The sequence below is a fragment of the Pezoporus flaviventris genome, unplaced genomic scaffold, assembly GCF_033815535.1.
Source record: "Pezoporus flaviventris isolate CSIRO_AGI_PZ_B2104156 unplaced genomic scaffold, CSIRO_AGI_Pfla_v1 ptg000015l, whole genome shotgun sequence".
Taxonomy (NCBI): Eukaryota; Metazoa; Chordata; class Aves; order Psittaciformes; family Psittacidae; genus Pezoporus; species Pezoporus flaviventris.
Genome location: NW_026892563.1, coordinates 12,961,271 through 13,105,449, shown reverse-complemented (window position 1 = coordinate 13,105,449; position 144,179 = coordinate 12,961,271). Strand labels below are relative to the sequence as shown.

General features: G+C 46.0%; 1 protein-coding gene and 4 long non-coding RNA genes across 7 annotated transcripts; 2 read left to right on the top strand and 3 right to left on the bottom strand.

The window, feature by feature from the left end:
- Positions 1-28,923: 28,923 nt before the first annotated feature.
- On the bottom strand, positions 28,924-31,716 carry LOC133269818 (uncharacterized). 2 transcript variants are annotated; one of them, XR_009743567.1, is made up of 5 exons: positions 31,618-31,716; positions 31,356-31,467; positions 30,726-30,746; positions 29,996-30,128; positions 28,924-29,082 (listed from the first exon to the last, which is right to left on the bottom strand). It is a non-coding gene; the product is annotated as an uncharacterized LOC133269818 (long non-coding RNA). The 2 variants fall into 2 exon arrangements; XR_009743566.1 differs by lacking the exon at positions 31,618-31,716 and having other exon boundaries at positions 31,356-31,595.
- Positions 31,717-48,420: 16,704 nt separating this feature from the next.
- Positions 48,421-62,092, bottom strand: SIK1 (salt inducible kinase 1). Its single transcript, XM_061453470.1, has 14 exons — positions 61,974-62,092; positions 61,536-61,761; positions 60,455-60,571; positions 57,795-57,858; positions 57,426-57,587; positions 57,036-57,160; positions 56,799-56,922; positions 55,587-55,810; positions 55,192-55,341; positions 54,436-54,558; positions 53,967-54,192; positions 53,014-53,289; positions 52,227-52,458; positions 48,421-51,430 (listed from the first exon to the last, which is right to left on the bottom strand). Exons 2-14 carry the CDS (start codon positions 61,686-61,688, stop codon positions 51,013-51,015), a joined length of 2,394 nt encoding a protein of 797 aa, XP_061309454.1. The 5' UTR covers positions 61,689-61,761; positions 61,974-62,092; the 3' UTR covers positions 48,421-51,012.
- LOC133269332 (uncharacterized) lies at positions 61,736-64,959 on the top strand. The gene is made up of 2 exons (XR_009743418.1): positions 61,736-62,053; positions 63,603-64,959. It is a non-coding gene; the product is annotated as an uncharacterized LOC133269332 (long non-coding RNA).
- LOC133269331 (uncharacterized) lies at positions 64,920-133,295 on the bottom strand. 2 transcript variants are annotated; one of them, XR_009743417.1, is made up of 3 exons: positions 133,217-133,295; positions 68,940-69,174; positions 64,920-65,884 (listed from the first exon to the last, which is right to left on the bottom strand). It is a non-coding gene; the product is annotated as an uncharacterized LOC133269331 (long non-coding RNA). The 2 variants fall into 2 exon arrangements; XR_009743416.1 differs by lacking the exon at positions 133,217-133,295 and adding an exon at positions 87,000-87,100.
- On the top strand, positions 88,237-95,860 carry LOC133269817 (uncharacterized). Its single transcript, XR_009743565.1, has 3 exons — positions 88,237-88,365; positions 92,627-92,714; positions 95,637-95,860. It is a non-coding gene; the product is annotated as an uncharacterized LOC133269817 (long non-coding RNA).
- Positions 133,296-144,179: the final 10,884 nt, after the last annotated feature.

Below are 144,179 nucleotides of genomic sequence, written 5' to 3'. Positions count from 1 at the left end.
AAGCTCCTAGGTGGGTGGAGGGGGCTGGGGGCACATGAAGGAAGCATGCACAAGCATGGAGGGGACACTGGGTGAGGAGACAGAGTGGAAATTATACGCAGGGCACGGTGGAGGACTTCAGGCAAGGGTTGGGGCCTGCAGGAGGAGAGGGCTTGGTGCAGGGAAGGAAGATGTGCAAAAGGGACAAGGGAAAGCACTGGGAAAAATAAGCCTTACCCTTATGAAGAATGTAACCTTTCTTCTTTTCCTTTTTTTTTTTTTGTTTTTTTTTTTTAATTTAAATTTAAATTGTATCTATTCTCTTTTTCTCCTAGCTTTATTTGCCCATTCTTTCCCTCCTGGTATTTGACCTTGTGTTGGAAATTCCCCTTCAGTGTTTGCTAATTGTCTGCCTCTTGCTCTGTAGGACAACTGTTGTTGCATGCACTGTGCTATGTGCTCTATGAAAGGATGTACAAATATCAGTCTGTACATACAATGCAAAGGCTGCTCTTACTTCTGCTCTAGCAAACAGCTAAGTCTCCCTGACAACAATTATCCTTTTGATTCTTCTCTTCATCCTCTTCTGTTCCTTGGGTCTTGGTTTTCCCTTGTGTTTCCTGCAGTCTGGCCCCTTGCCAGCTTTCTTCCCCACCTGGAGTTGAATCTACCCCTGCCATCGGTATCAGTTGCAATGCTTCTCTTCCTTGCTCAGGCCAGCCTTGCTGAAACAGCTGGGAGGGAGTGGTGCAACAGAGAGGGCGCGAAGAGCATCTACTGCAGATCTCTGTGGTCATGGCTAAGGTCAAAGAGCCAAACATTTATGGCTTGTGCGTGGGTGATATGTAAACAACAGCAATTATTCTTGTCAAATCTTCATAGCTCAGCCAAAACTCAACCATTTTCTGCTGGACTGTTCACAGATGCTGCTGCTTCTTAAGACTTGCAGCCAGACTTCAGCCTTGCTCTCCCAGCCGTACAGCGACGTTACTAGTATAAAAGAAGTCACTGTCGCAGTTTCAGCGAACTTCCCATCTCACCCTCTCCTGCCACAAGAGATGTGATTCTTCTGAGTGTGGCATCAAATTCCATATTCTCTTATTTTTGTGAATATGTGAATTTGTGAATTTTCCAGCTTGTTACAGAGCAGCAACTGTGGCCTGTGTGAAAGTATGTGAGCACAAAAGGGCATTGCTTCTGGTCTGTTCAGTGCATGCAAAGAACTCCCACTGAAATGAACGGAAGCATCTTCCCATTAACTCACCAGGTTTAAAAGTCTCTTGCACTGATGTGTCAGCCTCTATGTACTGCTCATGCTTTTGTTTATGAAATCCAGAGTGGATAGGAAGTTGCATTTTGACTAAGGAGGAAATGGCCAAACTGTTTAGCTTGTTCCAACAGACACTAAGCTTGCACAAAAATGGCCTCATTCTCTACTTTTCAACTAGAGATTTGGAACTGGCATTGACTTTCCAAACATCAGTGAAACCTGGCAGTAGTTAGATCAAGTGGGTAAGCAGCAAGTACTTCAAAGGGTAACAGAAAGCCATCAGGACTTTAACATGTATGACATAGCTTCTGATGACCCTTCACTTGCCTTTTCAGAGGCCCCAGGTACAAGGTAGAGGGTGGAGTTTCTTCATTGTACCTAGATCCCCAAGAAAATCCCATAGTAATCCCCATCCTTACACCCCTTGAAGAATGCTCCTCCATCCTCCTTCTGCCATCACATGCAGGGTAATCCTCCTTTTCCTGCGTCACTCGTTCAGTGATCCTTCTTACTCTGCAACACCACGTGTTGCATACAGCAACCTCCCTCTCACGCTCACAGGGTGAGCACTGATCTGGGGAGGAAAAACCTCCCCTTCTCCTATATGCTGCAAAGAAAGCCTCCCTTTTTCCCCATTCTCCTCACAAGACCCAGGACATTTAGGTCCCCTTTCTTTCATCTTGGTGCCACAAGACCACTCTTCTCTGAGTTGCACCAACTGCAAAGGTGGTGTTATTGGCTTTTTCAGCTAACTTTTGTCATCCGTTTCTCTTTGCTGCAATAACCTTTCCCACGCATCCTCCTGCCCCTCCAAGGCTGTGACCAAGGCAGGGCTGCTGACATTTTCTCTTCTGTCATAACAGTGGGACAGGCTGAAAGAATAGAGCAGGACCATATTATGGTGCCAGCTCCCCAAGTACTCGTGCCCTTGTAGCACACAGAAAGCATTGTATTGCAAACCAGGGCTGCTTACGCACAGGGGAAGCCTGTGCTAGCTTGTAGCCTCAGGTGAAGAACTGCATTTCTGCAGTGTGAGAACCAGTGGGTGAAATGATGAAAAAATAGCCTGTGAAATGGCCTGCCCTGCAAAATATCAGGGTTTGCAGCCCCTCTTGCTCCACTGTTGCAAACCCCACTGCAGCCAGCACAACTCCTGAACGCCCAAGGAAGTAATTCTATACATTAACCATGCAGCTGACCAGAGGAGAGTAAGTGGGCTCAAAAGCTGCTGTTCTCTAGATTATTGCCATCTTGTGACTCCAACGCAGCAGCAAAATCAGGATGGAAAGGATGATTCAAAAGTAATGGTTGACTTGGCTGACACCTGTACAAAAGCTTGGCTGTGCCTCTCCCAAGGCAGCCTTTCTCCTATTCAGTGGAGATGACTTAATCCAGAAAGGATGATGAGAAGGAGAAAGATTTAAATCAAACCCAATTACTGGGGCTTGATAGGCTTCCCTGGCAAGCTGTTCTGGGACTGACCCAAAAGTTGTCAGCTCACTGCCTGCTCACTTGACAATGCTGTTTGGAGGGCTCTGGAGGCTTCTGAAATGCAGCCATCCTCTCAGAGATCTTCTCAGCTCCAAAAGTCAGCCTCTTCCTCCTCCTTGAAAAGGGCAGGCATGTGCTGAGGGTCATCAGGAGGTTGAGCAGTGAGTGGCTTTTAACTAGGTCTTTGGCTATCAGTGGGCAAACAGAGGGAGAAGCAGCCTCATGAGCACTTTGTCCAAGACCCTTGAAATGGCACACTCTTGCTGTGGCTTTAGGAACAATCCATCTAAGAAGTTATGCCAACGTGGTTGTGAGATAATACTGCCAAGCCACTGCATGTGCTCAGCCACCATCCCCCGGATGCTGGGGCTCTGCCCAGGCCTCTCCCTGACCACATGAATGGCTTGTGATGGCCACAGGGACCTCAGGATGGGCACCAGGCAGGATCCAACCTGCAGCTGCTCCTCATCCCAGAGAACAGAGAGTTGCATGCTGGCCTGAGGTTGGGAACAGGGAGAAGGTGCTATCACATCAACAGCTGTGGCCATCACAGGCACCACCTTCCAAGGCAGGCACGTGCCTCCTGGCAAGGGTGAGAAGCAAATCCCTAACTTTGGGGCTCACAAAGTTTATGGAAAGGAAGGCATGAGTTTGTCAGGACCATAGCAGAGACTTGAGCTCAGTAGCTGTGGAGATCCTACCCATCTTGTGCAGAAAAGGAGGGAAATAAATGACTGCAGGCATGACCAGGGGAGCCCTTGCAGGGTTGCACTGCAAGCTCTGGCTCCTCTGCAGCACAGCCAGAGAGTCCATTCACCTCCTCTTCCATTGGGATCCATCAAGACAAAGAGGGACATCCATATAAGTCAAAGAGGGACAAGCACAGGGGAGTTGCAGCTTCCTGCAGTGGGAAAGCGTGCTGTCCCTCCCCAAGCTATAGAAGGGTCTATAGCCCAACACCTGAACCTCCCAAGGGGGTGTAGGACATTAAAAGTGATGAAGAAACATTTCAGAAATGACTCTGAAATTAGTCAGATATATCCATTTCTTCCCCTCAATTCAGTCATAAATGCGGCTATTAAAACAGATTGGGTTATAAATAAAAAATACATCTGGGCCAAAGCAGCATGAGTGTTTCATTTTTATTAAAAAATGGAGAGTAATAAAGTAAAGCTGTAATAATAATATGAAAACATTGACTAATATCTGTGAAAAACTTGGAGAGACATAGAGGGTATGAGCTATTGTGCTTTGTGGCGGGTGGGGTGCTGGTGAAGTGTTTGTGGTTAGGACAAAGACACTGAATTTTGCAAGCAGAGCCAATGAGTTCTAGGGTTTGCTTTCTGGAGACTCCCTGCATCAGTGTGCAGTCTGCTCATGCTCAAGGAAGGCAGAATAGCCAGGCTTTTATTGAACTAACCAGAGCCTCTTTCGAGGGTCTTTTTCTCTCCTCTTTCTTTCTCTGCGTTCCACTCTCCACTGCCATTGATAAAATACATTTCAATATCACAAAGAAAAGCAGTGACAGACAAAAAGCTCCTTGTTTTCGAGCTCTATTACTGCAAACCCAACAGCACCTGCCATTTTACCTTGCTGAGCTGACTTTGTGGATGGGAGCTGATGGGACCTGGCCGAGGAAGGGCTGTGTCTGTGAAAATCTCAGTGAAGTACAAGTTCAAAGGAGGAAAAGGGAATGGAAGATAAGAGAGCTTCAAGTTTTCATTTAAAAAGGAAAGAAAATCTGATTAAGATGTGCTGGCTAACTCGAAACATATAAGCCTGAACATCAAAAGGTTTGTAATTCGTACACGTGCTGCAGATAATTATCAGTTTAACTCGATACTTCCTACAGCGACAGAGCTGACGTCAGACTGCTTCAGCGACCGACTTTCAAACCAGCCTCTGACATTGAGCAAGGGCCCCGCTGCTGATGCACCATCCCTCCCGTGTCCCTTACACCGCTGCTATATGTGCATGCTAAAAAGACAGCTCAGACCCTCTCTTGGCTGCCCAGAGCCTAAGACCCAGGAGAGACTGAGACTGGGGAAGAGTAGCTCCCAGGCAGCTCTGGACGTCTCCTGCTGCAAAGGGCCTATTGTAGGTCCTCTGCCTTGCAGCAGACACTGCACAGGACAATGACAGAAAACCTAATTTAAACAGGGCTCCTGAGACATTGTCAAAACACGGCCCAGAAAATAAATGTCAGACTCTCCTTCCTCCAGTCCACTGCAATCTGTGGATGGCTGTGAGCCGGCTCCTCCACTGCTGCAGAAAGTGCCCCTGTGCTGTAAACCAGAGAGGTATGCAAGGCAACCTGTGGCCCATTTCTGCCCCAGCTCTCCTCACCCTGCTTGGCCAAGAGCTGCTGGTACTGGGGCAATGCAGGCAGAGGCAGGGAAAGGGCACTGGGAGCCGTGCACACAACCTGTTTGCCTCTCAGGCAGCTGCACTTTCGTGTCACGGTTTGGCCGCGGGAGCTAATCTTCAAACTCTCTACATATTTCCAAAGCCAGAAGGTTGGAGCAGAAGGCAGGTAATGAATCCCAGACCTTCCAAGAGAACTATGTGTAGCGTGAACATAAGAATAATGTGACTTCAGGGAATGGCAAAGCATTTTCCTTCTGTGTCCAGAGACTTCTGCCCAAGCACCAACTTCTCCCCCAAACTTGAAATGACCTTCTGTCTGCCTGGCCACAGGAGACAGACAGGATGTAGGCAGAGGAGAGGTCGTGTTTTTGTTACAGGGAAAAAAATAATTGAAACCCTGCTGGAGAAATACTCCTAAACCCTATAGCTCTTTGTATGGTGGAGCTGAGAATTTTCTCTCTCTCTCTCTACCCATGCGTAACCTCATGTCAATTTTCTTTCATGAAGAGGTTCACAGCCCAAAGACCACCTTCTCTACATTCCTTTTTATTTAAGGATTTTATTGCTTGGAGGGAAGAGGGGGAAACACTAACAATTACAGCTAAGTCCCTGCTGAGCACTGTGTCATTACCCCATCCTTGAGGAATATGCCTTTTTTTTTTTTTCCAAGTACTTAATCCTTTATTTAATGGATAGCCAACTGCATGTGAAGCTTCAAGGTCTATAAAGAATGAAACCTAACCTGCAAGACGCTTTGTTAAGTCAAATGTTTACAGTAAGCATAGCAATCCATCAAACGTCATTCTGAAGGTTCCTGAAGAACAGCTTGAGGCCAATAAAATAGTCCAGATTTCTTTTGGGGGTTGGGAAATACACCTATAAACACCCCTTCCTGTCTGTGCCAAGTGTGAAATGCAGGCATCTAACACTATGGACTGTAATCCAGCTCACTTTATAGCTAAGTGGATTCACACTCTGTGGAATATTAGACACACACTGACTGACTTCCCTCCCCTCCAACTTCAGTTCTGTCCCACTCAGCAATCAATTGCACCACTTTAAACAACATAAAGCCTCGTGTGTTTATTTTAGCAAAAGGAATCCCAGATACAGAAGTTAACCTTATTCCTACAGTGGTGCTTTAATTAACCAAAAAGGCTGACAATAAATTTACATTTTATTTAAGAGTAATGAATTATGCATGATTGTGTAGCACTTTCTGTATACCTAGCAGGTGAGCACAGAGAAAAGTATGGTATGGATTGTAGGAATTTATGCTGACAGTATAGCGAAAAGGATATTTTCCTTGCAGTTGCAGGCCATTTAGGAAAAATAACACTCCAGCTAGGTAGCAACGTGTGAAAATGGTCCTGCTCCACTACTGCAGTTCTGCTACAGGCTCCATGTTGTATCATGATGTATGAGAGCTGAGTCCAACTTCTCCCTGTCATGACAACACAACACTTGAAAATTGCACCTCTAGAAGTTTGCCCATTCTGAGTGCATTAGGACTGCATACGTAGGAAGAGTGATGTCAAAACATCTCCCAGCCTCAGCAGGGACATGGAAACACCAGCGTGACTGTTGGTGTTGCAGACTCCCATGGTTTTGCCATGTTTTGTCAGCTCATCTGTCACAAGTGTTACTCATCCCCACATAAAACCATAGCATTCATCTGGGGAGGAAGAAAAGGGAGGAAGTTAGCTCTTCTGGATGCATAAAACAATATGCAAATATGAGTACATCCAGACAGGAATCCTGAAAAACAAACCAGGGGACAAACTGGATCTCCAGTGGATGATTCAACTGTGACTTTGGGGATGTTTTACGTCAAGAGTTCTTTGCATCAAGAGCATTTCCATTATTTGAGATTTTACTACCAGTTCTCTCTTAGAGCTTTGACTTTCAAAACAGCTCATGTTTCCAATCAAAATGATGCAAAAAACAGGAAAAAAATTAGAACCACTAAGAAAAAAGAAAAAATAATTGCTTCTGATTGGCACCATTCTGTCCCTATGTCAAAATCTAATTTGACCGAGTTCCCTGACTTTCATATTTTAGTTGCTTTCTTTGGCATCATAATAGTAATTGCCTTCTTCAGCTGCAGCGTGATTAGTGCTCCAGCCTTTCTCTGTGTGTTGCTGGAGACACCACCCTTTCATACTGTTCTGATTTCAACTGTGTTCATATATTGCCCGATGTTATGGACCAAATGAACTCAATGAGCTTTATAAGGATGGTCCATGGGCTAAGGAATAACAAAATGATGTGTGTGTGTGTATATATATATATATATATATATATGTGTCTAGAGACAAAAGTAACGTGGGACCTGAGCATGATGTAAATGGTATGGAATAAGGGGTGGATACTGTCCTGGGTTCAGCTGTCAGATATATAACAGTTATACTAATCTGAGATTTAATAATACTAAAGCAATTCTACAAGCCTCTCACAGGTACCCAGGAGGTACCTTTATTACCAGATATTACCACTTTAGTTAACAATGGATTTTAAGTACTTTGTTGATGAATATTTATGATCACAAACAAAACAAAGGACAATAGTTTTAGTCTCTTTTTTCACCCTGCTTTACAGAAATAGAACATATGATAGGTCTGGTTTTGGTCTGTCTTTGCATTGTTGCTGATGTTAATGTTGTGTAACTTCTGTTATGCAAAGCCGGCTAAAACCACACAAAATAAAGGTTTACAGCAGTATGGAAGTTTGGGAAGTATTTTAAAATGAATAAAAATATTGGTGAAAGACCGAACTAAATGCTACCGACACTTTCACTTTTCATATGGTGAACTCAGCAAAACCAGAGCTCAGGACCAGAGGACTCATGTGAGTTCTGACAGAGTCCTCCTGCAGCAGGAGCTCTGGCTTCTCCCCACCTAAAGTTACAGAACATAAAGCTGTCACATCTTTCCAGACAAAGTGTTCTCAGCAAATTATAGTATGGAAGAAGGCCAGCATTTGGATACTGCTGCTATCCTGTGGCACGTTCAAAGTTAGAGTCACATGTAAAGGTAGTAATGACCTATTGGAAAAAATAAATCTTTTATTTTGATGTGTTGCAAATGTGTGAAAGATCCTTTGCCAACATCTCTGCCTTAAAGCTCTGTGATCCAACTCCAACAAACAGGACATAAGTTCAAGACTGAAGAGGTCTGAATACACCACAATTTAATAAATTAGTACAAAAGACTTGAGTGAACTTTGTTGTCTATTTCCACAAACACCAGCTCATCAACAAGTTTAATAGTTTGGGGGATACATTTTGCTAAGCATACAGCAGATACCTAATCAAATTAAATGGCTACAAGAGACTACCATTAACTTCACAGAGGCCACTGAATAGCCACCAATTAAGATTTTTAGCTGTTGCTAACCTTATCTGAAAAAAGTCAAACTTGTGACCTTGAAGCACAGCAGTATAGTCCCATTACCCGTCTCTGTAAACTAGCTTGTTCCCTAGGTGGGACTTTAGTGTTTATTTCTCTTTTCCTACTTGAATTTTCCTGTTTTTTTTTGTGTGTGCTCCTGGTGACATTGAAGGGTAATTTTAATTGGTTCAGCCAACAGAAGGTACACCTATTGTCTCTTTTGAACAGTTGCTCTCACTGAGGCCTGCTATGAAAATACATATGGAAAGAAACCCAATGAAGTCTTTGATGATAGAAGTGGTGGGAGGTTTAAACATCTCTTTGCTTCTTCATGGACCTCCAGGTGATATGTTACTTTCTGATCTCAGTCAGAGCCTGCTGGGCTTTTGCCCTGAAAAAACAAAGCAAAAAAACCTCCACTTTCAGCTGCTGATGTATTTGCCTTTGGTTTGCTCTTTAGCTGAGCTCTCCAGCACCAGAGGGGGATGTTTTACTCAAGCTGGTGTGACCTTTCGTTTCACACAGCACAGTCCATTTGGTTGCTGTAGCTTTGCTTGAAGCAGGTCGTGGGAAAGAATAAAGCTCCTTCTTTCAGAGACATGCTAAAGTCCTCCAGTTCAGGCAGGCTTAGCCAAGGCAGAGGAGACTGTGAGTCTGTGCAACTCTAAGTGTGGAGGCAGCCTGCAAGAGTCTCAATGGCAGGACACTGCTCTAATGACCCATGACCCTCATAAACCACTCAATCCTGAAATGACTAAGAAGATGCCCAGATGAACTGGGCTTGCAACCAAAAAAGAAAGCATTTCCCCTCCTCTCCACAAACACACACTCACACACATTTGGTCCTGGCAAATCACAGTCTCTGGTTCAGCGAGGGCCCAGTTGCGCCAAGTACAGAGAACTGATAAAGGAGGTCAAGATACAGGTTTTGTACAGGACTCACAGCTTGGTTGTATCCACTGTCAGATGGCTACCGAGTCAAATAGCAGGTTTATATCCCAAGCTGGACAGGACATGCTGGTTAGGGCACAGTGCTGTAGAATCACACTGCTTCTAGGCTGGACATGCCTTGCACCTGTATGACACAGTGTGAGTGAAACAAGTTTGTGTCTGCTCTTACCTGCTATGAAGCCCTGTCCTAAGAATCCCAAAGACTCCAAAGGATGGTGTGGTTGTCCTGTCCCTGGAAACGTTTCCAGGCCAGGCTGGATGAGGTTTTGAGCAACCTGGTCTACTGAAAGATGTCTCTGGCCATGGCAGGGGGATGGAACCAGATGATCTTTAAGGTCCCTCCTTACCCAAACCATTCTATGAGTCTATAAATGAGTCATACTTCCAGCATGGGAGAAGAAGTACAAGAATTAGGCAAACAGACAATAAGAGAATCTGGAAGAATGCTCCCCGTTACCACTCCACATTCTTCCAAGTGCCTCCATGTCCCTAGGTTGCTACACCCTGGGAAAAAGAGGGAGCATTGAATCAACTGTTGTGCTGGGACAGGTTCAAAATGTGTTTCTTTCACCTTTTCATTTCTGCGAGGAGGACTGGGGAAAGATGCCAGGAAGAGGCAGTGCCACACAAATGCAGGATGTCCCCCTGGCCCCTGGAGGCAGAGTGCACACCTTCCTACCATGTTTCTTGAGCTCAGCTGCATTGGCTCCCTGGCAGGATCATTCCTTGCAGATCCTGGCACTGAGACGTGTTCCCATTCTGGGTCTCTAAGTACTAATAATGGTGTGCATATGTATGTGCACCACGGTAATGACAAAGAGCTGGAAGGCGGAGTGCAGAGCATGCTGATGTGAAGTGATAGCAGTCCAGGAAAAACAGCACAGGAGATCACAGGCTTAACCTACAGTGTGTTGGCTCACAGGAGGGAGCTCAGTCTGTCAAAACCATATGTAAAATAACTGATTTGGAAAGAGATAACCAAGCAGACGAGTGTGCAGTGAGCATACACTGATGAGACAGCACAGCTTCACTGCAACATCCAAAGTCCAAGGAGGGAAATCAGACCACACAAGAGTTGCACTGTGTTATCCCATGTGGAGTGAATTAAGTAGTCATCCTAATAGTTGTCAGCCTCTCCCTGACTGTCCTCCTAAAGCAATGGACAAATTGAAAGCAAACCATAAAGGGATGCAAAAAATCGGTGGACAAGGAAAAGGGGTGTAGGGGTGGTCACAGAAAGAGCGGAGCCTCCAGGCTGCAAACAAAGCTCTCAGAAAATACTTGCTCACAGGGGAAGGTCCTGCTATTCCTTGCCAATAGCTGGTAAAGCTAGTTATGGCAGGGACAGGGGGATCAAGTGTGCAAGGGAAAGGAAAGGTGCTACACTACTTAACAGGATTATCCTCCAAATGGAAGGAGTCCCACAGTTAAACTCCACTATGAGGCACACATGGGGGCTTCTGCTTCTTTCTCCCTACCACTGCTTCGGTTCCCGCCTTATGCAATTTGCCTGCCCTGCAGTGGCACAGCGGGTCTAGGAACCACAGCAGACATGAGGCAATATGAAGAATAGGTGGAGAGACTGAAAGCAGCCACAACGTTTCGAAAATCCTGAGTGATTCCCTCAAGGCCTCTTAGGGGTCGGATGTTTTTCTGGTGCAAACTGAAGATGCTGTTTGTCAGTGGAAAGATGATGCAGGCTGGGGACCAGGCTCAGTCAATATCCTTCCTGCCTGCTGGTGCACAAGGTAGAAACGCAGCTCTGACTCTTCAAATAGTGTTGAGGGCACAGCTGGCTTCAGTGTCACCCACCATACTCACAGAGGGTGTAAGAGCTCTTGGCTAGGCTGATACTACACTGTGAAACAAGGAGCTGTTAGGTACCAAAAACTGAATAGGTGCCATACCATACCTCTCTTCTCCTTCCCACCGCCTACCCAGTTCCTCTCCGTTTTTGTACTAGCACTTTCCAGGGAAGAAAATGCATTGTGCAACCTGGATTTGCACTCTTCATAACAAGTGGAAAATGTCAAGGAAACACAGAGAGGGAGGAACAGAGCAGAGAGAATTCCTGAGATGCTCAGGAATTGGAAAATCAGAAGTGCATGGTTTCTGGGAGCACTGCAGTATGAATAGGACTACTTGGAGAGCTCAGCAGCCGCCCACTGTCTAAGAGCTGCCTGCACACTGTAAGCCCCTGTAAGGGACTGATATCCCTGTGGCTCTGCTACTTTCCAGACAGTGGCTGGGGAAATCCTTTCAGCCCAGTTGTAAATCCACAGAAATGCCAAACCTAGCTCTGATTTCAGACCGGGAGAAGTGCTGCCCCTCTCCTGGTCTTCTTAGCCTACATATCTTCAAAACCAGACCCAAGCCCTGAAGAAGAGACAAGCATCAGCGGTGTGAGGGGTCTGGGCTCAGTGGAGGCCGCCCCAGGCTCCTTCCTAGGGATGTTTCATTGCTCAGCTGAGGCTGCTCAAGTGGCTCCTGTGGTTGAGGGCTTCTTCCTGCACGATTAAATCCCTCCCTGTGCCCAGTGCATTCAACTGGAGACTACTGCAAGGCTTGAGAAGTTACCATCACTACACAACTTAAGTGCTGCAACAGAGAAGATGGATCCTCCTATGCCAGCCAGCTCAGGACCCCGGGCACACAGCTGGGCAGCAGACCTGGCTCTCTGCCTGAAAGCTTGTAGCATCCTCACCCTTTGCCGTGTTGGTGCATGCAGTATCCGGATTATCCTGACTGAAGCGTAGACATCCTTTTAAATCTTACATGTCCACATCGCCATTTTCTGCTGAGACATTTAAGCTCTCTGCTTAATCCCCAGGGAAGCACAGCATGAAAGGGGGCAGAAAACAGAAATGTGAGGGAAACCTAAAACTCCCCTCATGTAAAAATGGAGGGATAGATAAAGCATCCCGATACTGAAAAGGAAGATAATGAAAGGATGAGAAAGAGGAAGGAGATGAGCAGGTAGAGCTGCCAGATGAGAAGAAACAAAGAGGCACTGGGTATGGGATGGGAGAAGCAGGGAGCAAAAGTAGCTTGGTGAGGGGAGCTGGCAGGAGTCACAAGAGCAAGGAGAAGCAGGCAGGTGGTTTGCGAGAAACTCGTGTGGGGAAGGCATCCCTGGTGTGGGTAGCCAGCTAGGTCTGCAACGAAGTGCGATACACACAGGCTTGTCCAAGACACACACGAAGCAAATACTGGCCACTAGAGAGAAGCCTCAGTGTAAGGAAGTCCCTCAGAGCTTTGCAGTTGAGCTCAGTGGGGACCAGAGCTGGATCTTCCTTGTATCTTTGCAGGAGTTTTCAGCCTTCCTTTAGGCTAGAGCCCCCCGTGTAGAGTAGTGGGGAGGCTGTTCCTTGATTGCTTTAAACTAGGAGCAATTTCAACAGTGCAGAGCCTGGTGCAGACAGCAGAAATGTAAAGTCTACACTGAGGCAAGGAATTTGTTAGGACAAATGGAGGCACTTAAAGTTCTACAGGTGGTAACTGGTGCATGCTACTGGGATGAGAAGGGGAAATAAGACAGGCTTTGGTGCTGTGCTGAGTCCTGCAGTGAAAATACAAGAGGATAAGGTGAAGAAGGCTCTAGAAATGTTTTTATCCAATAAGGTGGCAACTCCTATTCTGAGCCTTTCAGACAGGGTCACACTGGCTGCAGGCTACCCTTGCTTTTCTACTCCCATGTTGGAAGCAGCATTTCACAACCTTCTCCCCAGGCCTCACTTCCCACCCTGGCCTCCCTAATGCTCCAGCGTGGCATGCTGCTGGGGAGGTAGGTAGCCCAGCCCGTGTGCCTGGTACTGCACAGCACTTTCCAGTCAGACAAGCCCCAACCTGATAGTAACCTGCTTTCGCTTCACAAATTACTCATGGCATTTCCTGTAAACACCATCAACATCACCTATGGGCTGTGAGCAGGGAAACACAGTGACATTATCAAATGTCTTCTCAAAGGGAGGCTGCCTCATTTTTTCCATTATTTCCCAGTTTTCCTGATTGGGAAAGCTAGAAATTGGGGCAGGGAGTGGAGTGTGAGGAAATCCAGTGTTGCTCGAAATGAAGGCAACCTTAGCAGAACCTCAGTGTGGTACTTCCCAAAGCTGTCCAAAACCTTGGTGTGGAGCAGTTCTTTCCCTAGAAAACTATGAGTGAGAAAAGATAAAGTGTGCTCTGACTGCTTACCAGTTTTCCATCCAGCTTCTATGCCTGAGGAAAAAACACTTGTGGTCTAATATCAGATAAGACAGCAAGCCTGAAGAGGACATAGAGGCAAGCAGAGCTGCTATCTAAATAACGTATAACTAATCTCACATGCTTAAAAGTTCTTGATTCAGGCTTCCCCAAATTGAGACATTGGATTAAAGAGCAACTTAAACATTGCGCTTTGAAAAGGACAAGAAAACAGGCAAACAAAATACAAAACCCAAACCTCATCCTACCTGGAGGCTTACTTGTCTTCTGATATCTTTGTCTTCAGGTTCCCTGGAGAGGGCCTTACTCGTCTCTCTCTGACCGTGAGACCTAGAAACAGCATAAAATTGATGGCTCAGATTCTCATGTGACTACAAACATCCAGGCGTTTAGAAAGCAACAAATATCACAAGATTCAGGATTCAGCACAAGATCAAGGAGTCACCGCTAAATTTGCCACTAGCACATAGCAAAGCACACCGACTGTTGCCTTACATTGGCATACACTAACGAATTGCTGTAAGATCAAGCTTCAAGGACATTTTGAAGTCAAGCTTATTTCCCCCTTGTTTGTCTTATGCTGGCATTTGCCTACATCTCAGTCAGGACAAGAGGGGTCACCTTGCCAGGAGTTTTATAAAGACCCATTTTTTTCCCCTCAGAGGCAGTGTGTGATGGGGTCCAGTAAAGGGACTGGCAAGACTAAAGCAATGAGCCGAGACGATCTGTAAGGACTGGACCTAAATTATTGTTCTGGAGTAGATAAAGACAAAATAATAATCTGCATGATGCACTATCACAAAAACATGAAAGAAAGATGAATAGACACAGGCAGCTAATGCAACCTGGCAAGTTCCATGGCTTCACTGGTGCTATGCCAGAAGGACTGGTGCCATCTGGCCCACAGCTGTGCCAGAGGCTTCGATTAGCTGCGGAGCAGTGGTTGATAAATGAGAGTGCACAGATGCAGTGCAGGTGGAAGGGGCAAGAAGAGGGGAGACAGTGCAAGACTGAACCAGTCAGGTGGCAGCACATTTAGAATTATCTTGGAATGAAATCCCCAAGGCTCAATTGCATTGCAGTTTTCTGAGCCCACTTCCACTGAGTTCTCTCCTTTTCCAAGAATGGTAAAACCTTCTTTCTGCTGTCCACAAGGGCTTCATGTCACAAGGGAGCGTGGTCTCTTATGAGAGGCCAAAGACTCTGTTCTAGATCAAAGCAATTTGGGACTATCACAGGGAAAATTTCTCATACTCTCTCTGCTCCTACAGATTAACCTGGAAAAGGGGAAGAGACCTGTAGAAAGAAAAACTAATTAGTCTGAGTTGCTAAACCTCTGAGAACCTGGATCTATTTTGACTCAGCGGGATCAAGATGACTGCAACTGGGCAGGTCGAATTTTCAGGCCAAACCTCACTCTTCCACTCCAAAACCTGCTCCCACACACAGAGTTTTGTGCAGGATCTTTCTTTGCTGCTCTCAGTGTCATCTGAAACCATTACCCCAAGTTACGTATTGACCCACAGTGTTATGCCCATTGAGCAGGAAAACTGGCAAACAGGCAGACGTTGTACATGCCTGCCTGATACACCTCGTCTGTGTGGTCAGCAGCGCTCTCAGACTCTCACGGAGAACTTTGCAAAGCCTTCTGCCTCCTAGCAACAAAGGAGGGGGCTGGATCATAGCAAAAGCATAGCATTATCCATCTCATGGGGGTCTGTAGTGATAGAGAAGAGTTTCTCTGTCTTCCAACAAGGGTAAGGACGTCCCAGCTACCCCAACCTGCATGAGAAAGTTTGCTCAGAGGGTATCAGGACAAGCAGAGCTCTGTTTGAGGACAGAGTTTCATAATAAAACTACTCTGAGTTTTGTATCACCTCCCATTGCAATGGAGGATGTCAGGGTGGGCTGGCTGCTCCCTAGCAGAGGTGACCCCCGCACTGGCCATACCCTTGATGACAGGCACCATCCTGCAGAATCCAAACATGGCAGACAGACCTGATGGGATATGGAGGCCCATCAACAACCCCCCCAAAAGAGAGTGGATGAGCCAGGACCAGGGTCCGTCCAGGGGATCCAGTCATGAGCTGAAGGACAGGGCTGGAGACAAGTTACTGACAGCACAGACCCTAGGGCTATCCAAGAGATAGGGCTGGAGTCAGCTACACTAAATCATAAGTCAGGAGGGGACTGGAACCCAGGCTGAGCTGAGTGAGGTGAGACAGGTCAGGGCCATTAAGAATTGTTAGGGCCCTCAGGGCTTTGACAGATGAAAACACAATGAGAAATGGGATCCTTTCCCTCTTCTTAACTTACATCCTCAAGGGTACATGATGTTAGGTTTTCCTATGGAAGTATCAGGTCCTTCACTGGTGCCTCCAGACTTGTTTGCATTAGGCATGTCTGCAGAGCGGTCCTTCACGCAAAGTCTGCCCTCATACTAGGGAAATCTTGCTCATACAGCTAATGTGTGTTCCCCAGAGTCAGTTCCTTACAGCACATAATATGTCCCTTAAAAATAATGTTAATGGAGGTGCAGAGTCCAAAGTTAGGACTTTCCTACGGTTAAGGCCACCTGTGCAGCTTTATTTCATTGTCCTTCTGTGCCTGCACTGGGAAATAATCTCTAATTGCCTGCCCCACAACATCTTACCTCACTCGGAGCACAAGACTGGATTGGAGCACAATTGTGCTGCTGTTTAGTCTCTATCCTATTCTGTACCCACTGACATATGGCTGCAGGCTTTGTGTGCTGCACAGCCCTGCTCAGAAAATGATTATTTCACAGTTTTTTCCAAACTCACCATCATTAATGTATCAGGGCGTTTGCCGTGGGAGTTCATCCAGCTTCAGAAAACCCATTTACAGGTGGAAAATTGAGGCAAGAGAGGAAAACAAACATATATATCATTTTTGGTAATGAAATGGGAAGCATGAAACTCAGAGCCCAAGTCTTCCCAGTGCTCAGTATTATACAGTGCTCAGCATCTTTAAGGACAGAAACCACCAAGTTCAGCTGAATCAAAAAACCCATAGCATGTCTGCTAGTCAAATCCCAGTGCTCCCACTTGTAGCCAAACTAAAGGAATAGCTGGTTACTGCTTGGTTTCAGCCACTTTTTCTGCCATCATAACAAAAGCTTTGAGAATCGTGACTGCAGCAGATTGCAGTCACTAAAACACCATCTTAGGCAAAAGATGTTTGAGATTCAGACCAGTTCCTTCAAGGGAAATAATGCACTTATATTTACTTTAAGATATGACCTAAAATACACTGCATAATACACTTATACATATTTTATTCATCCTTGGTACCAATTTACACATAACCAGAAATCTGAAATTAGCCAGCACTTTTCAGGAGGATGTGTTAGCTGTGTTCAAGAGTGGTGTCTTTGCAAGGCAATGTGTTTTTCTGTATGCTTTCTGCAGGCTTGACACCCTAGAGCGGAGAGGAAGAGTAAGAGGTCAGCAAGCGTCTTTGTTTCAGCCCCATCTTCTTCTCCTTGTTAGATCCCCAGCTATCCTCTCCTGTGACAAGCTGAAGTCCTCACCATTCCAGCCTGCCTTTCTCCAGCCAGAGCCACCAGCCTTGCAGTTGGCTGCACTCAGTCTATCTAGCATCTAAGGTCTTACAGCTGAGCACTAGCTGTTCAACTCACCAGGCACAACATAATCCACACCAAATGCCCTTAGCTGCTCAGCCAGGCACCAGCCTGCTGCCCCATGCCCAAGCCCTACCTCCATCCAGCTGGCCACGAGTCTTTGATTATGGTCTCTCTTTGACCCTTCTACTTCTGTTTAGCCTTATCTCCTCCAGGAGACAAGCCAACCTTTCTGCTACCAGCGGGCCCTGCCGTCCATGTGCCTTTGAAGATCCTACAACACCAGAGTCTAAATCACTGCTTCCTTGAATAACCTGTCTCTGTATACTGTATAGACTCAGTCCTCACCTCTCCTCAGTCTTTTCTCTCAGTCTTGGGGAAAACCTCAGCTCTCTCCCAGCCATCCCATCTCCACCTCCCTGCCTGGACATCCCCCTCCTCTATTCTTTCTCTGAGTCAGATGAGCCTTTCTGCCTTCCCTCCGCGAACAATGCTTCCTAACCCCCATACCCTTTTCTCCCCTGCTCGTGCTCTCCCACCTAATTTCCCCTGCATTTTTCCTAAACCTCAGTCAGCCCTTTTTACAGTTCTCACCATCTTCTTGTCCAGTTTCCCCTCCTCAGCTGTCTGGCCTCTTCTTTATGTGCAATTCACGAGAAGCTTCATAATGTGAGTGGGTTTTCACACGAGGGAGAGGAAAACACATCCCATAGCCCAGATGTATGTTCATTTGTGATGATACATACCATGGAGGCAGTGACATGATGTGCTGACAGTGTCTTTGAAATCATTCCCACACATTTCTGAAAAACTGGACATACATACAAGATAAGGCAGCAAAACTCACCCAAACTTTACCACAAACTGTGTGCTGTTCTCTTTACTCAGATATCCTTTTATCTCAGGAAGGAAATACCACATCTGTATGTGCATAGGACAGGCTACAGGCAGGCTTTTGTGGCTTTTCTTGTTCACAGGAGCAGGTAGATTTGCATTAAAGGCAGACACAAAGGTAAACTGAGCAGACAGATTAGGTAGAACCACATCAGCTGATGTAGAAATGCCTCTCTTTTTCCCCCAGCTCATTAGCACTGACCTATTTAAATGGACACTTGACTAAAAAAAAATTAAAATACCAGCATTTCTCCCTTGTCTTGGTAGCATGAAGACAGAGTGTAAAACCGGCTCCCACCCTCCCCTAAAAGGAGTTTGACCAGAGGTGAATGACTGAATAGCTGAAGAAGTTTCTTCACTGATTGTTATCAACCAGGCCAGAATCATTCAGCACAGTTAATTCCACCCACCACAGGTTTGTTTTGAAAGCAAGATGATGCCAATCCTTGTTGTGGATGCACTGTTTAGGCATGTTACAGTATTGCCTAAGCTCAGCAGGAAAAAGAATAACATTGCTAAGGGCAGGTGATATCATTTCTGACTGAGAGCAGGGACATATCTATCCCAGCACCTGTGGGGAGCAGGAACACTGACAATAAATAAGCAGTAAAGAGGAATTGCATGGTGGTCCTGATTCAGCAGTTTCTCAAGCACATGACCAATCTTAAGCTTATGAGTAGCCCCCTTTGGTTTGGGCCAGGCATGTGAACACCACACTGAATCATCATCATAATTATCATAGAATGGTTTGGGTTGTAAGAGACCTTAAAGGTCATCTAGTTCCAACCCCCTTGCCATGGTCAGGGACGCCTCATGCTAGACCAGGTTGCTCAAGGCTCTCTCCAACCTGGCCTTGAACACTGCCAGGGATGGAGCATTTGTAACTTCCTTGGATAGCCTGTTCCAGTGCCCCACCACCCACGTAGTAAGGAATTTCTTCCTTATATCTAACCTAAATCTCCCCTGTTTGAGTTTGAGCCCATTACCTCTTGACCTATCACTACAGCCCCTGATGAAGAGAAATGGTAATAATAACAGGTAAATACAAGATGGAAATCCTTTCTAAAGCTCTCCAACCTCTCAAACAAGGATCTAGCTGTCTGCTACAGAGATGGGGATAGAAAGTAGCAGACCAACTGGCAAACTGATATGATTTATCTTCATATAGAGCCTACAGTGCCCCAATCTGTAACAGAATATAAATACTCAATGTGTCAAAGAGACCAAATTCTTTAGGGCAAGCAATGTTTTTCCCCAGCTGAAACATACCTAATGCATCAAGTCACAATCACCCACTTCTTCAATGAATGCCATGCAACCAAATGGCAACCTGTCACCCAGATTTGGGGGTTTTATACCACACAAGGGAGGAGAGGAAGGCAGAGAGTTAGTCTCATAAGTATCACACGGTGGTATTACTTTGGCAACCCAAAGATTTTCCAAGAGTAGATAAGTTATTTTTGAAAAGGGAGAGGGGAGAGAGAGAAGGAGGAAATACTTATTTTCTTTAGAAAGCATCCATGTTTGGGAACAAATAGGAAGCAAATACCTAAAGCAGACATTTACACCTGAGCTAGCTGCTATAGAAAATGGAGAGAGGTGGGCATTTCTGTGACACAGTTTGTCCCATCCCCATGTAGACTTCTAAAAGAGATCCGATAGATGAGTCACATCATGGGAACTCCTGCTTCTCCTCACTGACGATACAGCGCCGAGTGTGACTGACACAAACTGAGCTGTCTGCTTGCAGGAGCTTGCAGCTGGACAAGATACAGCCCATTTGCAGTGTCCCCAAATGCCCAGTAAAGACCTTTTGTAGGAGCCTAAGTCACATTTGCTTAATGAAAAAGATAGAGGGAAGTTTCTTCAGGGTCACCTTTTGCTGCACCCAGGCTTTCCTTGAAGAAATCTGGTGATGCAGTTGCAGACCTGTGTCTCCTTGCTTTGGGAGGCTGGGCAGAGTCACATGCTCAGCTGGGAAAGGACAGAGGCTCAATGGTGACACTGACACAAATCCCCTCCTTCAGAAAGAAATGGAAAAAAAAACCCTTTGTGCTTCAGAATTTGCTAACTGAGACTTCGGGCAGTCATTTAAGGGAATTCCTCCATGTTGCTGAATAACCTTCAAGGTGGAAAGCAATGACTGGCTGAACTTTCTGCATATCACCGAGAGAAAGCAGCATGGTTCACAAGCACAGTGAAACCCCAGCACTTCGGGGAAAGCCTTTTGCTGCATCCTCTCTTGGAGCTGGGGGAGGGCAGAACAAAGCCACTGTGAGGCAGCTGCAGCAAACAGCAGCGGGAAACTTTAATTTCTTAGGGCTTTTGGATGTGACCATGTGGGTTTTGCCTTGTTGCAGAACTTACCTTTTTGCCCACAGACACAATACCCTGAGAATATGGTCCTTGTCTAGAAACCTAAGTATAGCTTGAGGTCTCTATGGTTGAGTTGTCTTCATCTGTGCTTAGGAGAATTCTCACCATTTTCCAACTGAAAATACATTTATCATGGAGGCACACGTTTATGGACAAGTGGCTATTGCTTTGACCTACTGCTCAGGGATAACACTGTCTCCAAATGAGATCACCACAGGGCTTACTTAGAGGCATGCAAGGCAGCAGGTACGTAGCAAATGGACATGGCTATTCATGGGCACACAGCAATAAGATTTCCTGCCTTTGGGAAGTATACAAACTGCTTACAAGCCTTGATCTATGGCAAGGATGGCTTCTAAAAGAAAGATAACCTTTCTAGCTTATTTGGGGCTTGTGTTTATGCGTTGCTGTTCTTGTTGCCATAACAGAAAACAGCTCTTGGTCTTCTGATTGTGCTGTCCTTGATGAGGCTTTTGCCAGAAAAATCCTGGGAAGTGGGAGCCCCATAAACCTCAAATCTTAGTTTACCACAATTAGTTGTCCACCTTTCTGTGTTCTTTATGGTGTTGCTGTGTGCTTTCTCTTTAACTACTAGGAACAACTATCGCAGATTCTTTTTTTGAATTGAAGAATCCACATCAAGCACATTGGAAGTAGCACATTGTATTGCCTCTAGGTAGACTCAAACTGTATCACCTGTCAGATTGTTTTCTTATAGGCCTATGTAAGGCAATGTAACCTTGAGGCCAGCACCTCTGCTACTGACACCAGTCTGGATCACAGACTTAAATTATCAGGTGTTTGGCACCAAGTATTCAAAGGGTATCCTCGAAAAATAAATTGTAAGGTTGCAGAACTTAACTGACACAAACAGTTTGTGAGCAGAGAAAGGTGGGGAAAGGGTGTCTAAAGAAAGCTCAAAGTTTCGCTTATTCTTTGATCGTTTTCAGTATTTCTTGGGATTATTCAGTACTTAGAGCATGACTTCCTGTTTACCTTTTAACTGTGTAAATAAGCATTTTTCCCTAGTCTGATGACAAAGCAAAAAAAAAAAATAGAGGAAAAGGTTCAGATCACATTGTGTTTTCAATTTTCCTGCAATGTTGTAAGCCAGAGTAATCGCTGGATGCTGAACATCAATATTCCATTTGTCCCACATTAGACATTTTTCTTCTGGGGCACTGGTAAAACAAGCAAAGGAAGTGAAGAACTGGTTCCCTGGGATGCCTGAGGAGCAGGCATGCTCCCTTATCTAATAGCTCAGCAGTCAGATCATTTCACCTGCGATGCAAGAGATCAATATTTTCCCTTTCTCTATGCAAAAGAGTTTGACCCCGCCCTCCCACCTTGTGTCCTTTACAAGACTGTCCTGAATGTGTGAGACGACCCTTGGGAGCAAAGGGAGCAAGAAGGGCAGAGCTCAGTTTCTCCTGCTGACAGCGTTTCGCTTTGCATGACAACTTAAAACCTCCATTTAATCAGAGATGAGCACTCCCATCCCATCTACCACATGCATATCTCCATCACAAGGCTAGAATTTCATCCCTGCTGCTTCAATGGGCAACTATGCTGTGCAAAGAGGGAGCCCCAGTTGAAGTCTGCTCTCCACTCATCTCAGGCTCAACAACAGAAGCTGCAAAGAAAGCTATGTGGGTTTTTAGTCAAACTGCATGAGCCCATCTCAGACCTGAGCCATACTGTTAGGCCTGACTTCGGGGGTGTAAATGTGTGGTTTAGTACAGAGGTTTTGCCCTAATACCACGTTGTGTTGTGGTACACCTCTTTCAAACCTAGGGTTCCCTCAGAGGCTTCCCACACAGCGTTGCAATACACTGTGCACACATAACCCCAGCTGCTGCAAAATTGGCTCCTACAGATGTAAATGAGAGCTGTGAAGCATCCACATTTCTTAACAGCTATGACTAAAAGGAAAGGCAATTTTCACGCCTTGTTTCCAACACTAGCCCATGTATGGGTAAGTCACTTCAGAAGAATGAAGAACAAAACCAAACCTAGCCAATTTTAAGAAATTGACAAGAATGGTCAACTGACTTGAAAAAGGGGAAAACTGACTGTACGGCATCTTTGTGCTTCCAGGTCCTGGTACAGAAGGACATAGCTGTTCTTGGTACTTTCATTATTCTTCCAGCTTAGACAGTAAAATCAAGACATATTTTCCTCTCTTACCAAGTTGCCTAGCCAACACACTAGACTGAAATAGTGCAAGTAAATCATAGGTGTGCCCCTAAGTTTGGGATGCTCAGCAGAGCAAATCGAGAATCTGAACTTTTGAGGCTTCCCCTGCACCTCCAATGAAACCCAGCCCCGTAGCCTGTGCTGTTGGATGATGTATCAGTTGTTCTTGGCTTTCCACCAAATTCCACTTAACGTTTGTATTTTTACGGTAAGTTTGTAAATATCCATGTAGCTGGTAACAGTGTGCACTTAGAAAAGCAGCAGAAAGTTATCTGGGCTTGTGGGGAAAGCTCTCTAAGCATTGCTAGTATTTGTAGAGGCAGAAACTCTGTGTTTCAAAGCCAAATTAGTCTGCTGGTTGCTAACAAGCTATCAAATTATCCAGAGTAGGCTTCGTGCAAAACTGTACCATAATTGCTGTCTCACATGCACTGTGATTTACAACAGATCCTAAGAAACAAGATAAAAGCCACTGGTGAGTCAAAGCCAAGTGTCTTGCTGCACCATCTGTTCCGTGAGCTGAAATTTTTACCTGGCTTGAGAAAACCCACAAACTGAGAACATGATGGAAAAGATTGCCAGCAGTGCAATCAGAAGAAAATCTGAAGATAAAGAACCCAAACCCTGCAAACTCAATGAAAATGCAGTGGGAGCTGCTCCTTCTGCTGCTGTAGGGCTTCGTTAGAGCCTGACAGCTTTATCTGAGTATCTGAGCTGTGCCTGGGAGAACATGGCCCTCTGTGGTGCTAAGGCTTAGGTTCAGTAAAAAGGAATGACATGACCCTTTCTGTGCCAAAGCTACAGCGAACACATGGGCAGAAGCTGGTGGAGAAGCCAGCAGGGCGACACTGGACCATTTGAAGTGGTCTGCTGAGACACACCGTGAGGACATCACATGGCTGAGAATTTTTGCCCACTTAAGAATTTCAAGTGACCACACCCAGGAATGTCTTAATGCTGTTGTAATTAGGGGTGGGACGACCGGTTCAGATAAAATAAAGAACAACCTGAAACTACACCCAAAACTTAAATGATCTTCTCTCATCCTGTTCAGAGCTGTTTCACCTTTAATCTTTGTTTTGGTTGGGGATTTTTTCTGCTCCATGTACCTCTCCAATCTTGAACAAAGAGGAAGCAGAAATACTGACTCTGTAACAGCAGGCTCATCTCATTTCAGTGACTAAAACCAGCATATATTGCAAGGCTCATAAGGAGTCAAGACCCTAAATCTCCAGCGTGTTTTACACAAGTGATCTGTGCTTTGTAAAACCCTCTTAGCCTACCTCCACGTTTCAACCAAAGAAACTTAATTACCGTTCACTGATTGTATTTGTGAGCACCTTACATTTGCAGTTTAAATGAGCTCCTGTTTTCTATGACTGGCTACAGCAACCTGTAAAACACCTCTCTTCCCAGGCCCCCCTATGCCTCACCTTCTCACACTGCTGCAGATCCAGCTCAAGAGAGGACATGGGGCAGGAAGACCTGCATCTTTGCATGGTTTTGAAAGTCTGTCAGAGTCCTGAAAGGCTGCTGTCTCTTGCTCCTGTGCTCAAGGTTGAACTGGTTATTAGACATAGAATAAGGAAAGGATGTCCCCTTGTCACCATCTAGACTGGGGAGAGAACAAGGGTCTTGTCCTTCCTTTCTCTACTGCACGGAGCATCACCCACCTCTGAGGATTCCCCAGGGACTGAAGACTTGATCACTTTTTCCCCACATTTCTGGAAACCAAGAGCATTTTTGGCTCCTGCACTGAGGTGCTTTCATCTGGTGGAGCATGGGTTTGCGGAAGAGAGATGCTAGGAGGGAAGGGCTCTTTAGTGACCATTTAGTGGTCCCATGGCCAATAACTTCTTATGTGTTTGTGTACAAATCATGTCTAATCTTTCTAGATGAGTCCTCGGTGCCTAGTCACAAAAAGGAAAAGAAATTATGGCAGAAAAATTAACAATGTGTGGAAGCATGACTAAGGGAGTCATATTTTTATGATTTATAGAGCAGTCCTGAAAGGTGTTTTTTTGTTTATTAAACCATTTGTTTGTTTTGTCTTAACATTACCAAGAATGCCCCAACTTCCTCCTTACATCTTGTCAGTGGTCAGCCTGGCAAAAAAACTCAAGGAACTTGGCTTGATGCAGCTCCCAAAGGCTCCAACATCAGCAAGGAGCTGAATCCTTGCTACATAGGCTGAGGTCTGGTTGTCTTTTTTGCCCCAGCCGTCTCTGGTACTTAAAGTATAGCAGACTCTAGTCTGACTAAAAATGACTTCCTTTTCAGTTAGGTAGCATTACTATAATGGTGAGTGTCCTCAGCTTCCTGTTTCTTTCACAGTCTGTACTCTTTAAATAAACACATAAAGTCACAACAGCAAAACCCATGCAGGAAGCAAGCCATTCACTAAGCTGTTAAAAATCCCACATTCAATTTTACAAGTTTCAGACACTAAGGGTGTGGGATTCCTGCTTCCTAGAGAGTCAAATGAGGAAGCAATAACATGAGCGTTGTCCCCAGCTCATGGGGACATGTCCCAGCTCATGTCCCCCTACCTGGGTTAGCTCTAGTGAGCTTCACTTGACACCACCAACTTTGAATGCAAAGAGCAGCTCATAGCAATGGTGTACCTACATTCCTAGCTCTTCCCCACACTGCCCTGAAAACCTCCATGGTCTGAAAGAACCTGGCTTTCAGCAGGGGTAGCCAGGGAGGGCAGGCAGTTAGCCAGGAAATGACTCACACATGGTGAATTGACCCAGACCATAAGCCTCTGCAGCCTCCATGTACCCCAGCAGTTTGCTGTAGGGGCATGGGGGTCTGCAGGAGCAGTGAGGAGGGCTCCCTGGCTCCCCATGCCCTGAATCAGCTCCTCTAACAAGTACTGTGCTGCACGCAGTCGCCAGGACTTTGTAATTTCCATCTCTTATTGCACATTCTTTTCCCCTTTAATTCCTCTCCCCCAGTCCTCCCACACACACTATGACCTTGGTGCAAAATGAACATGCTTAATCAAAAGGGAAAGAAAAACAAGTGCAGCCTTGTGCCACCACCTGTAAGCTGTCCTGAATACATTACCTGTACGGTGCCAGACAGTGACGTTCCCAGCCACCGTGAGCAAAGTACAAACACTACCTCACACCAATGGCATGTGCGTAGGAACAAAAAAACAACAACAGAATTCCTGTACACATTACCTCAGTCTTGCAGAGTTTCTTTTTTTAATGTTATTTTGCCTCAACATGGGCATTAAGGGCACACTCTTGAATTATATATTTATTTCTTCAGCTATGCATGCAGTTTATTGGCTGGTTAAGCTGCTTTCTGAAGCTCTGCACGCACTTCAGAACAGCTGAACGATACCGCAAAATTACAGACAAAGCTTCTTGTTGGTTTAAACCCTAAGAAATATTGGAAGAATGCAAACACCAGATCATCGCCTCGCCTTCCAGTTTCCGAGCTCCTGAGGTGTGCGCTGTCAAACTGCTAAGATGCCCCACCACAGTCACAGGGCTGGAAACTTCTTTGGGTTGTTTTAATACTGCGGTTCCCCCCTATTCACCTCAGTAGCTGATTAGCAGAGCCACAGGTGGCTCTTGTTCTGTGAAGGAATTGCACAAGAGTTTAAAACACAGGTAGTTTTTAAAGGACCATCCCAAGTAGTAGTAACAACACACTTAGCAGGGATACCAGGTCTCAGAATATCATTTTCTCAGCTTATCTAATCAAAAATGTGCCTCCCTCATGAAGGCAGCTACTGGTTTTCCGGAGATAGGGGCCTTTAGCAGTAAGATGGCACCAAGAAACAGGAGCTTTCCAGTGCTTCTGTCCTTATTTGCCTGCAGAACAGGGGTCTCTCTGCAGAAAGCTTTAGTTGTTATTCAGAAAGCTCAAGCAGGAGCGAGTAAGTTTCCTGGACTGCATTTAAGCTGTTGATACTGCAGCAGCTGGTGCCAACCCCAGGGATGAAACAGGCCACTACCAACAACTGCAGAAAGACTTTGAGCCACACTGAAGTTTGAGCAGTCCTTTGTGCAGATGAGCTATGGCAGAGTGGGCCATGCAGTGCCTCTGCTCCATCCTCAGCATCTGCAAGGCTTGCCTGGGACATGGCCAGCATCTCACTGGCACCTAGCGGGTGGCTCCCATCTATGAAGAGGTCATGATTTACAAGCCTGGACCACATCAGCCAAGGGTGAAGTATTTGGTATCACATTTCCATTCCTGGGGCACACAGGCACCATGCTTGCTACTGTTTAGTCTTGCCTCTTGAGGATGTCTGGTAGTTTCAGGTTCAGAGCAGTAATAAATTTAAAGGAAAAAAAGGCACACATTAGTTATAAAACCACCCATTTTTTGCTCCACAGTTCTAGCTTTTTGTTTTTCAACATCAGTCCTTCAGGGATCATATTTTACCATGTCTCTGCTACTTCCTAAGCTGAGGTTTTGTCAATGAAACATTAGATCATAATGAAACTGCAGCAGTTACGCACTCAGAAACACAAGAAGCCTTTTTTACTGTGGGTTTGCTCTTATCCAATTTCAAAGATGCACTAGAAGACTTGTGAAACTAACCCACTCAAAGTGTGAATCAAAAGCTTGGTCTGAGCTCATAAGCTGTGCTTGAGAAGGAAATGTCTTTCCTCCATGCTGAGTCAAGCTATTAACCCACCCAAACCATATGTACCGGGAATTTACAAAGCACCCCACTTACTCCTTTACCACATCTCACCTTGCCCCCACAAGTCTAACACGGGTAATGGCTTCTGTCCCCTTTCATCTCCACCTCCCATTTGTTTTTCTCCAAGCTCCTCTTGCTCTCTTGCAGAAGGGGAAGTTCAGCTGCAAAACTGGGGTGGCCCAATGACATCATTTTAAAGTTTAAGCTCTGGACTTCGGCACTGAGCCTTTTTCCCCCAGCCTCAGAGGCCTCCTGATCTCTTGACTTAACCTTCTAAATTCAAGTCAATCAAGTCAAGTCAACCAATTCAATTGCAATCAGCACACTTCTTCCCAGTGCCTGGTGAGGGCAAGACAACCACTTGGTTGCTTTCTCAGCCTGGGACCCTCTATCCTGGGTCAGCCCCTTCATCTCGGTTGACTCTCACTTTACAGCTGTAGCGCAAAGCCAGAGTTTTGGAGCAGTGATGGACTCTGACACTTGAGAAGTATCCATCTGGTTTCTACTGGTCAGCAAACCTCCACATATTATACAATTAGGTAGAAAAACTCACTTTTTTGCCTAAACTATGACAATTAGGAAAAAAAAAAAAAACAAGCAAATGAAAAAAAACCAAACCACCCCTCACTCAGTGCTTCCCAAAAGATCAACATCCAGAGGATGCTTTTCTGTGCTTGATTTAAACCCCTGAAAGCATAAAAAAAAATATTTTCTTTAAAATGTTTTTCATAGAAAGAAGAAAACAACCTTTTTCTTCATTTGTTTGCTTTGCATCAGATGAGTTCTACATACTGCCACATCACAATAATAAAGTCCGGTATCAGAGTGAAATTATTTGCTGTAGGTCAGGTGAGGCCAGGCCTCCTGTTTTGTCTCCTACCAAGGGGCACAGCACTCTGAACATGTTCAGTTCATCCCTGGGAGCAGACCACCACAGATGTTGTCCCAGCTACTTAGGAGGGCTTGAGCAAGAAGCAATCAGAGCTGAGCAAAATATGTTTTGAACATCATAAATAAAGTGGAGACAGGAGAGATAAGTATTATTTATATATATGTAAATACTTACATACCTGAGTCTATTTAGCAAAATAGTTTAAAAAAGACAATTAAGAGAAAAAAAAAAATCAGGAAAGGTATTGACACTTTAAAAATCAGGCAATGTGTTAATTTTAAAATAGAGCTTTTGCTTCAAACTTTTTGTTTCAAAAATAGGAAAGATGCAGGGGAAAAAAATCTTGCCCTGAAGGTGAAACACAGTCTTTGTTCTGAGCTTGACTTTTGCTGCCTCACTACTACAGAAAGCAGCGTACGTGAAGGGGTCGTATTGGAGGGAAATAAAACCAGCCCCCGAAATATTTCACACCAGGGTTCTTGGTTTTTTTTCTTTATTGCAGTTCAATTACCAGATCAAGGGTGTATTACATGTCATATATACATTTGTAATTAATGGGTATGAGCATTATTAGTGACCTGCTACATCACAAGCAGCACATGCTTTCATATTTAAAGTGTATCCTGGGACCGAACAAGTTGTTTGCTGTAGCAACAGCTCTTTCATTTTTGCCGGGAAAAATCCTCATGGCCTCCAGACACTACATAAACTAGAGAAATCACTTTGGAGAAGTGGAAGATGCTGATTCAGTTCCCCCTCCAGCCTCCCCAGACAATGAGAGGATGAAAATATCCCCTAGTTATATGGGGAGAACTCTAAGTTAAACATCTTTAACGTCCATTCAATTAGGCTTGAAGGAAGGTAGCTTAGCATTTGAAAGTAATGAGGGTTATTTATAAGGAATTGACAGTTATATAAATATTCCCAAGCTGTTGCGCAGACTATTCTCTATTAATCACTCAGTACAGATTCAGCTAACTGTTGCAACTATCTCACGCTATGGTTGTAGCCATAAGCACATGGGTTCAGCTACCAGACAGTTAATCCCACAAGTGCACGCTAGCCTCAGTGTTTCCTTACTGCTTTTTCCTGCTGCTCCCATCGCCTCACTGCTCAACACACCCTCAGACAGATTTGGTGATGACTGTCTGTTCCTGCTGCTGTATTTTGCCTGTGCTTGCCCTTATGGAGAGAATCCGGCCTCAACCGAAACACACAAAAGCTTCCGACAATGATTATAATTTGTTTATAGCCCTTCATTACTTAACACAAAACATAAAGCAGTTCATCTGCTGCTAAGAGGTTCCAGCTCCGCTTCCTTGCCCTGCACTGTGCCACACGTGAGCTTGGCTTTCCTCAGGCAAGATGCTCAAGATCAATGTGAGAGCTTGTGGGTTTGCCTGAAAAAGGAGAAGGATAGAGTTTGAAAACCTTCCCCCTTCACCCCATTATGTACTCTTTTAAGGAAAGAGCAGGCCTGGGAATGTGAGGGGGCTGGCATGCAACAGTTACCCAATTGTCAGACCAGTGGGAAAATGCAGCCAAACTCCTCACCCAGCCGTGACCCATTTACCTTCAGGCAGAGAGGGAGATCTCACTAGATACCATGGTACATCCCAAGACTTCTCACCTGTCCGAAAAGTGATCACAGCCTTAGTCAACTCGTCTGGGTGTTCAGAAGACTCTGTTGTGAAAGCTGCATTCTCACCTGCTCCTTGTGCTGCTCTGGGTTTGCACATCACAGGGCTTCTTTCTACCAGAAAAATCAGTAATTGTGAGGAAATCTGCCACACCAGATTGGGCTGATAAGCCATTCGGAAGTTTGGCAATGCCTGCTGAAGCTTTAAGAAAATAAATATTTCCAACAAATCTATTAAAAAAATGAAATTAAAAAGCCTTAGGCAGCAAGTTCACTGCGCTGGCAAGCAGGCAGATTTTTTTTTAAGGTCCTTTATGTAAATATAATTTACCTTCATTTTATTTTCTCTATTCCTTCAGCCTTTTGTTAACTTGACAAAGGATTTCTCCTGCTAACAGAGCACTTACTTTTAGGTGAGCAAATATGCTGCCAGAGTTATGGCAAGGGGGATGGACTGAAATGTCAGCAAAGGTCTGCTTGGGGAAAAAAGGAGGGAGCACAAGGGAAAACAAGGTAACACACCCACATTTGGGAGAGGAATCATGGAAAAAAAGGAAGAATTAACCCTTGAGGTTCATTTTAGTAACAGACTCAAATTTTCCGTGGGAGACAAGCAATGATTCAGGCAGCAAGCTGCAAGATGAGCAAGGCAGGTAGCTGAAAAGGAGGGCTGGTGCACAGCCTGACTGCCCCCAGGGATCAGGCAGCAGCTCCACCATCCTGCCTGCAAGCTGCTATATGCAGCCGCAGATCCTAAGGCTGCTTTCCAAAGCATCCCCCCACTCCCTTAACAGCACACCTGGATTCACTAAGCATCAATCTGAAACTTACTAGGAGAAAAGAGCTCATGGCAGGACCCATCTAACCAGTTTGCATCTTCAGTTACAAGAACACATTGTTTTTCTAGTGCTAGCATGCTTGTAGTTAATTTTTCGTTCCTATTTCTTTATAGCCTTAAAAATAAAGGATCTCTTTCATGGAAGACTGTTGCAGCCAACTCATACCAAGGATATCTAGCATCCACCCAACTCCAATAGAGTTCATGAGCTGAGAAATGTTGTTATTCAGATATATAACAATTCATCTGATACCAATAAAGTGCTGCTGTGTAGCTTTAGATTTAGCAACCAGGAATTCCATATGCAAGGTTTGTGTGTAAGGGGAGTCATTTGTCACTGTTTCTTTACAAATGAAGCCCATGGGCAGCAGAAGTTGATTTGTGAGACAGTTTATGTCAAACAGTTTTGATGCAGATTCAGAGGAGAAACTGCTGGCCGCTGAGAAGTTTGAGACATTGAAAGTTTCAGGATTTTAAATGGAAATGCAAAATTTCCATGAAAAAAAGAAAAATCTAACTGACTGTACCTGGAAACTTTATCCACCTACCCCAACTATTCAGATTATAAGCAAACTTCACATAGAAGTTTACCTTGGCAGAGCAGTTGTTAAACTGAATTCTGATAAAGCTCCTCTGTCCCAGACACTCAAATCTGTAGATTCTTGCTGATCTCCTCCCCATGGGAATTAATGCTATCAGGTACCTGTAATCCTAAAATTGAAATGAAGATCTAAGCCTTGAGCATGTCCCTTCATTCACCACGCAAAGTACCCCGGAGACAACAGGCTAAAATTTCTCCCTCAACTTGCGTCATAGCAGAACTGCCTACTAAAATCCTCTATAGCAGCCCTACCATACCTCTTCTCAGAGTTTGTGTTGATGGTAAGGCTTCTTCAGATGTCACCAGGAGCCTAATTTAACTAACAGCACCTTGGTTCTTAATGCTGGCCAGGTGGTCTAAGGAAGAAAGGGCTCTTGTTTTACTCTGAGCCAGAAAAATAGCTATATAAATACACCTCTATTTTCACTTGTTGCCTAAATGGTCTCTATAGAACTGTAGTTTTCATATCAAAAGCTGCTTTTTCAGAAAAGAACTGCACTATGGAGAACCACATCATGTTTTTAAGTCACTTTCCCAGCTGGAAGATACTTGGGATTATGTTCATTAAGCATTCAGCTGCATTGTTATAGGTTTGAACCCAACTCTGAGATTTTTCGGAAACACTTCTCCGGAAACACTGCGTTTCCTCAGTATCCTATTGCTAAAGTGCAGCAGATTCCACCATTGGGCAGCTATTAATATGCTTGAATTCAAGCAGTTCCCTTGTATCTGAGCAGTGTTACAGCTCAGACCTGAAAAGGTTCATGGAGTAAGTGTTCTTCCACTTGCTATATATGATCTGGCAGGTGTTCTACCAGGCCAAGCAATGTGGCTCCACACTGACCACAGCAGGGAACAGCTTGAGACCCAGGGTCACGTTCATCCTTTGACCTAGGACCAGTGTCATAGCAGAGGGAGAGCATGGATCTGAGGGAAATGATGAAGGTTTCTCCCCAGGACTTTCCATAAACCAGGTTATTTTCAGAAACATACAGGTATTCATTCTCTATGGGCATGCTATCTTCATCAGAGGTCACTGCAAAGCCCTCTCCCATGGGCTCTCCCAGAAGATCTTCTCCCATGTGGGGTCTGAGGATGATCCCAGAGATCACCTTCCAAGAAGTTCCAGATGTCCCCATTGTAGGACAGCTGCACCAGAGCATTGGTTCTTTTCCACAGGATTGCCTGCCACACCTAAATAAGGTCAAACACGTTGGAGCAAACACAAATTTGCTTCTTTTGAACTGCATTTGGTTTCACAGCCCTGCTCCAAACTTGTAGTGTCAAAACACTTTTCTCCCCTTTTGTAATTTCGTTGCCACGTTTGTTCTTCAGGACCAAGAGGACTAAGAAAAAAACCCTGGATTTTAATCTGGGCCTTTTATTCAGAGTAAGTTTTTAAACATAAAACAAGCAAACAGGAAAAGTCCGTTTGAGTCTTTCTCTACGTATGATGTACAGCTCCCACTCCTTTTCCTGATGGACAGTAAGCTCTTTGAGACAAAGGCTGGTATTTTATCTGTGTTTGAGCAGCACATGGCATATCCGAAGCTCACCATTTTTAAAATACAAAGAAATCCCAGGCACCTGAGGCAAGCAGCTACCGTACATGCCCACATGAGTGCGGGCAACTGGCAGCTCTGTAGTAAAACCAGTCAGGTTGATTGGAAACTGGCCAGATGGCAGCTCCTGCTAGCTAAAGGGATTAATTATTTGGGGATCATGCCTGGAGAGCAGGCGTGATGAATGCAATATATAATTCCTTGTCACGACTGTGTCAGCACTGGAAAATAGGGAACAGCCAGTACCCTTGGATTCAATCACAGCCATCTTTGCTCTCTCTGGGGAGAAAACAGGGTTTTTTACAATGCCCAGAAGATGAAACAGGTCTGCCTTTTAGCCTAAAACTTGATGTATGAACAGTTATTGGCTAGCAGCCTTTTCTTTCCTGCAATTACATTGATGTCATACATTCTTTTTTATTTTATTATATATTTCACAATTGTGGTGTTAACTATTTTATTGGGTCTGTGCAATTAACCATGTTGTGACTCAAATATCTACAATGCTGCTTTGGATTGTTTTTTTTTTCTTTTTGAACGATCACGTAGGACCCTGTAGCTGCTTTTTCTGCCCAGGTATTTCACTAGATAGCCCTCTAGCTCCTGGCCAAAGGAAAACGCCAGCCAGCCTCTGAGAGTTCCTAAAATTGTCCAGTTTAATTAAGAGCAGTTTGTCTAAGTGGAAAAATCCACTCAGGAGTTTTCTGCCAAATGTCCCCCCAGGGCTCATCTGGAGTTACATCTTCTTCTCTAGTTCAAGGCAGTGGGGGTTTGGTGTCCTTATCCTGCCTTGGCCCCTCACACAGCCAAGGCCGGAGCTGGTGGGGATGTGATCCTTCTGACACGCCATGTGGGGAAATACCCCTGTGCAGAGCAAAAACACCTCCTTGGCCTTTGATCTACATAAACTCAGTCTAGAGACAAAAGCGAACCTCCAACATGGCCCGTTCCTCCCGACGGGCAGCAAGGTTCTGGCTGCACTCCCATTCAAGTGGCACCAGCAGCAGCCTGTTTTTGACAGCTATGCATAAGCACAGTTATTTCTAGCACAGTTTCCCAGAGCTGTGCCAGCAAAGAGGCTTTTTTTTTCTTTAATATATTTTCAGACCCTATCTAGCCAAAGCATGCTCTATTCTGCACCTAGACACAAGTATGCTGTTACCGACCCTGGCCAAAGCTGTAAGGAGGAGGAAGGATGACATGAGTTCTTGTAAGGCACCTTTACCATAATCTCTGGGGCTTTAACCCCCAGACCTGGGCTTAGCTGCACATGGCAAGAGTTTCATCCACCTTGGCCCTGCCACCCACATTCCTCCTTGGGCAAAGTGCCACTTTGATTTTCAGGTACTGGAGCAATGGGAGCAAAAGCTGTGGTGGACGGAGATGTTTGCTGGGCAGGACTATGCACAAATGCTTGTCAAGCCTGCCCTCCCTCCGTCAAACTACCCTAACTCGCAGCAGTATGCTGGTGGGGCTTGAGGAGGCTGAGCTAAAAGGAAAGAAATGGAGGTCTGTATTTGGCCAGGCTTGCCTTTATTGCCTGCTGTTTCTGTGCACAACACCCCAGCTGCCACAGCCCTGCGCTCTGGGGTTGCTGCTTTGCTTTTGGCTTCGGTAAGGACATCCCCCTACCTTTCCATAAACACCCTTTGCAGATCTTTCTTCAGATACATCTCTTGGTGGCATAAAACGTCCTGCTTCAATAAAGCCACCTCCATTTGGCTTATCTCATTATTTTTTAGATCCTTCTTTTGGTGACAAAAGGACATGTCACTGGATGTCTGTCATTGAGTCCTTGCAGGAGTTCTGCAGAGCAACCCAAATACAGCTTTGGCCCCAGACTGAAGGACTTTCTGACTGATCCCATTCTGGGGAGATCTGAGTGCGGAAGAAAGGAGCCCAGATTTCCAGTGTCTTTTGCATTTCTGAGGGCAACCCCACAGAGCCCTCCCCTCAGCCCTTCTAGCCCTCTCCCCATTTATTTATGTGTGACTTCTTTAGCTCTAACATGCCATTTTGCTGTTGTGGATCTGAAGCCAACACGTAAATAAGGCAAATAAAACAGGGAGAGTCTTCTAATGCCTCTCTGCAGTGTTGCTCCTCAGAGCAGAACTGGATTTTGGGAGCTTGTCCGTGCCCATCACTGTTTTCTCACCTGAAACCATAATCCTCTCTTTGTGCTTACAGTCACTCCCATAGCAACCAGTTGTGATGGCTCCGAGGATTATCGCTTCAGGAAGGAAATAAGCAGTGACGGAAGAAAAAAACCAGTCGATTTGTTTTTTGCTCTGATCCTGCTTTGTAACGAGCAAGTGAAGATAAAATAAAGAGTATTCTTGCCTTCAGCTTATCTCCAGACAGTCCCCAAGCTGAGATGGTAGTCAGTTGCAAAGTTGGGTTTGTTTCCTCTTTTTCTGTGAGCCATTGTATTCAGGACTTTGAGCTGAACCAAAGCAGTATGGGAGACACACTGACCAAGAGCCTGTTCACCTTGCTTGGCTGAGTCGTCCAGTTAAATCTGTGCATAAAATCAAACTGACTTTCCTCAGAAAGGACCACTAGTCTGGCACTAATGCGCCACAAAATATTTGTGCAAATTCCTCAGTAATAAAAACATCCCAATGAGGGAGAGGAGATGGATAATACATGCTCAGTGGTCCCAGAGTGAAGCCTGGGAAAATAAACAGAAAAACCTCCTGAGCTTTTGGCTAGACCAAACCAGTAGAAAAGTCCTTAAGTAACTGTATTAACTTGGGAGAGAGATCCTTTAGAGATCCTTTAGATAACACGGGATCCTTTAGAGATCACGAGCAACAAGGTAATACTACCGAGATCTGGAGTCAAGCAGGGAAGAAAGCTGCTCCTTTACTGCAGTCACTCTGCTGCAGATGTGGCCTTGCAGGGCACAGCCTTGCTGCACATGGGTCTCTGCAGTCTCTTGTGCCCCCCTTTGCAATGCCAGAGACCAACAGCCACCAGGAGACCAACACAGATGGATCTTTTTATCATTCTTTTCCCAGAGACGACAGCATGTTCTGGAGAATCGTTGTGTTACTTGAGGTGCTCGGTACATTGATTTTTGTCACTGCGAGTGCAGCGACAAATGAAATGGAAAAGAAGTTCGTTCCTTCAACAGAGTACTGTTACTGCTAAGCCAGACTAATCACCCCCTGACCGCAGCGGGCAGCCTGCCTGAGAAAGGAGCTCCGGGGCAGGAATGGCAGAGCACGTACCCTCTCCTGCGCACAGAGCAGACAGCCCCCAGGGAGCAGTTCTCTGCCCACTCCAGGGCACAGTGATGGGTCTGGGCCTTCCGAGCCTGGTGGCAACTGCAAAGAAGCCAGCTTGTGCATGAGCCTATGTATTTCATCCCCACAAAGCATCTCCTAGAGAGGATCCTCCACCAGATCCGCTGTTCTGGTTTGGGGTTATGGAGGAGGATGTCTTTGTCTTTCCTTGCATGGAGGCAGTTTGTTGCTAGGACTTTCCCCCAGTGCTGTCCCCATTGGTAGCAGCCAGCCTGACCTCAGGCTGTGGCATGTGCAGGGATGGCAACCAAGCCAGCTCCCTCTTCCCCAGCAGTCAGCTTTCCCTCTTCTTGTTGCAGGCACCTGCACTCCCTGCTGCCTTCCCTGGGAGCCCTGAGGAGCAGGGGGACATGCTGCTGGCTGGCTCTGGGCAGCCCCATCCCACCATCTTTCTATGTCCGGCATGAGCTGAGTCAGTGGGCAGGAGCCACAGGGGCACTGCTCCATCTCAGCCACATGCCAATAGCCTCAGTACAAGCTTGCTGAAAGCAAGAGGCTGTTTTGGTGCTGGTGAGAGGAGGAGGGGATGATGGGTTGATGCCTGATGGGTTGGTGGGTGATGGGTGATGGTGGGTTGATGCCTGCAGGACTGCTCATCATTTCATTGTGGCAGTCGGTTTTGGCAGGTGAGGGGTGGCAGCGCCGGTGTGCTCAGTAAGATACATGAGGTGCCACCACCCTGCGTGTTTGAGGGTTCTGGGCAGAGCTGCTAAGCTGGGTCCAGCCACTGCACCTATGCACCCATGGCTCCAGCCAGTCGGTGTCACACCTCCCTGCTGCCCAAAGGGCTGCCACACAAAGCTGACAGGAATGGGTTAGGGAAGGTGAGGTGAAGGCTGGTGCAGGTGACCTTGAAAAGCTGGGAGAGAAAGCTGTTTGCATGTGTACTTTAGTAAATATCTCCAAGGAGCCTAACGAAAACTCTAATTGTGAGCCACCTTCAAGTATGCTGTAATGACAAAGGGAAGCTCAAAACCATGAACAGGGTAATGCGCTGAACTAATACATATTCACCACTGCTCATGTGGAAGTTGCATCAATCAGATCCACTTCATTCCTTGTAGCCTGATCCAAGACAGGTCATGCATAATCTTTTTCTTCTCGTTCAAGTCTGTGCTGGAGACCAGTGGTTACAAGTTCTGTTTATCAGGCTGTGCCACTGAAGCGAGTTAGCTTATGACTTTGGTGTGGTGTGTTGGGAAGGATTAGTTTCTTTGTGAGCATGTACACATGTACATGTAAGTTTTTCTTGTTGAAACCTCCAGGGACAAATCTGTGCTAGGATATATTTAGCAGAAAACCCCAGAGGAACTTTTTTCAGACTTTGTTCTTTTTTACCTTTTTGCTAACCTTTTTTTTCCCCTTAGATGAAAGGAAAAGGGAAGAAAGACAAGGTGTGAGAATAAGATAAAAAAGAGACAACAAAAATTTGCTAGGATATGTAAGCAGGAAAGCATGCAAATGCAGGACTGCATGGCCACATAAAAATGAGGCTGGAAGAGAAATAATTAGGTTGCAGTCCCATAAAGCAGGACCAGCTGCACAAAACCCTGCTGCATTGCAGGTCTAAGATGGTGGAAATCTGTGGTGCAAATCCCTCTGCTCCTGCAAGCCCCCCTCCCCACAATAGCTTGCTTTTTCTATTCACCTTTCTCAGGCCCTTTAGTTATGAGATGGCAGAGTTATGGAGCACGGGTGGAGAAACACAGAAAGCTTGCAGTGCATGCAGAGAAAAGAAACAAAAGAAAATGTAGAAAAAGGCCAGTGGTGTATGAAGCCAATAACCAAAGCTTTTCACACAGCCTTCTTCCTTAATTACTGTATTTAGCACCACTGGCGTAATCAAGAACGTAATGCTGTGACTGTTCACTCAGTCGTGACAGATCCAGCACCATACAACCACATCCCCACTCCTCACCAAGTTCCCTGAAAACTTTACAACAGCATCCTTCATTCTCCAACCCTGAAGCCTGGAAAATAAGTCAAGGAGAGAAACTGAGCTATATCAGCATGCTCTATATGCCAAAATGACTAACGTTAATATGCCCAGTTATAGCAAATACCTACAATCCACACAAATCCCTGAAGCTAAAACCGACCTGGCAAGCTTACCTTTAGATATATTTCCATATTACAATTCTTTGGGAAGCAGATTTACCTCAAAATGTGCCCTCCTGCTTTCCTCTATGCTTCTGTATGTACAGGTCCCTCCACCCAGATGTTACCATCTCAGTGTTTGACAAGCTCTGTTTAAACTAACTTTGCAAAATTACCTGGTTTAAAAATGTTTGTTTTGTTTTGGTTTGGTTTTTTTAAATACTTTTATTTTGGGGTTGTTTTTTGCAAGCTCAAATAATTTAGGGCTCTTGCTTCAAGCATGCTCACCAAAAGTATTGGGCTGGCACCCTAGAGAGCTGTGGAAGCTACTTTTGGGAGCAACACTGCTGGGAAAGAGAGAACATGGACAACATAGGACAGATGTACCAGCAATCTACCATAGTAAATTCCTATTCATCTGTCACAGAGTAAATTTAAACCTCTACACATCTGGGATGTGATCGTCCTCTACTTGGAGGCCTTTTCCACCACTTTGACAATGTAAAATGTCCTCCAGAGGATAAGTGACATTCTTGCTCCCTTTAAACTGAATGCCTTGGTTTCAGAGGGATCTAGCTCTGCACAAATGAGGATCAGATAGTTCTCGTTATAACATGAAGTGCTTAGGCTGTGGAGTAATGCCAAGTTCATGTTGTTTGGGAAACCCCATTATTATTACACTACTTTTTAATTTCCTTACTTCCTGGTGGCTCATCTTCCAACCTGAACTTTGCATTATTTTCTCTCTTTCCCATCACTTAGTTACAACTAATTAAATGGGGAGGGGATAAACATTAAAGAAAATTTAAATGGACCATCGAAATTCCTTACCAATGGTTGCTATTTTCCAGTTTCCTCACAAATTTGTCAAATTAACAAATTAACACCCTGTCAAATTAACACCCTCAAATATACTTGCAGATGCACCACACTCATGCCAAAGCTTAAGGGATTTGTTCAGAATGAAAATCAGGTGGAAACAATATATCTGTGCAGCTAATGCCTCCGCAATGCCCCCTCCAAAGTCTATAGGCATCTACCAAACTATACCAGCTGAAGCTGGACCACACTCCAGAGAGAGGAGTGTGAGGCAATACACACCAGTGAGAACAAGACTGGACAGGGCCATAAAAAAATGGGATAACAGGAATTAGCTGAATAAGTAAGAAATAAATGTCCTATTTCTACAGTCCTGTTCTGCAAAAAGAGTAAGTAACTAAATTAAGCAGAAGAACTTTTAGGAGGAATATGACGGGAAATGAAATCCTGACAGCAAGGTCTGTTAGGCTCCAAAATGGTCCCTCCAGGGAAGCAGCGGACGCTTGAGTCATCTGAACAATAGACTGGACCAAGTGCTGGAAAATATACAGGAGGGACTAAATCAGCATTAGCAGAGGGATGTCTCAGATGACATGATAGGTTGTTTCCACCCATAAATCTGTGATTCTGTGACAAGACCTTAGCCAGAAGGCAGCCCCGGCAACCTCCCAAATGGATACACCTATATTATGAACATTGAAGCTCAGAGTGACCACGGTGACTTGCATGTTACATGAGTGGCAGCTCATATTTTTGGAACATTTTAGTATGTAAACTGCTTTCCATCAGCCATAGATTGTGGATCTGACTTGTGTGCACCTCACCACCCAGTCCACATCCTATTTACAGGGTGAGGAAAGAGAGGGGGACATCTATGCATGTTAGTTATTCTTCATAGTTAAAGCACTTGGTCCAGACCCAGCTCACTGGCTTCTGAGGCCTTCCAGCTTCCCTGCTGTTTTCTTCTAGTGATTGACTTCTGAGGGACTCCATCTGGGAATTTTTGTGGGAAAGAAATGCCCACAGGTCTATTGATCTTAATCCAGGAACAGCAGAATGTATGCATTTCTCCCTGCACCACAAAGAAAAAAAATAATGGTACAGAAGTGTTAAAGCCAACAACAAAGATTAAATTATTTAAAAAACAGTGACCATCTTGATTTATAATAATACACACAAACCACTTGCTAGATTTTAATACCTTTAGGACCAACATCATCCCCCCAAGGAGTTTAATTCTTAAAGAAACCATCTTCTCACATGAATACAGTATTAACATAAGGAAGCAGGGACCTGTTTTCCAGTGTATGAAAGAGTTAGCATTAGACATTCCCTTCCTTATCTCCTTAAAAATAAATCTCTCTTTCATACCCATGCATGTACATGCCTGCATATCAGTTCCGATGGCTCAGCCAAAACTCGATCCTCTAGACAAAAATGAGGGTTCAAACCCACTGGTAGCTTTCCGAAGCTCCCATTCTTGCTCTCCTTTGTCTATCCCAGAAAAAAGATGGAGTGCTCCATTTCAAGCCTTTCTCTGCTCTGTGTCACCAAAACTCAGCACCCTACCCTCCATCCATCCAAGAGCACCAGCACCCACTGGGTGCCAACTGCTGCCCATCATGCTCCAGCAAAGGGCAGCCAGCTTATCCTGCTCCCCCATCCCGTTGCTCATGGAGTCCACCAGGAAAAGTTGCTGTTAGTAAGCCTTGATAAGCCTTATTAGCCCCTCATTACCAGGCAAGACTGATAATAGTTAACAATCATCAAGCCACTGAGGCAAAGAAAAGGCTCCTGAGAGTGTCATTATCAATTCGGGGAATATAATTTTGTGTGGTACTGAGAAATTATACTGATTCAGGCTCTGAATGCAACACAACGAGTTCAAAGCACACCGTGTACGTGTGTATTTACACATACAGGAGCAGGGGCGCATGTGCATTCCCTCTCCTGATGCCTATCAGGCAGGAGAAAGGAGGTGAGCTAGTCTGTACTGCTCCGGTTTGACTGGGCAAGTCTACAGCTATAATCACATCTGATCCCTTGTCTTGTCCTGCCAGATGCCAGAGCTGATCAGCCTACTGCAGTGGCAGCTCTGGTTCCCCCATGCAGCAGCCACCTCCTGCCACCAGAACACAAACATCACTTTGCCCAGGCATCTCAAAACTCAGACCTTCCCTTTGGGCCTGAGAAAATAGCCAAGTGCTCTGCAAGTGTTTAAAAAATAGAAGTGGACATTTAGCAATGTCTGGAGACTTTCAGAATTGCACCCCTCACCTGCCTGGGTTAACCTGCTCTAAACATCCCACCTAACTGTAGTCTTAAGAGCTCCAGTCCTTTCAAAGGGTGGTTCGCTCTAGACCAGCCACCAGCTTGTCCTCAGGGGCAAGATGCAGGAAGACAAGGATAGGGAGCTCTCCCTGGCTCCCGCTCCAGCACAGCCTCCAGTGCTGGCACATGAGGACAGTAGGAAGAACACGGCTCATCTCTGTAAAGAGAGGGAAGGTTTCTCTTTAACACTCCAGCCAAATCCTGTTTCAGTGATGTAACTGGGTTTGAGCAGGCAGGGGAGTGACTAGGACCGTCTCAACATGCAAGGTCTTCTGCAGAGTGCAATTAGGAGATGCTGTGATTTCTTCATCAACTTTGGTAATGGCTCGCATGACAGGGGAGAAAATTAGTAACACTGGAAGCCTTTATTCTTTTAGTGAGATTTCATTCCTCTGACAAACAATACGCACCTGAAAGTATGATCTCAGAGATCACAAAGCCAGCCCAGTTCACAGGCAAGGCTTGGCAGTGGTGTTAGAAGCCATGTGCTGGCACATCAACCTCTCTGCAGTGATCTCCAAAGCAGCCTGTGTCCACACCACATGTGCTGGAAAACAGGAAAAAAGACAAATACCAACACAAAATCCCTGTCCTGCCCATGTGTCTGTGGAACCCATAGCAGGCATCCATGGCACCTCAAATTCAGCAGCTAGCAAAACCAGTGGGAGAGGTGCTGCTGGGGTGCCTGGCTCTTGCTCATTCTGTTGCACAGAGAATTGGTGTTTAAGGGCACATCCTGCCGTGGGGAACTGGTTAATCCTCATCGCTGGAGGGATGAATGATTACATTTACAATGTTAAGCCAGTTGTTGAATCCAATTAGTGACCGTTGGCTCTTGTGGGGTCCTGCATGCAGAGAAATGGATCCACACTGAGACTAGAATGGTGCTTACGGGCTTGTAAAACAGTATCTATGCTGAAGAGCGACTGAGCATTGCTACACCCCACAAACCCTGTGTCTGCTACCTAACAGTGGGCTGGAGCTGGGAGAAAGTAGATTTCACAGCTTGTGACTAACCACAAAATGTTCTGAGGTGAGCCTCTGCACAGAAAAATTGTTCACTTCCCTTTGAGGATAAATAGTAAGACTATGACAAAAGTCCAGTAGTCCCAGGCAATTTCCCCTTGCTTCCAGAGGTTTAGCAGCAAGTACCACTTCATAGCTCACTTGCACTAACACCTCAATCACAGGACCCATGGTTCCTCCTCCCTCCTGCTGCCTGAGACCATCCTAGCATCTCCCACCACTTGTGCCATTCATGACAGGGTGTAGAAGAGACACCAGCATTAAATTCACCAGAGCTGTCCAGAGAGCTGCTTACATCAATAAGTGGAGCAAGAGGGAGACTGGGATTTCCATTTCCCCCCTGCAGCTGATGTTCATCTTCCCAGGCTGAAATGCAGCTTCTTCTCTCTTCCCTGTGTGGGAGAACACATCCCACCACACGTCAGACCTCCTTCCAGTGTGCAGAGTGGGCTGGGTGTCCTGAAGTCACTTAGTCCTGTCAGCTCTCCTGTCCCTTTCTACTTCTCGCTGCTCTCATGGGAACACAACCCACTGGGCCACTTCATTTGGATGCCTGGGACTCATCAGGTCTCTTGTTTGGTGATTTACAATAAAGATCTGAGTAACTAAGAAGTAAAGCTACATTTCTGTGCCAGAGCCATTATGAAGACATCGCTGTAGCCTTTTATAATCATCTTACCTCAACTAGGCTACCAAAAAGCCTTTCTTCCCACCAGGGCAGAGAGCTACCCTTTTGCTTGCCTATTTAATTGAATTCAAAGTGTACAGACCTCCTTTTGCAGAGAGGTATTAACCCCCCCCCACCCCAAAATTAAGATCAGTACCCCAGTTTTTCTCAGACATACCAATAAAGGGAAAGCAGCATGGGTCTCATAAATAACTGCCTGATCTGTCCAGCTTTGCAGTTAATTTGGTGGCTCTTTGTTCCTGTTCCTGTTGTGCTCACTTTCCATGAACAGAAAGCAAAAATGTTCATGGAAAATGGATTTCAAAGGCATGTGCATAAGTATTCCTGGAAATCTAATTTTATGTTTTCAGTAAAAGCATCTGCTACCATACAAGGGTTGAGAAGGAAAAAAACAATAGGATATTTAGCTGACCACTGCACAGCTACCTTCGCTTCTCACCCAAAGAGGAGAAAATGGGACCATATCCCAGCAAATACAAGAGTGATATTGCTAAGCAAGCAGGACAAGGCAGCTAAAATGCAGTTATTTTGTTCTTGTGGCATGAACAGAGGGGTTGAGTTTAAAGCTCATTTTTTTTGCAAGATGATACTTGCAGAAGGAGATCTGTTTGGATATCCAGCAGGCGGCTGGGGATAATGGGTATGAGAGGCCCTAAATACCCATCTACCCATTGAGTGTGTAGATGAGCTCACCGAATGATAATAATGTTACTTTACCAGGAAATGGGAGAGAAATTATCAGAAAGAATAGGCAAAAAAACCCACTTAACTGTAATTTCTGAAATCCTTTCCAGCTCTTGACTAAGATATTTTTGTTGTCACAGAATAAACCAAGGAACGGTAAAAAAACAGTTGCTCAGGGTAGCAGAAAGGGACGTAAGACAGAAGAGAACTAAAAAAGCACCCTGGCATGGTACAGGAAAAGCTCCATCAAAAATAATGAACCTAAATTCCCTGCCTCGGTGGCTGAAGAAACAAAGGATGAGATTGTCTGGCTCTGGAGGTCATAGCCTTAATGTGCTGTTAATAGTGTTTATATCATAAAGCAGCATTGCTGCATTAGCTTTGATTTAGCAATGCCGGTTTACTTCAGCTGAGGAAGTGATCCATAAATCCAACTCTGCATCTCTGTAAGCACAGTGAATGGAGAAAGGCTTGCTCATCCCTGGAATTGAGGGACTTGCTGGGCTGACCTGGCCACTCCCTGGTGCCCACCCTTGCTGTCACTGCTCTGTTACCTGCCTGTGAGATGCAAAAGGGACAGCATGCCGCTTGTGTGGCTCAGACACTGGTTATACAGCCCCATCCATCCACGTGTGGTAGTTCTGTTCAATTTCATGTCCCACTCCAGCGGCTGGCTGCGCAGGGAGCGAGCCTCAGAATCTCTCTGAAATTCAAGTGTCAGGAGAAGAGATTTTAGGGTAAAACAATAAAAGTAATACTAGCAGATTGCTGCGACCAGGCAATTTCACTCAAGAGCTCTGAGGGAGCTCAGACTCGAAACTGCTGACCTATTCAGTACAATGCCACAGCAGCTGTTGAAATGGTGAGGCACCACAGGACTGGAAGGTGGCAAATGTTACATTCATTTTTAAAAAGGGCTTTTAGAGGCCATCCAGAGACCTGTGGGCTGGAAAGCTGGGCAAGGCAAATTGACAGAAAGTGTAACAAAAGCAGAATAGCCAGCAATGCAATAGAATGGGAAAGAGCAAAGTTTGTGGCGTGAAAGCTGGAGCAGTGCAAATCCATTCATGTCAAGACCTGGGCAACTTGGCATATTCATAAAGATTGAACTGCAACCAAGTGGAGAGTGATCTCAGAAAACCAAATGACAGGTTGATAAAATGACATATGAAACTTGCCAACAGCAAATACAAAGCAAGAAGCATGAGGAACACCAGCCCTAGCCACACAAATATCATCAGGCTCTCTGAATTAACATCAGTCAGGAAGGAAACCTCAAAGTCACTGAAAATTCCAGCTTAATTCTCAACAGTTGTCAATAAGGCAAAAAAAAAAAAAAAGAGATTTAGAAATGACTACAGAATTAAGAGAGAATGAAAAAGTGAGTGAGCACTTCTAGGGTACCCCTGCCTCAAACACAGGCCAAGAAGGAAGTAGAAGAATGGGTGAAGATACAGAGAGGTGGCACAAGAAACATGCAATGGTTTCCATAGGCAGTCAACAGAGAAGGGATGTGAAAGAGGTCCCAAAAACTCATGATCTGCAGGAGGTGTGAACAGGAAAGCACTACTCATCACATCCGCTATCACAAGAGGAAAGCAGCACAACCCAATATATTGGGCTGGAGGTCTAACGCAAAGGAAAGGAAGCAATACTTTCACGTGACACAAAATTGCATTATGGCAGTCATTGTCATGGGATGCTGTGAAGGCCACAATTATAAAAGAATTCCAGAAGGGGTTAGCCAAATTCTTAGAGGCTCAACCCATCCGCAGCTGTCAAACACAATGACCCAGATGCCAGTCAAAAATTCCCTTAACTGCAGTCTGTTTTTTACTGAGCTGGTAATACCACAGAGGGATTGTGCTATGCTCGCCCTGTCCTTACACCCTGTCCCTAAGAGCCTGTTTCTGAAATGAGCTGCCTGATTAGCTGGACCTTTGGTCTGAGCTGCTATCACTGCATAAGGCATTACAGATGATACAAGATGTATATTAAGAAGCTGGAGTTTATTGCAGGTGATGATCAAATTTCTTCACCTCACATGAATGTTTTGCCTTTGGCAGGTTGCTAATATCTGATGCCTGATATCTGAAAAAGCATTTCTACGCAAAAAATCTCTCTATCATGCCCCCGGCAGTCTGTACCTAAGACCAGCTCTTTCCTGATCTCCCACAGATGCTCTGCGAAATCCATAAACCATGACAGTGGATTACCTTTATCATTGACTTAACTGTCACCACTAAAAGTAGTTAGCAGTCATGAAATAAGCCAGCAACTGTATTTGAAGCGACGTCCTCCTGGGGCACATATTTCCTTTTATCAGTTCTTAAATTAATTCTCCTTCATTGCGTGATGGGTGCCTTATTCTCACTTTGCAGGATGAGTAAAACGGAAACACTGATCACTTTCTTTCGCATGCACCATAATTTTGTACGCTCAACTGCTCTCCCTTCTGCCGCTTCTCCTTTCCAGCAGTCACAGGCCAAGATTACACAACGTTGCCTATCGCCACTTTCATCTCTGAGGTGTGACTTATGCTCTGGACACAGTGAAGGAGAAGGTCATGGGTCTGGGGATGAGTTATGCATCATCAGGTGGAGGGCAGGAGGAGAGGGATGGGTGAGAGTCCCTCGCTACCACGGCTGGACCACACTGGCACCAGAGTGCTCGGCTTGGTGTCTGCACTCGGCTTGCTCTGTAAAAAACAGCCTGTGTTTTTCATTTCTACCAGTCTAGCATCTCCTGCCAGCTCAAGGCATTTCCTTTCTTTAAAAAAACAAGGTTTGATCATTCACTTTTGGGGCTATCTAAACTTGCCAGCATCTGTTCCATCTGGGGAGGTGGGGGGGGTGGGGGTGGACACACTGATCCAGGACTGGTAAAGAAAGGAAAAGGAACTAGGTACCAAGTTGTAATGTGGGAAACGAAGCCAAGAAAAACAGCATCTTAACAGATACTAAAGACAAAAACAAACGTGGTAAACAGGAGCAGAGACAGATTTGAGAGGAAAGGCAGGAAGACAGTGACTAAAGCACCAGGAGCGAGCCAGTGTGCACATGGAAACTGAATCCAGAGTCCCAGGGTTTCTTTGTTCTTGTTTTTCCTACCATTTCACAGAAATCATGATGCTGTCAAGATCCCTCTATACCCAAGGGTCAATGATGTCAATGAAAGTTGGTGGAGCTGCACTGATTTATATCCATTAAGGAGCAACTTTCTGATATTTCTCAGAATTGCTGGGGTTTAAAATAATGCCCTGAGAACCCAACTGAAAACAGCAGTTGGTATTGTTCTTAAACCAGGTCATATAAAATCTAGATTAAAAACAATTAAAAATACCTCCATTATTTTTTTACCAGTTGCAAAATTCCTAACTTTGGATGGCCACAGTGAAAACAAAACCCTAGGAAAACATGTGCATGACACATTTGTACCAGTTTGAGAGCCATGGCAAATGCATACAGAGCTCTACAAATTTCAGCTCAGCAAACAGTGCCTTTAGAAAAAGGCAAAGTAAACATTATCTCTGTTGCCCCCAGGCTTTTCTTTAACTTTTTGATTTACCTTCCCACCACTCTCCCCTTCCTTCAAAATGGGATAGACGGATTTGAAAATAACTTCAGAATAAGAATCTAATTTTTTTAACCATTGTTTGTTGGGAAACAAAAATGGGGTGGTTTTTTTTGTTTTGTTTTGCTTTTTCTTCTGAGTGCTTGCCACGATAAACTAGAGGTTGCAAATATTTGGGGGCTCTCCTGCATGTGAAACCTCTCGTCACCCTCATTCTGAGTGCATGTGCTCTCAGCCGCTCATGTCCTGTGTTCTTTCTGCAGACGACAGTCCATGGCTATGCATGTCCCTCAAAGGTGCAAAGGAAACACAAATGCAGTGAAGTAGAACTGGGGATGAAGCCAAGGATTGGTTCTACAGTCTCAGTCCAGTACTCTCCCATGGCATGGCCCACAGGACCCGTCCCCTTGCAGTCTCCTGCCACCCAATCCCTTCCCCTCCTCTTGGCCATTCCCTCCCCGGCCCACACTCGCTAACTAACATCTTCTCCAGGTTCAGTGCCACCACCTCAGGTCACAGGCAGCCACAATGAGCGCTCTTGAACAGAGGTGCATCCCTGCCATAGTCGCAGCAGAACCCAAGCATGTTTAAAGCCAGGCAAGGCACTGTGCACACATCGCTGCCTTAATCTGGCTGGGGCCTCTTTCAGATGAAGGTGATGGGGATGGAGTGCTCAGCTGGTACAGACTAACTCACCCTTGACCATTTTCACTCCACAGACCTCTCTTACCGCCAGATTTTATAACCTGATTACTACTGACTTGGGTTAGATTCAGACAGATTGCCTACCAGAGAAAGGCTCAATATCCCATTATCAGATTTGTGAGCCTGCCATTCCTCTTCATTTAGTGCGTAATAGAAAGTGTCAGTAGTGTCCTATGGAATTCAGCTTTACAACAAGTCTTAACTATGCAGGTAATATACACATGTATCAGGTAAAAATACTCCATGGAATGATATGCAGGACAACAATTTTAAAACCTTTTTTATTTAAATATTAAATAAAACACATCGACTAATCATTTTGGTGTACACCTCTCATTTTAACATAAGAAATAAAATGATTGTTCAGTCATGATAAAAAATAAACTATACATCTCAATTAAACCAATCATGTAGTGTCTTTAAATACCCTATTGCATTGCAGTCTGCAGAACAGCACTGTCAAGGTATCTACAAAAAAAACCCCAAACTTTTAAAAATGACCTCTTTCTGCTCCAGCAATAATTCCAAAGAGGTTCTACAGCAATTGGAAAAGAAAAACAAAAAAAAATACTATGAAAGTAAAGTGCTTGTCATTGCTCAGGACAGGAAACAAAAGAATCTGTGGCCTTTTGATCCATGGCGTTAAGCAAAACAGATAGTGAAGAGGAAATTCTGCGTTTGAAGTATGTGTGCTACCCCTTACAAAACTGAAGGCAAAGTGGCTGCTTTGTGATGAGCTGGCTCCTTCTTGCCCTCCTCTCCAGCCATCTCCATGCAATCTGTTTTTTTGGGTTGGGTTATATTTTTTTTTTTTAAACCACACTAAAAATGAGCATGAGACTTTGGTGTTTTCTCTGCTGCAAGGCACCACTCATTAACAGAAATCCAAATCAAGCAATTTTCTCTCACTTTGAAGCTTCCAGACCATGCAGCAGCAGCAGCAAGCTGGAGATGCACCAGCAAAGACACACAGGTACAACACACAGATAAAGAGGTTGTTTATGGAGAGCCACAGACAGAGCCACATGACATCTTCAAGCCTTCCTACTCCCACCAATTAACCTGGTCGATCTTTGGCTTTTTTCTTCTTAAAAAAAAAAACAAACAAAAAAACCAAACAAAAATCAGAACAAACCAAACAAAAAACAGGTATTGTATGACTTGCAAATGCGTAATACCACAGGTTGCATGAAGCCAAGGTAACTTGAAGGCACCCCGTGTCACACTTAGGAAGATGGGTCCTTTAAGCATTCAGACAGAATGCGCCTATCTCCTGACATTCAGCTGGCAGCTTCCAGCCAAGCTGGGTGGCTGTTCGCTCACCTGCTTCCCAAGTTCGCATGCCCTACCCACCTCATTTCTGTAGGAGCACAGGCTCTTCTCCCCATTATACCGAAGCACCCTGCCTTGGAAGGGGAGTGGGGTTTATACCAGAAACACAATGTAAGCATATTACAAAATATAAAAAATAACTAGTGTTATATAGTTTTCTGCTTCCTATTTATATACATATACAGCATTAAAAACCATAGGAAAAAAAACACACACCTATCTAATCCAAAACCTTAGTTTGCTAATATGCCAAAAACAAACCAACCAAAACCAAATACCCAAAGATTGTGCTGTATTACTCACTTTTAATACAGTTTTGTTCAGAAATAGCTGTACTCCGTTAGAGTGGAACTCTGTTCTAGCCTATTCCTTTTGTTTTTGTCAGTGTATAATTATAACCTCAATATTGCACATTTCCCCAAGAGTCAGTTCTGTTTGGACCCTGATAATGAAATGCATAAAAACACAATTAGCAGCGGAAATAACCATGTGCAGCACTAAGAAATACCCCTCAGGCAACTTGGTAGGCAACCTCCAGAAGGGCTTATCAAAAAGAAAGCCCTTCCTACCACCCCACTGGTACTAAGGCTTCCTCCTCAGTGCTCTGCAAGAATATGAATAAACTTAGCATTTATAAAAAGATTCCTAGAGATCATTCAGACTGATAAAATATATGCGTGTTTGTGTATGCATATACACACGCATCCCCCAACCCCCAAACAAACATCCCTGCAAGAGACCAGACATTATGCAATTTGGATCCTGTTATCAAGGGATACATTTTCAGCAGATTACTTGCCTCTGTACTAACCAGAAGGGCTTTTTAAGCTTTTCCAGCTGATGCATCAAGCAAGAACTTCACAGTTTTCATTTTCAGTATGTGTATCTGGGAGGTGTGGAATGGGGATGTTGGTTCCTTTAAATAAAATGAGTGTTAACAGGAGGGGAAAAAAACACCCAACAAATGGCAATGCTTCCATTTTTGTCTTCTATGAATGCATAATGCTGCATGCCACTGGTTTTCTGTTTATTTTCTTTAAAAGAGGTAATCATCTTCACAAACCCATAAATGAATATTGTGAAAAAGGGAGGCTCTGGTCCCTTCTTTGAAAAGCCTCTCCCTGCTGTGTCACCACCGACAGCTGCTAATCTTGCATAACAGCAGAGCTGTATTGGTCTGACTTGAGTACAGTACCGAAGAGTTCTTCCCAAACCACATCCCTCCCTGTCCCCACAAATGCCCCACCCAACCTCCCCACCATTATTCTTCCTTTAAAAAAAATCAGTTTCTATTCATATTTGTTCAGTGCAAGAGTAGAAGAAGCAAAAAGACATACATATTGCTTGTTTCAGTTCTATAAAGTTTCTGAGCCAGACAGCCTCTTCACATACTTCAAAATTTATTGCTTCTGAGAGTCACTCGTCCACACGACGTCAGCCAGCCATGGAGCCACACGCACCATGGAATGGTGGTGGAAGCTCTTCACAACAAGAGCAGCAGGAGCTGCAGCTGCCAGGTCTCTCATTTCACCAGGACGAACTTCCCTAGCTGGTTGGAAGTCAGGTCCTCCATCTCGCAATCCCCGTGCTGCAGAGTGACAGCGTCATAGCTTGGAGACTGTGCAGAGAAACTCTGCTGCTGAGAGAAGGTGGTGCCAACTGGAGAAACACTGCTGCTGATGTACAGGTGTGTGTCTAAAAGGTGAGCTGCTGAGGACACCGGTGACACGCTGACACCGAAGAAATGAGGTTGGAGCAGCTGGCTGTTGCCAAAGGCCAGCTCAAATGAGTTTTCTCTTTGTAGCTCTGACAACAGAAGAGAATTGGATGCTTTGCAGGTACCTAAGCTATCAGAGGAGGGGATGCCATTTGTTGCAGCTGTCTGAGAAGTCTGGGGACAAGCTGTCTGAAGTAGCTGGTGATGCTGGAGCTGAAGCATTCTGAACAAAATCCAAGGGTGGAAAAGGTTAATTTGCACTGCTAGCATGGTTTAATGTTTTCCTTCCTACTTCCTCTCCCCTAACCCTGACCACAACTTTCCCCTTTGTTTCCTTCTCTCTATCGAACCTCTCCTTACAGCACAATTAAAGCAAGCTGACCATGCCAGGGCAACGTGTTTTCACTTGGCTTTTCCCCACACTGGAGAGGTCAACTATCACCAGAAAGTTATCTAGTCACCACATGGCCTGCTAATAATAGATGTCCTAGAGACAACGTGTGCAGATAAACCGGAAACTCGATTTTCCATCTTGCTTCTATGGGAATGAAGAGGTGCTACCACACATGACGTTTGAGGCCACTGGAATTGTGTCTCCTTTGTGGGCTGTAACATTTCCCAAATTACAAGGTCTCACTTCCTTGCCATGGGAAAATTACAGGAGGAGGCAGAGAAGGAAAGAAATCATTCCCAAAACTAACAAAGAAAAACACAGCTTGCAATGGGGAGAAGTCATGTTTTCCCTCACAGTACCAAACTGCTTCTCAATTCAGCGACCTCCAAATACTTGGACATTGACATTTTTAAGTGGAGCTGCACATCCTGTGTTATGTATGCCAGTGCAGGAAGCCACAAAGGAAGCCAAGCAGTTTATCTGCTGCCACACAGCAAAGATGGAGGATAGGAATCCCCAGTGACCAAACCCCCCAATCTCTTTTGCTGTGTTTACTCCTCCTTGCTTGCCCCTAACCAAAGTAAACCCAATGAAAACAGCTAAACTCCCCTGGCCAGCTTCTCACCTCTGCTGCTGTAGCACCTCCTCCAGAAGGCTTCTTCCCTCTCTGCTGCTCCCACTGCTGCCGTACATGCAGGTGTTCGGCTGTGTGTGTTGGAAAGGGCTCATGGCACTCCTTGCTGCCCGAGATGAGGAGGACTGACACACCTGCCGAGCAAAGCCTTTGATTTTATTCAAGCCGAGAAACCCCTTGGCTCGTGCGTTCTTCCGCAGCTGCTGCCTAAAAGCCTTCAAGCCTGTGGGACATGAGGAAAAGAAATGCACTTTAATCCTCCTTAGCATTTGCCTAGGAGCCTACTTTACAGATCAGCCTTTCTGGGAAGCTGCCTTCGTTTGCGTGCAAAGCGCACTACAAGAGACTAACTCTTCAGATCACGTTCACCCCTCTGCCTGACAGTCAAAGCAAGAATTATGTAATGGAACTGGGTCTGGGACAGCTGCACCCTTGTGTAGATGGGCACATGCACAGCAAAGGAGAAACCTGACAGAAATCATGATGTCTGCACCCTGTGTTTTAGGAGGAAGGTAGAGCCTACCATCCCACTCATGGCAGCAGAAATACTTCAATGGGCATGCTGAATCGGTTGTCTAAGAACGTCTCATCTAGGCACCTTCCTCAGGGCATCCAATTCTCCCTTGGGGACCCTGAATACAAGAGGCAGAATATCCAGGTGACTGTCCTCAGTGTACCACTAACACAAGCAAGCAAGCATCCCTGCATGCTACCTACCCTCTTCTAGGGGCTGTTGGAAGGGTAAAATTCCCCAGCAATAAAACAAGGAAGACATTACCTTGAGTTAATGAGGTATCAGATGCTCGCCTTCCTTCTTGGAAGCTGATAGGCAGGAGAGAAGCACCTCCCATGCAGCCCTGGGCTTGTAACACCGGAGCATCAGACTGGGAAGCTAGGAAGGGTGACGTCATCCTAGCTGTGGCGGGACTCCCCGTCATTGCTTGACCTGCCAAACAGCTGCTCAGGGCCACTGAGCTGTCATTTGAAGATGAAGTAAGGCAGCTGTCTGAACTAGTTCCCTCTGTGGGGCTTGCAGAAGAGGAAATGACTATACCTACAGAGGAGAAGGAAAGAGAGAAAAAGCATTCACAAGATGAGTATGGGAAGGAACAAACATAACTTCAGAGACTTCTGCCCACCTACACTGGCACTAATAAGCAACTGCAAGCTGGAAAGGTGTCCAGCAACTCATGTTGTCACAGTGCTCGACTCCAGCAAGGGGTCATCAACAAATAACCTCAGTTTGGGCTCCCATCCAGTTGGCAGGACTCTGCCAGTAACCACCAGGCTAGGCCTAGAATTTTCCCTTAGCACAGCAGCTCTGACAAAGGATTACTGTTTTGTAATGTTTTGCTTGTTTACTTAGTTCACGGGGTCTGGATGTACCAAATACAGACAGCGATGGCATTTTTTGTTAATTCAGCTGCCCCCACTTTTCTCTGGTACAACAGCAGAAGCAGGAAGAGAAGGGTTACGTCCTGCTTGTGAGAATGCTTCCCTCTCAAGTGATCTACTTGAAATACAACAGTGCCACTTCTCTTCCTTCACGGCCATGCTTATTTATAAGATGTCAGAACTGGGGAGGACAGAGCACAGACCTCTTTTCTGGGCCTTCCTATCCCAGTCAAGGTAAAATCAGCACAAACTCCCCAGGCATTTGCCCACTGAGGCACTCCTTCTGTCTTTCTCCTCTAAATACAGACACCCTCCACCTCTCCCAGACTTACTTACATGGAGGGGCATGCTGATAGAAATGAGTGGTCACTTCAGCCAGCGTATGCCTTCTGCTGGTGTTGCTGGGGATGTGGATGGGGTGCTCATATGCCTTAATTTCATCTTCCAGCTCCTTCTCTTGCCTTACTTCTTCACTAATAGTGGTCTCCAGCAGGCTATTGGGCGAGATGGAGCGGTTCCGGAAGAGCCCATTGAAGTTGGGATCCACAGGGAAGAACACAGGCTGCAAAACATGTTACATCACAGTCTGAAGGGCGTTTCGCTTATTTCTGCACTACCTTTTAATACTCTTCACAGCCCTGTGGCGTGCCTTCAGTAGGCATACTGTTTGAAAGGCTACCACAACACCATGACCAAATGTCAAACAAAAGATTGGAGGGAGAGAACAGAGTCACAACCCCTGTTGTTTCGGATTGGCAGAACAATGGAAAAAAACCTAACACACAGTTTAGCTGAGAACACAAACCTGTAATGGATTGCTCATGTCACAGTCCATTTCTGTCTGCAAGGATGGCTGAATCAGGCTCTGGGGCTGCTGGTAAAGCAAAGATGATCGTAGGGTTTCACTAGTGAGACTCTCCTGTGCCATCTGGAGAAAGAGCGATGTACAAAAGCCATTACATACACCACAGTTTCAAATGACTTTTCAGATAATGGAGGCTCAAGGAATTTCAGAGCCATGTTCTGTGCAAGATTTCTCCATATACTTTCTATGAAAATGAACAAAGCTAGTCTTTCCATGCCAAAATAGACACAAAACTTCTCCTAGTTTAGGCAACTTAACTGGAATTCAAATTTAATTTGAAAAGGCACCCAGAGCACACTTTAAAGGGGGTGGGAATATCAGAAAAAAAAACACAAACTGACTCATGAAGTACTTCTGAGGATCCTATGGGGCACGTAACAAAGAAGTGTAACTGACCCATGCCGAAAGGGGAAAATTTCCATACGAAGCCTAATCTTCTGGCTCACATTGACCTGCACTAGAGGCAGACTACTCCTTGGACCATGACCCACAGCCACTTTTTAGGAAACAGGCTTAGTATTCCACCAACCTCCTGCTAAAGAATAGTAGGATGTGTCGTATGAGAGGGCAGCAATATCAGAATTGGTTTTCAGAAGCCTGAGAGTTACCATTTTGTGTTTTCCCATAGTGAGGGGCCAGGAAAGAAAAAAAAGAGCCAATACACAGAGCTTCCCAGTATGTAATGCCCTTCCTTACCTCAACATTGCTGATTTCAGAGCTCCTTGGCCTTTGCTGACGGCCAGTTGCTGGACGACTTGATAGCTGGCTGCTTCGATACTCCTTCAGGCGCTCCAAGAGCAGGTAATAAATTGCAGCAAAATGATTGTAGCTGCTGTTTTGCAGAGACTAGAATGACATTGAAAGGACCCTTGAGTTACAGGTAACTCAGGATATAAGCAGCCAAAACTCATCACTAAGGTCTCATAATAGCTGACTCCAAAAGTAAGTAAAAAGCCAGAAGGGCAGTGAAGATTCTACTGCACTGTGACACTAAATCCAGGCCAGTCACTGAATGACGTATATATATACGACTGCACCACTGGCATTTTGATAGCCAATGAAGACATATCTAAAGGGCAAGCACTTCTCACCTCAACAGTCCTCTGTCTGTCAATGCCAAGCGTTTGCATGATCCCAAGCACCTGCTCGTTGTAGTCACCCAGGTTAGAGTTGTAGTTTTGCATGGAGAAGGACAAAGACTGCTGCTGTTGAAGAGATGGGTCAGCTTGCATCCACTTGTGCTGCTTTATTTGGGAAATGGTTATTCGCTTGGTTGGGTCCACAACCAACATCCTTCGGATTAGTGTTTCACAGTCTGGGTGACAAAGAGAAACTCCTGAGCAAGGAGTAAAAAAAACAGCCCAGCCCAAGGTCACTGCTAAGTAACCTTCCCAACAACAGTGTATGATGTCTATGAAAATGAGAATTAAAGGATTCTGAGCAGCTGATGCCTGATCTGACTACCAGATATTCAAAACAGCGTTAGAGACGTCCACATACATTTCACAAAAGCAACACATCACTACCGAAGTGAAGCTGTACTAGATACCAGCAGGTTTCAGGTGACCTTGCACCTTGTAGGAGAGGTAGTTTTGAGTGGATGCAGGTTTTACAATGTTACATCCACTTAAAATATGTCAGAATTTAGTGCAGAACACCATCACATACAACTTTCTGGACCCTATATACAGCTTATCGGTTTATAACCAGGAAGTCAAAGCCATTCGTGACTAAGACTGATAAAGATCAGACTTCAAGAGATACCCTTCACTTGAAGACAGAGGCACATTCACTTGTTTTCAAATCCAAATCAGAGAGAGGTGATAATACACTTCTTTTTTCTCACCAGACTATTGGAGTGCTCAAGAAACAGTACTAAGCCCCACTGTTTCTGCTCTCCTTGACAGCATAGCCACACTGAAATATGCCCTTTACTGCATAGTTAAAATATCTTAGGAGAACTACACCCATCTCAGCATTGCACACTAGTCACATTAAAATCCTGTTTTCGCTGATTTGTGATTATTTCTCCAGCTAGAGTGTCAAGTATTTTTATAATCATAGAGACACTCTAAGAAAGGAAACTACAGCATTTTAGATGCACCATAAAGCAGATCCCAGAAAAAGTGTGCAACCAGCCCCTTGACTATATGGGCTGCCCTACAGAAATTATCAGTCGCGTAAAGACAAAGTGATTGCCAGTTGCAAAACCAGTCCCACCTGTCACTGCCTCAGGAGGGAACAGGACAGCTATTTCTTTATTTGTAGCCCCTTTTCTAACATGAAGGATATGAAAAAAGCACCTTCAGACATGAAGTAAGGGATGCGGAACCGCCCCTCCAGCACTCTTTGCCTCAGCGTTGGTAAATTGGGTCCATCAAAAGGCAGAGAACCACAGACAAGGACATAGAGCACCACTCCAAGGCTCTGTCAACAGGAAACAGCACAGCATGTGAGTGACTCCAGCAGATGCAATGCTTTTGAAAGCCCACAGACCTCACAAACTGTAAAGTGTTATTTCTAAGGAATATCAAGCTTACCCATATATCAAGGTGAGGTCCTTCATATTCTTTGCCTTCAAAAACTTCCGGAGCTGCATAAGGTGGGCTTCCACACCACGTGGAGAGGGGCTCTCCTGACTTGTAGAAGTTTCCAAAGCCAAAGTCTGAAATGAAGGTAAGACATCATTCAACCACATGCTAGTTATTTCAGAAGTACCAGAAAATGGAGAGATTGGAGTAGCTGTATTGTTTTCTTTTCTGCCTATTCTTTTAAGCTGTTCTCTTTTGTCCAGAGGCTACATTCAGAGAAATACTAGTAACTTTTGTTTTATTTTCAGTTACCATAAACACATTTATAGGATCATCTTAGGGAGACTGAATTTGACTACATGCCTAATATTTATAGAGGAACCGCATATTTTTTATTACCTGCTAACTTGATATTCATGTTAGCGTCTAGCAGGAGGTTTTCTGTTTTGAGATCCCTGTGAACTATGTGGTGGCTGTGACAATATTCCACTGCTGAAAGAATCTGCCAGAACTTCTTCCGTGCTTCACTTTCACTTAAGTGCCCATTGGAGGTTAGATGATCTGCAAGACAAAATGTAAGAGGCACGGGATTTAGAAACACCTGGAGGAAACTTTCCACAATGCTGCAGGTGCTGCCCTTGCTGTTTGACAGCTGACAACACCAACCCTGGATTTTTAACCAGAATACATGCATTACTCACAAATGACAACAATAAAGACACGGTTTCTAAATCTAAAAAACTCTTAGCTCTGGCAGTGACGACTTACCAAACATTTCTCCATTCTTTGCAAACTCAGTAACAATGTAAAGCATATCCTTTGTCTCCATAACCTGTGAAGACACAAGAAGACATGCTTAAAAAAAACACAGACCTCTGTAGTTTCATTCTTTTTTCCAAGTGTATTCTCAAACCTGACTTCAATTATTTATCTGCCACAGCAGCTGGCAATAAAGGCATCTAATTTTGCACCACAGTGTTCTTTCCAAGCAAACTGGTAATGAAAAAGATAACAAATCAATGTTTATGTGCCTACAATACACAATGGCTTCCCATGCCATTGTTCTTCTCACCATTATCCTGCCACCTAATTTCCATAAGGTAACTGATGAGCATTTCAATAATTTCATACACTTCCTTGAATGCCTTTTCTTTTTGTTAAAATATGCATATACAGTTTTACAATTACTTTGATATATTTTGAACATGCAAAACCACTTAAAATTTATATAAAGTCATCCTTGTTTCAAGGCTTGCAGCTACTCAGATCAGGGGAGATTGCTGCAACTTGGACAGATCAAGAAGTAGTATCAAATACCCTGCTACCATTTGGTGTTGGCAGGGACATGGCAAGCCTCCCATGCAAGTGACAATAGGTTGCTGTTTGTGTACCAGCAGTCGCTGATGCACATCGACAACTGTCAATATCTAGCTCAGCCTATACCTATCAATCTAGCAGCGATTTCCTTTGATATTTTTTTCCTTTGGAGGAAAAAAAAAAGTAAAGAACTAAAAACCAAACCATGAATGAGAAATGCTGAGCGTTTCCAAATTCATCTTCAGTTACTATGGCACATCTTTCAAATGCTGCATTTCAGATTTTAAAATAACAACATTTCTCTAGAACTGGACTCTCAAGGAGCAGATATTTTGCTTTGGAAGAAGAACGCTCACAACAGGTTAACAATCAAAAAAGCATCAATACTACTTCAAAGGCCGTAATTTCCAGGCTCCTAACATGTAACCTTTTTCTAAGACTCTTGTCCTCCCCTCACTACAAGTACACACAGATACAAAATGAAAATAAACAAAGCAAAGGAAAAGAGGTTCCCAGTTTAAAAAAATGAAGGAAAGTGTTCTGGGAAAGTTGCCAGCTGGATGAAATTAAGACGCGGTGCTGAAACTAAAACAATGATGAAATAATACAAGAACACACACCCTGCGTTGGTATGTCATCTAATTCCAACCCTGCTTCTCAGTCTCCACCAAACAGGTAAAGCATCAGTTACAACAACAAAGAAAAGAAAACTTCACTGAAAAGAAGTTGTGGTCCACTACCAACGTCATTTGCTCCATCAAGTGAAGTGGTTCAACTAGTTGGAATTTAACCTGCTTTCCTAAAAGCTTCGAAATAGTATTTTCACCACATCGTTCCACTGAAATGAAATCAACCAAACTGTTAGAATGCTTCTGTATATCCTGTGCTGCCCTATGAGCAACAATGACGTCAGGTGCCAACACAGAATAATTTTTGTTATGATGGTTAATACTATAAATATCAAGCACTTCATGTGTGTCAAAGTCTTTAAAAATAATGCCTTGCCTAAGCACCTGCCTTATTGGATCTTCAGCCTTACACCGTAATTACATTTTTTTTCTATTTCTTTCCTTTTTTTTTGAAGCTAACAAACCCAGCGGTAAGATTGCAGCTGATAATAGTGTTTGCTACCACACATGGACTTTCAGACCTGCTGCTTCACCCATCTATTCCTCTCTGCCCCCTGCCCTTCTAGACAGGTCCAGACTGACTGCAATACCTCTTCCCTGCTCATTGCAGGGAGGGTGGACTAGATGACCTTTAAAGGTCCCTTCCAACCCAAACCATATTATGATTCTATGACCTTCTTAAATCCACATGGCACTGTTTATTTAAGGGGATTAAGAGGAACTTACAACAAATGCTAATTAGATTGAATATTCTGAATTTGCAAAGTAGTCCTCGCTCACAGGACAATGTGGGCACCACACGTGAATTTCTTCTTACTGTTAAATATGCCCATCAGAACAAAAACTGAACAAATCTAATTCAGAATTCCTGCTGTGACACTCTACAAGGGGAAAGGTACTTAAAATTAATTTTCAAAGCTACACAGACTGGAACAGAATAACCGAACAGGTCATTTTTTGATGTCTTCTAAGATACCAACATTCACTGACTTTTCTACTTAGATTAGAATTCTAATTCTTAGTGTAGATTTCTACTTAGATTGATTCAGTTTCATTGTTGCTGATTTTAAACCCCTTCCACTTATGCAAACTCAACTTTTGTGCTTTGTTTTCTGCTGTCCTACAGGAATTTAAGTCTTCCTCGTATCAAAAGCACGTAAGAAGTTCGAGCCCTCTAAACTGGAAAAGCAGGAGTTTCAAAAAGCAAATTATAATCACAGGAGTTCAGACAATCAGCTCCTCAATCTGAAACACAATTCAGCCTAGTTTTAATTATAAATTTTACACAGGATTTTGTCAAAAGCTGCCTAACGCATCAGAATCTTGTTCAAAGAACGATGAATGACTTAAAAATCAATTCATTTTTCTCAAAAAGTATTTCGATAGGCATCCTCTCTGCAAACATTCAATGTCAAATCACATGCAATAGAAGAGCAGAGGCATATCTCATCTGCATGTTTAACTTCAAAGCTGCCCTCTTACCTGATAAAGCTTGATAATGTGGGGATGATTCAAAAGCTTCATTATCTGAACTTCTCTATAAATCTTCTCCAGATTGCTTGGGTCTAACCTTGTTTTGTCTATTATTTTTATTGCAACCTGCAGATTAAAAAAATAATAAAATAAAACAACCCCAGGTATTACAAAATAGGTACTCTTAAAGTTAAGATCTCTTAAAATAGAAATAAAACCCCAAACCAAAACCCTGCGCGCGCACACAACTCACAAAATCCAAGCAAAGTAGCTTTTAAAGTACAGACTTGACAAAGCTGATTCTGTTTTTCAGAACTGCCCAGAATTCACGACACAGAGTGTTTTCATTTTTCTTTTCTACATCAAAAGATTATACATAAGGTAGTGAACAGAACTGCTGAAATTAGCACTGGACAGGATTCCGTAAATCTTTTAATCCACCCCATGCCAGTGAAAAGCAGATTCCCACAACAGACTATTTTCTACCGGAGTGACTGATAGGATTTTGACATACACCAGAAATATATACATGGTTGCATGCGCGCTAATAAATTATTTCTGCAAGTTCTTTGTTCTTGAAGCACACACATCGAATGAAAAAAATCAACCCGTCTAAAGTCTTCAGAAGGTCTTACATTTGTCGGGACTTTTTAGCAAACAAGGACGGAGTAATTCAACAAAACTATCAAAACACTCACAAATTCAAGGCCAGGTTGGACGGGGCTTTCAGCAACCTGGCGTAGTGGAAGGTGTCCCTGCCCATGGCAGCAGGGCTGTAGCTGGATGATCTTTAAGGTCCCTTCCAACCTAAACCATTCTGTGATTCTATGGAATTCTGGATTTCATATATCCTTGCTCAGATTTAATTTGAGGTGGGCTCTACTGGACACACCGGGAAGCTCTTTCGAAGAGCCCCATCCCACGGGCGCGCAGTCCTGAGGCACGCTCAGCCCGCCGGACTTCGCAGAGCTCAACGCCGCTTTCCTCACCCCCAGAGCTCCCGCTTTCCTTTGGCGGTGCTGTCGGAGGCAGCAAACCCCCGCAGCCACACGCACGCACAGAGACATCCCGCCGTGTGCTCCGCACCCACCTGCGTTTTGGTGACTCGGTGCCTAGCCAGTTTTACCACAGCGAAGTTGCCTTTCCCCAAGGTCCTCTCGATGTCGTAGAAGCCGACTCGCAGAGGCCGCTGCTGGCCCTGCCCGGCGGCGGGCACCGAGGTGTACTCTGACATGATCACCATGGCTCGGGGTGGCGGGCAGCGCGCGCGCCGCGCTTAAGGGGGCACCATCCGCGCTGCACGCGGGCGCTCGCACCTGCACGGGGACACGGGCACAGCGCGCACCCCCGTCACATCCGACCGGCTCCGGGAGAAGAAACACCCCCCGCCTCCCCTCACCGTCCCCTCCCCTCCCAACCCGGCGGGCTCCTCCCCGCGTACCCCCGCGGCTGCCCCGTCCGAGCTTCGCGGGAACGCCGGTCCCGCGCGCTCCCTCACACCGTCGGGGCGGCCGTTGAGCCGCCGTACCTGCCGGGCGGGCGGGCGGGCGCTGTCCGCGGCTGCTGTCTCCAGTCTGTGCCGGTGCCGCCGCTACCGCGGAGGAGCGTGTGCGTGACTGAGTGAGTGAGGGACTGACTGACTGTGTGCGCTACTGTCTGTGTGAGCGCGTGTGCGCGTCTGCGTGTGTGCGTGTGTGTGTGTGTGTGTGTGTGTGTGTGTGTGTGTGTGTGTGTGTCTGCGTGCGTGCGCCGGGGGGCAGGCGGGAGCACGCGGGATGTCCCGGCCGCCCCCCTCCACGCACACCCCGCCCCTCCCTCCCGCCTCCTTTCCCCCCGCCCACCGCCCGAAAGCCGAGACGGAGCCCATTGACGTCACTTTGACGCCAGAGAGACGCGCACCCGGGCGCGAGGCTGAAGGGGAGCGAGGCACCGGGCCGTTGCCAGGGAACGGCGCGGACTGACGCGCGCGCTGATGGAGCCGTCGCTCGGGAGACGGAGGGGCCGTGACGTCAGGGCGGATAGGGGGGGCGAGAGCGCCCCTGCGCGGTCACGTGACGCGCCCCGTCTCCCGGCGGGGTCGCCCCCTGCTGGCGCGCCGCAGCCGCCGTCAGCCGTTAACCGGGTGGTGGCCGCTCGGGGCTCGCGGGCCGCTGTGGTGCACGGCGTGAGGGCCCGGCGGGCGCCGCGCTGACCCCGCATGAGGAGGCACACCGCCCATGGTGACCCCCACCCCTCTCCCCAGCCTTGCCGGCGGGTGTGCCGAGTCCCTGCCACCCCCGTCGCGGCTACCGAGGCAGCCCTCGCCCTGCGGCGGAGTCCGCCGGGTGCGGGGCCACTGACAGCGGCTGTCGCGCTGGCAGTACGGAAAGCGTGGCTGCAGCCCTGCGGGGAACGTGCTTTCCTAATCCCAAAACGCAGGCAGTGCCGTGCCCCCACCTCCCCCCTCGGCCCCTTTGCGCCAATGTCTGCGGCGGGTACTGACCCCCGTTCCCCTGCGCAGCTCCCCAGCTGCCGGAGTCGCCCCAGGCGTGATGGACGGGGACTTCTCTAGAACGTCCCCTCTGGCACGCAAGATGGGGCTGACCTGGCCTGCAGACAGTAAACTCTAGGTCCATCAGTTGGTCACAGGCTGGAATGGAAGTAATATATAGTATGTATATATATCCAGTCCCATGATACTTGTGCAACTTACTCACATGTTCTGAATGCGCCTGCAGTGCTATTATCTCTGGTTAGCCTGGAAGTGAGGTTTGAGAAGTCACCTTCTTGTCAAGGTGACTCCTGACAGAGGAGGCTGTTTGGAATTGAACCTCAGCACCTTGAAAGTGCCCACGAGGTTCCTCTCAAGGTCAAATGTGGAGTGGCAGATGCACTGAGTTCTAACACACAGGTCTTTAGCTTTCACACAGCAAATGACCAGAATGTGTATACGTTTGGTCTCAAATCCCAGTTTATCCTCGAAAATAAGCCTTGAATGATGCCTGCCACATCTGTTACTCAACTTAATGAGAGTCAGCCTAGGCTTTTTTCGGACAAGTAATTCTCCAGACAGTGGTTGGGCTTCTGGCTGGAAGACCGTCCACCTGAGTCTGAACCCCTCACCTGGCCATCATAGCCAATGGCACACCAGGCAGTGACCCTCCTCTTCCGTCTACAGGCACCATGTGGATGGGGTTTTCCAGACTGCTTGGAATAAGGCAATGCCTTGGGTGGAAGAGGCAGAGCTCTGATTCACACTGAAGACTTCAAAGCAATTGGTATGCTTGTTTTCACCTGCAGTTGGTGGTCTCCTTGGTGGTCATTCAGTGGTGCCTGAATGGCTTCTGAAGGGCTCAGGAGGGACACACAGTGGGAGGAGGGGGAGATTTTTGTCAGTTTTTAAGGATTTATTCTAAGGAAGGGATGAGGAAAGCTCTCTATAAATCAAATTACATGGTACATGAGCTGTGTGTCATCAGCACGCCTCAGATCTGTCGGGACGTTCCAGTGAAGCAAGCAGGACTTCCTGTGCGTCTCTTACCTAACAAACTATATCGCTTGTGTTACCCACCACAGCATGGGTGCCAGCCCTTCAGGAGGCCACTTACTCTGCAGGTTCTTTGTCATAGAAACATGGGGAAATAACTCCTAAAACTAACCCCCAAACTTCGTTTATCTTGACCATCGCACAAAAAACCTGCTTATGTACTGCTGGAAGCGGGGTAACAGCACGCAGGTAGCCCAGGCTATTGTAACGTTCAATTAGTGCTCGCTTACACAGTGCCTTGAATAATTCACATGAAAAGTTGACATTATTATTATTATTGTTATTATTAAGCTAACAGTATATTCTCTGTGGAGCCCATGAAGAGGAGCTGACGCACAAACAGCACATACAGTAGCAACTGCATCTGAACAGTGCCCCAGGAGTTATAAAGGAAAAAATTACCTTAATAATGGTTCCTCTGCTGTGGTGGGATTTTCCTCTCTTTAATTATAGTTGCTGTTTTCATTTGAAATTGATTAAGTGTTTTAGAATGTCAAACAGAATTGGTCCTTTTCAAAAGAACACTCAAGAGAGCCAGCCCCAGCTAGGAGCATAGCATTTTTCTTTCTTTTAAAGGGACTTCTTGGAGTCTCTTTCTTCCCAAATGGGAGGAAAAGGACTGGATTTGGTGCTCTCCCTATCACCTCATGACTTTTTAATCATAAGGAGAGGTGGATGCCTGTGCCATGGCACTGTCTGAAGAGTGTAATACCTCACCAGAGGGCTACACTAAGGGGAATCCATCATGCTGATTTCAGTTATGTGCATTAGATGGAAGAAGCAAGAAGAACTGGCAGGCGTAGCTATGTGTGGAAGTTACTTGCGTACTTACCTGAAATCTCTAGTCCAGAGGGTGGGGTATGTACCACTTCCGCAGTGGAGGAGGGAGCTCATGCACTGCATAGTTTTCAAGAGATTTTAAGAGTTATAACGCTATTATATGATATATGAGAGTTAAATTAAAGACTTCATGTGTCTATTACTCTCAGCAACATTTCGGTATTTCTCTTCCACTTTTGTACATGTGGGTCATAACAGTTTCCAGCAGTGCTGCTCAGAAGTAGCTATTGCACAGTTTTGGTAGTGTCATAATTACATCGTTTTTCTACCAGTTTCATTATGAATTGATACTGTCAGGTCATTACAAACCTCTTACACAATCACGGTTTATCATCATCAAAAGAGGTCCTTCTGTTGGGAAGGTTGATGCTTTTGCAATTTCTGCTTTAACACTTCTGCTGCCCTCTGGTGTCTTGGATATCCTGAACGAGGAATCTCCTCAGAGAAACACCCATGGTTAGGAGAGAAACAATTACAGAGCAGGCTTGTACCTGACGAGAGTAGAAAAGAGAGGAAAGCAGAGAAGTACTTTCCAGAGCACCTCCACAAGGAAGTTCCTTGATTTCTCTAGGAAGAGGGAGAAACTGGGAGGACACAACACCTAAGTTTTCCCATTGCAGCAGTCCTGTGCTCCCTCCCTGAGGGTGGCATGGTCAACGGATGGGAATATGCATGAACACTGTTGCCTTACAGAATTCCTCTTGCAGATATTTCCAGCAATTCAATCTTTAGTCATTTCACTCAGCATTTTCGATCAGTTTCAAAACTAACAACAATAGCAACTTTCTTCACTTGGCAAAAAGAACACAAACCAGAGAAACAGCAGCATTCCTTTCTACCCATTTCACCCTCCACAGCTGTAGTCAGCCTGGTTTGCTATGATAGGTTTCCTGTGGTATTACTTGCAGCATAGCTGTAGTTTGGGTTTATTTTTCCCCAGGAAACACCAGTGTAATTATTTTGAAAATTAGATTTGTTGGAGTATTTTCAGTGTCCTGTCATTCACACAGTTTAGTTGACTAAAACCTTGCTGAAGCGAATAGAGATGTTCCTGGTCCAAGTCAGACTCTGGCCTAGAAAAAAGTAAAAAGGAAGATGCCATGTTCCGAAAAGTAGAGTGACATTTAAAGAAGATGAGATAACCAACTAGAATACTTGTACGCTTATTTTAAAGACAAAAACATTATCTTGGAAAAAAAATAGTGCATGACTATTTCTAATATGACTTCAAAGTGTCTTTGAATTTGAAAAAATCCAGGCTGCCACTGCAATCTTGGCAAGAATACTTAAAGGTTAGCATATCCTCACTGAGGCACCACAATGGTATCCAGAAATACATTTCAGACCACTGGAATGTCTTTGGTCATAACATTGCATCAGAGTTACATAATTATGATCGCAACAATGATCTTTTGTTGTTAACATTTATGACATTTCATAATTGATGTGGCGATGACATTTTACTGACATAATACATTGAGCTTGTCTTGCAGAGTAAGGTACAAAGACCTCTTCAGCATTCATTTAGGGCTATAAAGTAGCTTTAGGAAGGGTCACCACCAGGCATGTTAGGGTTCTTTACTTTCCTAAATACAATGTGCTGCAAAAGCTGCCATTGATACCAAGCCTCTGACTGGTTTTGTTTGTATTAAGGGAAGTACAAACACAGAACAAACAAGGTGGTCTATGCCCTTGAGAGTGTCTTTCTTTTATTGCAATCATTTCCCTTCCGTGTTTGTCACTCTGATAGTGCTCCACTGTGCTGGGGCATGTGAACCTGACTGACAACTGGCAACAAACACATGAAAAGATTATGTAAAAAGATAAGTGGGCCAGGTTATTTCCATTGCCCAGGATAGATAAAAGGCAGAAGCTAAACAACTAACACTGAATAATGGCTTTTGAGGTAGGGTTTTTTTTCAGTTGCTTAAGTTTAATGACCAAAGGTGGTGATAGTAGTAAAAGCAAACACACACCTATAATCTAGCCGTGCCCACTTAAATTTAGCTAAAAGTAATTTTATAGTATGTGGGCTGATTGTCAGAGAGTAAGCATTCACAGTTTCTGCTGAGTTTACTTGGAGGCTGCAATTGCTCAACATCTCTTAAAACATCCATCTGCAAGGTGTCCTGCAAGGTAAAGCACGTATTCTGCTGAAAGGTTTTGACTAAAGAGGACTCCAAGAATCTCTGGGTTTCAGTATATCTGTGTTAAGCTACTGTTGCTACTGGCATCAGGATTAACCAGGTAGGCACATGCCTGGGGCAGAGCCACGTGGAGTTCAGATGCTTATAGACCAACACTTTGAAATGGTACTTTCCCACTGAGTGTGTGTGATCTTCTCAAGCAAAATGGATAGCAGGTAAGGAAAAGATGTAATTTCACCCACTTTCTATAGCTACTTTACTACTGGAAGGGCAAAAGACTAGATAAAGTGTTTTGCCCATGGTGGTGATGTGGCAAGTCTGTGGCAGAGCAGTGAAACACATCTCTGTGTCCTGAACCCAGGCAAAGTGCTTTAACTGCAAGAGCAACCTTCATACTGCAATTAAGTGATTAATTTTAATCTTGTAGCTGGTATAAATAGAGCTACATACATACTGGGTTTAGTACAATTTAGGCAGCTCATATATGTGATTTTTCACATCAGGCTGGACTATCTGTAAGATTAACACTTGTACTTTAATGTTAGCCCCCTGCTTCCAGCTGGAGTGTGGACAGAGATGCAGGTCAAACAGCAGGAGCTAGCTTTCTGGTGCTCCAAGGCTTTGCAACTCATTGCCAGCAGTTGCTGCTGAAACTGTGTATGACTCCTCACTGCTCCCTGAAACATCCTACACACAGTAGCAGCTCATGTGCGATTTTGTTGTTTGGGGCTTTTAGGCCACACCTGACAGGGAAGTGTTAAGTGCAAGCTCAGTCAAGCTGCCAGCTCCAAAGCAAAAAATAAATGCTAAGTAGACTTCAGATATGAGAGCAGAGGTGAAAGAAGGATGTGTCCACAGTCCATGTGACAGGGGGCTTGGTTCCTATGAAATGATCCTTCCCTTGTCTGGCTCAGCATCCTCCCTGCTCACTGCTGTATGCATAGCTGTAATTTGAGGCTCTGGGTCCTCCCAGGGCCCCAGACAGAGCTGGAAGCTGAGAAGGCTGCAAAGGGTCCAAGACAGAAGAGGCTACAGACAGGATAAGATGGAAACAACAAGCAGCAGGCAGCAGCAGGGAAGCAGCACTGGAAACCCCTTGCAGTGGTGAAAGAAGGAAACCCTCTGACACTGCTGCTGGAAGACTGGCTGTGTGGAAGAGCTGTGCTGGGGCAGGGAGGAGCTGTGGAGGCTGGGTCCTGCATGGGTGCTGAGCCGTCAAACAAGAGCTGGGACACTCAGTCGACCCACTGTCCATGTCCAGCAGCTTCACAGCCCCAGGGCACCCCCAGGCTGAGGCAGGGCTCTTGGTGGGAGCTCCATATTCAAGCTCTAAATAAGCTAAAACTCAAGGCTAAACTCTCCTGCACTCCTTTTCCCTTGACTTGCATGGGACCTTTTCTCTTTGCGATCCCATCTTCCAGCCTGATGGAAGTAGTGGGAAATCAGCCCCCATTCCACAGGTTCAGGAACCTTCCCGTGGTCAGGCCAAAAGACAGAAGGCTGTTGCCCTTGGCTTTATGTCTGCTGGGGTTGCCATGAGGTGTTCCCACCTGGGCAAGATCTGTCGGTTATTCTCCAGCCAGTGCAGAGGCCCTCACTGGCGACTGGATGTCTGCCCCCATGCCTGGCCAGGGGGACAAGCTGCGAGGGTGGGAAGGTAATTCAGCCTTGTTCCTTTTGGCCTGACCTTCACCAGCGTCCTATTGCTTTTTACAGATGTGCCAAAGGAAGCAGAGGTGCCCCAGCAGTGCAGCTGTGGGCGACGTGGACACGTGCCCAACAGGAAGTAGCCTGAGACAATGGAATTCATTGCACACGTATGTTCTTTGTTGATGGCTGTGCTAGAAACAGTGACCCACATGTGGCAGTTCTGATGTCCCCTCACTCCAGCCTCTGCTCCCCTCCCCTCAGTTGTGAGTGACTCATGCAGAAAGCTACACATTCTTCCCCAGCGACAAAATGAATTAACGGCCTCACTCACCTTTCTTCTATATCAGTGCATTAGTGCCTGAGATCCACTGTGCTCTCACTGCAGCTTAAAATGGAAAGGCTATTGCTTTCCCAGTGTCCCAAGTAATTGCTTCATCTGCTTATGCCTGCCTGTACCTCTGCTAGGCAAGGCAATATGCACAGGCTCCTTTGAAGAGGGTATTAATGGTGTTTATCTACTGCATACTGAAAAATCAGGAGCTTCTCCCCTCCCCCTTTTGCTCACTCTGAAAGAAAACAGAAACAAAATAAAAGTCGCGTTTGCAGCACAGTGCCACTGTTACTGTGATTCTATGGGGAAAACCTCATATATCCACCTATTGTCTGAGCCACTACTAAGAGACCTTCATGAATGAGCAAGTTACGAAAACAGGTATCCTTCCTTAGAGATTAATGTGATTATTTGCGTCTGATATTTCCTGCTCTACAGCACAGATTGTTTGTGCCGATGGACAACTGAGAAATATGGCTTTCCACATGGGGGGAAGGACTGTTGCAACACACCTTTATTGTCCTCCTCTGGAACATCATATTAAATTTGTTTTCCATCCATTCCTGTAAATACATTTCCTATAATTGCTATTATGTCAGATGCACTGTAACCCGTCCCCTCCTACGTCAGCTGCATTGTTGTAACCCCCTCTCCGATGTCAGGAAAACTGTAATCCTCCTCTTGCGTTACAGAGGAGCTGCATCTCTGACATTCAATTGCATTCACCCAAAGTCAGACAGAGCAGGGGCAGAGAACAAAACACTAGTTTCTGGACCATGAATTTAACGAGTTCTATGGCTTTTTGGGCATGCACGTGGGTGCTTGAAAGTAAGGTCAAATGCACTTTACACACTCAGGAGATGGCTTTCTCCAGTCACAGACCAGACAAAGGTTACTGTCGGTGCCAAACAGAAGAAGCTCAACAGAATTTCTGCATGGCATTGAATAATGCATCATGCATTCTTACACACTGGTTCTGCATGTAAGCTGTGGTAAAGGGGAAAACAAGAAATAATATTTCAGAGCTCCAAGGGTTAGCAAAATTCTTGCTTCATAAGCCCCAACTGATGAAATTACTCCAATGAAGAAGGAATCGGGGAGGTGGGTTGGCTCACAGTTTGTGAGTGGGACACCAAGGCAGTCTATTTTCAAATGTGTACATGCATGTTATGCTTCAGTCCCAGCGGCTGAGCAAGAGCTCAGTTTGAGTGGGACACCAAGGCAGTCTATTTTCAAATGTGTACATGCATGTTATGCTTCAGTCCCAGCAGCTGAGCAAGAGCCTATGAGCAATAATACATGCAAGGCAAATTTCTTACCTTCAATTCTTGGCACAAACCAAACCTGAGTTTCCAGAGAAGCAAGTACAGGGCATATGTTACCAGAGAAGCAAGTACAGGGCATATGTTATCTAAATATATGTGATCACGGATGACAAGAAACATGGAAGAATTTTTTTGGATGGAGTTGTTAGTTAACATCCTGGAAAAATCTTTCACAAGATAGATAGATACTGACAAGACAACTCAAACCCAGATGGTTTTTCTATGATATTTCAGAAGAGCTTTGAGTTTGGGGTGAAGTAAGCAGTTTGTGCTACTGGAGAAGATTGATTGTGATGCCTCAAACAGGAAACCAGATGTTTGTAATTCAGCTAGAACTACTCCTCTTGTTATGCAGCTGATATAACCAGAGAGCCCAAAGCTTTGTGCTCGCATTCAGCAGGATGTGTTATCTTCAAAGTCTTGATGTTGCATGTTCTAGATCAGTTTCTGGGTTGGCTCAAACTTTTTATTTTCTGTCAATAGAGATCACCTCTCAGAAGTTCAGTGATCTAGCTTTTCTTTCTCTGCTCAGTTTATGCTTTTCTGTTTGGCAAATGGTTCCCTGGTCTTGTAGTACATACTGGGAGAAAAACTTTACAATTAGATCTGCAACTACTAATCTTGCTGGTTAAGATAGACAGTGTCTTTGTTTAAAGGCATGCCCTTGTAGAAGGTTTGATCATTATGTGAATATAGCAAGATCATATTCTATAGGTATTTTAAAGAACAACACTACTAGATGCATAAAACATAGAGGTCAGACTGGGAAGAGATCTAAACAGCAATTCTTACTGCAAGCAAGGGTGAGAAAGTTGGGAGCTGAACTCAACTGAAGCTTCTGGTCACATAGATGCCTGAATAGGAGCTGAGCTTTGTGGTATGGATTCTTCCAGTCAGCGTGATCCTACTTTGGTAAGTCACTTATGTCAGCATGGGTTTTAGAGCTGAAAGCCTCTAAATTCTGTCATTCATAATAGAAAGAGGAAGAGCATGAAGAAGGAGAACAAAATGGGTATTGATTTGCACTGGGTTCCAGTACAAAACCCCTTCTGGCTGGTCAGTGTGTGGAAGTGCCTATGCACTGCTCTGTAGCTGCAAATGGTGCATCCTGCCAAGGGTAATGGTCTGGGACTGTGGTAATTGCATGTATCTTGCTTCACTGTGTGTCAATAAAAAACAATGTGATGGGCAAACCTTTCCACAGACTCATTCATTATTGACAATAAGAGATACTAGATAAGAAAGTCAATATATTTTCATCTTCGTTGCCTTGACAGCATGGAATTATTCTGGTGGTTTTTCCTATCAAATGCAATCTGACCTGGGATTTGAGGCTTTAACCTATTAGTGATACTGATAATACTTTCCTTGATCGAAAAAGTAAATTTCTTACCTTTGAAATCAAAGTGCTGAGCCCTAAAGGAATATGTGCCTTCTCTGGTAGTCTTAGAAGGTGCTTCTGATGCTTTTGGGAAGCGAAATAAGCTGTCTTACAGAACACACATTGAAATGGATAAACACAAGCTTGCAGTGTAGTATGGACAATGAACGGGAGAGAGCAACACTCATCATCACAAGTAGGATGGGGCTGTGGTGAGAACATCTATTACCACATCGTTGCAAGACAGAAAGGTATTATGAAGAAGCCTACAACAGACTCCTCTGTTTTCAGAATCTCTCTTTTTCTCTCTCTCTCTTTTTCATAAACAGGAGACTTGTTAAATAACACAGCAGCCACATGAGCATTTAGAGAGAGTGTACTAATGCAGCAGCCTTTATGAAAAGGAAATATTGGTTTGGGAGTCAAGGGTTAGAAAAAAATGCCAAGACCAAACCCACAGAATGCTCAAGGAGTATTAAAAGCATGAACGGCAGTACAGTTCGCCAGGACATCCAATGCCGGTCACTGGAACAATTCACTGAGGAATTTCCAGTGATAATGAACTCCCAAGACTCTATGTCCAGTCTCAAAAACAGACAGAAAGACAGTTTCTGTTGAACACATTGCTAATGGCAAACTGTTTGCCCAGCATTGGATAGCAGAGTGGGGATATGTGGCTCATCACCCGTGAAGAACCTGGGACTTGGGATCTGACTGCTCACTATATCATGAGGAAAATGTGGGAATGCCTGAAGGTGAATTGAAGGAGGTTATCACTGAAGCTTGGATGGTGGAAACATAGTGATAGGAAACAGCAATACTGAACTGGCACTGCAGATTGGGGGGTGTCACAGGCTCCTGAGAAGAGTGATACCTGCAAAAATTTGATGCCAGCCATCAGAGAGACAATTATCAAGGAGAGGGCCTATTTCTGGTGATGGAAGTGCGCCTTTTCCTGACAAATGAGTCAGGGACCCACAAGAATTCTGTAAGACAGGCTGCTCCACCTGGAAGCTGCATCTGGAATCACCAGCAGCTCTCTTTACCCAGGGCTTCACTCTGAGGCCTGCCATTGTGTGTATAATGTGTGTGTGCATCTGGAGGAGGAATCTCCTCTAAATCACCTTGAGCTGCATGCATGGAGGCAACACGCCCAACGCTTGGCATTACCTACCCCTAGCAGACTGCTGTGACCCAGGACAGAGGGTGAACCATGAGGAGACAGGTGCAGATGCCCTTTGTATGGTGGATGTCCACATTTTGATGGTTCACATTTCCATTTGGAATGAGCTCTCAGAGGATATGTTCTTGCCAACTGCATGGTCACAGCATCACGTCCTGACACAGAGGGACCAGCAGTTTTGTGCTGCCCTGGCAAATGTCACTGGAAAGGACAGGGAAACTTTGCAGAAATACCACTTGCGTAGGCTGCTGGCCTTTACGGTCTCGTTGGTGAATCGTTTTACATAAAAGCCATTAGTGGACACAGTAGAAGCTCAGCGAGTCATAAAACAGTTGTCCTTATAAACCCAAGGCAAAAAAGGCCTGGAGTAATGACAGCAACTTTTTGTCACTGGAGTAGTATGAAAAAGCTAGGGACTCCTGCTGAATACACAGCAAAGAATATGCCAGAGCAGGGAGCAGCCAAGCACTCCTGGGGAAAAAAGGATAGTGGAAACATAGGAAACAGCAATACTGAACAGGCGCTTCAAACCCACTGCTTCTCAGACCATGGGTACCAACCATCCCCCTGCCAGATGGGAAAGTCTGAGGAGGGACAGAATCAGGCACGCAAGCCTTGACCCTTCCCTTGCTGCATGCTGCTTCTGCAGGCTCCATTTACTTGCTGCCAAGGTCAAGTGTGGGAAGGTTTATATACCTTGCCAGCTCCTTCTCCCAGGAAAAGCCCTGGTCTCTTGCCTTCCACTATTGGATCTCTTGACACTAGAGGTCTTTGGGCAGTATATAAGCTACATGCCTGAGGCAGGAGGGACTCCACACTCTCCTTCACAGCTTTTAAAGCCAGCTCCGGATGTCCATACAGAAGCCAGGCTTGCTTTGTGTCCTGTCCTCCATCCTTCCTGGCCCTGGGGGCAGCCCAAGGGGAAGGGTTGCTCCCAGGGTTCCCAAATGGCTCAGTTTCATCTCCCAGTGGTTCCCAGTGGCAGTCGATTATCCTTGAAAGCCCTCACAGCTGTCGAGTCTTTCATTTGCTCTGGAGCCAGGATAACTGGTGTGCTCCAGGTCCAAAATAGTTTAAGACAACTGCATCCTGTCCATCTAAAAGTCACCCTGCAGGTTCTTGCAGACAGCCCCCAGCAGCTGCTTAGTGTTTATGCACACTGTTTAACAGCTGTATTTTGGAAAGGGAGAAGGGATTCCTGTAACGTGTGCAGTTATCTCAACTGCCTTGGAAAGAAACAGCACACTGTCTGTCCAGGCTTGACTGAAAATGCCCTCAGCCAGTGTTAACTGTGCCAAAACCATAATTACCTCATCTTCCTTGTTCTTCTGGGCTGAGAGCTGTTTTTTATAGGGGATAATAGCAGTGCTGCTTCTTTTCCTAACAACCTCCTGTGAGATGCTTCTGATGTCTCTGTCTTGAATTCGCAAGTGCAAGAAAAAGAAATCCCCTACCTGCTCTGTAACCACCTGGCACAGAGGCAGGATATTCTGCCTGCTTTGAGGCAGATCAGCTTTTGGCTGCAGCATCACCTGATGTTGAGAGGTAATGGAAGAAGGTGCACGCTGCCAATACAAGACAGATTGTGGTGGTGTGGTCTTCCGTTTCCAAAGCTGCAGTGCTTTTCTGCGTAAGCAACCCCACACAGTCAGTAGATCGGTGCATCCTCATTATTCACCCTGCAAAAAAAATGAAGCCTCTGCAAAATTTGGATGAGTGTGTACAAAGGATTTGGACAAGCTCTGGTAGCGCTCCAGGTACCCCACAGAGTGGACATGGTGAGTCTGGCAGGGTTGACTGCCCACCCACTAGGTTAGATTTTCTGCTCAGCGACCAGCATTAAGGTTTGACTTTAATTAACAAGAAAAGGGGGAAAAAAAAAAAAGGAAGCCTTTGCATCATAGGCATTTTCTTCTCTCTAACGGCTGTGATCCAGCATTCACCTTCCTCCTCTACTCGCTCCTGGGGAAAGACCCTTTTTATCAAACAGTTGTGTCAGCACAAAGATGCATTTGCCAGATCAGTAAACAGCAGTGACATATGAAGCTGCAAACAGGCTGAACTTCTGTTTCAATGACTAGAGAGTTTGAGCAAATGCAAGTAAAGGAAGGTATTTGACCCTCGGCTCCTACCATCAACCCCAAGATCAAGGGTCCTGTTGACTCAAGAGACCAACCTATCAAGAGATCAACAAGAGATCTGTGAGTAGGAACATCCTTTTTCCTCCACACCATGAAGGAGTAAGTCATGAAGGAGACTGATTCACGATGAAGATTTCTCTGACATACTGTCTTTGCAGAAGGAACAAGCCCCTCAGTCCTAGGTTGCGTGGAGGAGCCCGATGCAGTAAATGAGCCACAGATAGTTACTTATGGTAACCTGCATTAGTAAGTGAAGGAGGGCACACAGACCTGCTTGTCTATGCTGCCTAACTGCTAGCTCATTCTGTGGGTCTGTTTGAGCTGCTCCAACCAGCTGTCTCCAACACAAGTTTGCTCAGAAAAGGCCTAACCCTGCACAATGGAAAAGTGAGTGAATAAGTGCAACACAGGGTTGGTCTGTAGGCTGGGGATATTTTGACTAGCAGGATGTGAGTTTTCAGGATCTGGCCCTTGGGATCTGATGCACAGCCCAGTGAGCATACACACTAATTCAACAGGCCCAGGACAAACAATTCTGACTTCCCCGCTCCTGCATATGAAGCATTTTTAATGTCTACATTGTGTTGAACAGTGAAAACGAATGCTTTCCTAATAATTGTTCTCAGGGAGAAGTGGCATTATAGTCAAGGCATCCTTCAGAAACGCTATGAGTCAGAGGAGAGGTAATTCCAAGACAATCTTGCTGTTAGCTGGGGTCCAAGCTATGAAGATTTTGCGCAGCTCTGAGCAAACAGAGCAAACAGAGATCCTAGTAGGACTGTAATTTTGAGTCTGTCATCCTTTATTTTCCCTTTTTCTGTGAAGATGTGTCTGTTCTGAACCCCACGCCAGGCTTATTGCATTGCCTGTGTTTGCAGGGGTAGAAGTACCCTTTGGATATGTGGCTTGCATCATTAGTCACAGCCTTTGATCCTTCTGCTCCCATTTCCTCTGTGCCAAAAGCCCAATATCTTTCTTTTTGACACCACTCTGCAGGGCTCAGTCCTTTCACTGCTGCACTGAACAGCACTGCAATGTTTTCAATAGGTCCTCAGGAATCCAGTGACCCAGCTGCAGCCCAAAATATTCTTGTACATATGTGTTAATAACATCCAAACACTGCTGAGCAATAAAATGCAGCAGGGCTAATGCAATGCTTCTAGAGGACTGTGTAGCCCTGTCTGGGGAGTTGGCACATGAAATGGCCAGCTGTCTATAGCATGCAAGCTTTGCTAATGAGTTGGACACGTCAGACAGGTGGGTTGGGCATTCAATCCCTCATGCATTTAATCTGCCTTTCAGACCAGAAACTTCCCGTGCCATGGATTGTGTCTCCTAGGTAAAGAGTTAAGCACATCCTTGGCTCTTTGCAAATACCACATTAACAGCTGGCTTTTTCAGTGGCCAGAACTTAAAAAGCACAAGCCAAGGAACTGGAGTTCTCTGGGCGTGAGCTGGGGGTGTGCTGGGGGATGCACAGGGACAGGACAAGAGGCAACAGAAATGGGTTGCAAGAGGGAAATTCGGGTTGGGTACTAGAAAAATGTCTTTCCCTGTGAGGGTGGTCAAGCACTGTACCAGGCTGACCAGAGACGCTGTGTAATCTGCAGCCTTGGGGATACTTAGAGCTCAGCTGGATGAGTCCCTGAGTCACTTGTTCTATGTTGGCTGTGCTTTGAGCAGGGGCTGGGACCATATGTCATCCAAGCTCCTGCCTGACCTGCACAAGTCAGTGGTTTAATGACTCTATGGTCAGTGCTGGCCAAGTCACAGTGATTCAAGGAGGCACCCCAAGGATGGAGATTAGGCTAAATTCTCCTCTGCTTTATAACTGTTAAATGAGAAGGTGCAAGAATCCTCTTGCTCACCCGGGGACTGTGGGGAGCTACTCTACATCAGGGACTTACAAGACTGTATCTGCTATTGCTTGTCTCTAAGCTACAACTTTATTAAAGCAGGATTTCTCATCTGGCTTATAGCTTATTTGCAAGACGCATGGTTCCAATCAGCCATGGAGCACACTGTTCCTGCTCAGCAGATGACATTTAAGCAGGGATTTCAGTGCCATTGGGACCCTGCAGCAGCATTCTGTGGTCAGGGCATGAAGCTGAGCTGTGGGAAACCCATCTGCCTCTTTCAGACCAAATGGTGGGAGTGGGATGTCCCACCAGACAAGGAAGTCTCTTAACTCTCAGGTCATCCTCTCTTTGTCTCCAAGCTATGTAAAGAGCCTGTGGAAAGTGGGAGCCTGTGGAAAGCAGAACAACTCCAGCACAAGGGACTGAGAGCAACTCACCCCCAGAGAGCACAGAGACGCGGTCAGGATGCTGTGGAGGAGGCTGGAGACATGGGTTTCCCTCAAGGGGTGAAAAAGTTGGCTTTGCATTGCCCACATCCTGTGCGACAGCCCTCAGCCCCGGGCATGGAGGCACCAGCATCCACATGCATCCTGCCACTTCTGCGAGAGCAACCACAGCAGGAGGGGAACAGGCCTCTGGGGGTATTTGCTGTGGGTCAGAAAAGGGGCTCCATACTTTACAAAACTTACAGCTCTATATTGCTGCCAGAAGGACAAAACAAACAGTACCCCCAGCAGGAAGCGAGTGGGGCATGTCAGTGCTCAACACACCTTAGCTAGAGAGCAAACAAGAGAGAAGGAGGTGGGCAGGATTTGTGACTGGCCCTTGAAGCTTTCAGCACATCTTACTCTATATAGGGGTAGTTTTCTGTGACTGTATTGCAACACCATAACCACCTCGCACTCAGAGGGGAGGGTGTGCTGTGCCTGTGCATTTCAAAGTAAAAATCAAGCATTAAACTGGTGAGAATAATAGACCAAAAAAAAAAAAAAGTCATAGAAAAGCAATAATACAAGAACTGAGCACAGAAAGCATTTTCACAGGAACTGTCTGCTCTTTCCCTTTGGGTCAGTGTATTTGCCCAGCACATAAATAACATTGCTCACACAGCTCACAAGGAAATCTGACCAGCAGCACAGGCTGCCTGGGTGGGGAGATATTTTTGTCTTAAGGCCCAAAAGAGGAACAAGCAATATTGAGCAGAGAGCATAGGTGAAATGCAAGCCGAAGGAAGCCAGCTCCAGGGCAGCGTGGTGATGAAGATGGGCAGGTTGCACTGTGGGTGAGCAGCCTGGAGAGGTGGAAAAGTGGGAGGTGGGAACAAGAGCCAGAGGTGGGAGAGTGAAAGAAGAGATGAGCCTGTGTTGATCCCATGAGGTGGGGAAGAGAAGGAGGAAGGCTGAGCTGAGTTGTGGGCAGAGGCTGCTCAGCCCAGAGTTCTAAATGTCAGGATAAGGAGCTTGATAAAATGTAGAAGGGAAAGGGAATGGGATGGCAGTGGAGGGAAGGGGCAGCCGCGCAGCTGGGTAGGGCACTGACACTGCTGGGTGTTGAGGGGACCTGCTGTGCTCAGCACAGAGTGAGTGCAGAACAAGAGGGGAGGAGAGGCAGCAGTGCCAGAGTCCCAGGGTGGCGGAAGGTGACCTAACATCCCTGAGAGGCACTGGGTGCTGTGACGGTGGGAACAAACAGCCCTTTCAGGGACTTCAGCAGCAAACAGGAAGGAGGAGATAAAGCTGCAGCCAGAGAAGCCACTTGGTTTCGAGGGAGATTTCCTCCGTCTTAGAAAGACCAAGGCATGCTTGCAGCTAAATGGCTAGACCTGAGGGAAATGCAGCCTATGGATGGAGAGGAGAGCCCCACTGACCCCTTGCGGGTAGGCCCACACTGGGAAGCAACACAGTAGAGTGATCTGGGTGCAGCTCCCCCCTCTAATGACAGCTTCATTCCATCTGCCATGCTGGCATCTTCTCAGTGCTCAGGTCCTACTGCCACAAGCTTCCCTGATCTTTTTCCCCAAGGAAGAGGACCCCCCTCAGCATTTTGAGTTCAGCTTCATACATCCCAGCACCAGAGGAGAAGGTTTCCCTGTGATGGCCTCCTCTGGGGAGCTGCCATCCAGATGTGGTCACTCAGCCTTGCAAGAGAGCAGTGCCACTCACACCTTGGGCTGTCTCCCTCTGCATGGTCAACTCCTGTCCAGCCCCATCCCATCCCACTTCCTCTTATCCCATCCTCAGGAATGAAGCAGCAGCCATGGGAAGAGCTGGCTGTTCTGAGGAGGCAGCAATGCAAAGGAGTTGCAGGAAAACACAGACTGAAGATCAACCATGAACCCATCAACAGATTGGGGGTGCAAATACCTGGTCCCAGGGAGCACATCTCCATTGGGTCACATCTCTGACCCTCTCTGCTACTGCCTCTACATCAGTGCTATGCAAGGTGTGGTAAATTGTGCTACATGACCCAGGGAAGCCACCTGTTAATGGTTTTGAAGAAGAACTGTCACACATGGGCTTTCTTTGAGCTCTTGTCCAGATTTTTTCTCTGACACTGACAGTGATGGCTGCTGTCAGCATGTCTGTGCTGGGCAGCACTGGCAGGGGAGAAGGGGCTGTGGGTACCCTCCTTACTCTGAAAAGTATCCTGACCCGCTGGGCTAGGAGAAGTCCCCCTGCAGCCTTGTCTGCCATACTGCTCTCACCCCCACTGTCAGCCAGCAAAGATAATGGGGGGAAGTGTTGGTTTTCCAGCATGGATTATTTTCCTAAGGATTCCTAGCCCTTATGAGTCACTGGAGGTTTTTCTGCTGACTGTAAGGAATGAAATCCTAGCACTGAGACATTCAAAAAATGTGTGCAGTGGTCAGGAATGCTGCTTTATCAGGTTTTAGGATACCATTTGGTTATAAGATAACTTTGATTAAAGTGGAAATACAGCTCAATACAATTTAAAGGCTACATGTTCACATGAAACAAGTGGGAACAGTTCTCTCTGTCTGAAAGGTTTGTAGTACTGCAAAACGAAGTGCTAACCTGGCGTATGTTTAGCCCACTATGGGCTTAATTGAATCCTTTTGTCCATGAAAAGCATTTAAAGTTGGGCTTCAGTGCTAGATGGCCATGATCCCACCATGAGGTTTTGTACATGATGGTGCTTTGCCTTTCCTGGAGCTGACCACATGGGGTAATGTCAGTCACTGCACAAGATTTCAGAGTGCAGAGTCCCTGCCTCCCAGCTTTTCCACATGCCAAGCACTTCCATCCCACACCATCAGAGTAGCAGATCAACATATTCTCAAACAAATAGACAGCAAGTAAAAGCAAAGTTCAGGGTTTTATAAACCAACAGTTTGTGTGAAGCTGAAGGAATTCTCTGGGTGGTTACGGCATAACTTTAAAATAGCCAGTCTGGAGGGAAGGGCTGCATTTACCTAGAAACATCCATTTTCCTGCAAAGAGAGTGCTTTTTCTGGGCTTTCTTGGAAAGAGCCTTCCAAATGGGACCATCCCAACCATCAAATGGGAAGGATTTTTCAAACCACACTAACACATGGTGAGATAGACACTAAGTGCTGGTTTAGACCTTCTGGAGAAAGTCAGGACCCTGTTTAAATTCCATTGATGTCACTCCAGTCACTTGTGATTGTACTGAACAGCAAAGGGAAGAAAGATAAAGAGAAAACAATTTTAAGCTTTTAAAAAACACCACGTTCTTCAAGAAAGTGGCATTTGCTTTAGAGTGACTTTAAAGGGAAAGAAAGTGTGAAAGAACAAAAGTTTCTTCACTGTTCCCAAATTATGGGCTGGACACAGGGACAACTGAGATGTGATTCAGTACTTGTTAGACACTGAGACTGACTGAGAGTCGCCTTTAGTACTGCTGATATGGGAAAAAAAGATGGTCAGATACCAGTGGGGAGCGTGGGGTGGGAAATGCCCCAGGTCCTCCTGCACCTCGGGAGAGCAGAGTAAACAGGATGGAAGTCATAGCAAAGAAAAGGGCTGGTGAGAAAGGCCGTAAGGGTTCCTGTTCAGAAGGAAAAGAAACAGCGGTCACAAGCTCAGATACACCACAACTGCTTTCTGCAATGCATAAATGTCACACTGAGTTTAAAATATTTGATCAGCCTCGTTCAGTCAGCCTGGCTCTGCAATAAATGCTCTGCACTACTTTTAATGTGTTTCCCTCAAACAATAGGAAAGCTAAGGCCCAGCTAGAATTAAACTCGGCTGGGGATGTTAAGGATAACAGGAAGGGATTCTACAGGTACATAGCAAATAAAAAACAGACAAGGGAAAATGTAGACCCCCTCAGGAAGCTCTCGGGAGAACTGGCTACACAGGATTTGGAGAAGGCTGAGGTTCTGAATGACTTCTTTGCCTCAGTCTTCACTGGCAAAGGCTCTGACCAAACCACCCAAGTCTTGGAAGGCAGATGCAGGGACTGTGAGAATGAAGACCTTGGGCCCACTCTAGGAGAGGATCTGATTCGAGACCATCTTAAGAACCTGAATGTGCACAAGTCCATGGGTCCTGATGAGATCCATCCGCGGGTCCTGAAGGAGCTGGCGAATGAAGTTGCGAAGCCACTGGCCATCATATTTGAGAAATCATGGCAGTCAGGTGAAGTTCCTGATGACTGGAAAAAGGGAAATATAACCCCCATTTTTCAAGAAGGGGAAAATGGATGACCCGGGGAATTACAGCCCAGTCAGTCTCACCTCTGTGCCTGGCAAAATCTTGGAGCAGATTCTCCTGGAAGGGATGATAAGGCACATGAAAAACAACAAGGTGCTTGGTGACAGCCAGCATGGCTTCACTAAGGGGAAATCCTGCCTGACCAATTTGGTGGCCTTCTATGATGGGGCTACAGAACTGATGGACAGGGGTAGAGCAGCTGATGTCATCTACCTGGATTTGTGCAAAGCGTTCGACACTGTCCCGCACTACATCCTTGTCTCTAAACTGGAGAGACATCAATTTGATGGATGGACCACTCGGTGGATAAAGAACTGGCTGGATGGCCGCACACAAAGAGTTGTGGTCAATGGCTCAATGTCCGTCTGGAGACCAGTAACGAGTGGTGTCCCTCAGGGATCGGTGTTGGGACCGCTCTTGTTCAACATCTTCATCGCTGACATGGACAGTGGGATTGAGTGCGCCCTCAGCAAGTTTGCCGATGACACCAAGCTGTGTGGTTCGGTTGATAACGCTGGAGGGAAGGAATGCCATCCAGAGGGACTTTGACACGCTTGTGAGGTGGGCTGATGCCAACCTCATGAAGTTTAACCATGCCAAGTGCAAGGTCCTACACCTGGGTGGGAGCAATCCCAGGCACAGCTACAGGTTGGGCAAAGAAGAGATTCAGAGCAGCCCTGCGGAGAAGGACTTGGGGGTGTTGGTTGATGAGAAAACGAACATGAGACAGCTTCAGTGTGTGCTCGCAGCCCAGAAAGCCAACTGTATCCTGGGCTGCATTAAAAGGAGCATGACCAGCAGGTCAAAGGAGGTGATCCTGCCCCTCTACTCTGCTCTTGTGAGACCTCACCTGGAGTATTGTGTGCAGTTCTGGTGTCCTCAACATAAAAAGGACATGGAACTGTTGGAACAAGTCCAGAGGAGGGCCACAAGGATGATCAGGGGACTGGAGCACCTCCTGTATGAAGACAGGCTGAGGAAGTTGGGGCTGTTCAGCCTGGAGAAGAGAAGGCTGCGTGGAGACCTCATAGCAGCCTTCCAGTATCTGAAGGGGGCTACAAGGATGCTGGGGAGGGACTCTTCATTAGAGACTGTAGTGATAGGACAAGGGGTAACGGGTTAAAACTTAAACAGGGGAAGTTTAGATTGGATATAAGGAGGAAATTCTTTACTGTAAGGGTGGTGAGGCACTGGAATAGGTTGCCCAGGGAGGCTGTGAATGCTCCATCCCTGACAGTGTTCAAGACCAGGTTGGACGAGGCCTTGGGTGATACGGTTTAGTGTGAGGTGTCCCTGCCCATGGCAGGGGGTTGGAACTTGATGATCTTAAGGTCCTTTCCAACCCTAACTATTCTATGATTCTATGATTCTATGATCATCCAGCAACAAGCACAAAAAGCTCCACAGTTGCAGTTTGAGATTTATTTTAACTTTTCAGGAAAGCAAAATCTCAGAATCAAAACAAAAAGAGTGAAGGAACTGTGGGAAACCTGTTCCTAGATAAATGTGAAGTCAGATTATTTTGCTTTTTCCATCCTGGCAGGGCTGTTGGGATGCCACCCGGAGAGGACAGAGGATGTGTTGGTCTAATGACTAACAAGGCCAGAGGAGTCTGAGTCCAGACACTGCTAGTGTACAGAGACACGTCAGGCAAATCTCTAATTGCCTGTGACTTATTCCCATTTATACGAGGGGCAGAGGCTCAGTCCCGGGAATGCGGTGAGCATTTAATCAATTAGGGCTCAACTGCTGCTTTGAAATCCTGGCTTCTGAAACGTGGGGTAATTGTAGAAAGTCCTTTATTATTCCCATCAGCAGGGTCCGTGCCACAGTTTCACACATGAATAAGACCTTTCCCAAGCCTGGCTGGTCCTGCTCCCCATCTGGGTGACCTGCTGATGTGATGGTTCACAGCTAGAAGACATGGCTGTGCTGCCCATCACGAGCTGTAGTTTTCTTTGAGACCTTCCAGACAGAGCTGTGAGAGAGGGACCACAGGCAAGCTGAGGACAGACAACCACAAGACTGTGGTTGTTTTGCACTGATGAGAGAGGGCATTCAGTTTACAAGCACATGCCCCCGGGATGGCACTGAAAGGAAGCAGGGGGCATGGCTGTGTTCCTTGGAGGAAGGAAGGGACTTGCCATGGAGATGGAGATGGAGATGATGGAGATGAAGATGGAGACAGAGATGGAGCAGACTGTGGTGACTATGATCAATGGAAATGTCACTGGCCTTTAAAACCCCTCTGTGCTCCAGCCAGATGGCGAGCTGGCGGCAGCAGTGATCTCTATGCTGTCCTGTGCCTCTGGCAACACCCGTGTCCTGTGCTGCCCAGCGAGGAAGCAGCACCACCTGCAGGGACCCCAGCTGCTGTCCCAGGGTGCTGAGGAGTGAGCCCGTGCCCCCCAGGCAGTGCCTGTGACAGCAGACAGTGCAGCCAGCGCGCTGCCACAGGGCTGGAATGGGGCCGTCCATCAGCTTCATGAAGCCAAGTAAAATTTCTTAGGCGTCTCAGGTGAGAAGAAGGTGAACTATTATTACCGATAAGGCGTTTTCCATCCAAGTAGGACATTTTAAAATGCGCCATTCCCAAACAAGCATTTCTCAGAAGCCTGAGCAAAACCAGAACCCACTGGTTCGAGCTCCTCCCGCCTCCTCCGCCAGCCTCGCTTCCCCATTTGCCTTTTTTCAAGGAAGAAAGAAAAAATGTTGAAATGGGAAGCCTGCCGTCAGGACTGAGATTTCATGTTCCAGCAGCCTCAGTGGCCACACCAAACCCTGTGGGACCCTAGTGCCGAGGTTGTTACCCATGGGGGTGGTCATGCTGCACCGCAGCGCTGGTGGCTGCAGCCACTGCTGGGCTCTACTGGGACCCAGCGGCTCCTGGAGGTGGCACCAAGTGGAATAGCATCTCTACCTACTCACAAAGTGGCGGGAGCTGTGGGGATTGGGAGTGCTATGAAGGGCACCCTTCTCTTCCTCTAGGGGCTGTTCACCCTCAAGTGTGTTAGAAGGGAGCTGATGGCTTGAACCTTTTTCCCTGCTGTATTTGTGCTGTTTGCTGCTGCAGTCAATGCCCTTGGATATGGTTTCCCTTCTGTGGGACCGTTGCCCACCTTCAAAACTAGCACCCAAGTGCTCATTCTGCCCGGGGCAGCCTCAGTTTGGCAAGTGCCCAAGGAGGACGACCCTTCTACCGACTATGAAATGTCCTACGTGACATTTTGCCATGGCTCGCTGTGTCCAGATCACATGGCTGGGTCCATAGCTAGTGACTCAGCCTTGATGCAAAATCACTGCAGCCAAAGCTCTTGCTGTGCTCTGCATCAAAGCGAGGATGTCAAAATAGTGACAGAGCTCTCCAGACCTGATAGCATCCACGCTCCACCACGCATGGCCAGGGTCAGCATAAATCAACCTTGCCCAGGAAACTGCTGATCCAGAAGAAAATTGTGCCTCCCAAGAGCAGAATAAAGCTGCTCTTCACAGGCGAGGTGAGGTGATGTGGCAGAGCTCAGGTGAAGCGAACACCCTGCTGCTGTCGGTGGTTTTATGGCAGTGATGACTCTTAGGCTGTGAGGCAGCACCAAAACTGCACGTGCCTTTGAAACACCATATGTGCCAGGGCTACCTTCTGCACCTTTGCTGGGCAAGATGCACAGACACAATGACTTCCCGTATTGCAGAGCTGCTTTCGTGCCAGTCCTTGCTCCTGCTGACGTCTGACGACAGGCTTGTCAGATAACCTCAGGGGTCAGCCTGCGGCCAGGGTAGAAAACACCGGCAGAGCGAGCGCTTGGTCGCTCCATTGCCTCAGCCCTTGGTGTGTGCGAGTGCGGGAGCGGGGAGAAGCCAGTTGAGAAATACGAGGTCTCACAGAGAACTACACTGACTCCCTGGGGAGCATGCAGCAGGGAAATGCCATCAATCCATGTTTTCTAGTGAATGGCACTGCCACATAGCTGCAAAAAGGAGAGTGGAACAGCGTAGAGGCTGTCTGATTACCTTCTCCCCATTTCTCCTCTCCCCTCACTCTCTCTAGTTCATCCCAGGAATGCTGGGATTCACTTATTTCTCCCTCTGACCAGGCTGTGACTGTCACTGTTTCTCATGGTGGAAGAGGTACATTTTAAGATGCCATTTACTCCCTGTTAGCTTTAGCAATTATTCCCCAAGGTACAGAGGAACTTTCCCTGGTAACACCCTTTTTTCCAGCGGCTGAGCCAGGACCCCTTTACAGCCATGATTACTGCCAGGATCCATCAGAGGGCATCCCCCTGCTGTGACCCGTTTGTGTCATTCCCTCAGCAGACATGTGCCTCAGTGGCCTGGGGTACCCAGGGGGTGGCTTTGCTGTGCTGCCCTGGGGAGAGACACAGCTCCTGTGTGAGGGTGGAGGTAGCTGGGTCGCCTGGAAAACAGCGGGGGGGTTGAACTTTGTCAAAGGGCTGACTTCTGAGAGCTCAGGCAATCCCTGCATGCTCCAAAGTGTTTCCAATGCTGTCTGTCAAGGCAGATGATGCAGCCCAAGCATATTTAATATGATCCAGAGGGCAAAGGGGAAAATAGTTCAGTGACAGGCAGCAGTTACTGCTATAAGTACCTCTGACAAAAATGTCCCTGTGTGACTGCAGGTCTTCATTTCTCAACCCTTCTTACAGCTCTGGGCAAGAAAATCATCCCACCTTTTCTGTTTCCTCCTGAAGGATTGCTGGCTGCCTCAGTGGAGAGAGGATTTGGGGGATTCTTCTTCTGGAAGAATAATTTTGCTTTTGGGGATATGCCACAAGCACAAACACACACATGCCATGCATATGTGAATAAGATAGTCGTGATTGCAGCTACCCTTTTGGCTGTAAGCTCACTTCTCCCACAGCGTGCTTTCTCCTACAGTTCACCCCACACCCTTTACCCTTCATCCTGGCTCCACAGGGCTTCCCTCACTCCTCTCTTAGCCTCAGACATGTAGGAGCTCCCCCACACCTCCTGTGTCCTCCATAGTCTGCACTGTGTACAGCATCCCACAGCTTGCCTCCTCACTTATGCACTCACTGATACTTATGCCTCACTTATACTGCTCACTGATGTTCACCAGGCCCCAGTGAGACTGAACTGAAATGCCTTTATAAGCCTTTAAGGGGTATCACTCTACAGCCTGCAGCAGAAATTGTCTGGGGGGCCAAGGAGACCAAGTCTTGACTTGTCACCCCCCGCCCCCATGTTGTCTGTTACCTACCCCCATATAGGTAGCAGACAACAGAGTTAAAAAACTGGTTATGAAAAGCCCACTCACAAACCCAAAGGCAACGAAGTACATTATTCTCCTTTAGGAAAGGTGCTCTCAGCCCACTAACCAGGGCGGAGGACAGTTACCACCCATGGTAAAAAGCATGGCTGCCACTCCATGCTGGAGGCATCCTCTCCCAGCCAGCACTGAAAGTCATGTCGTGCCCCCTCAGATAATGCACCTGGGACAGGCTGAGCTCTGCTGTGATCCTACCACGAGATAATGCTGGGAGGAGCTCACTGGGAAGAGGTCGTGTTTCCACAGTGCCCAAGTCAGCACTATAAAGCCACTCCTCAGGGAAGATTAATAATTTAGGGAAAAAGATAAAGTCTCTATTGTGTTCTGAGTAGAGTCTCATATTTACTTATCACAATAATGTCTGAGCCCCTTCCGGTAATGCACTCAGCTATCTGATGCACGTTTGGCATGTTTGTTCTCTTGCCCTCTCCCCAAAAAGAAAAGCATCAGCCTGCCCAATTGCTTGGAGAATGGCAGGCACTGGCTCAAGTGCTAGGGTCATGGTTTATCAGGTACAAGATAGTCCTATTATAGGTATTCAGAGTAGGATCTAACAACCCAAGGTAATCATGAACAGGAACCACCCATGGCCCTTAGAGAGCTTAGAAACACAAACCCTTGGAGAAGGATTGTCAATCGGTTTGGTAGCTCTCCCTGCAATCTGGCGTATTTGCTGAACCCACATAGATCACTGGGACTGATTTAGGCTCTTCAGCTTTCCACAGTGATTCCTGGAACTGTTCTACGGTAGCTTTTCCTGGACAAGCCTGTGTGCAGCACCCCTGTCCCAGAGAACGTATGACTAGTTCATTCATCTTGGTTGAAGTGCCCAGAAATAGAATATTGTGCTTTAAATTCACAGCTGGCACTAATACCAGATGAATTTTCTGTGTGGACAGGCAAAAACCAAGAGCACCCTGGAAATGTTCATAGTCAGCTCATAGTGTCACGAAGGGGTAATAAGACACACCTCAGTTCAGGAACAAGACCCGAGGTATGAACATAGGTACAGACAGAAGTTAAAAGCGAGACATGCTTTCCTTCCTGTTGGCTAAACCAAGGGGCTGCAACTCCTATGGGAAGTGCTTAATGAGAAAGGAAAGTGTGACTGATATCTGAGTCTGTATTGAGCATATTTCATGAAAGCAGCACACTGAGAGATCCCTTCTGAGAAGTCGTGAAGTAGGATGACCCAAAGCCGGCTGGTTTGCAGGAGTGCACGGTGCATAACACAGTTGCTCACTCTCCGTTAGCTGGATGGAGGGAACATCTTAGTCACAGTTAAGGGAACCATTCACAGGGAGCTGAAACCTTTACCTCCTGTTGCAACAGAGGAGCTGTTGTTTTTTTCTTGTCCACCACTTATGTCACCACTTGTGCATGGCAGACAACTCTCCCCCACTTCCCAGCAAGCTTTCCATGTCATTGAATCACACCACTGATGTCCCTGCGGGGAGGTGCCCAAAAATTGGTATCTCACAGGGCGCATTGCAAATACCTTGGCTGAACAGCCACTGCAGAGCGAGTGAGTACATATTCATGAGGAGCTGGTATCTGGTTAATGCTGCTTTTTTTTAACTGAAACTGCAGCTCTTCATGAGAATCAGTAAGGGTCCTCCAGGGGCTTGACTCACTGGCCATGAGGTAAATGCCTTTCATCAGAGGCCAGATGAAAAGTTCTCTAAGATCAAAGGAGACTCACACCGATCCCAGTGGGTTTTTATTTGGGGGTTAAGGGTCTGGGGTTAAAATGTTAGCTCTGTTCATGAGCTAAGGGTGGGTCAGTTCTGTCAAAGTCCTCCTGGCAGCAGAGCTCTTGTATCCAAGGGTTTGAAAATTAAAGACCTCTGAATAAAAGGATTTAAACCCACATTTCCCATCCCATGTGATACTGCATAGCACGCTGGGGTCAGAAGAGATGATCTCATTCCCTCCTGCTGAAGCTGTTCCGCTTGACATAGATAAATTAAGTATTGATGCAAGTATTGATTACTGTTGTGTTACATATTGGAAAACTTACCCTCATCCTTTAGTGGACGTTTTTCCATCTCGCTATAATTAGATGCCCAGGCGGATACTCTTCCCACTGAGGAAGCAAGGCTGTCTTGACTCAGGCTGCTGGGGTCAAGACTCAGGCTGCTGGGCAAGGCAGTAGCAGAAAGCACAATTGCGTTAGTATGCAGAGGGAGAACACTGCCCAGGACAAGAAGCACTGGCAGCGAGGTGCTGGGTTGTGTTTAGAGGCTGCATTTGAAGAGCACAGTGAGTGCAAGGGGGAGGAGATCCTCTGAGAGGGTTACTGTGCATGGGAGATCACTGGTTGGGACTGGGAAGATCACAAGTAGGATGTTTCTAAGGAAAAGGCTCCTCTGGCACTGTGACTCTGGGTGTGACTTTTCAACAGTGTTTATGAAGCCATTATATGAGGCCATATCTACAATGGGAGTATTTTACCAGCCTGGATTCAACAATACTGGCAAGGTACATGGTTTGTTCTGCACTTCGGGTCAACATAGTACAGCCACATACATCTCTCTGGGCAAAGCGGAGCAAACTGTTCCAGTGAGTTGGTCACTGTGCTTTTGCTTAGGGAGTTTGCAGCTGTCTTGGTGAAGATTGCACCTCTTTATACCCTAGCTTTACCCAGCAGGTCTGTAGGATAGACATGGTCTTTACGAATCACATCCTCTACCTGCGTGCCTTTTGAAAACACCTTAATGCTTCTACATTTTGGAAGCCCTTCATGTGGAGAATGCATACAAAGTGGAGTTAAAGAGTCCTACAAATACTAAAGCCCCCAAAACAGAGGAGGGCAAAACAGTTCCTCCCGCTATGTGGTTTGATCTATGTCCTTTTCAGATTTTGCTCTGAATCACAAGGTTAATATAGGTCTCATAGCACAGAGACGTTTTCAGTAGAAACTGAGTATTTTCAGTTAAAGTGATGTACAAACACAGAAGCTTCATATCTATGAGGCAAAATTAAAAGGAAATGTGGTTTTGGTCAAAATACCTGATTTTGATAGATTTTTCAATGCAATTAAGGTACACCTACATGGGAGGTGAATCTGCCTGGACCACTTTCAAAGCCTAGCAGCCATCTGCCCTGTGGTTCTGACCTGGTGTCATTGATAATCTCTGGGCTGTTTGATATGGGTCACGGGGCTGTGTGCCAATGCCGTTCACTGGCATGGGGTGCATTCACTTCAGAAATAGGAAGTAAACAATAGGTCAGATAAGAACTGTCACATGTTATTCACAAACAGAGAAAAGAAAACTTAAATAAGCCTCTTTTTTTGTAACATAATGTAAGCTAAAGCTCTGCTTTCTGCCAATAAAGCATCCTTGAGTGTTTACTGGCTGTGAGGGAGACAGATGAAACATTTTGCAGTTTACCAGCCTGTCTGTAGGGTTAATATTTGCACATGGTGGAGCTTTTTTCTTTTTTTTTCCCTTTCCCGAAATCAACTGAGAAGTGCATGATTTCTCATTGCAAACATCACCGTCTTCTGCAATCCTGCCAGAATCAATAGATTCCAGCAATGTTGCTGATGGGGAGATGTGTTAGTGAAACAAACTCACTGCAGTCTGTTTTCAATGCTTTTGGCGTGTATGCTCTCATTGGAGAAGAGTGCAGGGAGGGATATGAAACAAAACCACAAAACTCATTTTATGTGACACCTTATCCCACCCAGAAGCAAAGAAGCACTTAAATCCTCCCAGTCGCTCTCTGAATGGTGCTACTGTCAACAGCTGAAAGCAACATTGCCTAAAGTGGCATTTATCTTTGGGGCTATCTATCAGATTCCTTTCTAATTTTGTTACATGCATACTTCTTGCTGTTTACGCCGTACATGGTTAAAGGGAATCTTTGTTAACTCTCCACAGGTTATGACAAGGTCAGGACTGAGCACCGTACATCCTTTCGCTTCCTAAATATCAGGCCTTTAATCCCAAAGGCACCGTCATGGAGGTGGAAATGCACTACAAGAATACCTTCTCTCCAGTCTGCCCGTAAGGTTACCTCTGCAGACAAAACCTGGCAGACACAAGGGAAGCCTTCTCTGGAAGACTGCCCTGAGGTCTGCAGCATAAGGATGAGTTTATGTGGGATTTCAGGCAGAAATGAGCCACTTTCTTCCTGCTATAGGTTTATGTTTAAAGAGCATCAAGAAGGGATTTATCCTTGTGCTGACCTATCCTGGATTTCTGAGACAGACAAAGCACTGGAGTGACCTGGATGGTTATCCTACCTCTGGCCAGGGCTGCACAAGGTGTCCTTGTCAACTCACAGCCCTGCTCCATTTCCCCAGGATGTACAGGGTTGTCTCTTTTGCTGGCCATTTTGAGAATGACCACACAGTACTTACACATAATTAATTTGCAGCCCGTTAAAACTAGAAGGCAAATCCTGCTGCCATTGGTTTGTCAGTGGACAAGTTTTGGCCTACCTATGGTGGCAGAGAGACGTGTTATCATTTAGGTGTTCGATAGTTTCTTGTCTCTAGCCCAACAGACAAAAATTAGGACCTTGATGAACAACATCAACCATTCCTAGTGCATTACAGGAATGTATTGGTGTGCCAAGGAGGCTGTGCCTCCCTTCCCTCCAGTGCCCCTAGGAGGAAAGCCCAAGTGCTATGCGGCGTCACAGCAGTAGCAGTAAGTTGCTTTAGAAGACAAGCCATCGTCTGCCACTGCTGTTTGAGAGGGATAGTCTCAGTATGCAGACCCACAGCTAGCCTGGGAAAGCACTTGGCAAAGATGGAGCAAGCCTACCCTTTATGCCAGCACACAGGGAGCCGAGTCTCTGTGGTCAGTTCATCCTCAGGAACTCCTTGTCCTCTGCCACTGAGAGGCAGAAAACTGAAGAACTGAGCAGGGAATCAGTTGCACAAAGAAAAGCCATTCAAAGTTGAATGCTGTCCCAGGCTTCTTAACCATCTGATACACAGATGCATGGAGAACCCCTTCTGTAAAGATACCTCCATGCGTGCCCCACTCACCATGCAAAACCTCAGGCTACAATGAACTGTCAGAATAGGAGAACTGAGTCTAGATTTGGGGGCAAAAGTTTACTTATGATCCCCCATCTGAGGAGGCAGATGAATAACCCATGTTGACAAAAGATCTGCAGAAACAAATTAAGAGAAAAGGAAAACACCGTGGATGGTTGAAAGCCTGCATGTTCCTCAGCTATCCAAACTTCTCCATCTCCCTGAGGGACCATGAGAGCTTGATTGATTCCTCTGGCTGCAGGAGAGGAGGTGAGGGGGGAACAGCTTTAATACCTCTGACTCCAATAGGTGAGCAGTCATGGTTTGCATCTCATGAATTTCAGTAGGAGTCTGACAGAAACAGAAAGCTCTCTAGCTGTTTATGGTGCACAAACAGCTGCTCAAGAGGAGAAACATCTCTGCAACATATGAGTCTGTCATAAATGTCATCCCTAGATTTTCAGGAATTTCTGGTGGTATCCCTATAGAAATCCCTTCTATACCACAGCTGTCTGAGCCAGGCTGAGAGCAAACATACACCCTCTATCTCAGATGCCTGTAAATCTGATAGAGAAGGCAAAATTAACACCACGCTGACTGAATTAACTTCAGTGAAGTTACTTCTTTTGATATATGCCTGTGTGCCCAGGAGAAGAATCAAGATCTCTAAGCTCTATTTCACCATGTCTTGGTTTTGTAGCACTAAAGAAGATCAATGAATATGCACTAAACAAGGAACAAATGTATGTGAACAACTTCATGGATAAATGGTTAAATTCTTGTCTGTTTTACAGTGCTGTAAGTCTTATAGACAGCATGACCACTGGTGGCACCTCTCCAGCAGAGATTTGCTGGTCTGACAAATTTCATACTTACACCAAGGTAAGCTGGAGCAAAATATGGACAGCACAATCAAGCAAATGGCAAATGAGCTGAGACATCCCTGTTCCATAGCCACTTGCAAAGGATAACATTGCCAGCAATTCCATTTATTCACTCCTGTGCAGTAGGCACCAAAATCTTGTATGAGCCATTAAAATCTGTCAAGGGGCATTTAATGGGCACCAACAAAATGAGATGACTGCATTTAACAATTAGGAGAACTATTAATCCACATATGTCATGGGGAGGAATAGCAGCCTTTCTCCTACGTGAGCAGTCTCACAGAGTTTTTCTCAGCCCTTTGAAATGTTTATGTGCACACTGATGTGCCTATGTGGGTGTGTAATCGTGCCTCTGTGCAGAGTGGGACATACAGTGAGACACGTCTTCATTGAAGACAGGGTCACTTATAAAGGGATTGAGTTTTCTTTCTAATCTTTCACTGACCACAGCAAACATTTCAGGGCTGTGAGAACTTCCTTTGCTACTCGTGTGCCTGGTAAGGACAGTTCTGAATAGCAACCACAAGGGAGAATCGCTGTCACCAACAGGCTTGCCCCACCAGTGCTCCGTTCTCCTGCATAGTCTCTGCTATAGCACTTGTTGGCAACTGGCTTTTGCTACTTCATCCCCCAGGAAAGCCAGGCAACATTTTACTGCAGAGCCCTAAGTGTGCCCGTGGGCAGCTGATGGGGACTTCTTTCTGATGGGAACTGGGAGTAGGATGGGTGAAAAAGCTGCACAGCCACGTGCTCAGGGCTTGCAGGAACGACAGTGGTGGGAATCAATAAACAGAACAGGAGGATGAATGCACATGTCCACGCTCCCTGGAAATCCCCAGGCTGCCAGTACAGCCTGCTTCGGGAAGAGTTAAAAGCAGAGCTCTGGAAAGTTTGGCCAGATGACTTCCTGATGGAGTTTATACAAGTATAGTGTGCACAAGGATGTATGTGCCTACGTGCCACTTCTCCCGGAGCAGCCTGAGCTGAGTAGAGGGATGAAAAAAAAAACCAAAACACATCACAGATGGGTTCAGGGTGGAAACAAGCCCCTGTGCAGGGTCATCACACCCCTGTCACTGCAAACCTGCCGGACAAATCTGTGTGATGCCTCCTCTGCTATGTAGCCCCCTTGCCGCAGAGCAAGAGTGCAGAGGGCAGAGACAGGGGTGAGACAGGGCAAAAGGGAGGCAGAAGAGAACATGAGAACAAGGAATTTGCAGTATCCCAAACCAGCTGGCGATTGCTCAGCTCTCAGGACATCATCAGTATTCAGGGAGATAATGCACTCACTGGGATGGCCGGACAATACAGAGATGATGCAGAGGTGATGCCAGGGTGATGCCAGGGAGACTGCAGGTAGATTCCAGGTTGATGTTGGTGTGATGCCTGCAGGTACAGTCAGGAAGTATGATGGTATGCAGGTACATACACACAAGCTGGTGTCATAAGACCTAGCCTGGATAAAAATGTCAGTCAAACACTAGCAAAAGGTTGTTAGCATGGATTGTGCAAACCTGTGCAGGACTTTGGTACCTAAACTATCCCCTCTTCCCACTAGCTGTGCATGTGCTGTCTAGATGGCAAGTCCTCGGGGTTACCTTAATGTGCTCATTTGCATGTCTGACTATGGAGTTGTGATAGCCAGAGCTGCTAACCACAAGGAAAATGAGCTTGCATAGGCACAGGAACCTAGTTCTCACTACCACGATTTCTTCCAGGGAAGGACTTGCAAAGATGGCTAATGATGTCTTTAGCTTTCCTATAGCTGGCTATCCTGTACCCCTTTCAGCCTGGGCTGTTCCCTGGGAATTAGTTGTTGCACCCAAGTGGACAGTAGTTCATGCAGTGATTTACAGAATCACACAGAATCACAGAATCCTAAGGGTTGGAAGGGACCTCAAAAGCTCATCTAGTCCAACCCTCCTGCAAGAGCAGGGTAACCTAGAGTACATCACACAGGAACTTGTCCAGGTGGGCCTTGAATATCTCCAACGTAGGAGACTCCACAACCCCCCTGGGCAACCAGTGCTCTGTCACTCTCACAGTAAAGAAATTTTTCCTGATGTTCACATGGAACCTCCTATGCTCCAGTTTACACCCATTGCCCCTTGTCCTATCACTGGACATCACTGACAAAAACCTAGCTCCATCATCCTGACACTCACCCTTTACATATTTGTAAACACTGATGAGGTCACCCCTCAGTCTCCTCTTCTCCAAGCTAAAGAGACCCAGCTCCCTCAGCCTCTCCTCATAAGGGACATGTTCCACTCCCTTAATCATCTTTGTGGCTCTGCGCTGGACTCTTTCAAGCAATTTACAACAGACTTATCTTCTAACTCCTTACTCCAGCTTTGTTTTAGAGCTAAGACTTCAGTATTGTAGCTATATGGAAGTGGAGGCATCTCCTAAGAATTCTTTGGCGTGTGTAAGAGTAGAGGAATGCAGAACTGGCATGGGACCCAAAGCAACACCTGAGATTATCAGCCTCAACTGCCTTGAGACCGCGAGCCTTTACTACTATGCGTGGATCAGGGGCCCTTGCTGGCCTCTCAAAAGAGAGGAGCAGAGACAAGGAGGCAGGGAGAAATCAAGGAGTATGTAGAGTAGTGTAGACTGATAGACTGGCCTGCTCTAGACCAGTCAGTAAGGAGGCAAATTCCATATTACTCACATTTAGCAGTAGATCAACCTTACTCTCAATTACACCATTTCTCCAGAGTGCATTTGCCTCCTCCTCCTTCAAAGCAGGGTTAGAGGGCACCATCTATGAAAGGATTAAGCATCAGCCCCATTAGGGATGCTTAGTCAGTGAACCCGTGCTTCTCATTGCATGCTTTCAACCTGCTGTCATTTGATAATCTTGTGGAAGGGTTTACAAGTTTGTGCTGTCTCAGAAATCTCTGCCTGTTCATTGCAGCTGTACTCAGAGGGGATGCTCTGTGCGCAGTAAGTCTCTTAGTGAAACCATGACTAATTGCACCAAGAGGTCAAAAGGAAGGTCTTCTGAAGAGCTCTGTTGCAAACCCTGCCTGCATTCCCAGAGTCAAGCCAGGTTGCTTACAGATCCATCACCAGTAACTAAGAAGCTGCAGATAGAATTCACACAATGTGAAGCAAAAATAAAAATTAAAGAAAATTCTTTTCCCAGTAGTTGCGCCGACTTTGGAAAGTAAAAGTTGTAAATAGTAGAAACTTGCCATTTAAATAAAGTGAACATATTCACTGGTTTCTTTTCGATCAAAATACTAACACTGAATGCTATCATTTGAGCAACCAGATTCCAAAAGTAATGTTACTTTATTCAGCTGGATCTTATTTTATTTTTTTAAATTGAGCCCACAGCCTTATCTTTGACTGGAGCAACCACAAGTCTTAAATTCTGAAGTGTGATTCTCTAGAAGGCAGTTTTGACTTCTGACTTACTCCAACCCTTTCCTGGGTGTTCCCATCTTTACACTTCTATCAAAGATCTCTGCCATTTCCATCTCGTTTCTCTAATGCCCAAAGCAAAAGAAACTTGTTGTGTTACAGTCTGCAGTGCTAGTAGGAGAATTAGGAGGAAGATGTGTTACATTTTGCAGGGGTAGCAAGACACCTGCTACAGATGAGAAGTCATGGAGTTGATTTTTGCATCAGATTGCATCAGATTCAGAGCTGATTTTCTGCCTTTTGTCACCCTCCCCACAGATTAGCACAGGATCAAGCCAAGATAATTATGGTTATGATGAAATGCGATAGCAGAAAAGAAGCGATTTCATCTCAGTGCAAGCATTTCACACACTGGGTTGTCTCCCAGTTGAGCTGATGCGTTAAAGAACAGAGGTTGTTTACCTGTGTGTAACTTAATCTACTCTGGGTACACAGCCTGCATTGCATTGCAACCAGCAGTGTTCCCGCTCCCAGATTGCAGCCTGAAACACAAGTGGGGAGCAGAGAATGTGTTTCAGACTCCCTACCAGAATGACAGACACCTAATGCCAGCCACCACAGTAGTCTCCCTGTTTGGGTGGGAAGGACAGGCAGCATCAAACAATGAGCAGATTCATACCAGATTTATTCCAAACCCTAAGAATCAGATCCATCTTTCCTAAGAGACAAGCTCCTTTTCCAAAAAGAAGAGTGAATTAAGGTCAAATACTTTCAATCCTAAGCAACATAAAATGGAGAATAACAAAGTTTGGTTGGCATCCCGTGTGGTTTACCAGTGGTGCCTGGGTTAGCAGGAGGAATGCAGTGTTTGCCTGCACAATGCAAAGGCCAGCAAGCCCTGTTGCAACACCGCGTGGCAGCGGAATGACATCAGGTCACATTACATGGGAGTGTGCCACGCAGAAAAGGTCATACCCTGGGCTCCGACCCAGCCTGCCCCACTTGGAAAGCGCATTTCTACACCCAGAGCTGGCTGCCTTACTCTGGAAAATGCCTGCTTAAGCTCAGCTCAGGCTCTGGGCTGCAGGCAAATGCCACCTTGAGCCCCTGGCAGCAGCTGATCTCCAGCAGGAAAACTCTGAGTAAGCATAGGCAGAAGGGAAAAAATAAAGGAATTGAGAGGGAGGACTCGTTTCTTAGAAAGAAAAGGGGAACAGGTCACTGTGGGTCTGGCCAGCTGATACAGGGTGTTTCACAACCACCAGACCTATGTGAACTAAAGTGGGTGCCAAGGCCTGTCCAGAAATGAGCGTAACTCTCCTAGGACAGCCACAGCTAACAGCCTCCCTTGCAGCACAACTTCTCCTTCTCCTTCTTCCTTTTGGGGTATTTCCTGAGCTGCTGCAAGCTAAAGGTAGATGCACAGGGGATGGCAGATATCAGTAGTGCCTGGCAGTGCCCCCATGGATATAACCAGTCCTGTCTGTGTCCTCCCCACCTGCTACACATTGCTGTGTGTCACTGTGTTATAAACCAGCAAAGCTGTGCCCTTGCAGGCACCAGCTCTCTCTGACATGGCTCTGTGTCCCTTGCCCATCCATTAACCCCTTGCAACAGCAGTGAGGCTGGTTTCTGCCCAGTTCCATAACCCCTGGGGAATGGTGAGCAATGTGGCCCCCAAAGCTCTTCGGTTCACTCAACCATTAGTACCCAAAGGAGTGCACTCCCTCTGCCCCGCCTAATTTGTTAGCTTTGTACCACCAGAGTCTTACTAAGGGATAAGCTTTGGCTTATCCCCATTTATTAAAATGATTACCAGTTTGAATACTTGCAGACCTGCTGGTCTTGCTGATGCAGCAGGTTGGAAAGGGAAGCACATCCTGAATTCCCCTAGTTTTTGGGATGTACAACAGGGCTCGTATGGCTAGCAATGAGGTCTAGTACATCTAAGGAGTGGTGTGGTTCAGTGCTCAACCTGTAACACATAAAACCTGGCTTAAGGCAGATAAAGGAAATGTAGGCACTAAACCCCTCATGCTGCCTGTCTAAAACTGCCGCATGGCTTGTCTTTCAGACAAGGTGCAACACAGTCATTTGCATCTGTTAGTGAGGCAGAGGGAGGCCACCTGAGCGTCTCACAAGGGCATGTTTCTCACCCATTTGGCACCTGTGCAAAGGGTGATGCCCTGACAGAGTGACCAAGCCATCAAGGAGACACATTGTCATGTGGTCCGACCCTAAAATGAGATATTGGCTCTCTACATGCCACACAATCTAGCCTCTGCTTTCACACACTAGCACCTTCCACATCCCCTTTTGTCTTTCTTCGTACAACTGCTGTGGCAAGCACAGCATCCGCACCCCAGTATCCCAAATGCATCTGCCTTCCCTGTACTGGGCATTTAGACTAGGATACTTGGTTCAAAGCCTAGGCTGCTTGAATTGGGCTGCAGATGAGGTCCTGCCTCTGCTGAAGCCAATGGGCATTTAACTTTGGTTTCAACAGGGAGCTCATTTTTCCCTATACAGTGATGACTTGCTGCTTGGCAGCAACCCTGCAGGACATCAGGAAGAGCCTACATCCATTCTCATCCCCATCCTGCTCTGAGAAGCAACTTTTTCGTTCCTCAGTTTCCCCCTCTGTATCTCAAAGGAAGCCCAAGTTGAAAATGTACCTTCCCCTTCCTTACGAAGTTCTTTGATACAGAGATCTAAAATACAACATAAGAGCTAACACTGACCTTCACTTTCCTTTACTGTGTCCAGACCTATTTAATGCCTATTTATGGCAACCTGGTCATTAGCACTACAAGAACAAATTCAGCACAAAGAAAGCTTTAAACCACTGAAGTGGGGTGTGCCGGGCTGTCAGGACAGCTATTGTACAATACTTTCCTCCTTGCCCTATCAAAAGACAAAAGCTGCATTTGATGATTAAAGACACAGAGACCAGAAAAGCAACAAAAAAGGAATTCCTCTTGCAAGAAAGGAATTCCATATTTCCTAAACCGCACATTTCTCCTTTCCCCCATGCTGCTGCGCTTCACCACAAGGGGATCAGAGCAGGGCTCTTCCCCCATCTTCCAGTTCACCTCTTGCAGCCCCTCAAGTCAGTCCTGGGCTAAGCTATCCCAGTAGTGTTAAGAAAGCTTGTGATGTGTGGTTTGTTTTTTGTTTTTTTTTTTTCTGTTTGGTTTTCAGATAAACAACGGAGCAGGCAGCTGATGTGGGATGTGGACAGTCTCTGTGTCAGGCAGGGAGCTGCTGCCACTTGCTGGCATCCTGTCATGTGGAAGTAAAAAGGTTTTTCCCTCTGCATTTCTTCCCATGGAAGGTTTCAAGGATGAAAATGCATTGAAAGGAGGTGATGCACCTTCTGCTGAGCCTGGCGTTAATTGTTCATTTATGTTTTCAGGTTCTCTCATGGCTCACTTAGCATCCAAGGGCCTTACTATTGCACATTTCCTTTTATTTTCTCTCCATCCCTCTTCCTGGAGCAGGACTGCTTAGTTCTAGCGCTAGAGCCAGGGGAAGACCAGACGCTTTTGCCTCACTGAAACTCAGAGACAATGAGAAGATCTGAGTTAACCAGATCCTTCATAACTCTCCCTCTGAACTAAAATCAGGCTGGAATGTGATATTCATGTTCAGATGTGCATCTGAACAACAGTGAGATTGCTTCAAAGAGAAGAAGTACCCTAAGAATCCTATTATGAAAACATAATGTCCTGGTGGGTTTAGTGGTAACAGTTTGATGTCCCTTGAAAACACATGCACAGGCTCCCACTGTATGTACATTATGTATTTATTTTGTCACTACATCATTTCTTGTCTTTCATTCAATTCCATTTCAAAATGTCCATCTGCATACACTGCCGGCAACACAGCAAAGCAACTCCAGTCTTGGTCTTAGTCATCAGTCCTAGGGATGTACTCACAACTCTGTATGAACAGTGCTGGGGAACACATGGGGTTAGTAGTATTTTCTAGCTTGGATATTACAGAAATGAAAATCCATACCCTCCTCAAAGAGTCATTAGGTTGGGCAAGTGGATGCAGAAAGGAAAATAAAAATGCAAAGTAAGACTAGATCTTACAAAAGAAGTACTTTATTTTGGGTATCACGCCCTGCAGATATTTGGAGGATGCTGTGCTGTCCCAACAGACATCTTATGGCACCCACATTTCCTGGGAGAAGAGGCTTAGAGTTTAGGCTTTTTTCAACCTAAACGATTCTATGATTTTATGGTTGACACAAATAAGCTGTAAGGAGGGGATTCATTCCTTCCAGAAAGAGCACGACAAAATGACTGGGGGACACCTTCCTGCTGAGGAGGTGAAACTCCTGTGGATCATGTAAGCACAAGGCATACCAGTCCCGAGAAAAATGATTGTTTTCTGACTGTTGGTTTAGCTAGAGATTAGATAAAGCTAAAATAATGCAGTTCAGTCATACTATCTAGGTTAAATTCTCAACACAAAGATAAAAATTATGACAGAAAGTTACAGACTTACTCCAGCAGAAGTCAAGGGAAGGGAGAGCATTTTAACCACTAACTCAAAGGGTCCTTTTTTACAAAACAAATCTGAATTGCAAGTTGATATCTGGTCCATGCTCACAACATTCTTTGCTTGACAGACCAAGAGTATCACCCTGGGAAAAGACCCAGAAACAATTTCTCAAGCATGTCCTTTTATGACCCCAAATATCTATTTTCTGTATTCATTTGCAAATATTCTGCAATGTGTTGGGGCTGGCCTTTTATCATTGGGGGAAAATATCAATCTGCTTACATATATGTTCACAGATCCACGATAATTTTGCAAATGACTTACCAGAAGCCTTCAGGGTCACAGTGACCCATAAATAGGTATTAATGGTAGCCTCATTCACAAAAATCTTATCAAACCCTGCTTACTTTCCAAGCAGATTCTGAGCAAATAAATTAATGCATCATGAGCCCTTTTTGACTTTCACCCAATTTACAAGCACAAAGCCATCTTCTGTGTCAGAGCAAATAATTCCTGTTTCGATTACAATGATCAACCAAGCTCCCAGTGAACCCAGAGTCTAATTCTTCCTGAAGCCTTCTTAGAAGTCAAAGTCCTGCCTGGTTATACCACTATAGCTACCCAAAACTTTTGCATGGTCAAGTGGCAGCCAAATGGAAAAGAAATGGACTCAAACCATGATGGTGATTGAGGGAGAGAATAATACTAAGCAGCAAGAATGACTGCCTCATGCTCCCCAAAACACCTCTGGAAACAGGATTAAATAATAAAAAAGTACCTTGAAGTCTGAAGCACCTCAAGACTGTGAACCAAAGTGGGCAACATGAGGGAGAGGAAGGGAGCTAGGTGATGGCAGAAGCAGTTTGTTGAGCCCTTCCCCAGAGAAAACAAAGCCCATAACCCAGGACTGAGGACAGCAAGGCAAAACGCAGCAGAAAGAAGATGAGCAAAAGGAGAGGCTGGGGCCAGCTGATGTCCAGAGCTATGGCCACAGTGTCAGTGGGAGTGAGGCCAAAATGCCATTAAAACTGCAGAAGTGCTGTCAAAACAGCATTCCCCTGTCTGAAATGCCATGAATCTGAGGGTCAGCTATAGGCCAGATACTGCAACTGAGTCAGGCGGCTCCAGGGACACATGTTCCATGTTCCAGCACATTCAGCAGATCTAACTTTGGCTACGCTTCCTATTATTGCACCCAGTGCTTTTGTCAAACCACCCAATGGGTCCACAGTGCTTTTCTGTGGGACAGCAGCATCACTGGAAGAGCATGGCTTGTGCAGCACAAGCCAGGGGACATGAGTTAGTACCTGGCAAACTACCCCTGCTCTAACTCTGCTGCATTTGTAGCCAAGGAGCCAAACATGTCCCTCCCAGCACAGCAAAGACAGGGCTCTCAAGGAAAAGGAGCATCTGAGAAGAGGAAGGCATTCAAATCGACCTGACAAGGCTGTCTATGCTGCCAGTGGAGTTGGCTAGGGGAGCAGAAAGGGTAAATGGGAAGAAATAATGATCAGTTAAAGTATTTGTAATACATGTGGAATAGAAGAAAATAGAAAGGGGATAAATTATAGCATGCTAAGATTGAAAACAGTAATTTCCACTTTCCCTTTATAACATACTTCCTCACACACACAACTTTCTGCCTGTTTTCCTACAGAAACAAAGCACTCCGATCCCCTTTCCTGCAACTTCAATAACGTTTGAACTTATTGGACAATTTTTATTAAATTTACTGAGAGGCAATGATATCAAAGATATTTCATTCCCATAAGAGTTCATTCCCAGGCAGAGAAAAGGATTTGTCTTATTTGAGAGACCAGTATAAACTCACTGTTTGCCAAGCAACAGAGACCTCAGGTGTGTACATGCTAATGGGTGAGGAAAAAAGAGGATGAGAGTGGTGTCCAAACACCAGTAACAGCTCTGGCCAAGCTCATATGATCTTAAACATTGAGGCCAGTCAAACACTAGACATGCTGTCTTGCTGGTAATGTGTTTGGGAGACATGCTACTTGCAATGGCACAAGACAAGCTCTCCTTTTGCTTGCTTGTGCATCACGAGTTTCAATTATGCCCTCAGGTAGGGTCAGCGCTTGTGCTGAGGTTGGGGGAGTGCTGCCCTAACCCCTAACACCCACCTGCAGGAACCTGCCTGCCCTTTCTCCCTGGGGGCAGAGCACTTTCCTGCTGCTGAAGAACAAATATGAAGCTCCCACCTTCAGGCCATTTGACATGGGTGCTCTCCTCCTGCTTTTTGGCTGTATATAGGCAGTGCTAAAAAACAGCCTGCATAAAGCACCAGAATAGGAACGGAAAACGTAACTGAATGATCATATGCCTGGTAGGAGGCCAAATGCTGACAGCGAAAAAGCCTATACAGGCTTGTTAACCTACTAAAATATCATAACTCTTTCTCCACCAGCACATTCATACATGACTTCTGCTACAACAGGTCAGCAAGGATTTATTTACCAGGTCTGTGGCACAAAGGGTAGGCAATGCTACTTGGATTCTGCTGGGAGGTTGGAGAAAAATAGTAAACAGCAGCAAACTGTTGTGCTGGTGGTGAGCATAAGTGCTTTTGTACTTCTCCTCTTGCTGATTTATAGCCTCCAATGGTGGTTATAAATCTTTTGCTGCCACTTGCAGTGGGTATTTACTAATTACAGCATCAGCACGTCTTGTACCAGCATGTGTGTCCTCGGGATAGCCTACCAAAGGAGCAGAAATAGTTTTGCAATGAAGGCAGGTTCAGGGAATGAATGTCTCAGCACTGATCTCTCCACTGCTCTGGCAGAAGGGCTTGGAAACTAAGGATCACAATACAGAGAACAAGGATGTTAATTCTGCCTAAATAACAGACTGCGTTTCCTCTACCCGGCTGTTCCGGGGAGCTAGTTACACAGATTCCCAAATCAAAGAAATACAAAACAGTCTGCAAACGATTGCAATGTTGGTGTGTTGGCAGTCCAAACCATGACATATGGTTCTCCAGTATGCCATCCGAGGGAACAGGCTCACAAGCAATGCTCATTACGCAAAATAATGTCATAAATAACAGAAAGCAGCTGATTTTAGAAATGTACTTGAGGTGTCCTCCCCACATAACCCCACAAGAAGGCAGTCAGTGTTTCACAGAGCTGCTGCCAGCCTGGTGATAGGCTCCCAAATGTACCTCCCTTGAGGGGGAAGGAAGGTGAATCATATCCAGGCAGGATCCCCGCTCAGTCAATACCCACACACAAACTTTGTGAAAACAGCACTAAAGTGTTGCAAAGTCAAGATTTCGGCACTAACGTTCACTGAGTGCACTCTGTGTGTGTGTGTGTGTGTCCCATCAGCCCTGTCTCAGAAGCACCCCACAGTGGTGTGCCAGCCTTCCTGTCACTCATCAGTGGGATTTGGACCCCGAAGTTCACCACCCGAACCCCCGTCATGGACCTTGTGGAGTAAGGGATGCCTGCATAGCCTGTCTGTAGGCCAGGACTGGAGAGCCATGAGATACAAATGCCCCAAGGACTTTCACATGCTTTTGCCCACAGCAGCTGCATGGAGGTTCAGTGGTCAGCAGTCCCAGTTGAGGTGAGCATCACTCCCGGTGGCACAGGGCTTGGGCCATTTCCCAAAAGTGAGAGTCTTTCTCTCTCCACCTCCTTCACACTGCCCTTGCCCCAGCTATTCCTCTTCCTCCACCCTGGTAGCACCCCACTTCATGCCTTTGAACCTGACCCATTGCCACCACCCCAGCTCTGGTCAGCTCCCCAGTTCATCCTCTGTCCCCCATGGGCACCTTGGCCCTAGCCCAGCCAGCACACCTAGCCTCGAGCAAAAACCCTGAGGACCACACCACTCCTCCCTGGCAAGTGCAGAAGTGAATTTCCCTGTGCAAAGGTTAAGGCTAGAGCTGATTTATTTTCCCCTTACCCTTGGGGCTACAAAGTTCACCTGCACAGAGCAGCATCCCCACACTGAGAGGCTCAGGGCATTGAGATTTTGGCCCTGAAGGCAGGTAACCCAGGCTCCCGGGCCTGCATCCTCAACCCATCCTTCTCCTGCCCCATCAGGACCCAGTTTATTATTCCAGGAAAGGCTAAAGGGGCACAGTGCCATCACACTTGTCTGCCCTGCTGCACACTGAAATCCCAAATTCTGGTGTGCTGATGACTTCAGGTTGCCTTCCTCTCACCCTGCCTGTGTCTGGCCTTCAAAAAGGCAAATAGAACATCAGTATCAGCACAGAGGAAAGCTCAGAGAAGCCACAGAAGCCTTGTGCCTCTTGGGAAGGAGACAGCAGATAAACAGGATTAGGGAATTTTGCATAGCTTAACCTGCCAGCTTCTGTAGAAAGGAAATGCAGGCAGTGACTGCATCCCTAATTCAGAGGAAAAGCTTTTGAAATGCCTGCCAGGTGAAACATGTTAAGATACAGGCTACTTTTCCTCTGTAAGAGGGTGCAGTGCAGGGAACATCCCTCCTCTGCAGAGCCCACCCTGCACCAGGCAGAGTTTGTGGTGCATAGCTGGACAGTGAGAGCCCTGGAGCCAGGTAAAGAAGGCCTGATCCTGAGCTACAGGCTCCAGCTACTGCTGGGATTCAAACAGGGAGATCAGCTGCAAGATACTCTGTTACAGACCAGACCAAAAGATGTCATCAAGAATTGGTTTCCCAGCAAAATCTGGATTTTTTTTTCTCACCTCTTTTTTCTTTTTTTTTTTTAATTGTTGAAAAGAGCAGACCTGAAAGCTAAAATATCTGAAATGGGGTAGAAAAGCGTCGTATTTGGGATTTTCTCTGGAGAAAGCATTCAGCTTTTCAGATGAAAATGGCTAGTTTTCAGCTTTCCAACAGAAAGGCAGCTATCCCATGGGGAATACCAACATAGATCTGCCAGCTCTGACACCTAGTCTCACAGCAGCAGGCATGTTCTGCAGTAGTGAGGGCTTTGTCCTGCAGGAACATGATATTAGAGGAGCCACGCAGCATTACATAACTGTGCTCTAGGGAGTCTCGCACCCCTAGGAGAAGAAGACATGCCTGTCACTGTCTTCTGCTCTGGGACAAGGGGAGCTGCCAGCATCTCTCCCCTAAAGCAGAGTCCCCAGCATCCTCTCCCTGCACCTGGTCATGGCACCAGAGGACGAATGCTGATTTTTGAGTGAGCTCTGTGTGAGCAAGCACACAGTGAATCTCGCGAGGGCTCTGCTCATTAAACCCATGGGAAGCATACTGGGAGAAAGGGCAAAAGCACTGTAACACTAAATTGCTGCTGTGTGATCAGCTCCATGATGGTCCAGCCCAACTCGTACAGTGTCACCAGACTGCAGTGTTGGTAAATACTTGGTATTATCACTAACAGCTTTTAGCTAACACTGACCTCAGGTTTGGCTGGGGATGGTGCCTTGAAAGCACAGAGCCAGGTGTGGGCAGTTTAGTGGAGCTGGGGAGAGGGGGGAGAAGAAAATGAGAGCAGAAACCACCACAGTCTAAGCACTCCTTGTGGCACACCTGTAGGGTGCTTTGATAGGGACAAGGAGTCCCACTGAAACAACAGCAGCATCCATCATCCCAATGGATGAGAACAAACAGCTCTTCCCACTGCCTCTGCCACGAAGCAGAAATCTTGAGCGAAAAGCTGGGGTAAGCACATGGGGACAGAAACCGGCACGAAAAGATGGAGCTGTTTGGGAGCATGGCAAAGCCCAACCCTGAGGTAGGACTGATCCATCTCTTGGAAACACGGAGGAAGGGGTGCACACACAGCAGGTCTGCAGCAGTGTGCAGATCCCCTGGGTGGGAATAAGGCCACAAGTGCAGGGGGTGGTGGTGTAAGGTGGTGATTTCCTGAGTGCCCAGGGTACTCATATAGGTTTTGGCCATGTCTCTTAAATGAGGGGAGCAGAGCAGCCCTCGGGCAGCTGTGAGGACAGAGCAAGGCTGGTGTTCCTCAGCAAGGAGATCCAGTTCAGGGCAGCTGGTCCCATCTTTGCAAGAGGGCTGAGTCTGCAGGTCTTGCATCTGCAGAGCCAAATCAGACTCCAGCACACACAGACACACAAGAAGCTGGGCTCCTGGAATAGGTAGTACTAACCACGTCCAGCTAAAATGAAGAAACTCAAAGTTTTTAGTTGGTTCGTTATTTCTTTGCAGGTAGTGATTCAGAAAAGCCTTTTTTCAAAGTTGGTCTGGACAGCCTTTTGTTAAAACTTACTTTTCCCCTGCACAAGTGGCACCCATCGCTAGCGAGTTATATGAGCGAAGAATTAAGTGAGGAATCACGTCCATTTTCCTGCAAATAATTTGAATTTTTCTCTCTTTCACATTGTATGATATTTGTTCTATCCCTCAGGGTACTCTTGTCCTTGGATGAGAATTTAGTGTTGCTCTTAAATCCTGCTTGGATGGGCTTCCAGCAAGCCCCAGACAGATGAAAGCTTGGTTGCACAGCATGTGAGATGAGATCATCTGTTTCATGGCTCATGGAGTAGGCATGCAGAGAAGCTGCTTCTTCAGACGTGTGGAGGGCAGGTTTCTGAAGCAGCCACCCTCTCCCTTCTCTCCTGGTCCTGGGGTTCTGCAGGTAACCTGCTTTGTTGGCCCACTCCACAGGGCCCTGTGTCCAGCCACATCAGCCATCTGGATGGCCCAGCCATCGCAGTGTGTCCAGGTAGGCCCTGTTGAGCCAGCAGGACAATGCTGAATCAGGAGCGGCTGCAGCACCTAGAGGCAATGCCCATGGCTGGGAGAAAGGTGGAAGACCTGGGGCGGAGGAAGGGATGGTGGTCCTGACAATGCAGTTAGATGACATTCCTATGGAGATCCTGGCAGCAGCCACACTCGCTAGCAGGACAGAGGATGGCTATGCTGGTCGGCAAGATGGGCTTTGTCCTGTGCTGTCCTGAGCGCCAAAGCAGTTGGATGCTAAATGTTCATAAACGTTGGACCTGAAGCTTTACCCTGGATCGTGCCCTACGACTAAACTGAACTCCCTCTCTGAGACTTTCTCTCTCATGTATACTGCATATCAAGTTATATCTACGAAGAGATTGCTTAGGCCATTAGAGACAAGCAAGAGAAGCTGTAAGTAAAGAAAATTTGTCAGAGAAAAGTTAAATATCATCTAACCCCTAGCAGCCTGAAGTAATAGCTGAGCTGCTATAAAAGGTGAAATTAAACAAGTCAATCTGTAAAGCTGTGCCATTTTATGCCAGATAAAGGAGCTAGCTTCTCATCTGCTGGACTGTTTCATCATTTGCTTTTCCAAGAATCTATCTGTCTGCTAGTAATGATGTCAAATAAATCTTCACTAAAATGTAAAAATGTTTATGATTATACTTACTGACCCGTTCCTTTATTAAATGAGGACAATAGGATGATGCCCTGATATTTGCTAATGGGCTACTCCCATCTAACCTTTTCTTGTTCATCCAGATCATCTGTTTTCATTTCATCATACAATAGTTGCCAATAAAATTAAGTCGATTAAATTAAAGGTCTATTATGTTCTTCGAAATCAGGCTGAGACCTTTTTTTTTCCCTCAGTCAATGCACTGAGAAGATTTTTGATAGGGCAGCTGGGAAATCTGGAGCAGATTCTCATCTGCTCTAAATTGGTTTAGCTTTCCAGAAATCAATAGAGTGGCATCATCTTACCCCAGCTGAGGGCCTCAACCCTGATGTATACAAATAAGCTTCAAGCCTGTTTGGGGGCCAAGATTTTGATCTGGAATTACTCCCTCACACCATCTCAAAGACCTTGTCTACTCATCAAAGTGTTGTAGCAGTGACCTATAACATAAGTGGCGTGGTTACACCATGATCTCTTCCCTATGTAAATACCCCTATTCCAGTATAATTTAACTTTAAATGTGAGCTGTTCCCAAGAGGCATAAGTGAAATCAATAAGTGTCTAATGTCGCACAATAGTGTCAGTATGAAGCTGCCTGCTTTGGTTTTCTGATATAAACCAGCTTTCTGCATTTTTTTCCAGTAGAGACAAGACCTTAATATCTCATTCAGTGATTATTTAAATAAGAAGGCAAATAGAGGAGGAATGTTCTACATCCTCACAAAATCCTATGCTCTAGCTTCGAAATACCATTCAAGTATCCTAAGAATTAGTAGTGGATATTACAACTATGAATGGTTTTCATTTGTGGACAACTCTTTCACTTTGACACATCTTTGAAACTGACTCTCATTTCTGGGCCAGGCTTCCAGTAATGTTTTTCCCAAATCAGCTGTGGCTTAGAAAATGACATTTAGCTATCCCATCCTTAATGAAAAGGCTAAGGCTGATAAGGCAGGCTGCCCATAGCTTATTCCCCTGCCTGACTGTGGAACAAATGCTTTGTAAAGAGCTGAGCGTGCTCCCCACACAGTTGAGGGGAGCTTAAATATCCCCGGCATGACTCTCGGCTGGTGTGGTCCCCAGTTCTGTCTCATCACCTATTCACCCACAGTGCCTCTGGCACATCTGATAAAAACACAACGGGGAATAGCATCTCATGGTGGGGCAGGACAGACACCTCCAGTCAGTCAGTGGGAGATGCTAGGTTGCAGCCAGGGGCTCCAGTCCACCCAAGCGAGTGCCTTGGGGCAAGACATCTCATACAAGACATACAGATTCACTTGCATGTCCTAAGCAGTTGCAACTAGTAGGTAAGCCATTAGCAGCACTGGGGATATGGCTTGGGAAGGTTTGGGAGCTGCAGGAGGAATCTGGCCTCTCAACCACCAGGAAAACTTGGACTGCAGCCTCCAGCCGCTGGAAGCATGCCCTGCCTGGTGGAAACTCTACACTCTGGCAATCCCCACAGGGTGCTGGGACTGGGGAGCACCTTCTCCAGGCACAGAGGAGTGGCAACCACTTGTGTAAAACATGTGCTGCCACATGGTCAGGGGAGAAAGGGGCATCTGCCAGAGCGGCTGGGGACTACCTCGAGGTTTCCCAAACAGCATTGGGCTGCAGTCCCACAGATTCCTGGAACTTGCCAAGTGTTTTCCTTCAGTATCATCTCATAAGGTGGGGATGAGACCTGCCTTTCTACAGCCTGAAATGGCAGGCCTTGAGAAGACAAAGGGTATCGTGTGTGGCTCAGAGTCCCAAGATATTCTGATTAAAACTTTGGATGGCATAAAGAAGTGGGCTTGCTCAGATCATCCCATTTTCCTTTTTGTGTTTTAGTGTCTTCCCCTCAGTAATAAAGACCACAGTTTTTTCTGTAAAGTTCTTATAGGGCTAGTGAGAATGTCAAGAATAAACTTAACCAAAACACCATCATCTATCTTGGGTGACAGTCTTGGATGCTTTATTCAACTTGAAAGCAGTGAACCTCCCTTAATACTCTCTCTGAATGTTCTGTCAGAAATCATCTATAAACCCTTAACTCATCATATCAGTACTGCTGTTATATTTGAATCTCCAGCCCTTTGTTAGCAATTATCCTGAAGAGCTGGTGCACAAGTAGGAAGTGTTTTAATTGTCTTCCTGAAGACTTGATGGCAAAGTTAGCACAATCCCCACCAAGCCTAGAAAAACTGCTGTGAAAGGAAGGCAAATAAAGATCTGCAAGAGATCCTTCACAGAGACTGAGAGGGCAGAAAATATTTACCCAAAAACCTGAAGGCAAACTTGGGAATTAACACTGAACAGCTTTGTGTGGATTTCCAAGTGAGAGACTTTGTAAGCAAAGCTTTATTTAACTCTCCGTTGTCACCATTTCTAACAGTGAAACAGCTCCTAACCCTAATTAACTCAAAATGTTTGATATCTTAGAAAAGCTTTCTATCAGCCAAACCTCCAGTGCAGGTCAGAAGTTTCCCTCTTCTTACTTCCAAGTTTTTCAGTGTACATCAGGCATTGTATGAGCTACATGCAACCTCACACAAGATCCAGCAATGGTTTTGTTCTGAGAGTGCATTTTTCTAGCATAAAATCTAGAATTAAAAAAATATCTACAAATTTCTAGCTGTAAGCAGAAAATCCCAAATTCTTTTCAGACTCAAGGGATCTGAAAATGAATACACAAGATAGGGTCACACCATCAAAAGGCAAGGCAAAATTGTCCCTTGCATGGTGTTGCAAGGTGTGTAGGATGAGAGGTCAGGGTCAGACCTTCCTCTCCTCTCTGCTACCGAGCAAAGACAGACCGGAGAAGGTTTCTTGCTATGGCAGTCCCTACTCAGGCTAGGGACTGGCTAAGGATGGAAAGTTTAACACTTTTTCCTCAAAGGATCTTATCATTCATATTTGGGTTTCCAACCCTAAACAGTATCCAAAACGGTGCAAACAGGACTTGGTTGGCTGTTGCCTGTTAATGATCCCGGTGCATGCAGTTTCATCAGCTCTGTGCAGAAGTTGTTTTTGCTGAGCAATCGCAGCTAAGGCGATGGAAAACCACACGTCATCAATTTCAAGAACCATAAAGATGAGCTTCCTCCCAGGAGATCCACACCCCTCCTGTAACTGTCAAATTAATGGAGTTACATTTGGGTAAAAGTGATGTAAATGAAGAGAACACTTGCTTGGCAATTTATGTGCTGTATCAGGGAAACATTACCACTTGTGACATAGAACAGAATCATAGAATGGTTTGGGTTGGAAAGGACCTTCATCTACTTTCAAACCCCTGCCATAGGCAGGGACACCTTCCATTAGACCAGGTTGCTCAAAGCCCAGTCCAACCTGACCTTGAACATTGCCAGGGATGGAGAAATCACAACTTTTGGCAGCCTGTGTTCTTGCTTGTACAACTGGCACCTTTGTAACACAACTGTGATTTTGATGAAATCCTTAGGTAACGATGACATGAGGAGAGTTACACCACTGAAAAAAAACTACAGCATTTTCTGCCTGCAGTGCACATTAAATATCAGCGGTGATGACTTCCATGGGGTTATCCCTGTGTAGAAGTGAAGCAGTAGAGCTCAGAAGCCTGCATTTTTGTCAGGGCAACGCATAGCTTTACAGTTACTTCCACTCACACAGAAACAGCATCTTGAGGTGCTTTACTACATTACAGCTTACAAAGCACAGTGGTAATCACAGAGTGCCACAGGTAACTACTGCTTCTCATCATGTAAAGCCTCAGAGCCACAGGCAGGACACTTTGGTGTCAGTGAGAAAGGGAAGGAGATGCTTATACCCATACCTGATGTGCTCACAGAAGGAACAGGGTTTGACCAACAGACACAGCAGCAGAATGACTTATTCGTCTCTAGATATGCATCATTCCTACAATTCACTGATTCGCTCATGAGAGTGGGCTTTAACAGGAAGTAGAAGAATAAAAATACAAACTTGCTGAACAAGATAATCTGAAATACAACCTTTGCAATCCAGCTATCCTTTCCTTAAAGAAAGGTCTTTCTTTAGATCTTTAGATCAAGGCCTTTAGATCAAGGTGCCCCAAGGAGATTTAATGATCCCTTTGATCAGAACTGAACTGTTGCTGTGATAAGGATTACCCTGGGGGCTGTGGAAGAAAGTGCACCATGCTCAGCATAGTCCAGGGCGGCATGCTCAGCCATGGGGCTGCCTGAAGGGTTTGCGAACAAGAGACATCTGGACTGCTAAATCACATGTGTGGATAGAGCCTCCACTGCAAGCAATGGCCAGATGGCAAAAGCATACAAGAAAAGCTATGTCTCATGTGCTTCTCATACAGTATAACACAGGAGAGCTGTGTTGGAAGGGGTGGCTGTGAGGCTTAGCCCTGACTGCTGGGCAAGGGGTGCCCCTTGCTAAAAACAACAGAGGTGTGTGGTTCTGTGCAGGATGGGCCATGCAGCAGCAGCTCCCACCCACAGCACCCTGCAGAACCTGTCCACCACCCAGGCAGCACCCCACATTTGCTGAGGAAAGATGCTGCAGAGTATCCCTGGGATTTCTTCAGGCCAGACCTGCCAGGGAGATCAGTGACTTGTTTTAAGAGGTCTGCCTTGGCTGGTCTCCTCCCCTGGCTGTGGAAGCTCAGCCTGGGCCCTGCTGCATCTGGCTCCAGGGAAGGGAGTACTGTCCCTGAAGGCTTTCACCTGGGAAAGTGGAAAACCATCAGCAGCTCTTGGCAGGAAAGTGCAATTGTTGTGGGAGAAAAGAACTATGATCTCATTATTTAATGCATGGACAGGGGTGGGTGGCAGTGACAGAGGAAAGCAGTCATTTGATAGTCTGATTTACTGAGCAGAGATTATTTACAACAACATCCACAACACAGTGATGGAGCTGCAGCTTTCATGGGAGTGACGTGTTTGAGCCCAGTTCGAACAGCCAGGGGGTTCCTGTGTCACAGGACCTAGCTTTCCTTTCCTGCCAGACAGACGAGACACCTAGAGTGCTTTTTTAAACCCCCTCCTCTTGCTTGCTGATGGGAAGAGGAATTCCGTTGCATTAATCTGGGAGCAAAAGCCAAGAGAACAAAAAGCAAGTATTTCACGACTTACAAAATCGCAAGAGCTGGCAGCACTGCATAGATTGGTCTGTATGTTACTCATTCTACAATAACTGGGAGAAACTTAACCAGCTCACTGGCAGAGACAGGGACACATGGTGCCTTGTAAAACCCAGAGCAGAGAACAAAGTGAAAAGGTAGTGCAGCCCAACTCTCTGCAGACACAGAATGGCAGCATTAAGAGTCTTGTGGATGTAGTCTCTGCATGAATGCCCTTGTTCCCTGCTGCATTCCCAAATCCCTGCGGGTTCCAGAACAAGCAGGTACTCCTTGAGCCTTTAACCAAACTGCAGGGAAAGCAAAGTCCATATGATAAGAGCATGAATTAAGAAAAAGATCTTATTAACTCCAGGCAGTTGTGAAGTTGATGTGTCCAGGCTGCATCCAATAAATGCTCCCTGTGCCTCGTGGGCAGACCAGCTCTGATTCCCACTACCGCTGGCATTTCAGTGGCAAGCAGCTTTTTGCGGTGTAAACATGTCCTTAGCTCACTCGCAGTCCTCTGTGGTTCCCTTGGGACTTGCTTGATATAACATGATCTTCTCAATGCCACCACAGTAAGGACCTGTGAGCCACATCCTGTGTTCCTCATGCATTTGATCCTTTCAGAGCTACAGAAATACCACTCTAAGGCTAACATATCAAAGAAAAAGTTAAAGATGCCCTTTCAGAAAAGTATCGTGGTTGGATGCTTGGAGTCTTCTCTCAGGTCTGGAACTTCAAAAACAGTTCCCTGTATGGAGTCATGGTTTAAAGGGAAGCAACAGTCTGCATCTTGTTTCTAGACACCCATTTGTTAAAAATGCCAAGACAAGCAGCTTTCCAGGGAAGCACACTAGCCCCATTTCTGCTTGCTGAAGGACAGCTGTCTAAAACAGTCACCAGTCAGACTTTTCCCTATGGAAGCACACCAAGCCTAACACTGCACACCTGCAGCATCTCCTCACTCCAGTTTGATTTAGGAAGCAATGAAAGAGGTTTTACTGATACAAAACTGTAGGAAACAAGGTATTCTTAGACAGAGTGGTTATGGAAATGTAGTACCTTTGCGGGACAGAAATAAGGCAACTTCTCTTGACAAGAACCAGCAGCAACAGAACCACTGACACCGGCAAAACCAGACATGGTGAAGGAGTGAGAGACACCTGGCAAAGCTAAGTAAACACACTACAACAACAAGATAATCCCAGCAATGTGGCAGGCAAACAGAACAGGTTTTTCTCTGTCTATTCATATATACATGTGCATCTATATATACACATGCACACATGCAAGCATATATATTCAGGTAGAAGCATTATTCAGCCAGACATCTAATTTTAAGCTGATGATACCCATTAGAGCAAGGAGTAACCAGCAATTTGGAAGCACTTGGAAGCATTTCCTTTTGTGGGTGTAGAGCTGCTAAATTGCATTGTAGAGTCAGCAGTGTCTTTCTCTTAGGCTGCTGCACAGCCCTAGAAGGCAGGCTGATGCCTCCACTTCCCCATCTGCCCATCTACTTACAATGAAAGTCAGAGCTAGTCCACAAGTAGGATTTGCTGCCTTATCGCCTCTTCTTGCCCCTTTCACTGGAGTTAATATCAGTCTGAATCTGGCCTGGTTCATTTAAATAAAGCCACCAAACAAAATATCACTGTGCTTTCCTAAGCACAGATGGATTTAGAGAGCCTAGCATAGAAAATGGCAATGTAAAACTCACTTGTTTTACAAGTACAATCTTGCTGATGTAAACCTAAAGACATGCCAAGGGAAAGTTTAATAGTTACCTGGAAAAAACATTAACCTGAGTTACATGCACTTTCTAATGGCATATTGTGCATGTAACAAAACACCCACAAACAATTTTGGGACCAGGGATGTTACCCCTTCTAATTGTTTTCATCATGGGGACCGCCAGGGCTCTTACGTGCGCTTTCGACTGCCGCTGTGAAATATGTGTTCCCTGTTTGTTCTTGTTCTGCCTCTGCAGGAAATCAGAGACTCTGGCTTCCTGTAGGCTGCAGATGCTTTATTCTTTGTATTCCCCAAATAGGAAGTCCTGGGGTCATTCTGCCAAATATATGGAAACTTAATTTCATTTCAACACAGGATTAATCACTAGGAAGTGTCAGGACATTGATGGTCTGATAACAAGACAGTTACAGCAGAAACCTTTTATGGGCACCAGGGCCAAAGCATTTGGCAACAGACATGAAGCTGTAAGTCTCTGCATTGAATGGGGAAGGAAGACTACCTGATGAGAATTCATGCCGGCAATTGTAATAGCGGTGTTTTTTTTAATGCCCTGCAAACCTTACCAAACTTTTAAGACTTACTATATTTTAAGAGGAAGGTAGATTGTTTTTGATGACTAACCCCTCTTTTTGATGACTAAGCTCTATGTTTTTTCTCTACAAATCATAACAGTCTGCGGTGAACGTCCTCTCGCTTATCACAGCCCGGCAATGGCATACCTCCGCTCAGCTGAAGGAAAGGCTCCTCACTTGGAAGTCACAAATCAGTCCCTGCTGCCACTGCATGTCAGAGGGGGTGCAGATTTCTCAGGCTAATGGATACAATGAGAACACTGTAAAAAACAGTTGCTAAATTTTAGTTCATAAGCAATTAAACGGAGCTTCACCAAGCGTGCTCAGACTTTCTGTTTAGAGCACTGTTCAAACACAGCCAATACCACACTGCTGGGAGGCTAGTAACTGTTATTACTAGCATTGCGAGGGCTGAGATGAGGTGCAAAGATAAAGCGCTTGTCCTGTACCCATTGAGTTGGGCTCTTCATCGGCACTCAAGGATTGACAGCATCAATCTTCATGCAGTGTCCAGCTTTTGCTCAGGGTTCAAGATAGTTTACAGAAGAGATGCTTTACCTTGGTTACAGTTTGAACTGATCAGATCCAAACAGCATGACCTTCATGAGGCCACCAGGTGTGTGGTACCATGCCTAAATTGCTCTTGTGCAGCATACAAATAGAATTGTTACCTCCTCTCTTCTAAAAACATGCTGCAGCAACTGAATACTTCAATTTCTACCCTTTTGAGCTGTGTGAAACCTGCTACGGAAAAGCAGTCAGATCAGCCTGCTGTGTTTCATGTGCCTCCTCCATCTCCACCATCTGAAGTGGTGATGAGAAGAACTGGGTGTGTAGAGGGATGTCCTCTGCACACTGTATGGGATTATCCAGCTGCCACCAACTTCCCATGCAGCAAAGCTGAGATGCCCAGCAAGGCCTTGAGCAATCCCATAGACCACTTCACCTGACAAATCTGACACTACAGTAATGCCCCTTGATGAGCAAGACAAAAAACATCAACACTGCGTCCTGGGAGTAAACTGCTGGAACTGGGGAGCTGTGCTGGCCTTGTCTCATCCTGTGGCTGGGATGAAGCTGGGTCAAGGTGGCAGTGGCTCTCTGGGGCTGCCTGCTCCCCAGATTGGCACTTGTGGTGCTGAGTGGGCTTGTACTGATGGGAGAAGGCATGAAAATCTCGCACACCAGTGAAGTGCACAAGAGGATGGATGCTGACAGCCATAGGGAACCTGCCTGACTCACACAGCCGCTCTGTGCCTCAGTTTCCAGGTCTCTGCCTTATGACCCCTAATGTTGCTCTTTCTCAAGGGACAGGGACATCTACATGCATTTGGAAAGCAGTTGGGCAGTGAAAGTAGGGTCCCAACAGCATCCCCCTCCCCATGTTAGTGTCTAATCACTGCTGCCACCCACTGAGTACAGGCTCAGTGCTCAGCTGTGAGAGCATCCTGGCCCTGGGAGCATCCCAATCCTGTGGGGTGGAGTAGCTCTGGCACGAGGAGCTGGGGGAAGCTGACCCACAAGCAGCGTCTCGGTGGGGCAAGGGGAGTGGGGCAGAGCAGGCTGCTGGTGCCAGGCTGTGTTTGCCTCCGTGCAGCCACAGCACAGCAGGTATGATTCATTACTTCTTCTGCAGAACAGTTTATGTAAAGCTGCACTGTATAAATAGCCAGATGATACATGAACGTCCTCCTGGCTCTCTAATTAGTGATGCTTCTGCTGCAACTTTTGGGTCCAGCGGAGGTGAGAGGAGGCTGGTTCATTGCTGAGCACTGGATGAGTGGCTGGCAGCTGTCAAGGGGAGGTACTGACCTGTCAGAGCCGTCCCCATTAACCTGGCTGTGAGCAGTGGGAGGGGGTGGGTGGCAGGTAGGCTGAAGGGTTGATCTTGGGGGTGAAAGCAACATTGGTCAACTTCTGTATCACTTGACCACCCTGGGTTGGGCAGGTCTGCACAACACCTGCCCCGAGCTGGGGAGCATCTCCTAGAGTATCCCTTTTCTCCCTGCATCTTCCCCTGCAATGCCATGCACCATGCCCCAGAGCACCCAAGTGGCCTCTCCAGCCCCATCAGTGCACCCTGTCCCCAGAGACTAATGCTCCTTCATTCCAAGCAATGTCACACATCACCCTATTTTCCCCCTCACAGCTCTCTTGGTGGATTCTGTTGGCTCTATGAGCAAGTCTGCTTGGGGCATGTGGATGCATTGAGTAAATCTCCTGGTTGTGTAATTCATAGAATCATAGAATCACAGAATCTCAGACCGGTTTGGGTTAGAGGGACTTTAAAGCTCCTCCAGTTCCAAGCCCCTGCCATGGGCAAGGACACTTTCCACTGGACCAGGTTGCTCCAAGCCCCGTCCAACCTGGCCTTGGATACTGCCAGGGATGGGGCAGCCACAGCTTCTCTGGGTAACCTCTGCCAACACCTTACCACCCTCACAGGGAAGAACTTCTTAATTATGCTGGTGCTGTTGGTCCCGAGAGGTATGTAACCAGCATGACAGAAGCACTTGTTTCTCATGGGGGGTGTCTGCCTTCTTGCAACCATGCAGATGGTTTTGGCTGGGGACCACTTTGGGAGGGGTGGCTATAATGGTTCAGGGAGCATGGAAAGAATGTAACGAGCATAGCAAACAGGACAGCATTCTCATGCAGTCCCCGCATCTCCGGAGATCAACATCCCCCATGTGCTAGCAGCTCAGGATGGAGCCCTCACCCCAGGAGCTTCTCCTGGGGCAGTGGAAAGCTGAGCAGAGTTAGAACTGTCACAGTGGGAACACTCAAATGCCACTAAGGAGGTGTTATAAGAAGCCAGCAGCACCCGTCCCCTGGGGTAATGGCTGGACTTGATGATCTTAAAGGTCTTTTCCGACCTAGTTGATTCTATGATTCTATACACAGCTGGTGAAGGGGGAAGCCTTGGGGCAGCAAAGCTCCCCTCTCCTTGTAATTAATCCCCTTCTCATTCAGTGATGTAGTGTGCACATTCACCAAAATTCAGTAATAAGACATGGGATTTGAGCATGTGTTTAATACTAAACTCACGGTTAAACACTGTGCTGAATAGAAATGGAGCCAAAAATTGGTGTACGTGCTTTGCTGAATAGGAACAGCCTGCTGCAGTTCAGGATCGGTGGAGAAGGGAGATTACTCTGTGAGGATGATTCACTTCACTCAAGCCCAGACAACCCCAAGCTCCACAAGCCAGATCCCACCCTGCTTGTAAAGGAGACTTGAGAGCACAAGAGGCTGGAATGGAGCAGTGAGGCATACAATGACTGCCAGACACCCAGGATGTGAAAATAACAAATGTAAAAACGTTCGCTGCAGTGTCCCTCTCTCAGGGTCTAACATGAATCTGCAGAAACGCTGCATGAATAAAGCGGTGACCTTACCTAAGTGTTGCATGACAACTGAGTCAAACCACTGGCACTTCAGATAGCTTCACTTAGGAGCACTTGTCTACACTACAAAGCCTTTACCAGCAGCTAAACTGGCTGATTTATGTCAGCAGTATCTCCTAAAGCAGACTAAGCTTGTATTTGGAAGGGGGTGACTTGGAAGATTTATCTTAATGGCATTCCTGAATAAAATCTGTGCTCTGCTGCTTACTTGACAGGTTTTCCTAATCTACCTAACCTGGTTTGGGAAATAATCTCTTTTCTCCATAAAAACTTCAGAACACCAGCTTGACTGAGGAGACCGATGCAGCAGCAAACACACATAAAGAGGGCTGCCTAGGAGAAATGAAATGTAAAGATGACAAGAAGCAGGAAGTTTGGGATAAAAAACAGGCAAGGAAAGGTTTCCCAGTGGTAAACCATATTTTGTTACAGACAAAAAACAAAGGAAAAAGAGCTAAACAGCATATCGCAGAAAGAGTAATGCTGAAAGCCTGTCACAAAAAGAGTTTACATTAGCTGACAAACAAAACACATCAAGAAAGGCATAAAACGTTGCCCTGAAGGACACATCTTTGTAAGAAATGGCCAGGCTCTGGAGGGCAGAGGAATTGGAGAGGAGAAGGAAGCTGAGAGACCTAGATCATAGAATCACAGAATTGTTTAGGTTGGACTTGAGATCATCGAGTCCAACCTTTAATCTAGCACTGCCGAATCCACCACTAAACCACATCCTTAAGCGGCTCTCTACATGTCTTTTTAAATGCCTCTAGGGATGGTGACTCGACCACTTCCCTGGGCAGCCTGTTCCAATGCTTGACAACACTTCAACTGAAGAAATTCTTCCAAATATCCAATCTAAACCTCCCCTGGCACATCTTGAGGCCATTTCCTGTCATCCTATTCCTTGTTACATGGGAGAACAAACCAATGTCCATATCGCTAGAGCTTCCTTTTAGGTAGCTGTAGAGAGTGATTAGGTCACCCTGGGTCTCCTTTTCTTTAACAACCCCTGTCCTTTCAGCTGCTTCTCATAAGACTTGTGCTCTACACCCTGCATCAGCTTCGTTGCCCTTCTCTGGACCCGCTCTAGCAAGTCAATGTCTTTCTTGTAGTGAGGCGCTTCAACAAAGCCTCACCAGTGCTGAGTACAGGGGGCTGATCACTTCCCTTGTCCTGCTGGCCACATTATTTCTGTTACAAGCCAGGATGCTTTTGGCCACTGCTGGCTCATGTTCACCTCCCTGCTGACCAACACCCCCAGGTCCTTTTCTGCCAGGCAGCTTTCCAGCTGCTATTCCCCAAGCCCATAAAGTTGCATGGTGTTATTGTGATCCAAGTGCAGAACCTGGCACAGAGTCTTGGTGAACCTCATACAATTGGTTTCAGCCCATCGATCCAGCCTGTCCAGATCCCCCTGTAGAACCTAGGTCTTCTTCCCCACCAACTCAGCTCATTTTTCAGCACATGAGGACAGCCTGCTCCTGTGCCTTTAAGGTTTTCTACTTGAAGCATGTCCAGCCTTCCTGGACTCCTTTCAGTACTGGCTCCCAAGGGACTCCATCAACCAGGCTCCTAAACAGGCCAAAGACTGCCCTCCAAAAATCCAAGGCAGCAGTTCTGCTGACCCCATCCTTACTTCTCCAAGAATCAAAAACTCAGCCGTTTGTGATTTTGATTACAGGATCCTGCTAAAAATTGTTGAGGTATCTGTTTCAGTATTTAAAAGTCTGAGCTGGAACAGCCCCCCCAGAAGTGAGTAATAGCAATTCTTCAATTGAAAGGTTCTACCAGAAGCCCTGTGAAGATTTATAATGGGCACACGTGTACTCCAGGGCATGAGCTGGCTACAGCCCTCAATGGCAGGCATGAGTGGGCTCCAGCCAGCCTCTGTGCCAGCCACTTTGAGTTGTGGCAAGCAGAGATCCTCTGAGCAAAGGAGCTGGCACCAGTGAGGTGTCTCCAGGGCCAGACCAAGACCCTGGGGGAGGCAGGTTTTGCAATACCACTGACATTTTTGTGCATCTGTGCAGAGCTGGGGTCGGGAAAAGGGGCAAGGGGTCCAGCAGGGGATATACTGAGAATAAGATATCAGTGAGCAAGAACTGCATTTCACAGAAAAAGGGAAAAAACAAAACCAAACAAAAAAAACCTATTTCAACACTTGTTCCCTGCTCCACGCCAGAGAAGGAACTCAATTTTGGATGGTCCCAACACAGAGAGAGGAAGGAGAAGAAGGGACCAGGGTAAAGGGTGAGGGGAAAATGTGGGAAAGCCTGACGGGAGCGCCTCAGCAGCAGGCAGCTCGGACTGGGGTAATGCCAGCATGGCTGAGGTCAGACATGAGGAGCACTTAATCCTCAGCATGGCCATTCATTTCCTCACTGCTTTAAAAAATATATGTTTACAGGACCTCTCGGGGAAGGGAAGTTCTGTGAATCAGTGTCTGACTATTACTTGCTGACCCAGATGAAGGCATTAGCAACCTGGAGAGCACTTTTCATGTCAGATCCCCAGGCATCCTATTAGCTGTGTGACATTAGAGCTAACCTCACCTGACCTTTTATCACTATCATGTTGACATAGCACTAGTTATGTCTCTCATGGACCTAAGCTCACCTTCGGGGGCCTTCTCTCCCTGCCTTGAAACTCTTCTTTCAAGGTCCTTGGCTTGTTGAAGTGTAAAATGTTTCCACTTCATAATAGGAAGTTCTTCAAAAGGAGGTACTTTCTCTCCATGCTGCACTATCCTTGGAGATTCTTGTGGCAACCAAGTTCCTACTCTGAGGTGCTTTTGATCATACCATTGCTCTGCAGAGCACCCCAAATAACATACTGTCAGTTTCCAAGAACTATGGATTGCCAAAGGAAAACTTTAAGCTGCCATGTCCTGCTAGGTATTAAAGAGGCATTCCTTTACCCTTGTCAGCAGCCATCAGGCTCTGAAGTGCTTCTCTGGGGCTGAAGGGTCACATCTGATTTCAGCCTCTGTCAATGAGGCCCTTCCTGTACATCACAGCCCTGGCCCCAGGCCAGAGAGGTTGGTGCTCAGACTGTGTGGCTGCTGCAGCCTCCCTGGGTTCCTCATCTCTTCCACAAGGAAAACCCTCAGAGGAGAAGGGTCACTGGGAGCCCTTGTGAATTAGATAAGTCATAATTTTTCTTGATGGCATCTTCCAAACTGCTAGCCAAAGGCATCCCTGGGAGGTGAGGACCACAGGTCAGACCAGCCCAGGGAAGCATGGCCACAGGGTAGGGTGATGTTTGAGCCTACGGAAGTGACGGAGAACCTTAACAATGTGAATGGCTTCTGGTTGGAATTAGGCAGCTAGAGGCACCCCCCAGCATGGTTTTCAAAAGATCCCCATCTCCCAGTGAATTTATCTCAATGGAAGCTGGGGACCAAGGCCCTATTGCTCCCCGTGCCACATGGAGATCATTGCATGTCTGGCCTCCAAGGGCCATTGGTATCATTCACCCAGCAGACTTTCGGTCCTGAAGGCTGCGGCTCTGCCACCACGGAAAGCATCAGCTTTCCGTACTAGCCGGTCCCTTGGCAGGACAAAGCAGAGCCTGAGCAGTCACACTCACAAGGTTTCACGTTTGTTGAATTAGCCACAAAACATGGCCCAAGGTCTGTGCAGCCTTACTCCGTCACCCTTGCCTCGTGCCAGGTTCAGTAGGACATGCAGCACCTGACCCAGCATGAAAGCTGCTGTAATAACATTAACCCTTCCAAAACCATGTTTTCTGGTGAATAAGAAGCATCAAGGAGATTCAAAATAGCAGCTCACTGTTTTGTGATATATGGTTGTGGTAGATTTGGGTCAGCACTAAGTGCCCTAAAAGTTGGTTTACTACCTCATTGAGCTACAGCCTCTACTAGATGGGAAATTTGAGTAACATTTCCAGAAGTACATAAGTACTCCTGATAATTTTTACTGCCAAATATTAATTTCCTACATTTCTTCTTTTTCCTCCCACTTTCTCCCCTTATTCCCATTATTGTTTCAGGAGCAAAGAATTGATGTCAGTGCCATGAATAGCTCTGAATTCATTTGGTTACAGCTTTGTGTATGGAGATTATTTATTTTTTCATCGGAAGGTCTTATTGCACTTATTCTCTCCTCCTCCTTTTCTTGCACTGGCCTCTTCTTCCCTGCACTATCATTTGAAGACTCCCCCTCAAGCTGCTCTCGTAATGGAGTCATCACTACTGAGTCATCCTGTTGCACTCATCTTCTTGCTAACCCACCTCTTGCTGTTTCCTTCACAAGGGTTATTCACTTCTTCATCCTCACATCCATCCCCAGTGGTCTCTGGTTTGGGCATTTCCACCTTCAGTCACTCCTGTTTCCTCCCCTCTGAATTTTCTCTTCTTTCTCTGGAGTCTGCATCATTGAAGGTGGTGCCTGCCCCTTTTGCCTCCCTGCTGTTCATTTGAATGCCTTTCTCAGATAGCCTCCCAAGCTTCCAGTCATCTTCTCTTCCCCCCCCTCCCGCTACAGAAGTATCTACCTCATCCTCATCTTTACAGTCACTGCGGAAGCAGCAAGGACGGGCTTGGCAACCTTTCGTTTTGATAATTTTCCATGGCAAATAGGTTCCCCTGGTTGTTTTTGCTTTTGTTTCTCTGCTTGAGCCACTGCAGTCCTGAGACCTCCTCCTAGTTCTTGCCCTCCTCCTTCAGAGGCAGCTCTGAGGAAGGAGGCCTGGCCGCTCTTGAAGGCTGGTGATGCAAAGTCAAAGCTTCTCCAAAAACCTCTCTGCTCCTTGTGCTGTTGAGCCTGATCCAGAAGGAAGCTGTAAGCTCCTGTTTGAGGTGCAGGAAGGGCAAAAGGAGAAGACCATTCCCTCCCTGGTGCTCCCAGACACACTGCTCAGGTCTGTGAGCAGCTGCTTCCCTTCTCTCCAACAAGGCACCTGGGGTAGGACAAAAACTGCTGCTCCCCACACCAGAGTGTAACCAAAAGAATCATTATTTGTAACACTACACACACTATTTAGCCACAAGTCTATGGGCAGGTTGCTTGTACTGAATCAAAAACCTCGGTTTTCCCACCCCTCCAAGAAAGGAAAGGACATGATCAGGGGACTGGAGCACTTCCCGTATGAAGACAGGCTGAGGAAGTTGGGGCTGTTCAGCCTGGAGAAGAGAAGGCTGCGTGGAGACCTCATAGCAGCCTTCCAGTATCTGAAGGGGGGCTATAGGGATGCTGGGGAGGGACTGTTCATTAGGGACTGTAGTGACAGGACAAGGGGTAATGGGTTAAAACTTAAACAGGGGAAGTTTAGATTGGATATAAGGAGGAAATTCTTTCCTGTTATGGTGGCGAGGCACTGGAATGGGTTGCCCAGGGAGGTTGTGAATGCTCCATCCCTGGCAGTGTTCAAGACCAGGCTGGACGAGGCCTTGGGTGATATGGTTTAGTGTGAGGTGTCCCTCCCCATGGCAGGGGGGTTGGAACTTGATGATCTTAAGGTCCTTTCCAACCCTAACTATTCTATGATTCTATGACATCACAGTCCTTCAGTTCTCCAGGTCCTTCCCCACCTGCTCCTCTTTCTCTTCTTGGGAGCCCATCTGTAGATCTGGGGACCCAGAGGGTTTCTTCCTCAGGCTGCCTCTGCTCAGGTGTCTGGGAGCTCAGAAATACCTGGGTGAGCATCGCAGGAGGAGGGAGTCATACCAAGTGTCTTTCAGAAAGGAGCTGAGGCTCCTTTGAAGAGTTTAAGTCCCCAGATCAGAAGCAGGTCATTATCACAGACGAAACGCACTTCAGAGGAGTGGGATGCAGCCAGGGACACTGACTGACAGCTGACAGCTACAACACAGCAGGCTGCACCAGGGTCAGGAGCTTCCAGACCACGTCCTCAGGGAAAGACTGAGATTATCTAGACCATACCCTTTCTCATCCAAGCAGCAGCTCTGCCCTCCAGTACAGGCAAAGCCTCTGGAGTGGGAGACTCCCTGTGCATTAGCACATCAAAACAGGCTGTCACACCACAAAGTGTGCCATACCAGCATCCTCGTGTTTGTCACTCAGGAAGTCCAATGTCCAAGATGGAGGTAGAAGACAGACAGGGAGCTCCCCTTCCAGCTCATCCAGAGACCTTTCTTTCAGAGGTATATGAATACAGTCTGCGTAGCCAGGACATCGGCTGGCAAAGCTCAGTCACCCAAGTAAAAGGGAAAGTTACAGGAGGTTTTGCCAACAAGAAAAATAAAAAGGAGGAAAAAATAGGTTCAAGTGGCAACAAATAATTCACCCAATAACAGCAACAACCTTTCAGCAACTTGTTGGCTATTCGGTAGCTTTTGGTTCACTTTTTATTAGCCATATGGAACAGAGATTATATGATCCTATCCAGGTAACACAGTTAAACCAGAAAAAGATACTACAGCAAAACAGCCTTTTCTGTGGCTTAATTATATGGCCTTGATCCAAACTCCACTGAAGTCAGTCAGAATCCTTGCCACTGACTTAAAAGACTTTATACAACTGAATACTCCCAGCAGGGCTTTAATAGGAAAAAAGACTGAAGTTTAAACCGCAAAATACAGAATATAATCCATACAGCAGGAAAGCTGTCAACATAATTCCACAGCACGGGCAACCGCCATTGATGGGAAAAGGGTGATTCTGACCTAATGGGAGAGCTTTAGGGTTTGCATCTTTGTTTTCTCTTTATGGACTTGAGGAATGCTTTGGGATTTACATCAATAAACTGGTGCCTAACTATAAAGCGTACACTGTCAGAGGGCCAAAATACACGTCTGGCCTGTGCATCCGGGAGAGGTAGAGTATGTTGACACCCAGAGTTTGTTTTCTTACTGTGCCAAATCTTGATTAGGTTGAAGTGAATGGAAACACTTCAGCAGGATGGTGATTTAGCTCATTCTCTGGAAAGGGCTGGCACTATTGCACACTCTGGACTGGCTATCATTTTGCGGAGTCCTTTTTACAGATGCTTTTTGTTTATAAGCAAAAGTACTTACATTAATATTGCAAAAACAAATAGTCTAATGTTACATTTTAAGGGCACATTAACTTGAAAGCACAGCCAAGTTTGTTGACTAAAATGATTTACACAACTCTAAGGGCACTAAATAAGTATTTCTCAATGCCTCAGCAGCAGCTCAAAGGAGCAGAAGCTAAAAATGTTACAGCTCAACAAACAGTTCTGTGTTCCTACTCTTGGTAAGTACAGCATGTTTCTTTGCAAAGGAAAGACTCAGGGATTGCTTCAAGGAAAAAAGAAAAATCAGAATAACAAACCAACAAACAAACCATAAATAAATAAATAACACAAATAATTTCAAAGTACATACTGTCCTCTTACCCTCCGTCCATTTCCTCATATAACTTCATTACAACAGCCCCAACAAATCATCTGCAATATGACCAGGATTCCCTGGTTACCTTCAAACAGGCTGCTGGCTGACTAAGAGGCAACCCCTGGTGCGGCTGTTCCAACAGCCCTTTGCTTGGCAGGGACAGGGAAGTCCAGGTGCCAGCAAACTCCATTTACACAAGGTGCCCTGGTTGCCTGAGAGCTGCCAAATATCCTCCACCAGCAAATAGTTTGATGTGAGGTGAGTGTGTTCAGCATCACACAGACATGGTAAGTACCTCAGAGGGGCAAGCACAAGCCTTACACATGGCCATGGGGCCTTATGTGTACTTCCAGCTTGCAGATGCACCCCTTGATCATGGATAGGTCCCTATCAAAGGTTATCATCAACTGAGAGCTCGGTTGGGATCTGTATGCAGTTCACCAAAGGGAAGTGCCTAGGTACCTTGCCAAGGAAGCAGTATAAAATGGAGATGGTTCCTTACAAAAGCAGGCAAGGGAGAGGTAAAATGAGCAGCTGGAAAATGAATTCAGGAAAACATTATGCTAGCAGACATCTAATACTAAGAGCAATCATTCAAAGGACTCATTTCCAAGGCACACTGCAAAATCCCTGTTACTTGATGCCTGGAGAAAGTTTCATTAAAGACTTTGCTCAACCAAAAGCTGTTGTGCTTGACTGTAGGAACTGAAGGATAAGATTCAAAGAAGTCCTCCATCATACAAAGGTCAAGCAGGGTGACCACAAAGGATTTAAAACCACTGAAGACTGTGAATGCAACCATTTAAAAGGCCTGAAAAGCTTTTGTTTCTGACAAAAATGGCAGAGAAGCAGAATGGGAGAGTATGCTCCGCAGCTGGACTGCAGGCAGGGAAAATACCAAGAAGCACTCCCCTGCTCTGTTTGGTGATTTCTATGGCTATGGTTGCCAAACAACAGGGATCTTCACTGATGTGTTGACCACAGCAGGCCTAGAGAAGCATGAATGTGGCCAGCTTTCACAGCCACAGAAAGAGATGAGAACCAGTGTTTTCTGTCATCCAGTCACACAGCACATAACTATGTCCTAATAGAGGCATGCAAAGTACTTGCCTTACTTCCTCTGCTAAGTCAGCTGAGAATATATTTTGTTGTTGCAGTTAAAACAGTCCAACTGCTGAATGTGAAATTTGGGGCATACATCTTTCATGACATATTGTCTGTTTTTTCTCCTGGTTTTCCTTCTTTTCTCTGTGAGGTAGCAAGAAAGCTTCATTCTAAATAGGCAGACATCTTACAGACTTGATACTCACTCAGGTCCTCTTAGCATGCACATTTATTAGATCTGCTTTGCCACAAGAAGATGGCTGGTCTTTTGCCTGTGATATGATCATTTGCCAGGGATGATTTTAAATAGAGCAGACAATGATCCTGTTATGTAGAAATGTTTTCTGCTAATTATGTTGTGTCACCCTGAGCTAAAATGATACAACATCCGTATGCAAACAGTTCCTACACTGATGCAGCCTGAGACCTGTTTTCTCTCTGAACTTTTGGTGAACAATGCAAGACAGAGCAGGTAAATATTGCTTTGAGTAACAATGGCAGTATCTCAACAATACAAGGAGAAGCCCATGAGCTGAACTCTCTTTGTATAAACACCAATAGGGGATAAGTCAGTACTCTTGAAATCAGCATGTCACCTTATTTCAACATCAAACTAAAGCTTGATGTGAAAGTTCAGTCAGGGCTGAATCTGGCCCCATGATTTATAGTGTTTATTAATTTAGGAGCCAGCACAATAGTAAAATATCTCAGACATCTCTTTAATCTAGATAGTTTATATCCAGAACTACATTTCACTATTGGAGGATGGGAAGGAGGGAGAGTCGCAGTTTGGACCAGGTTTTATTGGGTGAATTGGGAACTGCCTCTTGGACGCCTGCTCTGAGGAACAAGACCTGGAGAGCAGCTCCAGACTGGGGGTGAACTCTGGCCTTAGAGGACAGAGGAGAAGCAGAAGAGAAGTGGGGAGGGAAAAACATGTCCATACAGAAGGGCAAAGGCACTTTTTATTTCCCCCAAAAATGTATGCTATAGGGCAGGAGGCTGAAATGAGAAAGGCACACACCGAGCTTGGCACAGGAGACAGTCTGACTGCTGTGGCTGCCCCAGAACCATATGGGAATGGCTTCACAGGCTGCACTGCACTGCTCAGCGTCCTCTCCTGTTCCCTCACTCTGTAGCGAAGGACACTGCACATCTCCTCTGCAAAGGATACAGCCCAAAACCTGGGGCCAAGCTTTGAAACTGAGAACATGTCCCTTTCTGCAGGCTGTGAAATAGGGTCATGCCACTGCAGCTGGCAGGACTGACCCCTGCTTCCACAGAGGCTGCTGAGGGACCAGCTGGGAATGGAGGGCACTGGACACACATAAGGGTCCAGCATCTGTTTACTGAGCCACACACAGACCCTAATGTAAAAGTTGTTGTTATTTTGGATTCACTAATGACTGGACTGAAATCTGGTTCAGAGCCAAATCACCTTCTGTTTGGGGGGGTCATCAAACAAAATCTTAACAATTTGCAAACTTCCCCTCTGGCACACATAGGGGATTGCGCTTGGATTTTCATATGCATATGCATTTAGATTTTTAAATATGAATTTTCATGTTATCTATAATATATATATATTTATATACATGTATGTATATAAAATTCAAGAGACTTTTAAAAAGACATTTAAATGCAGTAGAAAATTGTCCCACTTCCCTTCAGTCCAGCCTTGAAATGCCTCTCATGGCCAGATGGTATTCCCTGCCTTTCTCCACAGATGTCTCAAGGTGGTGGTGGAGGTTTGTGGTGGTGGAGGTTTGTGCTTCCTGGAGAGCCAGAGCCCCTCTGGAACTGCTGAGGGACCCGTGCTGCCCACCCCACACACACTCAGCAGGGAATGGACCTGCCACCAGTGAAACTGGGTGAGGCCAGGCCAGACATTCTGCACAGAAAAAGTGAGGCTGTTATCCATAGGGTGCTGCAGCTGAAGTACTTGCGTGCAATATCAGGGTCGGCACACTGCAGACCTGCCACAGGGCCCAGCACAGATCTGCTGCGGGTAGCACAGGCACAGCAGTATGCCTGGACCAAAACCACATCCATCCACAACTGCCATGTTGAATGGTTTGGTTTGTTGGGATGGTGACAAAGACTTAATGAGGCTTTGCTTTATCCATCTGCTTGGTCTTGGTTAGCCACTGCCAAGATCTCTTCCAGGACACCATGATAAACACCTTGTCTAATGGCTCCCCTTGAAAAGCCAGGATTTTCTGCATCCTGAAAACAGTCATCACTGAATGGTCTAGGAGGCAGACCTGAGTAATTCAAACAGCAAGAAAATGCCAGAAAGGGGATGATTTCACTGCATTTTTTAATACATATTTGACAGATAAGCGTAGCAACAGGGATCCTTGTCTGCAGGCTGACTCCCAACAATCAGATACTGCTGTAGCTCCCTGTCATTCAACTACACTGCTGCAAACGCATGAATAAATAATCTCCTATAGTGTTTGTGCAATAAGCAGAATATTAGCATGTGCCTCTCAAGACAACCTTTATCAAAAGAAGCAGCGTTTATACTGAGAAACTTACCTAAAAATAAATGCCTATCACTCATACATAGAAATACCAAGGGCAAGATATGACTTTCTATAATGTGAAATGACTCATTTTCCCCCTGAAGTTTTAGTGAGTGTCAAAGATATGTACTTCTAAGAGTGATTCACTCCAAATGGCCACTGGGTGACTGGCTGAGTTTGAACTAATCTTGGGGAAGAGAGCTGACATAAGGGCCAAGGGCCGTGGGACTTGGAATGCATTGGTTATTTGCAGGGCAAGGATGGCAGACGTTAGCACTCAGTTGTCACTAGTAAATCTTAAATTGCTTTGACAGGAGGCAGACTGCGAGATGTGAATGGCTACAGCTTCCAGGGGAACACTCCTCTTCATGGAAAGTGGGATAAGGCCAAGGGAACAGACCATATTTCTTCTTTTATACATATGTGCACATGCACGCACAGACACACATACATATATAGCTGTAAAAAAAAAAAAAGCAGTTCTTCTACGGATCTGTAAACTAACTTGAACCCTCACTCACACTTGGTAGCTCAATCCAAAAGCAAGAGCTCAAGCTTTCTGGAAGCATAGCTGGATTGCCAGCCCCAGAAAGTTCTGGTGAGTTATCTACAAACTTCGTAAGTGTAAGAGAATTCAACGGCTCTGTAGATATTCCTGGGGGAGTATGGAGCCTCCTCCCACTGGGTTCAAACCACTCCTGGGACAATCAGTGACCACAGCATAATGCCTGAAGTGGCTGGGGTTTATTTCAGTTATCCCAGTGAGGTTTGTCCTCCGTGTCATTCCCAGCTGTCCACGTCAGCACAGGCAGCGACCGGCACCCCAGGAGATGGCACGAGCCCTGAGGAGCGGTGGTATCCCCTGTCTTCTTGGATGCAGCCAATCTGGCCAGCGTATTAGTTGCGACAGCACCAGGGGAAAAGCTTTCTTCTCTCTTCCCAGTGGCACAGATGGAAATTGAGGGTGACAGGGCTGAGCAGGCATGGCTGCAGTGAGCTAATTGGGCGCACAACAAATTCCTGGCTCACTTAGGAGTGGCTTCCCCAGGGCACAGGCATTACGTATACATAAATATCAGCTTCTTACTGGAAACATGTCCCGAGGAGGGAAGTGAAAGAGAAGCAAGCCATGACTTTACAGATTATCTCACACCTTTTTACAGTCTCCCTTTAAACAGTGATTAGAGCAGCTGAAGTGGGAAAGATCTCCAGAAAGCTCAGAGGAACTTAGCAGCCTCCATAAGCAATGTCTGCATAACTGTATGTATAACTGTTGGTGATAAACACGTGCCAGCCATGCAACATGTCACACAGTCAAAGTGGGCTGAAACAGCAATGTACCAATGCCTCAGAAATGGCAGCACATGCAAACTCATACTCCACGATCTGCCACCTATAGTTCCAGGCATTGACAGAGCCCCGCACCTGATGCGTGTGTGTTCTTTACACTCAGTGAACTCAGTTGTCACTAGTAAATCTTACAAGGCTTTACACCCTTCTATGGGACTGACTGTCCTTCATTTCCCACTCCCAGAGCGAGCAGTCAACACAGCTTGCCCTGCATTTTATAGGGAAGTTTGTGGAAACTGGTTACACAGGGGTACAAGTTTTGCTGTGGGCTGTAAGAAAAAATGTAAATCAAGCCAAATCACTTCAAGGCAAACTCGTTATGAAGAAATGCTTCCTCAGAGGACACAGCTGTCAAGCAAAAGGTCTGTCAGAGAACAGGAGAAACCTCTTTTGCCAGAAAAGATCAAATCCTTGAGGACTTTTGAAAATGAGAGGGAAATGTGGGTGTTTCCAGTACTGCCACAGAGATTTTGTGTGACCTTGGAACAGTGGTTTAACCCCTCCTTTGAACCATAACTTCTCCCTTCCTCCAAAGGCAGAGAGATGAAAGGAACACCTGCGGTTCCTCCCAGTCTATGGGGGTATCAGAAAGTCTAGCACACTGGACAGGTAGGGATTTTAAGCAGATGAATTATTTGCTATAAAAATACTTTTCCACTTTGCTAATTATCCACGTACCTACTTGGCCAGCTATAAATTTGGTCATGATTATTAAGCAAGAGAGGGATGCATCTGTGCTTCATCCTGTATTCCTGTATGCAAACTCTTCTCACAACAAGGATGGAACCAGCCCTTGTCCTGCTGCAAGAGCTCTGCAGCTGCACAGCCACAGGCAGCTGCTGCTTGGGGAGGAAAAAGGGTCAAGATCTCTTAGCCAGACTTACACAGGAGTAAAGCAGGAGTGCAAACCACAGATTCCTTTGCTGCCATGGAGTTATTCAGTTGAACTTCCCAGCCACAAAAAAAAAAATGCCAAATTGATCCCACAAATCCTTCCAAATATTGATATATTTGCATGTTTCATTCTTGAGAACAGTCTCAAAAAAACCATACAAACTCCTTAAGTAAGCGGAGTCCTCAGTAGCTAGTAACTAATGTGGCTTCTAATGAAGTTAAGGTTTCTGGGTCCTTTTGGGAAGAATTTAAACTGCTCTGCTCTTACAGTGATGCAGCTTATCTAAAGGAAAAGACACCGAATAAAAACACAGATATGCTGGTTTCAAATCCCACTGCACCCTGACCCACCTCTTGTCATTTCAGAGAAACCGGGAAAGCATTAACTACAGTTTCCATTTTCCACCAGAGGACATTCAAAGGACTGTTCTGCCAATGGCTGAGACGAGCTCATGAACTACACAGAAGAGATCTGTAACTGTTTGCACAGGTGAGGCAGAAGACTTCAACATAACATGCTTATTTAACAGACAGCCAGGTTTCCACTCCTGTCACAGGCAATAGCTGATACCTGAAGAACAGATTCTTGCATGAAGAACTTTGCTAAGTATATCCCATTTTCAGTAGCTGAGATTCTCCTTCAGAGAATAATTAAGTATGCAATATATGGTCTAAAACAGTCAGGAAAGGGACTGGAAATATAGGAAATTGAAAGGAAATTATTTCAAGCCGGAGTGCTCTGACTCTGGAAATTAAGTTATAAATGTTTTTGAGAACCTGCATTTATTACTTGCAATAAATAACTTTTCTTCCAAACGCCTTTGTGTGAGAGATTAGCAGTGCAAGTGGAGCACATTTCTGCTGTGCAGAAGTTGCTTATTTTAGAATAATGGACGTCACAAATTGGCCCTGCATAGCAACACTCGTTGGAAAAAGATCACAGCTCCACTTAACACAAAAGTGCAATCTTGAAGCCCATTGAAACTGAAGTCTCTTCACAGGGCAAACACTGAAGTAGCTCCTCATTTGCGTAAAGCCGGACAATTGCTCCACTTCTATACAAAAAAAATTGCTTAGATATCTGCTATGCATGGGGAAAGGCTCATTAAGCACATTACAGCCAGCGAACATCCCAAGGTTAAATCCTGCTGCTCTGGAGTACTTCAGTGTTTTATAAAGGCATCTAAATGGGACTTGTACCTGCAAATCTTCACGGTGTGGTGAAGATTCAGAGCTTACCTTTAAACTCCAGGCACTTCTTTTTCCCTGCAATAACAGCACAGTTCTGAAAAACAAATTTAGATACATAATGTCTGATTCTCCGCTACATTAAGCCTGTTCTACCCCTGTGTCAATGCAGTGAAAAGCAATGGAGTGGCACTGGTGAAAAAAAAATAATGCAATGATGACAAAAGCTAGCCCAGGCTCTTTAAAAGGGCTGTTTATGCAGCCATTCCCTCAGGTTTTCTTCAAGTCCATTTTGCTAGCTGCCGTGGGGCAGGAGGGTGTAGGAAAAAATGGCCATGAGATGGCAAACCTTCCCACCCTTGTTTGCTTGTTTTATGGCATTCGTGTCTTTCTGCCTTTGCAGCCTCACAACTCTGCTTTACTTCAAGAAAAAGAAAACAATGAGACCTAGATTTACCCTCACTATGCGAGCTGCCTTTCCTTGCAGTTTCATCTGTGAGAAGCAATTACACCTGCATTTGTTGCAGTGCCTCTTGCCACCTGGGAGCAGGGCTGGGAGCATGGGCTGTAAACCAGCACAGCTCTAAATGGGACCAAGGGAGCGGTGCTGATTTACACCCGGAGGGTATCTGCCTTGTGAGGTTTGCTATCAGGCGTGTTACTTCACTTGTGGAGTCTCCACTGTCAGACACGGAGTTTCCCCTCCAAAGCTGGCCAAAACTGCCCGGAATCTCGCAGACCACTTCAAAGTCACCTTGAAATTGCTTGTGAGCAAAAATGGGGCAGCTTCTCTGCTTGTTGCCAGTCACATGCATCCCTCCCACTGCTCACTGCCTCCCACCCAGCCCATACCAGCCCCAACCACACTCCTCTGGGACACCATGTGCGGGGCCAGATCCGGCCTCATCACCCAGTCCCAGCTGATAAGGCACATGGGCTGGGGTTTTCTCCTCATTCAGCATACCAAAAGCTGCTCTAATGTGGCTGGGGCCCAGACACAGGAAGTCTTAAGTCGATGTTTGAATTTGCTACAGACTCCCTGCAAGGGATTAGGGAAGGCGGTTGAGTCCTGTGTTTCTCAGCTGGCCTGCCTCCGATGCTGACACCACAGCTTGTCAGCATCCCATCCCATTAGAAAGGGATGGGATAGGGACAGACGCCACTCTGTCTCGTGCATCAGCTTTTGGGGACAGAGGATTTTTATGTGCCCCCCTCGGTACATCCCGCCACATCCCACTTCACTATATGAAACTCCATTCAGAGCTTAAAAAGTAAAGGTGAGTTGCATATCTGCACCTGCATTCACTTCCTCAGACCAAGATGCTATCCCAGAGTTTGGGTACAATGAGGCCAAGTGGCAGGAGAGCAGGCTGGGTGCTGGGACGCCGCTCCGTTCTGACAAATCGAGTTGCTGGCTGTGGAGGAGGTTGGCACAAGACAGCTGGCAGCAAGGAATTATCTAAGTTGGGAGCATCTGAGTGAAGGAAGGTGTGTAAGAGCACGAACTTTCTTAAAGCCACACCTGGGGCTATGGCTCTGGAGAACTGCGAAGGGAAAGGAGATAGAACAACTGGGCAAAATCCTGGGGAGGAGTCAAGAGCCATGTAGGCACAGAGCAGCGCAGCACACTGGCTTGAAATTTTCACACCTCTCATGTAGCTAAGAAACATTCCTCATAAACACTTTGTGTCACATGGCTGCAAGCATTCTTTTGCCCAGGACAAAGCACTCTAAACCCAGATTTGCCACCTCCAGGATGCACGGCCCTGCAGCTGAAGCTGTGCCCATGCTGGAGTCAGCCCTGGAGAAGGGATCCCTGTGCAGCAGGGTGGCTCTCTGGTCACATCTCCCATAGGTGCTGCTGCAGCTGCGATGTATACATGTGACTGGCAGAGCTAAGTCACCCCTTGTTAGATTAACAACTGATTCAAAGGCCACGCAGCTGTCATATCACCCATCCCATTCCTGGGGTCACACTGCTTTAATTTTAGCAGCCCCACATACCTCTGGAGCTACTTACAAGGTTAGAAATGGGGGTTTCCAAGTGAAAGCCATGGGTAGCCAGACCCACCCAGAGCTGCTCCATTCTGAGCTGACGAACCCAACTGGCCATCAGAAGACAGACAGCTTCATGAGGTGGCTGCAAGTTGCTCCCTGGGGCTTCTGGTTTGTTTTCCCTTTTTCTGGAGGTAGAAGTGAAGTGCTGTGACTCCCAGTAAAATGGCAAAGCGAAAGCACAATGACAAGATGAACTGCAGGGATTCAGCCAGTGACAAAGTAATGAATGAGATAGGGAGGAAATTGCCTGGAGGACTCTTCTGTTAATCCATAGCTGGATAAATTACTCCTCCTGATAACAGGCACACATTGTTCACTGACAACAGGGTGGGCTTGAGATTCTCTGCAATGTCCAAGAAAGTAAAAGATTCAGCTCTAGTTGGTGGGGAAATGGGTCCAAGTAAAGGAATGACGTGACAGTTAGCTTTAAAAGGTTAGCTTTGTCAGTGGTGTAGCCAGAAGGAAACACAGGTAAACTACAGTTTAACCATTTCTAATTCAGACACTTCCTTCCTTCACGTATGAGGAAGCAGCCAGACAAGTGAGTTTACCTACCTCCTTCCTTACCAACTCCCACCAAGCTACACTGTATTATATTTAGTTGAAAAGCCAGCTCCAGCACTGACCTTTAAAGCACTATACAATTCTTTCTAACCCTCCCTGTAAATAAAAGAGCCTTCTATCCTAAGGATAGGCAGCTGGAGACACCCAGGCTATGTCCGTAATGGGTATGTATCACACATATCCAAGCCTGTCCTCTGGCACTAGTGCCAGCCAGCATGAGATACTCCACTTCCAGACTATTGAACTTTCTTATCTGCCAAAACAAGGTAGTTTCATCTCAAATGTCGCCTGAGAATGGTCTCCAGGCCCTGCTGGCTTCCAAGCCATGCCTGGGAAACATCTGAAGTACCACAGATGTGCTCAAACATCCTATCAATTTAACAGCATAGATGACTCGGACTAAATGTGTGGGAATGTACCCTGGCACCATTTAATTAGGTAGCAGAGAAGTAGCTCGAGGTGCTGAAGTACTTCAACTCCAGCCAAAACGAGGGGACAGTTTCAGACAGCCAGTGGCAGCCACTCCTTCAGTAGTCTGCACTCAGCACCAGCTTCCGAGGCTTTCTAAAGCCTAAAGAACAAAGCAGCTTTCTAAAGCTTCTTTGTCGTGACTGCCTCACACAAGTAACAGATGTGTCAACATCACTGCCCCAGAGCATGTCTTGGGTGCCTCTTATCTCCTACTGGAGAATGATGTGGGAGTGAGACATCCCTTCTCTCATCCCCATTGTGCCCTAGCTCCCACACAAAGGGAACTTGAGTGCACCAGCTGAGCTAGACCCATGCCACAGCTTTGTATAAAGTGTAGATGCAGCTGCAGTGATCTAGAACTGGGAAATATCTCCCCAAGAGCTCTACCTCTCCGCTGCCTTTTGTCCCAACTTTCTGGACAGTCTTCTTCTGTGGCTAGGTCATGGAATCAACCCTGAGCTTAACTGCACAAATGACAGCATGCAACTCACTAATTAATGACAGACAGGTCAGTCTGCTTGCACGGAGCTGCGCACATACCATGCATTTTTAACATCACTTAATAAATAGTGGTGATGAAATGTGACAAAGAATGCCAAATGTTTAGCACTGATATGATGCCCAGACAGGTTCGAGTGCCTTTGGCAGACAAGGGAGAGAGTGAGCTCCTTTTCTTTGCCATCACAATAACCCAGCAGTCTCACTAGAATCCTATCTGAGAGATCTCAGAACTAGGCAGGATGTCCTGTTCATAAATCAAATCCCAGCAGACCTCTCCCTCAACAGGCTTTTCCCTTCCTGGACTGGACTTTCTGGAAACTTAACATTTAAGATTCTAATCCTGCAAACATTCGTACACATGTTTTCCTACCTAGAGGCCCCATTACTGAAGTCAGATCTATGCACGAATGCTGACAGGACAGGCCCGTGCTTAGGAAAAGGTTTTGTAGTATCTCTTTTCGGCAGGTTACCTATTTCTAAACAAGTATCTATATTTTTCCACATGACCTCATAACTCTGAAGCAAAAAAAGAACTATACACCCACCAAGTGACATTGTAATCAGTTGTCTTAGCAGCCTTGCCCTACATCAGATTTGGGATGTGCCCTATGAAGTACCTCAGAAATTGCTCAAGACTGCTGCACTTCCCTCCCTATTATTTAGGCAATAATAGCTGATGGGGAGGGTATTTCCTGAGAGTCATCTGGAGAAAATGAGGTCCCTGCCGTCGGCCCGTAATTCAGCAAGGAATGTACAGCCAGGAAGTAAGTTCCACCCTGTCCCTCAGTGCTGGGCCCATCCATGTTACAGCAAGCCAGCAAGTGGCAGCTTGGTTTGAGGTCTTCAGGTGTAAAAAATACGTCAGACCTACATTCATATTTTCTTCAGTGCAATACTTCTCAGGTGCCAGAGTGACCGGTGATTCTGGAGACATGGAAGGGGCTGCTCCATTTCCAAAGGGAAATTTTGCCCCCTAGGGTCAATGAACTGTGGGATGTCAGGCTGCAAAAGGGGACATCTACAACAGACAATATATGCAATATACAATAGACAAAATAGATAGATACACAATCAATGTATGATTGCAGTCGTGTGTCAGGTACTGATTGCTGTGCCCTCACAGGACAGAGGGGAAGGCTTCACAAGCAGCAAGGGCTGCACTCTGCATTTGAAAAATCTCTGCTTTACACAGGGACAAATTTACTGATCCAACTACAGACTTGGAGGCCCTGCTCTGAGCCACAAGCTGCCATCCGTAAACTGGGTTTATGGCTGTACTGAATTCTACACAGCAATCAGAGCACAGAGGAATCTGTGCCATTATTTTATGCCAATGTGTCTTTGACAGATGTGTTCCTCACTTCCCACGGAACCTTTCTTTGCTTAAAATTGTTACGATAGTGGGACTTATTATTCTTAGTAGTTATACATATATACACATATGCTTATATGCATATACACACATAAGTATGTATTTTCCTTCTTTCCTAACAGAGTAATATAAAAAAATTACAACCCTACAGGGATTTTAAAAACCTTGGATTCAAACCTGGAAGAATTCCAGCAGTGGGATACACTGGGGAGAATTTTGTTAACTTTATTAACATGAACTGTGAGAAGAGAAAATATTTTCTCAGATCTGTACCTGTAAGGCTACAAAGACTGTAGCACAGCTCCAGCAGCCTGCAGAACTCATTGCCACAGGACAGCAACACGCTCACAGGCTGGGAGGATTGATGTGGAGTATTTGGAGCCACAGGATATTCCCTAAAATTACTAGCTGCTGCAAATTAGCACACTTCTCCTTACTTCAACAGAAAGCTATTGCCATCAGCTGAGGTTTCAGCTGCAAAGATTCCTGTGGACACAGGAACACCAGCTCTAACAGGCTATGGTTTCACAATACAAAGCCATCAGCAGCAACAGGGCTCAGGCAATTAACATTGTCCTCCCTTCTTGTCCCCCGTGTCATTCCCCCACACTACCTAGCACCGCTGTCTGTGGGCCATATTTTGAACTGGCTTAGGGAAAGGATCCAGAAGAAAAGCAATTTTAAAAACCCAACAAAACCCAGAACAAGGAATCCTGGAATCTTTGGGTTTTCACCCAACTCAGGTGTCCCACCTGCTTGGCAGCAAGGGCAAAAAGCAGGTGGGCAGCACAACAGAAGGCAGGCACTGTAAGGCAAGGCGAAGAGCCAAGGGCACCCACCACTGAAGACAGTAGTGCAGTCAAAGGTACAGTAGTGCAGTCAAAGGTGCAGCAGTGCAAAAGCAGAGCCTGTCTGAGTCTCCTGACTTTCCATGAACAGGGTAACTGCACATGGTGCCTTTCCTGAATGCCTTTCCAGCCTATGACCCCTGTGATTTCCTGAGCCAGCTGCAGTGCCTATAACCCTTCTGGTGATACTCAGTGGATTTTCCTCCACAAACTTCTCAAACTTCCTCCTGGATCCACACAAGCTTCCTTAGCATCTGTAATATCCCCGTAAGGAAAAAAGCTGCTCCACCACCAAATCATGAGATGGGACCAGCCTGCCACGTGATGGAGGAGAGTCCAGGCAGGGAGTGTGTGACTCCTAGCAGGACTCAGCAAAGCCCTGCTGAGGACAATGCAGCACAGACCATGGGTCAGGCTGACCCCTTGCACTGGGCACAGTGGTATGGGTTGCTATGGGGCAGGAGAGATACCGCAGTGCCTTCGCCTGCCAGAGCACAAGGTAGTTGCCAAGCAATGTTTGGTGAAGGCCAGGGCACCAGCTCATGCTTCAGAGTACAGATCAGAGCAAACAATGGGGCTCAGGACAGTGTCCTGCCCCCATCCTCCTCCGAAGAAATGCACCTATTCCCAGACTTCAAGCATTTTTTTTTGAGAGCACCTGGTGGTGTTCCCTGCTGGAGACAGGATACTGGCTTAGGGTTGTGATTTTGCCTGGTACAGTTGCTGCTGTCTTTGCACATTCCCCACCACAGTGGAAACAACCTGCCTGCGGAAGACACAGTTCTTGCTGTTTCTTTAGTGCTGATCAACTGCATGTTTTGGGTGGGAATGTCTGGATTACTGCTGATGTGACTTATGGCACAGTGTTAGGTCTTTAAGCATCCAGAAGGTTTCGACATCTTGCACCTGCCACTTGGACAGCAAATCCTGGCATTTCACAGTTCCACCAGACACAACTTTAAGCCCTTTACAGGAGCTGAATTTTCAAAGACACCAAATCCTCCAGCTTGACAACACTGACAGCATTTCTATATTCACTATAGTTTGTCTCTATTTGAAATGGCATCTACACCCTCGCGTGCCTGAAACTCTGGATGTACAAATCAATTGAAACTGAGTCACTAGGCTTGATAAAAGCAAACAGACGTCATTGTAATGGGAGTGAAGCCCCGCTTCAAGCCTCTACTGCCCTGCTGAGTTACAAGATTAATTAAAGGAATGTAGAAAACTGTAATGAATGAAGCAACTATTAAACATGCTGCTAGTATTTAAAGAATCCTGGCCAAAAATAAAAGCTAGCTAGCAGACTGCTGTTTACATTGTAAAATGTAAATTTGCCATTTTAACTTTCTCCAGAATGAACCAATAAATATTTTAAGCAAGCAAAAACCACATATACTTTCAGCAAATATTGACATCTTCTTACACTGGGGAAATTCTTGTCATGCTTATCCCAAGTGTGGCACAACACCTTGCAGCAATTATCCATTACTGAAGCTTATCTGGGCTTGCTGATAGCCTGGTGTTGCCGCAGCACATAAAGAAATGTGTATTTCACTTCATTTATCTTGGACACCAAGCGTATTTAATCCACCCACTGCCTTAGAAGGCCATACTGCCTGAATGCTCAGTGTAAACCAAGAAGCACTTGGGTGCTTGGAATGAGTCACTTGGGGCTACAGTCAGTCTTTGGAGATCTGACAAATATATAAACTCAGATGCCTAAGGTAGGGCAGGCTGAGTATTTACTAAATATCCATCTGAGGAGCTGAGGGCTTCGTCCCTCACTTACAGTTTCACCAATGGGAAAGCCACCCTCAGTGACTTTCCACTAATCTTCCCAAAATTACCCAGAAAGAAGTCAGGTTTTCTTCTAAATCTGTGAATCTGTGCTGCCCCACAGGCAGATGTTCCAGTACTGCTGGAAAGTGCATTCTGAGCGGAGGATGCGGGAGTGAAAGGGTAGATGATGACAGAGAGGATAAAGCCTCTTATTTGGGGAATTGTAACACAATACCACGCCCTGCTTTCATGCACCCAGGGAAAAGCAGAAGAGGTCTTGTCTTAAGACCACCTCCATGGACCATTAAAAGTGTGCCAGTGCCCCCAGCTGCTTTCATGGTAGGGAGACCCCACCTTGTTGGAATGGACTAATGCAGACACAGCCACAGGAGAATGTTTTACTTACAAAATCATGCTGTGCACTGAAGTTGTGGTGACACAATTACTCTGACCTTCAGAGATCCTCTTTAGGACAGCTGGACAGACACCTAAAGGGAAACCTTTTCCTAGACCAAATTAAAATGTACCAGTGACCACAAAATACCCAGGGCAAAGAGCCAGCCAGATGCTGATGTTCCAGCTGCACTTGGGCTGTGTGGACTCTCCCCATCATACTGCATGGCAGATGTATCTCAAGAGGCAGAGCTGCTGTGGTGACAAAGGAGGGCAGGAGCCTTACAGTCCCCTTGCCCACACTTCTCTTGTTCCCCCAGTCTAATCCCTAGCAAAGTGAGTATCTATGTGCCTTTTTATTGATTTTCCCATCTTTATGCCCTGTTTGTGGCCATGGATCCAGGCTTGCCCCCATGAACAAAACACTGTCAAACTTGGAAGTCAGTTCTCAGTGTAATTATTGATGGAACAGACTTGATTCAAGTGATAAAGGTTTCACCTTTTTCTGCCTTTCTTTGTTGAGAAAGCATTTACATCAGGTTACATTAGTGGCCCTGTGTCTTTTCTATTGATGTGAAGAAGGGATAACACTTTCCACTCACCCCAATTCCTTTTATTTGAAATAGGAGCTAAAAACTATTATTTATCCTTAGAGCAAAACCCACTTTTATCAGATCTCAGCAGCAGAACCTTAAGTTCTTTAGTTATGCCTTGAGTCCTAGTCTGTAATCCAAGAATTTAAGGATATTGGTGAGTTAAATAACAGATGCATGGGGAACAACGGGGAAATAGGGAACAGAGGAGAGAAGACAAACAACCATATTATACTCTTCTCACTTCCAACAGATCCGCATTTTCAAGCCACAGAATGTAATTTTCATGCTGTCTCTAGACACAAGGATAACTGCTCTTCAGGAGCTATTTTGTATGTTAAACAAATATGACATTTACAGATTGTTTTCTCTCACTATTTATTTGTTATGTCCTGAGCTAATGACCTTAAAAATTGCTGTCTCTGATGGCATTAGTGTGAGACGATTCCCAAATAGCATGAAATTGCAATAAACTGTCAAGTTTGCGCAGGTGCATTAAAGAGATCAGCCACAGAGCCATTAAGATCCATGGCAAAATGCCCAATGGGACTAAGATCAAACCTTCACAGTGTTTTTAAAAATGTCATCATTAGTAGAGAGATGCTTTGCCTGGCAGTCCCAAGGGTTCAATGTAATGCTGGATTTTAACCATACCCTTCTGCAATACTCCTTCGAGATAGCAGCTGCTGGAATTTCCTATTCATCTCAACACAGATGAAGCAAACATTAATTGTGATGGATCAAAGATCAGTAGAAGATCCCTACTGAGATGTTGACATATACTATGGAAGCCCTCAAATTCTTCCTTACCTGCAGGAAGAGGGCATCTGACAGGTGCAAGAAGCACATCTGCACTCATTGGACAGGAACCTATTTTTACCTACTATGAAAAACTCGAAGGAGCCAGCTTTTGTGAAATATTACATTGGCCATCAGCAGGTAGTTTTATGATAGGTAACTATTCTATGAAGTCACAGAAGTTTCATTCTTACCCCACTACCTTTCCACATGGAAGGACTCTGGCCCAGGCAACTTTTGCTAGCTGATGTGGCCTAGGGCAAAGGGTATGTCCTCGGCTGCCTGTCTGCACAAAGAAGGTGTGGAAAGAAATCAGTGCGCAAAATCTCCCGCTGTTTCCCCTGATCTTTTCCTAGAAGGACAGACAAGCTTCATTCTGACTGCCTGGGAAGCAGCTCTAGAGCATCTCAGCCCAAAGAGCCATGAGATATGCTCAAGGCATACAGAGGCAAATGCAGAAACATTGGTACTGCAAGAATGGAGGCAGAGATTTGCCTGGCAGTGCTCACACATGGGGTTGACACTGCAGACATGGCAGGTAAAGAGCAGAACATTTGTAATGGCTTGGGAATGCCTTTTAGCGCTTCTCATCTGAAAAAACAACATCATCAATGCTGAGGTTACATTTTGCTTCAGTTCTCTACTGGCAAACTCATTTCTGGCCCTCTGTACTGTTGCTTTTGCTCTGTACAGTATGTCTTACCCCACACAGGAAAATAGAAAGAATAAAAACCAATCCTAGTTTGTTTTTTTGTTTAACTGTCCGTACTGCTTTTCCCAAGAGGAAGCCCAGGATGTTCATGGAAGCCCATGCCCTGTATCACACTGTTGAGCACATACTTTCAGTTAGTTCTTCAAATATTTTTGTAAGATAGAAAAGTCAAGCGGGAGGCGGGAAATGACTAGATGTGAGGGAACACATGCTTGGCAAGCTGAGTCACCCTGAATCCAGCCAGCTGCCTGCAGACAACTCCTCTGCTGTTCAACTGCAAATTAGTTCTGGCCTTGTGCAAGAAAATGTGTTAAACAACACATAATAAGTGCTGCTCATGTAACGCTCTGTTGTTGCTGATGTTGTCCTTGTCCCCTGCCACCGTGGTGCAGGCACCTGAAGCCCTGTGGTTGATAGTATTATTTGCGTGTTACTGAAGATGCTTCCTGCACGCCTGTTCACACAAGTCCAAACCAGACAAGCATCAGGTCTAGTACTGCTGACAAGAAACAGCTACACCCCACCTGCTACCGCAGTTTTCAGCCTTTTTCAATACACAGGCCCATATGCATTTCCTAGTGCTAAATGCCCAGGAGAAGAAAGAGGACAGAACAGAAGATCCCTGTCTTTGTGGAAAGGAGTGGAAAGGGCCAGAAATGGGAAAGAGATTCCTATCATCAGCCACAGACACCTAGGAGACCTTCTGCCCTACCCCTGTTGTTGCACCCTTGGCCTTGGCTGCTATTCTGAATTCAGGGACAGTGAGAGATTCAAAGTAAAAAAACAAAGCATCCCCTGCGGGGCAGAGGAAGGAAGGGAACCACAGCAAGCCCTTGGGAGAGGGTCAGGATAAACAGAAAGTCGCAGCACCTAACTGTCTGCCTCCCTTCCTCTCTCTGCAGGCTGTGGCCATGGAGCAGAC

What these genes read in the sequence shown, in the direction of transcription:
- SIK1 (XM_061453470.1), bottom strand. Translation starts at nt 61,688, where the DNA reads ATGGTGATCATGTCAGAGTACACCTCGGTGCCCGCCGCCGGGCAGGGC. An exon ending in GACCTCACCTTGATATATGG is followed by an intron (nt 56,923 to 57,035) that starts GTAAGCTTGATA and finishes TCCTGTTGACAG; the next exon opens with AGCCTTGGAGTGGTGCTCTA. An exon ending in CCCTTACTTCATGTCTGAAG is followed by an intron (nt 55,811 to 56,798) that starts GTGCTTTTTTCA and finishes TTTGTCACCCAG; the next exon opens with ACTGTGAAACACTAATCCGA.